At 40.9% G+C, this 144,179-nt stretch overlaps 1 protein-coding gene across 2 annotated transcripts; it reads right to left on the bottom strand.

The window, feature by feature from the left end:
- Positions 1-34,995: 34,995 nt before the first annotated feature.
- On the bottom strand, positions 34,996-140,396 carry jarid2b (jumonji and AT-rich interaction domain containing 2b). Of its 2 annotated transcripts, none has more exons than XM_079258599.1 (18): positions 139,889-140,396; positions 93,174-93,300; positions 83,433-83,559; positions 70,381-70,604; positions 57,597-57,815; positions 52,120-52,364; positions 45,910-47,380; positions 44,281-44,885; positions 40,704-40,796; positions 40,350-40,468; positions 40,116-40,186; positions 39,857-39,971; positions 39,631-39,736; positions 39,342-39,524; positions 38,949-39,079; positions 38,486-38,672; positions 37,914-38,021; positions 34,996-37,518 (listed from the first exon to the last, which is right to left on the bottom strand). In XM_079258599.1, the coding sequence occupies exons 1-18, from the start codon at positions 139,931-139,933 to the stop codon at positions 37,246-37,248; spliced, it is 4,449 nt and encodes a 1,482-aa protein (XP_079114725.1). In that variant the 5' UTR covers positions 139,934-140,396; the 3' UTR covers positions 34,996-37,245. The 2 variants fall into 2 exon arrangements, with proteins under 2 accessions (XP_079114725.1, XP_079114726.1); XM_079258600.1 differs by having other exon boundaries at positions 44,344-44,885.
- Positions 140,397-144,179: the final 3,783 nt, after the last annotated feature.

Below are 144,179 nucleotides of genomic sequence, written 5' to 3'. Positions count from 1 at the left end.
AATTTCAGATAACATCACAGCCAAAGAATGAGAGGTTACACTCCTGGATAATTGGATTTTCATTTTCAAAAATTGCCAGACACATTCAAAATGATTGCTAAACTATGAGATAAGAAAAATTCCCTCCCTCTGTTGAGTTGGAAATGATCTAAATGAGTAAATGTTTCTCACTTTCTTCAGTTGGATTTCTCACCTTGTGCTGTGTCGAATGAGAAAAAAATAAAAACAGATTCTCTAAAGAGCATGTTTACCAGGAGAAATGTGCTTGGTGCTTTTGGAGTTGTAAAGCTAAATAGTAAAAGGGGTGCAACAACCTCTCTGACATTCACAGCAGAGCTCAGACAGACAGTGTGGACCATGTTCTGACCTGGAGTTGCTGACTTCGTGAGTGGCATCAAAGAAAGTCCTCCTAAACCTTGAGCTGTTCTAATCCTCTTTCTGTGTATCCATCATTAAAAATGCCTGCAAAGTTTGCGTCAATGTAAAAACACAGTAAAACTATTTAAACATTGTTATAAGTCAAAACAGCAACAACTCGGTGGTACTTCTAGCTGTGGATTATATAAGGAAACCTTAAACAGCAACTACAAAAAAGGAGTTGCTAAGCAACGCATAATTGTGTGGCATTGTTGATTAGTGCAGTTTTTTTTTTTCTGTTCATTTGTAAACGAGTTCTCTAAGTCTCAGTTTAATAATGGGTGTTGTACAACGCCATGCTGCAGGACTCTATCATCAAGTCCGGCGGGCGCACTTTTCCCCCCCTTCAACAGCTCATTCTGTGGCACAGATGCAATCACCCCTTTCTAATTATGATATTTCTGTTGAATTTCCTGCAGCTTGATTTGTGCAGCTGCATCCAAAGCCACTGGTGGTAGCTACTGGTGTTTACATATTATGTTTTCTGTGTGAATGCCTCCCGAGGGCGATGACGAGCTTTGAAGGTTGAAGGTTAAGACTGAAGGTTAGATGACGTGTGGGTCAAGTGTGCATGAATTGATTTGTGTTTAATTGCTCACCATTAATCCTTAGAATTACTTCTTGTCTTTTGATGTATTTTAAATCACTCTTCTTTTTTTTTTTTTTTTTTGTAGGTGTGCATTCCTTTAGTCTATTTTCTGATAATTGTCTGCCACAATCTTCTTGTAAGGTTGTAATATTGATACAGGAGAGTCACTCAAAACTTTTACATTTGGTATAAAAAAAAAAAAAGCTAAATAATCCATATATAATAATAATGTGATCACTAGTACTTGTTAACTGCAGAGGCCATACTTGTAAGACATATCTTTAGCCCATCTACGGCACTTAACATACACTTGAAGAAGAGGAAGACATGAGAGATGGAGACACAGCTAGGTGAATTTGTGGTGCTCTTCACAGCATCCTGCTAATGAGCAGGATTATTATGTTTCCCCTTAGGCGTTGGAGGCACACGTAGTGGGTTTGTTGATGCTATTGTTCGTGTGAAAGGCTAGTTTATGTGCCTGCATAACAAAAGCAAGAAAGGGATTCTACAGTGCACTGTATACACTGTGTTGGACTGTTATCTCTGTTTATGAAAATGGGTTATTCTACAGCCAGTTATAACAATGCAAAAGGTGAGCAAAGTATGCAGACGTGGTGGAGCGTAATTGCTGTGCTTTAAAGGTCAGATTTAAATGTGCTCATGAGTCCCATGTGCACTTTTTCTCCTTATGTGCACGCCCTCTCCCACCTTCTCCCCACCCTTTCCTCACTACTCCAGCCCTTCTCCTCTCTCCCTCCCTCCGTCCCTCAGCAGCAGCTAGTGGTATGCTCCAATCGTCTTTGCTCCTCTCCCCCCCCCCCCCCCCCCCCCCCCCCCCCCCCCCTCTCAGCCTTAGCAGTCCCCACACTGGAACAGACAGTGGTGCAGAGCCGATCCATATGTGCACGTGTATGTTTTGTGGCTGCCAGCTTCTTGAACGCTCAGCATTAGAAAGCACATAAGTGCGCGGGTTTATCCGCCTGAGAATGCGCATGTGAACATTAGAGCATCTTCTGTGTTGAGGGACATGTGTGCAGACTGAGAGGCGGTGTGAGGATGCATGGTGGGCAGGTGCTGTCGTGATCAGCGGAGTTTTTAGTGCATTATCTGTTTCCTGCCTGCCTCACTGTCCCTCAATTTGGTTATCTCGTGAGGACAAAAAAGCATCCTGCTGGGATGTCCGCTTCACCTGATACAAGAGACGGGAGCCAAAGGAACTCTTGTAAGTGACTTTTTTTGTTTTTTTAAAATATGTATATCTTTTGGAAATACATGTGAGGATCTTTGTGTGTAAAATGTGTGTATGCATTAGGTTTAGCTCGAAATGAACCTTCTTTTTGTCCATCCAAATAGAAGCTCATGTTGCCAAAACAGAAGCAGGACATGTTGTTCAAGCCAGTGCAACAATATATACAGAATTATTCTGGTGAAATAAACGCAGCAGGACTGCGAAGTCTGTTGTGGGGGTTTGACTGCAGGGAGCCTGGAGTTTGAGCATAGGGGTATTAAATGTGTAGAGTAGTGAAAGTAAATTGCTATGAGAGTGAGCTAATCAGTATATGTTTTCAAGATCGTGTTCAGAACGGTGTGTAATGCAGGAGTGTGTATAAGTGGGTGTATGCGTAAGTGTTTACACATTCCTAGGAGTGTCTCCAGCTGAATATCTAAAAAAGAAAAGTGCTTAAAATCTATTGAAAACCAAGCCAGCTGTGTCTTTTCAGTTAGAAAAAAGGAGCAAATGACACATTGGTGTTGCTTACTTCTGTGAAATTGAGAAGTATTTATACTTTTATCCTGGAGATTGCGTATTCTGTACTGGGTAGACATGCCTGCTTTTAGATCTAGTCTACTGTAACTTAATGACTGTGCTTACTTTTTGATAAAGAACTGTATGTATAACTTAAATGATGCTGCACAATGGGTGAAGTGTGTGGCACATTTGTGTTTTATTTTGCATCTTTATCTCAGCCTGAGCATCATTGTTGCTCATGTACATTTGCATGGCTGTCCTTTAAGGGCAGGTTGTATCCCCCCTGCCATGATGCATAATTCATTGTAACATGCTTATTTTCATTTCTTGACACAGACAGGGGGAAGAATTTAGGTATTCAACTAGTCCGAAGAGGTTTCTGCCTGCATTTATTTTTTAAAAAAAAACTGTGTCCACACCATAAAGAGATGATAGAACAGTTAGCTCCAGCTCGATCTTAGTGACGTCTCCATTTGACAACAAAAAGGAAATCAAAAGCCCGGCTGCATTGTCCAGGCATTAACATTGTAAATGGATTTTTGTTTGTTCGTCTTCAATTTGGCTGGAATCTGTCATAATAGTTGTTTGAGAAATGGACTAAAATGGCTGGAAAAAAAAAAAAAAAAAAAAAAGTCAGGGCTTGTCAGGGTTTTTTTTTTTTTGTTTTGTTTTTTTTGACAGGGTCTTAACACAATTAAGATATTTTCTCTTTACAACTACTGCTAACTGCTTTCAAATGGTAATAAAAGGCCATGACATGCAATTGTGGAGCGCATATGTAGGATCATCCTAGAATTTAAGCAGAAAGCAAATGGATGTGAAAAACAAAAATAAACCCAATCCTAATTTTAACCTAAAAACCAAGTCTTAATCTTTCTTTCAAAGGTATCATGATTCACAGTCAGAGGGTCTTTGCTTTCCCAAAATGTCCTCAACCCCATGGTTTTACACTCTCACTTGTCCTCACTAAGATAGTCAAAAAAGTACTTGCATGCTGAGACACACACACACACACATAAACTGCTGTACTGTAAGTGGGTGAATTGATAAGATGATGTGACTCATTTAAATTCACTTGAAAGCTTAGTGGGTGCATATACACAGAAAATCTCCCAAACATGTCAGCACGGTCAAAATTCACACATACGCACACACAAGCGCATACACACATACACACACACACACACACACACACACACACACACACACACACACACACACACACACACACACACACACACACACATACATAGATAAATGCCCTGACTGAAGCAAAGATCACAGCTGGGAAAATGGGTCCCTTTTATTGCTTTCATTATTATTGCACCATCCCCCTCTTCTCACTTTCAATCCCTTTATCCTCTCAGTTATTTTCAGGGTGTTATTTACAGTCCAGTCTTACACGCAACTCATCCTCAAATGTTTGCAAGCCTTGGTGATGTGTTAATGATATGGCAGTGACACACCCACCACCAGTAGATTATATTGTGTGTTCACAAATATATATGTCTACATATATATATATATATTATATATATATATATGTGTGTGTGTGTGTGTGTGTGTGTGTGTGTGTGTGTGTGTGTAATATTATTACTAAATCACTGTATGTTTTATTATTTCCCTCAGTGATGCTGAAGCTTATTATTTTCTTTTGTTGCCCTCTCTTCCTTGCATCTCCTCTTTTTGGTTGTGGTGCTTTATACCTAACCAGTTTGTTCCTTGTCAAGAAGGATCCATCACATTTTCTTGCACAGCAGTGCTTTCAAATGAAAATATCAAGCAGCCTACAGGCAACAATTACTGATATACAAACCATACTGTTACATAACCAAATTCAGCAACTCGTGAAACACATCAATAGTCTCAGCTATAAAGGAGCGTGAAAGAAAAAACATTTAGACAAAATGGAAAAAAAGCAAATGTAAAGATTGAATTATTCAGAGGAGTAATATTTTTTACACTCAAAAAATTCTGTAATTTTTAAAACAACTGAGTTACTATGAATTCCAAACAGGGGTATGTGCAATGGTGCTGATAATATAATCATACAATCATAATATCACACAAAAATGAAAATGAAAAGCGTTTATAATCTATCTACGCAGCCTAACTTTATGTAGTGTTCTCAGATTGTGGTACTGTTGCAGCTCTCCCCTCGCTTGTCCTCAGTAAAGGAGCAACAGCAGGCACCTGCCACGGAGATGGATGTGCTGTGTCATCACTTCCCCTGCCAAATGACGGCTTGCCTCACATCTCCTTTCCACTCTGGTCTTCTCCCCTGCCCTTCTCCTTTCCTCACCACATCTTTCTTTTAGCTGCACAAATTTGCTTTTTTTTCACTGCTGGTGTCTCATCTGTTCTTCAGTCTGCTCTATTCTTCATCCCACAGCACCTCTCCTGTCCTCCTCCTACTCTACTCTGCCCCTCATCTGCTTTATCTGGGTTCACATGAAACTTTAATTGCATGTAAATCAAAGCACCACAGTTATAATTAGTCTTTTGTGCTGCTTTAATAAGAGGGGTCTGGACTATTGAACTATAGTACAGTAACTGGCTCCTGCACTGTCTATGACAGCTAAAGCCACAGGGCAAATTCAGCTTTTAATGCTGGAAGAAAAGAATGCATGCCTCCCAAAGAAAATGATCTTTTTAATGATAAAGATACAGAATTGAGTTGCCTCTGATTGTGTTTACGTTCAAATTTCTCACTCATACTGCATGGAAGTCTTAATGTATTGAAGTATTTTAGGAAATCAATATTTCTTATGGGCTGTCAGGGTTGGGTCATGACATCTTCAATAGCCAATTTGCAGGTAACAGAAAAAGAAGCAGGAGCAGATGTAACACTGATGTGCACAAGTTTTAGTGTTCATTGTAATATTTGCTTTTTGCTGAGAGGTCTAGTCATTAGACATAATATGTGTGTCATGAATGTCTCCATTGGCTGTTGCCAGAAACACTTTCATCTGAGCATGCACACATTTCTTCATCCTCCTCAGTGTTACATAAAGACAAAACGTTATTTGGAATATGAAAATTAACATGCAAGCTCAAACAGCATGTAAACACAGACATGCACGCAATCATGTTTTGTCAGTTAATTGTCAAGGAGGTGAATCCTCCTTTGAAGCATCTAAAAAGGCGTGAAACAGGATTGCGGGGTGGATAAAGGTGGATCTTGCTTAATAAATGACAGTCTGCTGTCAAACACAAAGATAAAGATAGATTTTTTTTTTTTTTGGATTGCTTAATCTTCTTTCTTCCTGCATGTAACTGAAGTTATACAGATGGCTTTTTAAAGCATGTGACCATCCATTTGTGTTTTTTATCCAGCTTTTATTTCTTTATGATCAGAGGCAGGTCAGCCACATCCCCGGGTCTCCAACCCTCTTTTCCTCTTCCATCTCCTGACTTTCCTCCCTCTTACAGTCACTTGTTTCTATCTTCCCTCTTTCCAAACCATGTCCACCTGGACTAACGGCTGCAGTTGGGAACCCTGTGCAGAATGTCTCCCCTCATTATTCTCATACTGTTTGTTGTATTCAGCTGTAATAGAAGGATTCAGCGTGTTAGAAAGCCTGCCACAGAGAAAACAGTTGGAGACAGATGAGTCCTGAAATGCATTAAAAAGGTAGACACATATAGAGAGGAAGTATATCTGAATGAAAAAATAATTAACAACCAGCAAGAGAGATAAGAAATGATGAGAAACTGCAGAGTAAGAATAGTTGTGCAAAATGAGCAAGATAAAAAGCATCAGTTTTGAAGACAGTCACTATTGATTATAAATAGAATTATAAAAAGATGGAAAGTGAGGCAGGACTCCACAACATCCTCTAATTGGAAAGGTTCTCATAGTGGTGCTGAGGATGCACCGCAGAGATCACAGGCTGCAGGAAGGGTAAGTCTTTACTATTAGTGGGGGAGTTTTATCATTCTTTCATATCTCCTCCATTTATTTCATTTTACCTTAAGATTGGAAATTCCTTTTTTTTTTTTTGAAGATCAGTGAGAAATAGTTATCTAGCCAAACCCAAATGCCACCCAACAAGATGAAGGGCTAGATGACGACTACCCACAATGCCTGAAAGAGGAGGAAAACCTTGCCTCTGCAAAATAGAGCAGCAGAGCCAAGGGGGAAATTGGAATTGGGCCAATGCTTCTAAAAAAGAGACACAAAAATGCCAGAAAAGCTGTAAGGAATACAATACAGATGCAGAAATGTTCACAAAGCTATGTAAAATGGAAGCCTAGAGACTAAAACATGACTACAGAGGGATGCAATATGACAAGACACAAAAAGCAAAAGACTAAACCATCTATCAGGAACAGCAAAAAGTGCAACTAAAAAAGATGCAAACAGAACCAAAACAGTGACTATGCCTGCAGATCTTGCACCCTACAGGGAGTCTTTTATACACACTAAGGTTCTGGTTTCATCATAGTTTATCTATGAAATTATCATAACTAAACACACCAGGGTCTCTGCCAAGTCATCAAACTATAAAGTCTTTGCAAATCAAAGTCGATGAATTCATTTTAATCTGGTTTTTGACCAGATATTTTTCCTATAATGACAGAGTTGCGTAACCTCTGAGCTTTATTTGCACTTTCACTGTTTTTTTTTCACCACAAATAAGCTCCTGTTGTTTTTCATGCTGAATAATAAATCATACACTTAATCATGTGGCATGAATAAAAAACACTTACACAATTTTGCATAGAACATAATTATTGTAATGATAGGACACCTGACTCATGTATAATTGTGCAGACATGGCTATGACAGTTACATTTTAGGAGTTGATTCTGTAATTAAATAACGGAGGGAAAAACCTACAGCAGAAATAAGGCTATCATATGATTTCACCATTATAGATATATGTGGAGATTTATGAAAATTTTCTTAGATAACACCTCACAGAATGACACACACTCAAACAATGGCATTTCATGCACACAAAAACACGCAGATGAGCAAGTGCATTCACACTCTGCGGGTAATAACTCTTAAAATGATTTTTTTATATGAAACAAAAGCAGACAATATCAGAATTTTGGCCTCAAATTCTCTTCACAGATGGTTTGAAACGAAATGTGTTTTCTATCCCAGTGTGATGCACCTCGGCAGGTGGCCTGTCACATATTTCTTTCCTGTCCTCCTACTCACCTGGGAAATGGAGAGAAAGAAAACTGAGAGTAGTGAAAGTGTTGTTAGACAGCTACAGATGCTCTAATTAGGTCCAAAGTTAAACATGCAGCATTTGTAGGCACCAATACTGGTGTGTTGTGTAGTTCATTTGATCTGGAGGGTTGAAAGTGTTTCAGTGGATCCTTCGTTTAGCATCTCTTTTGGCTGTCCTCACATGTGCATCACTGTTTTATACACTACGCTCAGATGCAATGACACAATTAAGTAGGGTTAGAATATTACATTTCTCAACCCTGGACTCTTTTTTTTAATTATGACAAGGCAGTATGCGTTCATGTAATGAGGAAATATGAGACTTAAAATTCTTAACCAACATGAGCAGAAAGATTTCAAGTCACACACTGTAAAATTAATCTAGTAGCATTTTTCAGGTCGACTTTAGAATTGCAACCTACCTTGAGTCTCTTAATATATTTTATTGGTTGGAGGTCAAAACTGAACAAGCAATATCTGGGGACATATTTTTCTTTCACAGCTTTCATGGTGCAATGATATGAGAGTTTATACCAGACAAAGCAATTCGCCAGGCGGAGGAAAGGTTCATGTGCAGACGTCTTTGTGTAAATTGCCTAATATAAAATGTATAGCATGATGCTACTTTATGGAAAATATTTTGTTCCAACAGTGAGGCAGCAGGAAGTGTTTTGAATTAAATAGGTCCATAATCTGCATTCTGAAAAACCATGAATCACATGCATCCAAGTATTCCTGATGAATGAGAGGGCAAAAAAAAAAAAGTAATCTTTCCAACAGCACTGGAGATTTTCTGTAAAATGAAAAGACAAAAATGATCCTATAGTCATTTCTGCATGTATCTGTGCCTCCAGGCTGTGTGGATTCAAAGAAAATACAAATATGAATGAAAATGTCTTTTGTCTTACACGTACTGACAGATTTATTCAGTTGTGTGCAGACATACAGTTGTGCTCATATTTATTCATACCCTTTCATTAAAGATGGAAAAAAACAGCTGCCTGTAAAATAAGCTGAAATTGACTAAGGTAATAATAAATAAAAATTTTAATGAAAATCATTACATTATTTTCTAATTCTGGTTCAATAGAATTTTTTTTTTTTTTTAAAAAGCAAACAAATAAGATAATTTATTACATATTACTTCACTCATAAACTAATATTTTGTTGAACAATCCTTTAATGTTTCTGCTACAGTCAGGTGTTTTCTGTTCCTCTCGGTCAGACTTCTGCACCTGTTGACAGGTATTTTGTCCCACTGTTCAACAGAAAAGTGCTCTAATTTGTCCAGGACCCATTTGTTTGTTTGGTTTTTTTTTTTCTTTCTTCAACTCAGTTACATGAAAAAAAAAACATGTCTTATATTACTAAATTCTATTTTTGCAAATATTTAGTTATTGTCCTTTTTTAAGTCTCCAGTTATTTGAGTCACTGTTGTAAATTCAGGCTTTTCTTTAATGAAAGGGGATGAACACATGAGCACAACTGTATAGGAGTGTAAAACAAGGCTGCGAGATGGGTTTGTTTCAGGAAGGGAAAGATTCTGCGCCACTTACCAGGTAACTATGAGGCCCAGCTGGTAGTCAGCTGCATCAAAACAACAGATGGATTGATAGTGCAACATAACTGGGGCACTAATCAGGGGTTTCATCCCAAGTTCAGACATGTTTTCTTGCCTCATGGAGACAAATCATAGCATGCCACTTCACTGCCTGTAATGGCTCTTCAGCATGTGAAAGACACTGATAACTACCCAGGTCTGTGTTTTCTTTCCATATGTTGTCGACCAAGGTCTTAACTCACCACATTGACCAAATTTGATTGTAAATGAGTCATTTTAATTCTTAGTGACAATTCTTTTACATGCTTTCAAAGATTATATCTTGTGGTGGGTGAACATGGAGCTAAATGCAGAATACCTCTTTTCAGAAGGCAGTAGAGGTGAACCATATGAGCGTTGTGCAGCAGCTGCACCCCAGGACATACATTACAGAATATCACATGGGGCCTTGAATAGAGTTAAAAGGAAAATGGCAAAACAAACAAAGAATGGAGCACAGTTTGGAGTAACTAAAGCCTTAGGGCAATGTGTGCTTGTGTGTAATGTCGTCATCCCCATGTGTACGCTCATTGTAACATCTGTCCCTGGGCCAAGATTATGCATTTACTGTACTGCTCATGCTGGGGCAAACAGGTGGGCACACAATGGTTGCAGATAAACAAGGGTGTGAAGGAGGAGTAGAAGAAGGATGAAAAGAAGATAGTGTGTGAGGAAAAAAAGTATGCTCTGTAGGAAGGAAATGGAGTATGGTACTGCTAGTTTGTGATATTACAAGAAAAACACCCTTTTAGGTGTTGAGTGGAAGACTTGGGCATGTCTGAGAAAAAACAAACCGCCTGCCTACTGTTGAAAAAGCGAGTTTTGTGGAAAAAGAATCACCAAGATATTGTTGTTATGACACCTCTTTAGCCTCACATCTTTGCCGTGACACCTAAATTCTACTAGCTGCAGTAGTTCCTTGTGTCTAGAGGAATAACAGCCCTTCAGGCTTGACGATGCGACGCTGTGTGCAGGAGCACAGCCGTCCCTGTTGAGAAAATGCTTCTGCTTACATCAAGCAAAATATCTGAAATGGAAACTGAAGAGAAATGTACAGAAATGGGTTGAAGTTTTATTGCAGCATAAGTTGGGTTCCTGTTCAGCTGCAGAGAAATGTGCAGCTGCAGACTAATCCTGGACAAGCAGCATCTAGCTGTCATGCTGCAAACAAGTGGAGCAAACAACCAGTAGAAAGTAATCTCTCACCAAATGTTAAGACTTTTAAATTTTGCTTAAAAACATTTCTTTTCTCATGAACCTATGCATGAAATCTGCGTGGTAACCTTTAACTTATCTTGCTTGTAATCATTTTAATTCACAATTTTATTAACATTTTATTGGAATTCTTGTTATTCATTCCTGCTTTTTACTACTTTTCCATGCTTTCTCTGCACCATCAGCAGTGTTTTTAACATTTTACATCAAGCATTCTGCACTGTCTACATGAAATGTACAGTCCAATGCAATGCAACTTAACTGTATCTCTACGCATCACCAATGTAGCTGAATGTTTTCAACAATAAGTTTAGTTTCAGATGATAAAGGCTCTGCGGTGGTGTGAACACAGACAGCTTCAAAGAATGGTAGTGGTCTAATAATACATTTGAATTGTACAGGGCTCGAGATTAATATAGTTTTTCTTTTGGTTCTCCGTCTGCATTGGGAAAGATGGATATCCGCTTCTACTGCATTGAGATCCGGCTGAGCTGTCACTAGTTTGGATGGATTCAGGTGCATTATATAAATATCAGCAACTTCTGAGCTTCACTCTAACATTTTAAGATGAAATGATGATAACTGAGATGAAAACATAAGCTATGATGTCAGCACAGGACAACAGAGCAGCTTGTGGTTGTGTGAAAGCATTGCATTTGTGTAGGTCAGGAGAAGTTGTTGCCACAGTTGGAAAGTTTCTCATGTCAGGATGTACTGGCAGGAAATAAAACTGCCACACAAATGCAGTTTTTGGCTGGCATCAGGAGTGGCCAGTGGTAAAAGATTCTACCAAAATGATAGTTATGGCAAAGACTACAAGTTTAACCTGTATTTTACCCCAGTGAAATATTGGGTTTACTGTTTTTTTAAGTTTTCCATTTAATTCCTTCATTTGATTTCATGTCATCAAATCAAACTTTATTTGTATAGCACTTTTTGTGCTTAAAAACAATACAAAATGCTTTACATTATAAAACAATTTACATCAAAATAGATTAAACACTAACACACATACACATCCCCTTTCACCCACCCACAACCACCCTCACCCATGCCCTATTAGTCCTATAACAGTTAAAGAAGATGAATGGTCAGTTGCATTTGCACCAGATGTGCACCAGATAAGGAAACAATATTCTCAGGGGGCCTCTACACAAAGGGCTACCCCCAACCAAGACCACCCATGCCATCACCAGGGGGGCCACCCGGGTCCGGGCAGACAGGACCCACGCCACAAATGTAAGGCTGCAGCGCCGGATCCCGACCCACCAGACAGGGACATCCTGTCATCCTCCAGGTTGCTGTCTAATTATATCCTCTATCTTCCTGTCAGATCTTTAATATAATGAAATCTCACACAATGTCACTCAGACCACTAACAAACATGTTACACTGTAAACACAAATTGCATTAATTCTCACGTGTGGAAAACAATCCTCCTGACTAGACTAACTTTTAATAATGAAACAGTCATGTTGCACAGCTGAAGGAACACCTGCTTCAGGTTAAGCAGACACCTTGCGCTTAAACTAATCTATCATTTATCAGCTTCTCTGAATGAAAAGACCTGTCCTTACGCACCCATTCTGGCTCCAACACAGACAGGAGTACTGATGAAAAATTGATCAAAAGGAACATGTGTGGGCCTGTTCCACAGACTGGTGACTGTTTTCAGCATAAAAGACATGCAGTGAGATAATGGCATACTGGTGCAGAGGGAAATATAAAAAAAAAAAAAAAAAAGTCATTACAATGCAAATGTTCTTGTCAAGTTGTTTCAGCTGCAGGCAGGTAGCACTGTATTTTCTCAGGGTTAGAAGACAGTGTGCACTGGTTCCACCTGAGATCTGGCACTTTTTTTTTTCCAGGGAAATTTTTTGACATTTTGATGCTCACATAAACAACGATGCACATTCGTTTCATTGGTACTATCATGTTTTTGGTTAGCTTGTATAACGAAGCTTTGGTGACTGGATAAGTTTAAATCCTATAGAGTATACTGACAAAGTGAAAAAATGTATAGTATATACAGCATTGGTTAGTATTATTTCTCATTTGCCAAGTCTCCTTTTGCTCCTGTTTTTGTAGCGGTGAGGATACTGCCAGTTTAGCTATGTCACCTTTCTGTCTTTTTCTGTACTTAATGAAAACAGGAAAACAGTGAATAGGTCATTGTTGTGTTGCAAGATTTTGCTGATGTACAGTAAAGCTGCATATGTTGCTGAGAAGGGAATCTTGCATAATGCATCAAAGTCTGAATGGATGCTCCACAACGCTAAAAAAGTCAAACAATTTTAGTCTCCTAAACATCAGTGATTTTTTTTTTATTTATATGTGTGCATATTGGATGTATTATTCATAAATAAGGGTCTTTATCTCTAAACATTATGTTCATAACAAGTAAGCAACATAATGAGAAGCTCATCGATACCAGCTCAGTTGCAGAGCAGCTGTTCTGTACAGCTCAAAATATTCCAGGTGATAAAAAATTTTAGAAAATATTTAAGGAGGCTGTGGTTTACTTAATGTAGTTCAGTGGGTTTAGTCTTCTTTGTGATGCTTCTACTTGTTGTGAATATTGAACTGGCCAGGTTTTGCTTGTCATCACGTTGCTACCATCATTAAAAAGACATAAGCCTTATCAGTGTGGGCAAAGCCCCCTTCACAGAAAGCTATCAAACTGGTTGAAAATGCTTCTCATCCTAAGATTTTCCTTCTATCTTCACCACCTCCATTAGAAGTCTATTGGTTTCTGTGATGAAAGCTTTTTTAATTGCCTCCTGGGGAGCAGGATCATTTCTTGGTGTCTGTTTTGGACTGTGTGATATTGCAGCATTCGCGCGTACCTTTCAGAAGGTAAAAATTTGGATTTAGCTCTGCCATAGTTCAGTTTCTCAAAGCCTTTTGTCCAGAGCAAACTGCACTGACTGATTTGTCTCTTTTTTGTGTTGAAGCAGAGAAATGTATATTTATAAGCCGTGACTGTAAAAATATCTTTAGTTGCATCTTGATTAACTTTAGATTCAATTTCCACATCTTGGAATATAACATTATTTTTCAGTCATGCCTCAAACATCAGTTTACAGAGTGTTCTCAGCATGTAAGTGAAGCATATTGAGTGTCTTTGTAGGGGGTACCAAGAGCAGCCAGATGCGTGAGCTAAGACAACATCAGTGGGTGCAAAACGGAGTAAACAATTTATGAACAGAGGCGGTTTGACATGCTTGTAAAGAACAGGTTGATCTGAGAGGAGGCAGACCTCCTCCTCTTTCTCTCTTCTTGATGGATGGGCTCTCTGTTTGACAATGTGCTGTCAGCTGGTGTCAGATGAAACAACCTATTTTCAGTGACTCCCACTGCCTTTCCTGTCACCAGTGTACACGGCCAGTTCAAGGTCACAGAACCATCAAACACACTACATGTTGACTGGTTGACTTAGAACTTAGAACTGAAGCTGGTAAGTATGTTAAAGTCTACTAAAGCAACAAATCCATGTGGCATCTGGCATAAACATGCCAGACAAAGTAGCTTTTTCTTTTTTAGACACAAGGATGTTTTAATGTTAGGTGTTTAAAATTCAAACCTGTAGCCGATATGAGGATTCATGCACAACTAATGATCAAACACAGTTCTTCATTAATGGAGAGAACCTTAATATAATAGCGCTGGTGGTGAAAGAAAAAAAGTTTGTTTATGTAATTCAGATCATTCAGTATGTGCTGCTTGTATATTTATAGATATTGTGAAGATTTTTGTTGTATTTGCATACACATTTTGTCTGTATGGCTGCACGGTGGCCTCACAGCAAGAAGGTCACTGGTTCAATCCTTGGCTGGGGAATGGTTTGGTCAGTGGCCTGTCTGTGTGGAGTTTGCATGTTCTCCCCGTGTATGCGTGGGTTCTCTGCGGGTACTCCAGCTTCCTCCCCACCGTCCAAAGACATGCATGTTAGGTTAATTGGAACTCTAAATTGCCCCTAGGCGTGAGTGGTTGTTCATCTCTGTGTGGCCCTGTGATGGACTGGTGAGCTGTCCAGGGTGTACCCTGCCTTCGCCCACAGACAGTTGGGATAGGCTCCAGCTTCCCTGCAACCCTGAATGGATTAAGCGGTTTAGAAAAATAAATGAATGTCTGCATAGCAAATGTAAGCAGTCACAGTTATATCCTGATCTGTTTTTAAATCAAATTATTAAGCACATACTAACTTTAGTCAAGCTTTAGAGTTTTTTTTAATTTTTTTATATTTGTTTGTTTTTTCAACTGTTGTTTTTATTGTCTACTTAAAGTCAGTATTGCTATGACAACATGATAGGCTCAGAACTCCACATAATAAGAATGATTATTTCTACTTTCAAAACAAATGCTCATCAGAATGATTTCAATTCTGAATAATAATAATGATCATTATCATCATCATCCTCATCAATATCATTATCATCATCATAATCATCATTAAAGACTTTCCATTAACCCATTTTTACAAACCTGCACTGGAATCTTAGTGTTGTATCTATGAAATACCCGAATGCCTGGACAGGATAACCTCCATGGTCTCCACCTCCACCCTGCTGACTGAACCATCTGGTCCCTGCTGGTGTAAACTTACTTCCCAATCAGTCTGGTACAAATGACTACCAACATAAAATACCAACTTTAAATATAAAGCATGTTAAAACAAGCATAGCTGAACAAAGTCCTGCACACAAGTGTGCTCTAACATACACATGTACAGTTGGATGTACACGTTTAAAAAGGCCAGATGCCCTGCAGCAATGCAAGTGTTTTGTAAATGTCAGCTGGCAAAAAAAAAATTAGAAAAAAAACATAGAGAATTATTCACATTAAAACACTATTTGATGGTATATTTGCTCATGCTCACCGCTGCTGCTTTAGGCTTCTTTACCAAGAAAGTTCAGGTTTTGAACTCGTTTCCTTCAAATTTTACAACAAAAACAAACAGACAGATGAATCTAATAATCCAGCAGCAAATAAACACTGTGAAGCTGCACTGTGAAGCAATGTAGTGACAGGAGAGTTCTGAACAAACATAAAAGGATTAAAAGTCTCTGCATGGCCATGCAAGTTGTGGCTCTCATATCATTAAAAAGCCTGTAATAAATCTTGCTCCAGTGCTGTGTCAAGTCAAAATAAATGTGCCAAGAGGATAAATGCAATGTAATGTGTCATATTAACTATTATGTTTTGTAAGTATTTTAATACATTTGCCTGAAACATGCATTCATTTTTAGTGTATTTTAGCCATTTGAAAAGAATTTAAGTATGTCAAGAGAAGGCAGGGTGATATGGATAAAGATCTCAAATCATGAGAGGTAATTTTAATGTTTTGATGTTTCATTATCAGAAAAAAATGTTATCTTAAATGCAATTCAAACCCCCCATCCCCCCAAACACACAGCAGGGTTAGGGCCTTATTTACAGATTTGACCTTCACCCCTCTCACATATAGTTGGTACATTCCTAAGTCAAGCCTTGTGCTGTGAATGTTGGGTTTGCAACAGTGTATGACACCTCTGATTTGCTGCAAGGCCCCTGTTATAAGACGTGGACTCAGTCCATCAAAGTGTGTGCACGGTTTTCTAGTGATCTGCACACATTTCGTCCTGTCCAAGCGATTCATGTCTCTCCATCCATTAGTTATTTGTCAGTGAATGTGTGTGACTAATTGACAGAAAATACACCACATAAATGCAGATGGCAGCTTGGTGTTTTGCCGCATTAGTTTGATGTGTTCTTATGTGAAATAAGTCAAAAGGGATTTAATCAGAACAGTCAGTGCTGAAAAATGGGCATATTTTTTGTCGGCATCCTTGAACATCTGATAATTCATGACTTTAACAGAAAACTGTTTTATTCTCTGTTGGTGCTCTTACTGTGAATGACTAAGCAGGAGGCTAGAAGCCCTCCTACAGAGATTTGCTTTACATGTTGGCGTGCAGTTGCCTGGTTACATGTGTAGACAGAACTGATTTGATATGAGTTTTCACTCTCAATCGATGTAGATGATGCTTCCCAACAGAAAAGGAGAAGAACTTGAGGTTGGCTGTCATAAATCATTTGGATTAATAAATGCAAATATTTCAATCTGTGCACAGAAAGGATGAACACACTGGGGGGGTTAGTGCAATTGAATGTAGACACACACTATGTCTTTTTAGGTAAGTCATGATTCATGGCAGATATGACTTAGAGACATGTTGATATTCAGCCAATCCAACCCGTCCCTGCAGTTTTTGATTGCAGTCACTTCCTCCCAATGAGCCTGATCATCAACTGTGGTTGTCACATCGAGAAAAATGCTCATTTTATCACAAACCAGACAAAACGAGTTTCTGCATGCTTCCCTGATGTTAATATTTGGTAAATGGAACCATAAATTGGCTTTGTTTAGCACCACTGGCTCATTAAGTGGAAAAATGTTGCCAATCTTAAAGTTATTAAATTCACTTTCTTGGGCTTTCATTTTTCATGTTTTTGTAGCCAATATAACTAAACTGATACATTTTCTCCAGGATGTAATGTTTACCTGAAGAACAGAATGACATTATTATATTTTAAAATATCAAGTTTCTGAATATAAAGAGTCTTTTTTTCCATGTTAAGAAACATTTGGGAAAATAAAACCCACAAACCACCAGGAAATCAATTGTCCTCAGTTGTAGTGAAACCACAGAAAGCGTGAAAACTATGTGGTAAACTTTGTTCACGACCCACACTGCATGCAGCGCACAGCGTATAGCCCACATGCAAACACAACCTTCTGCTGTTTCCACTGCACTGCCATCTTGCACAAAACAGTGAGACTGTTTCAAAAGTCAGAATCATTTGCACATATAAATATTCAAAGCATCTTTGAATGTAGTCATATTTGAGGCTAAGTTGTGTTTTTCTCCCTGAGTGATAGCTAGATGGAGAATATACACAGGACAGCTTGCTTTTTTCTGTAGAAACTGGAACAGTATGAAGTCATCAGCTGATCTGAAACATTGCTATAGAAGTTTTCAACATTGAATTAAATTTATTAATAGTTTTGTAGTTTTCAAAACTCCACACTTAAGAAGGAAAGGGAAAGAGATGGTTGCACTTTAAATGTCACATCCACAAGGCAAGGCTTCCTGAACCATATCATACTGCAATATTACTGAATAAACTGGATGCTGTGGTAGGCCGCCACTTCATGATTTTGTATTCTAGTCTATTTTTTTCTTTTTGAATCAACAGACTAAACTTTGCCTTTATCTCAGCAGTGTCGTGTCTAGAAAAATTTTACTGGGGACAAACGGCGGGGGGCACAAAGGGAAAAGGGTGGCACATATGCTTATGGGTCAAAAATCATAAAAAAAAATAAATAAAAAAAAAACTATTTCATTTGTACAAAAACATAAGCTGTTTATCATAACCTAAGTGGCTACAATAACCCAAAACCAAATCAAATTGTTAATGAATTAATCACCGAGACGCTGCATTGATCAGTGAAGTACAACAAGTTTTATGTATCCTGTCAGCTTTGCCAGTGTTCATTCAGAGTAAATAATGCAATGTGTGTGTAAGCTGGGAAACATCTCTCCACTCTCAGGCCACCTCCAACATAGGACCGGAAGAAATACCCTTTCCTTCACCTATCACTCCCTCATCCAACGTGATGAGATGAAGAACGTTTTCCAACCGCCAAAAAAACACAACAGAAGAAGACAGGAAAAAATGAGATAACAATAAACATTTGACGTTGTACAGCAGACGCACCCAAAATAAAAAATAATGGGACATTATCACATTATAACATAATAGTTTTATTATAAAAACAAAAAACATCTCACGTTATAAAGTGTTAGGATTTATGTTTTTACAGTGGCCCTGAAGTGTCACAGCAAAACAAAAGCCACAACACAACACAATTATGTTGTGGCTAATTGTGTTGTGTTGTGGCTTTTGTTTTGCTGTGACACTTCAGGGCCACCGTATGTTTTTACAATAAAACTATTGTTTTAACAGGATAAGGTCCTTTTCTTTATTTGGGTGACAGCGCTACACTTCTGTAACAATAAATGCTATAAAAATTAAACTGCAACAGATAAGCATCACTATGGTAACTGTAATGGAGTGACATAACAGTGAACTGAACTACGTGTGCATATAAATGAAAATAATGCACGTCAGTCGGCAATAGAATTCTCACAGAACATGGAGAATATAAATGTAACAAAGATCTCAAGTCTTACTGTTTAAGTACACATACTTTGTGGGTATAGCACACAGAGTTATAAATATTCACCACAATAAAATCAGCAGACTACTAAAAACATTCAGATATTATTATTAAAAAGTATTTAATTTTTTATTAGGAGGACAGGAGACTGAACGCTTGTTTGAACCGTGTGCGTAATGTTATTTACAGCATGGTTCAGGTGGTGAAACACTAGTTATAACACACCCAATAACTTAAAAAAATCATGGAGCCTTGCTGTTCCTGGCTTTTCCTAAAACTACATAAATTTTCATTAAAACTATTTTAACATTTAGTATGTAAAGAACAGAGGAAATATAATCATTTCTACTTATCTCAGCCAAACAGCACATCTACACTCCACAGGATTTGTGCTGTTCTGCTTTTAGTTTCCCAACAATCAGCATCATATAATGTGGAAGTATTCTGGAGAAGGTGGTATGAAGAGATGGATCCATGCTGGATTTTACATCATATAGACCTTGTAGGAATAAATGTCCACATTGTCAAGTAGTGCACTGAAACCCAAACAGCCAGAAGGAGTTTCTGCTGCACTTGACAGGGGAATAACTAGCTGAGTTTAGGAAGAGAAACATCCAGCAGGGCAGGTGGAACAATGTGGACTGAAGCACAATCCAAACCTGCATCAGACTTCTAAAAGCATGCGGTAGCTTACAGACTCAGACTTTATTAGACAAGCTTCAAAAGCCACATGGAAGTGCTGCAGGAGCAAAGGTGTAATCTGCAACGGCTGCGACTCCTGAATGGTTCACTTGACCTCATAGTAAATACTGTATGTGGTCATGGTAACATGAATAAACTTTCTTTTCTATTCATATAACCAAACCTAGCTGATAGTTTGATCTTCTCTTGACTTCCAGTTTATTCATCAGCATTCTGTATTTTTTTTTTACAAATACTCAGGCTTCACAGTTTTTTTGGAAAACAAGCTACAATTATTTCTTTATACTTACATTTGTGCTTTACTCTCTTTCCTTTGCAAACCTACTAGTACCACAGCTGCTACATTCAGGTACACTCAGACTTCTGAGCTTCTTTTTGAGGGGGACATTTTTTTTATGTTTGATTAAATTTGATTGGTTGTCTTGCTTTAGGGGGGCATCTGGGGTGGCCAGTATGATTGGAGCCCATGCTCGTGCCGCCACGTGCCACTCTTGCTGGACACACCCCTGCTTCTAAGGCATTTATGGATGAGTCAGTGCATGAACTCAGCCACTGATGTTTTAAAGCTTGCAAAGTCTCGATGGTAACTTCATGAACAGCGTGACAGCAGCTTGCTGTTACTGATGGAAACCTGTAGAAGCTGATGCTTCTGTCTGGGTAACTGTGGCAGTAAATGAGCCTGAAGAAAGTGTATTCCAACTATAAGCGGCCAGTTAAGTTATTCCAGATTTGCACTTGAATGTGTTATCAGACTATTCACAGTAAAGTCACACTTTAGCCCCAATGGCGACTGGCTCCTGTGTATGCAATGCATCCGGTCAATGGTGCATGCTTGAATGTTTTGCTATTGTACATGCAAGAGAGTTCATTCAGTCCATCTGTAATGCACAGTTCCTGTATCACATACTTGTCCAACAGCTTGCAAGTAATTTTAATGGGTGTGTGAGTGTGCAGGAGGGAGAGAGTGAAGCGATTGTTGGTGTTATCTATGGCACGGGGGCTGCCTATGGCAGAAACCTGAGCACTCGAGAGATACAGCGAGGCGGACAGAATCTAAAAATACCACGACTGAGTGAGCAGGGCTTAAAAAGAAAAGAAGAAGCAATAGCTGTCTGTGTGCACTTCACTGTCTGTCGTGCCTCTTGGTCTTTAGGCTGTGCAATGCTGTCTCAGGGTGAAATATTGGGCCCTAGCGAGCAAACGGAAACAAATCCATCTGAGACCAGACAGCTAATTTAAAGTGATGGATCGAATAGGAGAGGGCGGGGGGGGTGGGGGTATTATATCAGATATTGAATGTTTGATCTGTTTAGAGAGTCAGACGGATGTGAAGTGTGTAAAATGGCTCTAATGAGGTTGTAAATGGACTATTTAAAAATCTTTAAGAGATCATAAGAATATGTGTTTAATTTTATATTTTAAGAAGTTTGCATCCCAGAAAGAGTTCATTTATAGCAGATACTCAGAGTTTTCAAGATTATGTGACATCAACAGCACTGATGTCACGCGCACCCTCTGGCCTGTTCTCTTCTCATCTCTTTCTCTGAAGGCTGATACTCAACTCACTGCATCTCCTCTCCTTCTCTATTTTTACATGGCGCTGTGTCTTTCATGCCACCAAATACAAATATACGAGCCCCAGAGGAACACACATGTACAGAGGTACAGAAGCAGGTCTTTTGGCTGGAATTGAAGGCAAAGAGGCTAGAAGGTTCACTGACACTTTGATCGATTTATCCATCCATCCTTTTGTCCACTCTGACTCCACTGGCACAGCTTAAGGCAGCACTATCACTTGACATGTGAAGTATAGTACACAGTACAAATGAGTGGATCAGCACTCACTTGAATTGGTTGCTGGTGACTTATATTTCCATTTGAAAAGGGGTCTGTCAGTGTTGCTTATCACTGCTGCCACAGACACTTAAATGGAGCCTCTTAGTCCTTTAACTTCTTTTTTTTTATTTTTTTTTTAAATTTCCAATGTAGTCTGAAGACACTCTAATTGAGTCTGGGATATTTCAAACATCCCATTAAAAATGAGTTTTAAAAAGATGAAATGCAAGCCTAATTCAGCTTGACCCAAAGAAACAAGATTTTTACCAAGGTTGTTTAACAAAAAGTCAACACAAAGATTTGCATTTTGCTCTGCGAAGCAAGATGCAGGAAAAAGCTGAATTCAGTCAAATCTAAGGACAGGAATTACCCTTGATACAGTGCTTCCACTTTACTTTTCATTTGAAGTCACATCTTAGAAACATCTCACACCATAGCTGCAAATAGAGAGGGCCTCTATATTTAGACTCGTTTGCATGCCGTGTAAAATAATGTTCACAGGTCCCACAGACTTCACACATGTGTGAATTGAAAGCAGACAAAGTGGAAACAGCACATTTATGATTGAATGGCAAAATTTATAAGAAGGTGAAGTTTTTGGGGTTTTTTTTTTTTTTGCCTCATTGTTGTCAGTAAAGGGGGCATATAAAAGCAGGTGCACTATCGCCCACACAGCCACAATACAACACACACACATATGCGCTGTCACACATACAGTGCACCTCCTTTTCCTGTGGCTTCTGCTTCCTGCATTTGTAGAACTCAAACCAGATGTTTCTGTACTGCTGAAAGCATGTGTATTAATAGACCTATGTCTTAGCATCAGCCCGTAGAAATAGCCATCTGAGGAAGACTTTTGTCATTTTTTTACCTCTGGGTTTTTTGGGTAGCATGTTGGAGAGGTGAGGAAGGGAGCAGACAAGCTTTTCTCAGAATCTCCATGCATGGAGAGGAAGCATGGTGATGGCTGGAACAGATGCACCGTGCAACATGGCAGGCACAAACTCAGGTAGTACAGCACACTGTTTGACTCATTCTACTATAAATTGTAAGATCTGATTTATTTATTTAATGCCATTTTTGTCTTTCTCATAAAGGAAATTCCCCCTTGCTTTAAATTTAAGATGTTTTGCAAGATTCATTTGTATATATTAGTAGCATCCTTCTATCCTAAATCAAAATGATTTCTTTTGACATCATTGGCTGTGACAAATGCAATGCAGTTGGCTCGGCTCCCGTGAATCATCCCCAGCTGTGTATTCCTTAGTGAGCGCGCATTCAGCAGAGCTCATATGAGTCATGTCATGCAAGTGTGTAACACTGCTGTGGGGCTGCTGTGTGAGCAGTTAAAAAGTGACAGAGCTACAACTCTTCATGAGCATTCATCTAAATCTGATATGACCGTAAAACTGTGCAGCACAGCTTGTAAGGGTAGATCTTGCGCAAGTTAGTGATTTGTGCATTGTTCTTTAAATTCATTTGCAAAAACTTAATCCTTCAGGTGAAACAAGTGAGAGCTAAAAATATTCCCACAGCCATAGCATCGTGTGTAGGAGGACTCGGTTGTGTCATGTAGGATAACGATGAAGAAATAAAGAGAAGAAAGAAGTTGGAGAGAAAAATGCTGAGCACAAGAGGAATGTTAAACATAGAAACAATATTTTCTCCCAGTTTTGAAATGGAATGCTGAGTTCAATCTTAAGGCGATACTGACTTAACCACTGGAAATATGTCTTTAAAATACCACGTTTTTTAAAAAAAAAATTTATTTAAGCATTTCATAAGATGGTACTTAATTTACTGATTTAGAGGAAAATTTTAGAAACCTTGTAGCAGAAGTTAATTTTTTCAAAGTAATTAATGAGGTAGTTTAATGGGGAAATCTTTTATTTACAATTTAAGGCCTGTCATGTAATTTCAAGGTGTGCAACTTATTCCCAGGGGTTCCTAGACTAGCTGGTGAGGTACAACCCCCTGAGAAAGTCTCTTTAAGAAACTGATCATGCTTGTGAAAACAAATAGCTAATCACCCAATCATATGACAGCAACTCCATGCAGTATAATTAAGTATGTTGACATGGTCATAATGACTTACTAAAGTTCAAACTAATCAGGATGAGGTTTAAGTGATTTTGAGCAGATAGGCTTCTCTGAGTATTGTGGAAACGGCTGTTCTACTAGGATGTTTACACACAACCATCTCTTTACAGAGTTTACAGAGCAAGAAAGAAAAGGTCAGAAATCAGAGGAAAAATGGTCAGACTGGTTTCAGATGAGAGAAAGTAACTCAAAAAACTACTTGTTACAGAATATAACCTCCAATGGCACATCACTTCAAACCTTGACGCAAACGGGCTACAGCAGCAGAAGACCACAGCAATGCCACTCCTGCTAGCTGAAAACAGGAAAGTGATACCACATTCACAGTGGTTCACCAGAAATGGCCAGTAGAGGGTGAGAAAATGTTGCCTGGTCTGATAAGCTTTTCATTTTAACTTTTACAGTTGAGGCCACAATTGAAACAACATGAAAACATGGATCCACATATAAACAGTTCAGACTTATACTGGTTGTTTAATGCAGTGGTGGAATATATATATATATATATATATATATATATATATATATATGTATATATCACATTTTGAAGCAACAGCCTACCTGAGTATAGTCGCTGACCATGGTCATCTCTTTATGACAATAGTTTCATGACCATCCTGCAGGATATTGTACCATGTCCCAAAGCTCAGATCACTTCCAGCTGCTTTCTTTTCCAATGTTCAGATTTTTCCTATAGAAATTTATGGAAATTGGGACATACTTTTAGATGATACCTTTTTATGTGTTAAAATGGAAAATAGTCTTTTCAGAATACTATTGTACAAGACAAGATGTATGTATGAAAATGAAAAACAAAGTAATATAGGTCGGAAAGTAACTGGTTGTTAAGAGCTTTTAGGTTTATAACACTGACATTTTCAATGTGTTTTAAATAACCTAATTTTCATATCTTAAATTGTATTAACGAACTGATTAATAATCATATAAATTTTAAATTACTTGAAGTGCTTGCTAGTATGTAAAGGTGAAAGGAAGGCCAGGTCAAGACAGGCAGACAGATAAACAGGTGCATGCACTCAGTCAGTTGGTGCAAAGATGATGGAAATAAATCATCAGTCTTGTTCTGAGCTAATAATGGAGAGAAAATTGAATCAAAGACAATGAAGTAAAGAACAGGATGCAGCTATATTACTAATACACTCTACACAAGCCCTAATTCTAACTAACCATACTGCCCATTTTCTTTATTACTCCCACTCTCTGCTGCTACTAACCTACACAATGCTCTACTGTCTTAACAAAGCTTCCCTGGAGCCCCTAATTTAATATAGCAGTCTCTAGAAGACATCCATACACACAAACACGCTTCAACACCAGCCAGTAGCAAGGGAAAGACAGCGTCCGGGGAAAGATGAGGGACAAAGATAAGGCTACAGATAAATGAGATAAATTGGACACTGGGTGAGGGATGACAGAGAGAAAGAGCGCTATTCTTTTCCAAGTCTCCAAGGGTTATTGGCTTGTGTGAGCTCTGGTGGGATCTCATTATTCTTTTGTATGTGTGTGTGCGTGTCCATCTGCTGCCACAGCCCACATTATTTTAGGGCTCTTGTCTATGTGAGGGCGTCCAATCCCTGACATTAAAGGGAGGGGTGGGATTGCATTGGCAGAATTAAGCATATAAATATACAGTATGGCACAAATAAACTGCATTCAGATTTCAATACTTTGATTATCTTTCATTTAAAAGTATGACCATTAACCTATCATTCCTCTAATTCCTCATGTTAAACCAAAATTAAAAGTACGGGTCACATCCGACATTTTCTATGCGTTGACCTGACTCATGCCGCAGTTGGTGGGCGGGCTTATGTAATGCTTGTCTATGACAGAGGAGAAAACTAAAGAGACAACCAATCTGAGACTCCAGGCAGGAGCAGTTTGAACACACACACTCATGTTTCCATCTTGTCAAAGTACATTACATTAACTTACATTTCTTTTCCTAGAAACCTCCTGATCCCCTCTATTTATGCCAACCTTTATTTTGAGTTTGTGCTAGAAAGTCTTGGGAGAAATATTTAGCAGATTAGCTAACAGGGATTGTCTTTGTCCACTAAAAGCAAAGCAGGATACCTAGAAAGGGCTTAAAAACACCAAATATGTCCTAAAAACGCAAGAACAGGGGCAACTGTGCTGCACAGGCCGAAAGGTTTGCTGGGAAATCCTGCAATCAATTAAACCAACACAGCAGTCTTTTGCTCTCCTTGACAGCAGAGAAAGATTATCATCTTGAACCCCCTCTTTTGATGTAACAGCAGCTTTGAGGTTCCAGACAGCAGGATTTACATCTTGGTTCACCGATGAGTTGGCATTGCTGAGGGTTGCTTGTGCGAGACATCAGTAAGTGTGGTCCCTCTTGTGCAGTACCCGGCGGATCGAGTTACACAAAGCGCTGTAAATTGGTGAATATGTGACGTCTTCAAAGCACCAAACTCAGCTTTGTTTTGCTTCAGTAAAAACGAACCAGCTTTGGTCTTCTCTGTTTATACAAGTTAGTAAATTTTCTTTTGCGTGTGTGTGTGTGTGTGCGTGCGTATGTGTTTCTAACTTAAAATTCAAATGTACACAAGCATCCAGCTCAGTTTTCTCCTATAAAACACTGTTCTGCTCACGCTGCCGTTGCGCTGCGTTAGAGCAATCATCTTCCTCTTATTTGGAGCTTATCAGGAAAAGTTGCCAATTCCTGCTTTACAAACTTTTTTCTCTTGTGTTTCCAGTGGAGCTAGATGCCGAGCACTCACAGAGAGCCCCTGGGGCTGAACAAGGAGGAGTCCCGCCAGCCCAGGTGAAGCTGAAAGAGAGGCAGAAGTTCTTTGAGGAGGCCTTTCAGCAAGACATGGAGCAGTATCTGTCCACTGGCTACCTGCAGATTGCTGAGAGGAGAGGTGAGAAGAAGGAGCTATTCCTCACACATATCAAAGTAATGTGCTTTGATGATTCAAGCCGCTTGAAGCAATTTTAGCATGCCCTGTGCTTGGAAGCTGACAGAGGGAAAATGAGCTTGTTGAGTGGTGGAGGTTGAGCCAGTGGTGTGTATAGCTTATATAAAGTTAAATACAAAGTCATCCATCATTCGATTTAATTTATTTCCGAGTCCTGATACTGTTAGCTAGAACCTTTACACTACAGCTGTAAATCACAAGATTGAGCGGTAATGGCTTTCTGTAGCAGGACTTCTCAGTCCAAGCAGCTTCACAACCAGTCATCACTGAAAAGATGCCATCATGCCTTAAAAATGCACTCTTCCACTGGGACCGTAACAGAATCCTGTGGTGGTTTACCCCGTGTATCACTGCTAAGTGTCCGAAAAACGCATACACCTTGCACTAGATGATGTTAAAGACTCCATGGGAGGTTCAGAATGTGTGTTCTCTTTTTCTTCTTTTACTTATCTCTCCCTCTCCCCTAATCCCTGGAACTGGTTTGTGAAAGAAGATTGAGAAGTGGTGAGAAAGGGAGTGAGATGGAGCTAGAGTAAAGAGACTTATGGATAGGAGAGAAAGAATGGGGCTTATGATTGCAATGTCAATCAAAACCTTTTTTTTTTTTTTTTTTACTAAAATATACCTGGAAATGCCAAAAACAGGCAACAAGACCAATTCCAAGATGCAGTAAGTGAAACATTCACAGCTCCTTTCTCAAAGATTTGTCTGATTATCATGCAGGCTTCCTTCATTCAGGGTAGACTTAAAGCACATTTTAAAACAAAGCTGGGATGTAGCTGTAAATTAGCAGCAGGCACCACTGAAGAGAAATGATCGAACTAGAGAGACGGGAAGGAGATATGGAGACTAAACCGAAAGAACATCAGAAAAAGAAAGAAACGTGGATGTCACAAGCGACTGAGCCATCCAAAACTAGTCCCGAGGGCTTTATACTCATATACGCATTTACTCCGTGCCCTCTCACTGCAGGCAGAAAAAGTCCCTCACAGTGGGGAAACCTTTTAGACAAGGTCACAGTAAGGCTAAGAGATGAGCATACCAGAGGCAATCACATGGAAATGATCACAACGTAACGTTTCCCAGAACAAGACCTTCAAAACATAACCACAGGATTTGTTTCTTTACGTTACCATGCTGACAACACAGCTTCACGCTGGGCTGAAAACTATATTGACTCTCTTCAGACTATGTTTTCCGAGGCTGAGTTGGTTTTGTGTAGTGGTAATTGCATAGCTGACAGGGAAGACATGGAAATGCACACGACAGAAGGCTGCTTACTGAGAAGTCATTAGGGAGAATTAGAGCAACGCTCCTCTCAAAAAAGTCACAGATATACCCCCCATGTGACACTCTCATGTGTTTGTGCATGATCTATCTGTGTTTGTTTTTTAACTCAAAGAGCAGGGAGACGTTAGAACAGCCTCGGTGGGAAATAACACTCCCCTTCTGACTCTCTTTCTTGACTCTTTATTCCACTCTTCCTTCCTATGCTGCCCTCTTCTGCTCTCCTCATTTCCTTGAGGTATGGTAGCAAATGGCATCTTCTGTCGCTGCTGTGTACAACCAATCATGTTGCTTCTTCCTCGTGCGCTCACAACTCTGCCTCCTTCACCTTGCAAACCCCCCCCCCTCACCCTCTTCCCCTCAGTGCTTTGAATGGCTGTCTGTGAGGCATGCAGCACATCATGATAGTGAACAGGGAGACTGCACACTTGCAAGGTGGTGAATCCAGGAATGTGTTGGTTTCCAATTACTGTTTAAAACAGTAGTTTATCAACTTCTAATGGAGATTGATTCACACTGACAGGTTCAAATATCTGGCAGTAAAGTTAATTTTAAATGAACTTCATTGCCAGATAAGTTCATTTGATATTATCATGTGGTTCTTTGTTGCAACAACCTTGCTTAACTATAATGTAACCTGTTATAATACTACGATCAAAGTTAAACCTCATGATAGATTTATACAAAACGATGATGATCTAAATTGTTTGACAAGGTATGTCTGCCAAGAAGTTTTTCATATGTTGTTTCAAATTCTTTTTTTTTCTTATAAGTCCAGACAAAATGCTTCATGATAACAAAATGGAGCATCTTACTAACATGAATGTGATATGACTGTTTACCTTTAAAAGACACAACGTTACACCGAAATTGCCTTGTTATGCTCTGTAATTGTATATAATGGATAAATGTAATCCCTTTAAAACTTTTAATTTTTACCTAGAATGGTTTTTTGAGGATAAAAGATTTGTTGTGTACCAGCTATTTTACTGGACCCTGGAACTGGACTGGAACAGTGAGCCACGTGCATGTTTGGGTTTCTTTGTTGTTGTTATTGTTGGGTTTTTTTTTTTCAGGAAAAAACCCAACAATAATTGGAGGCAGGGTTTTCTGCCTTCGTTAAGTGTGCCGAGGTTGGAAGGTAATTTAAAGGGATATTGGATAAAAAATTAGCTGTTAGCTTTTCCACAAGTTTAAACTTAATGCATATGACCTTCTCTGTAACCAGCAGAAGAAATAATGTACTTTTTACGCTCTCTTTACCCCCCCCCCCCCCCCCCCCCCCCCCACATTTCTCTTTCCCAACTCATCCAGTTCATTTGGCTTAAATGCTAAGTGTCTGACTTATGTAAATGTAATGCGTGTTTACCTTAAAAACCACATGTTCCACACTTAATTGCAAGAAAAATAATCAAACAAAAATATGCTCAGTCCAACATGGTGCACGAGTGCCATCAGATTGATGGAAAAACTATTTGCCTGAAAAGGCTTTAAGCCTTCAACCAGCAGCTAACTTAGCCTAGCTTAGCATTAAGATTGCACTCCTGGTGCTGACCATTTCCTTAATATGAAGAAAATAAATATATATTCAAAAATGTGGCTTCATGAATGAGCTGAAATGCCGGCTCCAGATAAAAGTATAAAACTTTGCCGGCGCTGAAGGCAGAGAGCGTTGCCTCTGGTCTGAACAGTGCCAGGTTAGCTGTTTCACCTGCTTCTAAACACCGTTCTCCTCAAGTTATTGTAGGTGTTTGTTCTCTTTGTAGTCAGTTTCCCCACAAATGATTATACTAATCCATTAACTGCATTAATGTGTTGGACCATAAGGTAAACACACTTTTTTGTATGACTCACATGTGCTTACCCATTTCAAAATGCCATTCAGCTTGAGTGTGGCCATTTGCTTCTGCCTTTGTATCTGGAGAGTAAAAAGCCTGAATGAAAACAATGTGGCTCTCTTCCTGGACTCAGCTCCTTGCTTCTGCATTCTGCGTACTTAATGGATGCGTTGATATCTCACGACTGTATGTCATGTGTTCAGAGCCAATAGGCAGCATGTCATCTATGGAGGTGAACGTGGACATGCTGGAGCAGATGGATCTGATGGACATGTCAGACCACGAGGCTCTGGATGTGTTCCTGCACTCTGGGGGAGAGGATAACAGTGTAGCCTCACCTGTCGCAGGTAGGAAGTCACGTATCCACAAACTAAACACATACAATTTATTCTTATAATTATTTTTAATGCAACGCTAAAATTGTATGACTTGTCAAAGCTGATTCTTATCAAATCCACTGAGGCAGAAGTGACTAAGCACATTATTTAGACATAAAGCACCACAGGCATCTGTCTGTGGTTTGGAAATGTCATGTCACAGTTAAAAACGTCTAACAGCTAACGAACACTTCCTCTTCAACGGAGGCAAATAAATCCAAGTTAAGAGAAACCTAGCCTGGTAATTCTACAAACTTGATAATAAATAAATGATGATAAAGGAAAAGATATTTTGGTTGCTTTAGGAGAAAATTGTGTAGTTCCTCAGTAAAGCATAAAGAATTAGAAGCTGGTGTCTTTACATTATTATTTTATGTCCGTAAGGTCCAGACGTTGAGTCCTTCACCACAGAGATCAGCCTCCAGGTGCCCACCCAGGCCGAGCTCCGACACAAGCTTTCATCTCTGTCGTCCACGTGCACTGACTCAGCCAGCCAGGACACAGAGGCTGGGGAGGAGGACGAGGATGCAGAGGAGGAGGAGACTGAGCAGGGTGAAGGTGGAATAGGAGGATCAGGGGGAGGAGAAAGGAGGAGAAGGCCCCCTGTGACAGTGACCTTGGATGAAGAGGAGGTGCATCCCGACACAGCGCTGGTGGACAGGTTGGACAAAGAGGATCAAAACAGCAAAGACTGTGAGGAGAGCGGCCAGCAGGTTTGAGGAGAATTGGACTGGATTTAAACACAAAACATTCACAGCTGCCAAATCAAAGTCAAACCTATTAAAGAAAACTATATTTGGCTTTTTGACCTTTTAAACCTTTCATATATAGTAAAACATGAGACGAATTACATTAAGGTTGCACTAACTGCCACATAACCTTGCCTTAAAAAACAGCTGATGTATTCTAATTGAATCTCACAAAACAAACAGGTTAAAGTCAGCTTTGGCATAACGGCATGAAATGGCTCAACAAGCACATTACATACATACGATATCTTTCAGAGACTAACCAGTATTCTCTCTCTGTGTTTGTGCATAAAACTGTGCAAAGCCTGTTACTGACGAAGGAAGTAGTGAGGTCACAGTACAATCATCCATGTGGCTCACCAAGCTAGTTTCCTGTCATGCTCTATGCTAATACCTAAGCATTTACTGTGCTTACAGACCACCGCTGTTGTGTGTTAAATTGTGTTTTACAGAACCTAACAGTGGATTTACTGTAAATGCCATATTTTTGCTCATTTAAAATAGGAAATGACTATCAGGATTATGGCATTTTAAAACTTTCCTGCGGGTCAGTAAGTGAAGTTTTAATGATCTAGCCAGTTACACAATTTCCTTCTCTACTCCTGCGGTTTTTGAGTCGTTTTGCTCAAATTTTTAAACAGATATAAAAACTTTCTGATTATATGTGGTAGAAAGAAAGGCCATTTTGGTGCTTACAGCTTTTGTAAGGTCTCCCTGCAGGAAGGGGGTCGTGATTGTGATCAATAATTCACTGATCAGCAGCTGATACAAAACTATTTCTCCAATATAATCAAATTTAAGCTGCTAAGACATTTGCTTTGTGTTTGTTTGTTTTTTTCTTTTTCTCAATGAAGATTTGTCCATTTTAACATAAAGAATGCCTAATATTTAGCTAAAAGCACTTGACAATTTATCTTCAGGGGGCAAAAAAAATTCATTTTTATGGGCAAAAAAAAAAAAAAAAAAATTTTCTTTTAATTTTGTCCCTCTGCTAATGACAAACATGTTGCACTAGGTGGCAGCCAACACAAGTTGGCATTGGGATAATACAGTGCTGTATAAGCTGACACACTTGTTAAACACACCCAGACAGGACCAGAGTTAATCTTTGCCATTCCTCTCAACAGTATCATATGGCTGAACTTCTCCTTTTGATCAAGGACCAAATCCCTGCCATGGACTGTGTGCTATGCACTGAACAACCGCCTAAAGGTTTTACTGTATCCAGACTTTTTTTCTTCCTTTTCTTTCCTCGTCACAAATTGTTGACATTTGTGCCATGTGACAGTATTACTCCTTCCTCTATTTGTCCCTTCCTCATCTTTATGAATGGTTGGGAATAAATATTTCTCCCCCAACATTGTTTAATCCTCATTTGAGCATTTTTGGGAACCAAATATGTGAACATGTCAGCAGGATGAAAGGTCTGAATCGACGCTCCCCGTTTGCCATCTTGACTGGTGGACCTGCTTGAAGAAGTACTGGGGGTGCATAGAAGAATGGAGCATACTGCAGAAGGAAAAATGGATCCTGAATTAATATTTCTGGGAGATTATTTTATAATGTGTGTTCTTTATTTAAAATAATTAATAGTTTTCCCTCAAAATTGAGGAATAGCAATAGCATTGCTACACTGGGAGTAAAAGGCTTACTGAGGCTGAAAATGAATGTGTGTGTTTATTGTGAATACTTAGCTGGTGTTGATGCATGACAGTCATTCTGATGCACTTTAATTAAAGCTATATAAAGCTGCAGGGGCAGCCAACACACTCGCTGTGTGCGAGTACTGTGACACCATCTGTCTTTATTTGGTTTGTCTTTTTTAACACACTTCGTTGTGTTTCTTTGGGAAAAAACTTATTTAAGTGTCTTTGCACGTGTTTCGCATTCCGGGCTGGCAAATCCAAAGGATACAAAACAAATGGATTATATGAACTTTCAATGGAAAGAACACAATTATTTGGCTTTACTAAAGTTAATCAGACATGATGACTTAACATTCTTTGAAATCAGTTTCAGTGGTGAACGCTGAAGGAGCAATCTGCAGGGAAAGTTAAAAGTATTTTAAAGACGTGGAGAACTGCACTAACATTTCAGAATATCAGAGACATTTTTGTTTTATGGGCTGCACGGTGGCATAGTGGTTAGCACTGTGGCCTCACAGCAAGAAGGTTGGTTCAGTCCTTGGGTGGAGTGGCCTTTCTGTGTGGAGTTTGCATGTTCTCCCCATGTAAGCGTCGGTTCTCTCCAGGTACTCTGGCTTCCTCCCACCGTCCAAAGACAGTTACTCTAAATTTTCCTTAGGTGTGAGTGGTTGTCTGTCTCTGTGTGGTCCTGTGATGGACTGGCGAACTGTCCAGGGTGTACCCTGCCTTTCACCCACAGACTGCTTGGATAGGCTCCAGCTTCCCCGCAACCCTTCATTGAATTAAGCGGTTAGGATAATGAATTTTTGTTTTATAAATTTTTTTTTTTTTTAAAAGTTGATATTTTAATTGCAAAGATGACATCTAATGTTCATGCTGAGTGAGAATGTTTCCAATTTTTTTCCCCCAAAAAACCTCCGGGATTTTTTTTTTTTTTTTGCCTTAGTTTTGATGACATTTAATTTATAGTCTTCATTTAAGTATTCAGCTGCAATGCATTGTTTTATGTGATATTTCCCAGGATCTCCAGGTCCGTTTCAAATGCAAGTTTAGTTGATGAGGGCTTTTTCATTGAAACATCTCCAGAACCTGAACTCATGTCTTTTTCTTCATTTTTCTTCAATCATCAGGGGGGAAAAAAAAACCCTGCTGAGATTTGAGTTCAGAATAGGTTCATCAATTATCTATACCACTTAGTCCAACGCAAGAGAACATGGAAGCTGGAGCCTATCCCAGCAAATCAATGGAGGAGAGGCAGGTACACACTGGACAGGTCACCAGTCCGTCAAAAGGGCCAGTACAGAGACTTCTAAGGAGAATTTAGTGACCAGTTCACTGAACATGCATGTCTTTGGACCGTGGGACGAAGCTGCTGTAGTTTAAGACAACCTACTCATACACAGGCAGAAAATGCAAACTCCACACACAGGCCACGCTTCAAATTCCTCCCTAGACGAGTGTCTAACCAGTGACCTTCCTCCTGTGAGGTCGCTAACCACCACCACATTTATTCATTTCTTTCGTATGAATAAAATTGTAAGCTGTTAATTTGGTTCAAGTCAGCTGATCAGTTACATTGACCATCTTAGCTGTACAGTAGCGGTCGCAAGATGAGAAAAATGAATTTATACTACATCACTATAACCCAACACCAAAGCAGCCCATCATTCACACACAGACATGTTTTAGTGTGTCCGCTAACACTTTTTATTGTTTGGGTGCCATGTCCACACAGAAATGGTGCTTTGAGAGCCAGAGAATAAAGTTACATCTGTGTATCAGCTGAGGCACACGACTCAAGCTGTTATATCACGTGTGGTATATCCATCCAATATGGGTTGTCTGTTTAAGGAGCCCACTTCCTCACTCTTTACCTCATTCCCTGATGAAAGCACACTACCTGCTTTTATAAGCTAAAAGTTCAAATGTAAAATTCAGTGGAATTTTTAATGTTTAAAAACATGTCGGCAGGAGTGCTGGGATCAGAGCTTTGCAGCTACACCACAGTTTTTAACAAAGTTTTTATTCATCAATCCAAATTATTTGAATGAATTGCAAATCATGTAGACCAGGTCCTAATCTAGAGCCATTTTTGAGTTTATTTTGCCTTTTATTTATTATTTACAAAGAAAACCTGGTTATAGCGCCACTTACAGGCCTGACATATGAACTACTGCATTTTTAGCTGCTTAGTGTTTATGTTCACATTTCCAGAAACAAATCTGCATTTATGTAAAACATTTATAAAGCAGCATCAATTCCTCTTTGTGCAGGTGTAAATATCTCTGCCCTCCAACAGATAAGAACTCAAATCTAAAATATGAGGATTCATTACACTTTTCGCAAATCAAAAAAAAAAAAAAAAAGAACAAACAAAAACCTACATACACAGAAACACAAGAAGGGTGGAAAGAAATGACAGTGAATTGTCAGTAAGTTTTTATTAAACCTCAAGTACAAACTGCAAAAGTAAAAAACTGTCAATATAACCAACATGAAACTTTTCCAAATGGAGGGAAATGCCGAGATGCGGCACTAATAAATTAAGTCACCAGAGACCCCGCAGTGAGCAAGTAGTTCATACTGTAGAAAATGAAAGAAAACAAGAGGAACCTAGCAATAAACAAAACCAGAAAAAGAATCCCATCAGAAAATATGTTGTAAGGTCATAAAAACTTGACAACCACTTTTTTTTAATGTATTTTTTTTATTTATGTTGAAAACACCCGACTTGGTATTTCATTAAATAGTCCTAAAACAGTTCAGTCTTCTGAAAGGGACAACAACCAACAAACTGGATTATAGGATTTTTCCTTGACAGTCATCACTGGCAAGCTCAGTGCAACATGAGTAGCTACTACATTTTTGTTGAATTTTCAGTAATGAAAATGTAAAAACCCATTTTTTTGTCAACATATCATTTTTTCCCTTTTCTTTAAAAAAGTAAAGCTAAACAAACAAAACTAGGTTGGAGGAGGAGGAGAAGGGGCGATCGTTGGCTACTCAATATCTTCTTTCATAGTGATATAAGCAGCACTTAAAATTTTTATCCACATTTACCAGAGCAACCCTGTAAGCGTCAAACTCACACGGATGAAGAAAGGGAAATGTAAGGCTTTTTCTTCATCAAGCACTCTCCTCTGGAACATTTTCTCTCTTCTCTAGTCCTTCCTTCCTTTCTTTCTTACTTAACCCCTGAAAAAGGCTCAAGTATTTAAAGAAATTTACAGGATTTATGTACAAAAAGTTGATGTTTGTTTGTGTTGGATTTTTCTCTTCTCTTAAAAAAAAAAAAAAAAAAGAAAAAGAAAAAACATCACTCTTAATATATCTGGAAAAGGGGAAAAAATGCAAAAGCACAAAGAAAAGAGAAAAAAAAAAAAAAACTTGGATTTGATATTTCACATTTTACACTCTTTAACTAGTGGCTCTACTTGAGATAACACAACAGATCAACAAAAGTAGAAAAAAATAATAATAATATAATATAATAATTAATGTTTACTGGTACAGATGAAACAAGAGGACTGGAAGAATGGAATGTTAACACGATTGCACATCTAGAACCAGAAAAGCATGAAAGCCTTTCTGCCCTGTGGGTCGGGGGTGCGAGAGCTAGCCGATAGCTGGTGCTTACCCCCAGATTTTTTTTTTTTTTTTTTTTTTTCATTTTTTGTGTTGTTATACAGTAATTATCACCAACAGCACCAATAAAATGGATCTCCTTTCTAAGTATCAGGCACCATTTTCACTCACTAGTGAAGAAGGGATCCCTCCATACAAGAAGGAAGTGAAGTGAGAGATGACCACTCAGAGGTCAAGCATCTGCAGCTTTGCTCACCTCACATCCACCAATGCACAGAAACATCCACAAGGACCAAAAATAAACATATAAAACAGAAAACTTTTCACAAAAGAAAAAAAAAATTCTAGCAGAAACAAGGCTAAATTTAAAAAAAAAAAAAAAAACTTAGGAAAAAAATATGTAGCCAACCAACAGTAAACCAACCTGTCTTTCAAGTTTTTATCTTGCATCACCAAGCCACCTTTTTAAAGAAAAAAGATCAAAAATAATAATTATAATAATAATAATAAAGGGACTGCATCAAGAACACAGTTCAAATAAAAACAATAAAATACTCTTCTTCCTCAAGTGAAGGACAGAGAGAAACTTTGGGTAACTACTTGATGTCATTCTCGTTTCATGGCAGCCTTTTCAATCAACCCAAGTTCACAGTTGAGTGGGAAAGGGTGGGCTTCAGTCTGGGAGATGGCGAGGGCGGGGTAAAAGTGATGCAAGAAAAAGGTAACAAACGTAACCCATTTCAGATGCGGAAGGATGGGCAGGGAGCAGGAGGGGAACGGCAACATGGGGTCCGCCAAATCTTCCTCTGAACGTGACGCTTAATGCTTGTAATGTTGGCTGAAAGAGGGGCAGGCGCTCTAAAAATCATCCGCAATAAAAACTATTTCTTCTTTCATACTAGTGCAAAAAAGACATCTTGCTTTTTTTTTCTTTTTTTTTTTTCTTCCTTTTTTATAAACAAGCCTGTCGTACTAAATGAGAGGTGTATTTGGAGATTGAGGTTTTTTTTTTTTTTTTAAACAATTTGGAATAAGTGGTGCAGAGAACAGATTGGTAGTAATCTTAAATAACAAAAACTGTGGGTGGAGGGGAGGTATGGAAGTTTTGATGGGGGTGAGGTGAAAGGAGAACACAGGAACGTAGCGTGGTGACGTGGCAGCACCCCCCCACTTCTTTCAGGACACAGCCGCAGCTTTGGGCATGTGGCTGGATGACAGGCGTGCCAGGGACACCTCTACAGTGGCGCGTTTTCTTGGACCTCGCTTGGCTGGCGATGCTTTGGCAGGGCTTAAGCTGTGGCATGAGTCCCCCCCTCCTCCTCCTCCACTAACGACGACGACACTGCCTCCTCCTCCTACTCCTCCTACTCCTCCACCAATGCCGCCGCTTCCCCCATTCTTTAACATGGCCCGCCCGCACACCTGGCTCACCAAACTGTTGATTTGCTCCTGTGGGAGAAAAGCACAGAGAAGAGTGCTTCGTCAATATGTTGGGTTTTTTTTTCTTTGTTTTTCTCCAATTTTGCACTTCATTTACTAGAATCAAAATAAAGACCTTCCATCTCAGCCATGGTGTAAGAAGGTGGGTGAAACAAATGAAAGCACTCACATCCTTAATAATAATAAAAAAATGTATAAACAAATGTAATCCCTCTTCAGCTGCTATACTCCACATGCTCTCGTCACACCGAGCCCGACTGTTTCTCTCAGCTGAATTTTACCATGTTTTTGCTTCTGAACATACACAAGAAGAACGGTGTCATGGTAAAAGCTCTGGGAAAGCGCAAGCTGAACAGATATCGACCTCTTCTGGACGAAAAGGGAACTGAACCGCAGCGGCTTACCTCATCGTATCGGTACATCATCTTAAGTCCTCTGCAGGACTTGTGCTTCTCCACGTAGCGCAGGGCACACTCCAGACAGAAAACCACGTTGTCTGTCTCCTGAACCACCTGTACAAACACAAAACAACGAAAAAAAACCAAAACAAGACATCACCATTAACTTCATGGAATCAATTGCAATTTCTAATTATTATTTAGTAAACACAAAAGTAACCCTGATAAATCATTTCTTTCCATTTACTCCTTTAATACAGCTGATAAGGGGTTGAAGACGTAAAATACTGCAGTGTTTCAGCTTATTTTAAGTATATGGTAAAAATGAGTCAGCTGCATCATTTGGTGTGTTACACGTAACATTTGGTTTGGGATACTTTGCTAATCTGCTATAAAGTGCCACAGAAATTATGTTTAGTTGTTTTATACAACATAAAAGCTAAATTTCTTATGGAAAGCTATAAAAAAATGGTTTAAAAAATTCAAATTGTGTCAATTAATTAATCATTTTAACAGTTAATTGGCAAATATAAAGCAAACCCTTTTAAACACACAAGAGCCCTGCTTTGTGCGCTCACCATGGACAGGTAGCAGAGATGCTGACAGATTTGGCAGCGTCTCTCTGAAGACTCCAGTGCCAGCCATTTCCCGCGGGGCTTCTTGCGGCCCTCGCCGGGCCCCAGGCCACCATCGTGTGTGCCATAGCGGGCAGAGGAAAGTAGACCTGCCTTGTAAAGTTCCTGACGTTGATGCATCTCTATGTTCCTGTTGGACGAGAAAATGCCTCGATAAGAGGAAGCCAGAAAGAACTAAGTGCAGAGCAAAATTTCTGCTTGTTGCCCTGAGGAGACAGGAAGGCAGTGATGCACAATCGCTGAACTGAGTTAATGAAATGTTAACAACGCTCCTTGAAATGGCTTCATACTTTTAGAAGCAAACCATCTCTATGATGTTACAGCGAACCTTTCACGCTGGTCGCTAGTCTCTCTGGATTTGTACTTTCGGTGTGTTTTGTGTAAGTGCACATGTGCTGACACCTGCCTGAGGTCTTTGAGAAGGGCGGAGATGGTGGTGAGGAGAAGGCCGTTGTCCCTCTTGGACTCAGCTGTGGCAATCTGATACAGTAGCTTCTCCATGGAGAAGGGTTTGGCTATACAACGACATTTCAGGTCCTGGGACGGAAGCAAGCAGAGGACATTATTATATATTATTGATAAGCAAAGCCACAATGTGAAAATGTCACTTTTTCTTAAACTTACAGGAAATAGTAAGTTCAACATGCAGGCAAATTAGAGTCTACAGCTCCGGGTTTTTACTCTATTTCTCTGTTTTATATGCTTTGAGGAACCACAACCGAGGAGTAAAATATGCATCTTAAGTGCAAGATCTGTCGTTATTAGTTTAACATGGACGTTTCCAGTTCTGTGAGCTGACCTTTGCAGCCTGGTAACCCAGGTTCATCCAGTGTGGTGTGGCAAAGTGCACCGTCTCTGACACGCTGTAGCCACAGCACACTTTAGAGACAAAGGCACCAGGGAAGCAGACCACAAACTGGCCACACCTCTGGACTGTACGGTAAACCTTGATGCCTTCGCGGCACAGCACCTCTGGAGAGATCTGGAAGGTTAACATAAGGGAGAAAAACTGTTACATTTAGTACTTAAAACTAACAGATGGCTTGACTTGATCTTACAATGTTACACACAGAGAGAAAAAATCTGACCATAATATTCTTCTCCAGCATTTCTAGTCCTGGGGTGCCGTTGGCTTGAAGCAGTGTATGGACCACTTTGTCCAGCTTAGCCTTCTCCTCAGCAGGGACAGAATACCTATAAGAACAACAGACAGGCATATTGTTTTAAATCTGCAGGCTCTCCAAGCTAAGTTTACAGACTTCAGTGTCAAATACAGATAACCTCAGTGGTGGAAACAGCTCTGTGCATTCTTACCAAATGCAATCAGCACCAGTGTGTAAGTAATCAATATATGGAAGGCGATTTTGGTCTCGAGACCAGCATGAGGTAGAAAAGACCATGCCAACGTTTAGCCAGGGAATGGTCACCCCTGCAGAGAGGAGACGAGAGAAAAACAAAGCATTAATAAGTCCAAGGAATGTAGTTAATAAACATCAGTTTTTTTGTTTTTTTTTTAGTAGAGAAAAGTCTTAAAACAATGCTAGAAGCTACAGTCCTTATTCGTTGTGCTTACCAGGCACAGCACCCAGATGTCTCAGTATGGATCCAGCGTTATTTGGGAGGACGGTGAGGTTCCATCCATGTCTTATGAAAAAAGAAAAAGTCATTTCCTTATTGTTTGAAAGATATGCCTGCTCAACAGCATCAAAGGAATCAACAGATTTACTCCGAATTTGTGAGTGGTTTACCGTTCAAGACTACAATTGTGAAACACAGCTAATCTGTATATTAAATATAAGGAACTCACTTTGCAAATGGCTCTGACTTTCCTGTGGGGAATCCACTGCCGTGTGTACTGGTGTCCACCTTCCCACAATGCACTGCCACGTGGCAATCTCTCTGCTCCACAATCCTCCAGTATTCTTGCTGCAATGAGGGGAATAAAAGGGAGAAACTGATGAGTAAAGAAGGCATGAAACAGGTTTCAGGTGGCAGATAGGTTAGTTAATTCCAAAAAGGACTCCCAGATGATGAGGCAGATTATTTTCTTGCAACAGCTTTACATACACTTCTAATTTAGAGTTAAAACAATTTAACCACTCAAAGCTGTTTACAGTTTGAATTTATTCTAAGTCTCTGATGAAGGCATCGGCACGCTAACCTCAACCTCAGCAGCTCCCGGTTCCTTGTTAAAGCACATGGTCATGGTGTTGCGGGCTATCCTGAAGAAGTTGGTCAAGGACACGGATTTCCCCTGCAAAAAAAACTAAATAAGTTTTGGAAGTGACGGTGTGCCCTGTTTAGAGGAGGAAACTGCATATAATAAATTTATAGAACTCTGACATGTTAAAGCAGCAACAAGAGAGGCCAGCGAAGAGATGAAGGTGAATAAAAAACCAAATAAATACGGTTAGATCCGAATGAATTCCCTACTTTTCTACCTTATATTTAGGTAGATGTGTTTTGGTGTAAGATTGCATACAAATAAATCATGTGTATATGTATTTGTATATATCCCTACAAGGCTCTCACTTGAACTCAACCATAACTCTCAAACACATTTCCCCTGGACTCAATAACGCCCACCCCTTCATGGACACTCATGCTCCAGAAAACCTTTTAAGATGACCATAAATCTGCCAGCTCCTGGCCTGGAGATGGTGGAAACTGACCTTGTGGATTCCCTGCGCTCTTAGTAACAATTTGTCTTTTGCTCTCTCTCTTTTTTTTTTCCCTTATTGCTTCATCCAGTAGACATCCAGATGTTTTCAAAATAGTATCTGACCTAGGACAGTCAAATAACAAGATACTGGCCATCCTGTAGGCACTGACAAAGCTTTATTTCTCCCAGTCAGTAGAAGGACTTTTGAGCTTTTTTTCTTGCATAATCAGAGAGTTAATTATACCCTTGATGTCCACTTTATTCTGTTGACAGATAAAGTGCAATCCAACCTCTTTTTGGAGTCCTCTCTGTGATGAAAAGGGCATACAAACTAAACTGTGCAGAAAAGTGAGTCCTATTTTGACAAGCCTGTCCTGTCAAGATGGTGACAGCCATTCATAAGTCACCGCACTGAATACTACTTCTACACATCATTGATCTAATATTGATTGTACAAGAACAACTCTGTTGACAATATCTCCAATCTTCAGAAGGAGGCGAAACAGAGAGATATAGTTACTTAAGGGACAAAAAAAATAAAAGTGAGTAGCATCCACATTTAGGATGAGAGGTTTTTATGGTCCTCAGCCGGAATAGGGTGGATTGCCCTCTCCGGGTCGAGAGTGAGGTCCTGCCTCAAGTGGAGGAGTTTAAATATCTCGGGGTCTTGTTCACGAGTGAGGGAAGGACGAGATTGACAGATCTTCCCGGTCTGTCGTGGTGAAGAAGGAGCTGAGCCAGAAGGTGAAGCTCTCGATTTACCAGTCGATCTACGTTCCTACCCTCACCTATGGTCATGAGCTGTGGGTCGTGACCGAAAGAACAAGATCTCGTATACAGGCGGCTGAAATGAGTTTCCTCCGCAGGGTGGCCGGGCTCTCCCTTAGAGAGGTAGGGTGAGGAGCTCGGTCATCCGAGAGGGGCTCAGAGTAGAGCCGCTGCTCCTCCGCATCGAGAGGAACCAGTTGAGGTGGCTCGGGCATCTGGTCAGGATGCTTCCTGGATGCCTCCCTGGTGAGGTGTTCCAGGCACGTCCCTCTGGGAGGAGACCCCGGGGAAGACCCAGGACACGCTGGAGGGATTATATCTCTCGGCTGGCCTGGGAACGCCTCAGGATCCCCCCTGCAGAGTTGGCAAATGTGGCTGGGGAGAGGGAAGTCTGGGCTTCCCTGCTTAGGCTGCTGCCCCCGCGACCCAACCCCGGATAAGCAGCACGAAGACGAGACGAGAGGTTTTTATGCAACATAAGGTTGAATAAGAGAGTGACTCAGCAGGATAAAGTCATCTTAATGACAGAAACAGTTGCCTTTTTATCTCATCAGAATGCTGTGGCAAATTGTCTCGACACAAACATCAACATAGCAGACACTGTTGTGCATAGGGTGTGTTTGACAGAGCTATGTGCACAAATTGCTGCCCTTACAGGTGAGGACTCATCAGCCTGGAAGGGAGATTGGCAAGAGGACGGTACGTATGATGGGTGGTCAGGGGGATAAAGGGGACTGCAAATTAGGGAGGAGGGACATCTGCAGGGGGATAAAATCTATAGGTACTGGGTTAAAACTGCTGATGGGTTGGAAAAGTTTGAGGGAGCAGAGTTTCTAGAAGGGGCCAGGCCAGGTGGCGGGGTGGGTCTGCCTTTTCTCTGACCTACATTTCAGCCAAACAAATCAGCAAAGCTGCCAACAGGAAAGAGCGTTGAGAATACATCAAATGTTGGTCCATATGCACACACATATAGGTAAGACTACAGGATACCTCAGCACATACATAACTGCACAGATGAACAAACCCACAAGATGTGCAAGGTAACACTTCTGTTATTCACTTTCACACTGAAAACCAGGTCAAACTAAAGTTTGCTAAAAGAAAATTTAACTACAAACCATCAGTAACGCGTTAAAACTTCAATGGTTACAAACATCTTAGCCGTGAACACCAAGCCATTGTTGTGATCCAGTGTTTGTACACTGGATGTAAAAACCAAAGGTGTCAGACGCAGTGCAGAGATGGAAAAGTTCAACAAGACTTAAGAAGAAGACTATTTCACCATCAGAGGAAGCAAACAACATTGTGTTTGAATTACTAACACTGTACCGATTGTGCTACAAATAGAGTATCAGTTTGTGTTGTAAGTCTCTCTGCTTGATGAAAAATCTTAAAATGCACTGAGATGACAAGTCAACAATGGCATGCGTTTCATTTCAAAATCATATTTTTCTTTCTGGTTGATGATACGGAAACCAAACCTCTGATGAATAATGCAGAGGCTTTTTTACTGCAACAGCACTTCTACTGCTCCTTTTTCATGAAGAAGTTGTTCAGGGTAGAAAGACAGTCAAGTCAAGTAATTCAAAGCAAACATACACTTCTTTTATCAATATTTCATGTCTACCTCAATTATCTCAGCTTAATGTCTTAAAGTGGATGAGGTTGACGGAAAGGGGTAAACGGTGAATGCTACGTGACTAAAGGGAATGAGTTAGGGGAAAAGTGGGAGGGACAATAAACCCTTGTCACCCCCCACTTCCATCAACCTTGGTGGTGAAAGTTTATTCAAGAAGTTTAAGTGCATATTTTCTCATTCAGGCATTAGAAAGGTGGAAAGCATTAGAAAACACAAAACACCTTCATTAGCACATCAGAGGAGTTGTAGACTCATAACACCTTACATGCAACTTTAGCAGTTAGTCTCAATACTACGGACGTTGCCATGGCAGAAGAATACTACCCAACAGCCAAAAAAGGCATCCCATATATGGAGAGAATGTGCACCAAAACAAATACAGAAATAGAAGCCAAATTACAACGACGCATGTGAAAGATGTGTATAGTATTATTCTGCTGAGTTAGCTTTATACTAGCTGAAAGTTACATGAAAGAAACCATGAAAACCAAGCAGCGAGGAAGCAACATCCACTGCTGCTTCCACGCCGTAGTGCTACTGCTGATGGCAGATCAACTGTTGACCTTTAAATGACAATTAAAAAAGTGTTAACAGCACTTATAGACTTCAGATCACAGGAAGGAATGAACAGAAAAAGAATAAAGAAATGACAAGGAAAGATAGACTTACGTGTCTCTTGTCTGTATGCTTCAAGAGTGTGGCATAAACAGCAAGTGCCTTCCTCATCCTCACCTTGTAAATACATTTGTGCTGGTCACTGAGCACGCCTCTGTCCTCCTCCGCCTGCTCCTCTCCATGCTGCCTGTCCTCTTTGCCTTGTTTTTCCTGAGCGAAGAGCCGGCGCCGGCCCGCTTTGACCTGAGCTTCCAGCTCCTTCAGACGGTGATAGACTCCGTTGGTGCGGTGGTGCCCTGTTGCCCCCCCCACTACGCCACCTACTAGCCCGTTTTTGGGCTCATAGCGTGGCAGCGAAAGCCCGTTAGGAGCAGAAGAATCCGAGAGACCCTCAAGAGGGCCCCGTCGCGACTCCAGATTCTTTTTCTCCTGTAGCACCTCAGTCAGCAGTCGCAGGCGCTCCTCGGCGCTGAGCGAGTCGTAGGAGAGGATGTACTGGAGGTAAGCCTCCTGCAGCTTAGCCAGTCGGTCCTGCGCAGATTTAGGGATGCGCAGGAGGTCAGCGAGCTTGGTCCACTTCTTCAGGTCCATCACCTGCTGCATGCCGCCCATGTCATTGATGAGCTGGAAAAAACATGACAGGTCCACTTCGCAACCACCTGCATGAAAAACAAACAAATAAATAGTTGGTAGATTCAACAGGAACTTTCTTTTCTTTTAAACTCAGGTCTTAAAAGCAAAAATACCATCATTTTAGAGCATTTTCTTCAGCAGAGATCATTTTACATGAAACGGTCCCCTCAACTTTAAAAAATGATCTGAACTATAACTAGAAACTGAGATACAAATTACTCTTAATGTAGAACTGATCTGCTGGGGACACTACAGGAAGTCATTTGGAAGCTGGCTGCTCCGTTGTGGCCCTCCGTCTGCCAGGTCTCTCTGGCTTACATCTGCACGCAGCTGCATATAAATGCTAAATACATGGCAGATCGCAGTAAACCACAAAACCAACCAGTGTAAAATGATTACATTTCCACTGCTACGTATCAGCCTGCATGAGAACATTTGCCCATATTGAAAGATCAAATACACAGTTGCTGTTTGAACCAAGCTGTTTAAATACTCTTAAAAGACCAAATGTTATTGGGAGAAATTTAAGGCGACAGGGCAGTCTTAGAGAAATATTGTCTTCAGTTGGCCACTGCGCTTCTTACAGAGGTGTTTCACAATATTATTGTCAGCCATAAACAAGGAAATAAAACCTTATGGAAGCACGCAACACATCTGCTGTACTTTACTGGCTCCCTTCTGGCTCTGAAGAGCCGAGCAAGAATGACGACACAGGTAAATAAACTGCAAACTGCAAACAGTAAGCAACTTTTTTTGCATTCGCATATGTCATACTCTTTTTATAAACTGCATCTTCTTTATAGCCTCCATTTCAACTTTGGAGGGAGGGGGAAAAAAAAAGGGATGAATGTTGACAAAGAGCTGAGCCACAATTTAAAACAAGTTGTCTGGGATTAATTCACTCCTGCAGAATCAATAACTCTTGTCCTCTGTGGCAGTCTGCAGGAAGAAGGTTGAGCCTTATTGCTTAGTCAATTCAAGCAATTGAGGAGGTAGTTTTGTTTACTAAAGCTTTTGTGCAAAATCACAAAATGTGTCCGGCTCGCTTACCAATGACAGGTGGCTCATCCATGGTAATGCCCTGAGATTTAAGGTGCTTGCGAATGCAAGCCAGCCGCTGCACATTGGGACCCCAGCGTCGGCCCAGCATGTGGACTCTCTGCACCTGCGTAACAAAACGCATCTCTTCGTTCAGCTTGCACTCTGGACGCCAGTCTGGTGGTGGCGCCACACGGCACATGCCAGCCACCTCGGCCTGTTCCCTCACTGCATCCAAGTACACCAGGGGGTCCTGGAACTCCCTTGGAGCTGGCCAGAAGACAGGGACTTCGCCCAGCGCCGCCCATCCCTCTGGCTTGCTCTGCTGGCGCTCCCACTCCTTCTCCTGCTCTCGCTCCTTCTGGCGCGTCAGCTCTTTCTCACGCTCCCACTCCTTGTCGCGGTCAGCTGCCCGCAACGCTGCTGGTTTGAGCTGTCCAGGGCTGTTGGAAATAGGAAGAGAGGAGGTCGAGGAGGTCGAAGAGGAGGAGGAGGAGGATACAGAGGTCTGTTGGGAGTCTGAGGTAGTGCTGGCACGACTGGGGTTTGGTGAGTGATTCTGGCCTGATGAAGGTGAGGAAGAGGAGGAGCTCCGACTGTGTGACCTGCTCTGCTGCTGCTGTGCTTGTCGTATCAACATCAGCTTGCCGGCCGATGCGCGCTTCGGTCGCTGGTTGACCGACTCCATGTTGGCTGCTGGTGTAGAAGGAGGTGGGCTTTGTTTAGGAGGGGAAGTGGAAGGTGGAGTAACAGGCTTAGTTTGTTTAGGAGAGGGGGCTGTTTCGGAGTCATGTCCATTAGAAACTGGAGTGGTAGGCCCGGTGTTTTGCTTGCTAGCTTTCTCCTCATTGGCCACCTTTTTGCTGCTGCTACGCGTCTCCAAAGGCGTGCTTTGAAGCTTGGCTTTCTTGGCCTCAGTGCCGCTTGTTTTGGCTTTCTGATCGACAAGCCCCGCCCCCACCGCATTGAGCACCACCTCTAGACGTCGTTTGGAGTTGCGCAGTCCCTCTCGACCCGTGCACTCCACTTGGCTTTGCTGGCACTGTTTCTGCCCCAACTCCTTGGTCAAGGCGTTGTGCCGCTGCCCGTTTAGCCTCCCGTTGGGTCGGGTGTTGGCAGCCACATTGTGCAGCCCGTTGGATAGTAGCACCTGTTTGCGGGTTTTTGCATTGCTGTAGTGGGCTGGTGCCGCTGCTTTTCCTGAGTTGGCCAGCCCATTGCTGGCTGCTGGCTGGCTGTGCTGATTGTGATTGTTCGCTGACGATGATGCCGAGGCGGCGCTGTTGTGTTTGTTGCTGCTGCTGAGTTTGGTTTTCTTGCCCAGTTCTTTCTGTTTGGCTTTGGTGTAGGTGACGTGGCCCTTGGACACGGTGGCTGTGTACTTTTTCACAGTTTTGGACGGCAGTCGGAAGTCGCGGCTCTTTTTGGCACCACTGACAGCTTGTGCCGAGCCTGCCCGCGTCAGCCCGTTCACTTTTGAGACCTGAGACGAATAGAGAGAAAACAAACAAGGAAAATTGGATTAACAGCCATTTATGTTATGTATAATGTACATCACAGGAAGGAATAATGCTAAACATTGCCCACACACAGATAGAATTAACAGGAACACAACCAAGCACATGGAGCGGTGGGCGCGCCTGCACTCCAAAGATGAGGCCAAATGCTCAGTTCCTTGCTGTGTGGTGAAACATTTGGCTGGTTCGACCAAAGCTATTTGTGGAAACCTATGTTATTCATTAGGGAAGCAATAGACTGTCTGGACAGCTATACTTTCATATGCAGTGTGCTTTTGTAAACTGCAGTTCAAACTGCTGTCAACACTATGGCCAAGGTTTAGACAAGGATATGTGCTAACCAAAACCACGACATCCGAGGATAAACAACAGTTGAAAAAGAGGAGAGAAAAAGAGATGGCAGACGTGAAATGGAAAGCAGGAAAGGCTCCATGGTTTCTGCGAGCAGATGGCTGGACAGTATGAAGTAGGAGGTGGGGTCCTTTCAGTGTATAAAAACATTTTATTTGCTGTGGGTTTCTTTGAACGTGTTTTAATGAGTATGCAAGACAGAAAAAAGTGTGTGAAGTCTGTAGATGTGAGGTTTGATACAGTTGTGTCTGCTTCTCTGGCTGAGTTGGTGGGTAAATCTTTTGAAAAAACAGAGCAGTCCTCCAATTTTTTTATATAGCCCGCTAGTACGAACTTCTGGCAATTTTGCCAGTTGTATCACTCTTACAGTTTGACCTTTTCTGACATGCCCACTTTCCCTTCATTTCTTTTCCTGCATGACTTTTCCTCCACAAACATTTGCTCTAATATGAATTTCTAAGAATATCCATTTCTCCTCCCTCCCATTTCTACCTTTCTTTTTTCCCCCTCGTGGTCTACTTCTTACCACAGCCAGGGGGTTTGTCCAACTTTCAGTCGACTCATACTTCTATCTTCCCTGTGATTGCTGTGTGGGAAAAGGCCTTACACAATTGGGGGGGGGGTCTTGCAAATGCCCAAATCTGCGGATTTAGCTTGTTTTTTTTAAATAATATTTTAAAGCTAAAAGATTTTTGTCCAGCTGCAGAATCCAAATTCTTTTCTGTCAAGTTTTTACATTTTGTGTTGGAAATAGGGACTTGGGAAACCTGCATGTATAGTGACACATGGAGTTTTTTTTCCTTTTTTTTTTTTTTTTTTTTTTTTAAAATATAAATAATATGTCATACTTTTTGCCAACTACTTGTAGTGCCTGATCACCTTTCTCTTTAGACAAGCCCGAACTGAGCCACAGATGCTAAAACAGAGGGAGGAAGGAGGAGATGGAGTTATCAATCACAGCCGGGGCGCCACAAGAGGGAGGTGACAGCCGGCCCATTGACAGGTTTGCCTTTGAAGGGCTCTCGAGTCACACAGTAACGGTGTGTATGTGTGTGCGCATGCACATGTATTGTATTGTGTTTGTCTCAGGTGGCAGGGGGTCGACACAAAGACCAGGCCATTAAAAGATAAGGGGGGCTGAAATCTAACCCTGCCTCCGTCAATCACTCTCCCTAACACATATGCACACTTTACTTCACAATGGAAAACAAAAAAAAGCCGAGTCACAGGAAAAGAGGGAGGGAAAAAAACTGAAAATATGAGATGAGAGGTTTTTTTTACTGCTTACTTAAGAACTCTATCAGTTTACAGTTCTTTTTTTTTTTTTTTTTATACCAAAATTTATGCCACAGTCCATACTGAAACAGTAACGGACAATTACTGCTGTAGTTAGGCAGATATCTGCTTTCTCTCTGTTCAGCCACAGTTTGCTGAGCAGGCAACTCAGAACAACCTGTTATGGCTCTTTCCTGCCACGAGAGGGCTCAAATAACCTGTTCCCTTCACAAAGGCTGAGAGATATCCCTCAGTTTTCTCTTTATTTATTTGGTCTGGTGGATAAGGAAGATGGCATTGAGGGGGGAGGGGGGGGGGGGGGGGGGGGGTTAGGGTTAGGGTTAGCTACTGGCAGAGAAAGTGTAAAGAGAAATGAAAAGGATGACGAAAAAAACAAGAAAAAAAAAACAATGAAGGAGGAAAAAAAAAAATAGAGCACACAGGAGTGGAGTGGATTTTCACTGCACGTGAGCCAGGGAGGGAAGGGGAGGGAGACGGAGGTGGGTCTAGATGACATCATGTGTTGCTATAGCCCAGCTGAGGCCTGGCAGGAAGTTGGTTTTTTTTGTTTTTTTTTCTTTTTCTTTTTAAACACATAACATCTGCAGGAGTTGGCCCTGAGAGAGGACGGAGGAGGTAGGGGGGATGCTGGTGAAGGGGTGCGAGGTGCAGAGAAAGACTGGGAAAGAAGGCCAGCCAAGGGATAGAACAAGAGAGGAGAAAATTTAACCCTTGCAAAGCCCTGCTGAATGACAAAGGAGGAGGGATGGAAAAGACCCACATCAGATCCTAAATTCAGACTCACTGTGCTGGTCAAACACTTCGTCTCCCCTGGCATCATATCAATATTACAGCTATCAGGAACTGATTAAATTTGGCCAATGTGTGTTGTTTCTAAATGTTAAAGTGATCCAAAGGGATTTTAAACAGCCATTGAAAGGCCAATATAGCCAAGCCAAAACTACCAACTACAACCAACTACCTCAGCTTTTTTACTTTGAAATAACAATTCAACAGACCAGCTATATACAGTTGTGTTCAAGCACAGATGAGAGCAATGTGTTACAGACACACCAGTTACTTTTAAATGAGCATTTTATTCCTATCAGCTTCTCCACGTTAATTTTATGCCTACAGGAGCAGAAGCGAGGTTAATAGAAAACAAAGGGTGAATAATGAAACAAGACACTCCGCTTCAAGTGGTCCACAGTAGGCTTCGTGGTTTGGCCCTGAATACCCCACCTGCACTCCCTGATGTTTACAGCTGCTTTGTTGACATCCCTACTTCAGTTATTTAATTATAAACAGGGGGGGGGGGAAATCCTTTTTTTTTTTTTTCTAAAAAGGTCCTTTTATAATGCATCCATTTTGTTGATACAAGCTGCTATTAAATCAGGTAAAGCTGAACTGAATTAAATTATGATAATGGCTTTACCCTTTGGTTTTTACACACAACCCTGAGATCATTTTATGGATACATGAACATTTCACCTTTCATTTGGCTGAGCCAGTATTTTTTTCACAACAGATCTTGTGCACATTTCACACACATGGTTAACACACATACTGTTCATGCTAATTGGAGGGAAAGTGAAAGGGGGCGTGGTGGAGGTATTAGTTCTTCCAAATGACTGAAACTAAACCGTCAAGGGCGAGATTTGTCTGATGGGAGCAGAAAAGGGAATGGGGAAACTATGTGAAGGGGGTCAGAAGCCTGTTACATACTCAGTGACAATTTTTTATTGTTCTCGAGGCCACAAGAAAGAAATATCGTTATTTTGTTCGACTGGACCCGACATCTTACAGTTTCTTTTCAATGCATCAGAATTTTCTTTTCATGGGGCTCTGAGAAGTATTGTGTGATTGGTCAGATGTTTGAGGTGGGTGTGGTTACCGCAGAAAAGCATGAAGTAGAAAGCTCACTTCCATATTTTGCTGATGCAAGGTTGAACAGACAGATTTAATAAAGAAGCCGATCAAGGCGGAGTGAAAAAGTATATCATACATCCCCATCATGTTTTGCGTTAAATATGAAGTAGCTGGATTAATTTCTCATTGCACATAGACAAATAGAGATGGGGTGTTAATAGAGGGGGAAAAGTTTAAAAACAGAGCACAGGAAGAGGAGGGAAAAAAAAGACCTGCTGGAAAGTAAGGGTGAAGTTTGTCTTGGCAGGAAGTCACTCGTTGAAATTCATTGTTACTTTTATGGGACAGCCTGAGTCCCTTTAAAAAGCGGAAGAAAACGTCTCAGTCTGCATAAACAGCTGCAGAATACAGCCACCAGCACAGGGGAGAGGTTGGCATTAAACAAGCAGGATACCATCAGAGCAGGAAAAAAGATGACAATCTAATGTGGCGCTTAAACAGACAACTGCTTTTAATTAGCTGAAATGATAAGAAAAGAAAAAAAATAAAAGATTGCCAGGTTTCGGATGAAAGCCATCTCTTCCATTCACTTTGTGGGGTTCCTTGAAACCTGCTAAGTGCCATGGAGAGGGAGGCAGGATTTCACAGCCCCTTGCCAGCACTACTAAATATAGCTGCAGTCGCGGCAGGCCAAAACACAATCATTACTCTCCCAGACACAATGGATGGAGAGGCAGAGGAGGAGAAAAAGAGAAGAGGAAGTGGGAGATATAATAAGATAGGCGCAGCAAAAATGAGAGGGAGGAAACATCGTGAGAGTGTGGAGAACACAAGGCTATGGTGGGAAAACAGCAATAAATATAAAGTAGAAGAGTGAGACGAGGAGAGCGCAGGAGTACTTGGGGTATATCAGACAGTGAGCTAAAATGAGGATGTAGCAAATGGGTGGATGAAAAGTAAAGTCAAGAATTTATGGGTATAATAACTTAAAGAGTGTGTGGAACGCTCACATTTGTTCATACAAAACATTCAAGTGGTCCAGTCAAACCACAGCTAACCATTCATCAGCCATAGAAATGTCAAGGCCATTTTGGGGAAGGTGCAGAGAGGCCTTTAGTCTTTTAGTTTTTCTTTGCATGTAATTTCTAATATCTCCCACAGCTTTTACCCATCAAACGTACACTGCTATGTACATTCAGTCGCACAATACCTGCTTCCGTAGCTCTTCAGCCGCTCTCCTAGATGGCAACCCGTTGGCTGCTCCTCGACTGCTTGCCAGAGCTTGTTGCTCCCTGGCGTGCTCTCGTGCCTCTGCCCGCTCACTGCGTTCCCTCAGTAGGGGTGGAGGAGGAGGCGGAGGGGGTGGTAGAGGTGGGGCAGGCGCATCCCTGCTATGAGCTCCTGCTTTGGGCCGTGGACTCTCCCTGGTTCCTCCTTTACTCTGTCCATGAAAAACTGGAAAGGAATAAAGAAATGGGAGGATCAGATGTACGGCTTTTACCGTGAATAGTTCGCAGAGGGTTCCTGTGTTTTCCAATAAATATTAAATCACAACTTTAAATCAGTTTAAAGCTAACTGCAAATGAAAATGCAAATTTGAGATATTATACAAAACTGAGTGCAGCAATAGGATGAAGCTGTATGTCTTTGAAATTTAGTTTCAATTCAGTTCAGTTTCATTTATCTAGATGTAAGTCACGTGAGCTCATATGCAAACACCTGAACACAATTCAAGTGTCATTTTATAAATAAGCCAATTTAATCAAAGTCAAAATAATCCAAAGTCAATTCAACCCAGTTCAGTTCCATCTAGTTCAATGCAATTTAATCAACTCAAGTCAATAAATCAAACTAAACCCAAGCCTATTCAAATTACTCTTTAGTCCAGTTCAATCCAATTCAGTTCCTTTCAGCTCATTGTGATTTTACCAACTAAATTCAATACCATTCAACCCAATTAAATACAATTTAGTTCCAATCTAATACATTTCTGTCCAATTCTATTTAACACTTGAACTCAAACAAACTCAAAATGAATTACTGTCAATTCAACCAAATGTAGTTCAGTTTGTTTATAACTGTATATATATTAGAGCTGCAACTATCGAGTACTTTTGTAATCAGGTACTCTGTCGATTATTTCTTTGAGTAATTGAGTACTCTAACGATTTTTTTTTTTGTTGTTATTATAATTTGTAAAACAAATACTAGAAACTCAACCAAAGTAAATCGATAAATGTATATTTGTGAAGCTGTTGCATGTGTTGTTACTGCCTATCATATTTTAAAATGTGCCAATGTGTTTGCGCTCAATGTGTGGAGAAACTATTCTCAACCGGTCGCAGATTAAAAAGAAGAATTCACGTAGAAAGAAGGACTGACTTGTAAACATTTCCAAAGTATCTAAGAACCAGCCGATGTCTTGTTGGACGACACGCCTGTTAAAAGTGTGTCTGTTTAATACGGAATAAAAGTTTGCTGCAGGAACAGAGGCTACGCCTGCCGTCACACGCTGCCTTAAACATGCGCTTTGACTCTGCGTGTGTGCAGGAGAGACAGGTGAGGGATGGATTACAAGACGGTTAATGTGCGTTAGCAGCCGACACCTCGCCATGCGTCGTCACTGCTGACTAATGTCACAGGTTACAACACTGTACATTTTACCAGGCGCTGCTGCTGTTGATATAAATCACGAAGCTGAATCTCCGCCTGGAGCGGTGAAGAGGTTTGAAATGTCTGTCATCAGTCCGGGTGAAACAGTCATACTGTACAGACACACCGTAGGCGGCAGATTCTGTTTTTATATATTTTATAAATGATACAATATTTTATCTGTTTACTGAAACAGTGATGTAGTCCCTCCGAACAGCGCAGTGGTCTGAGAATGCCGCGATAATGCATAAATTAAAATATATCACCACGTGATAATAATTGAACGACGCCTCGAGGCAAATAATTTGCCTCGATCAATTTTTGTACTCGAGTTACTCGAGTTACCCGAGTAATTGTTGCAGCCCTAATATATATTATGCTAATATGTAAAATGTAGCCTACATATACCAACAGATCGTATCAAAACTTAAATTGGATTAAACCCCCCCATTCCAAGAATGGCTGGGGCAGTAGATAACCACAGAGAAGAGAAACTCCCTTTTAACAGGAAGAAACCTCCAGCAGAACCAGACTCAGGGAGGGTGGCCATCAGTCCTGAACGGTTGGAAGCGTGGGGAGACAGGACACAGGAGAAAAACACAAAAATACCAGCAATACCTGCTAAACAAAAGGGGGGGGGAAAAGAAATAAAAAAATAAAGTTAATGGTTGTAATAATGTCATATACATACACAGCAAAGAGCCAAGTCAAGAGGTGCTCAGAGTATTGGGGGACATCCAGTAGCCTAGACTTGCTGAAAACATAAGTAAAGGCATGGATGAGGTTCACTTATGCCTCTACAAGCTTTGTCCAAATGGGAAGTTTGAAGCCTCGTCTTTAAAGGCAGAAAGGCAATAATGGCATGTACAAAGGCTGCTGACTGAAGAGAAATGCTCAGTGCCACATGGGAACTCCATCAGCAGGCTAGGCTTCTAGATATCAGAGTTGTCCCCATTTTAAAGTGGGTTAATTGCTATCTCCTCTGATCAGACCAGGTTTCATCCAGGTAAGCAATGTGGTTTGCTGTACGCCACCTAAGCAGATAGTGGTTGAACAGTCTGAGAAAAAAAAACCCACTAAATAATGCTTTTTTTTCCCTGTACACACTGATGCAGCAATAATTTTAGCGATGTAGCTCTAAATCAGAGTTTTGCCTCCAAAACTGTAAAAAAAACAAAGCTGCATTATTACCAAAGGAAGTCAAGAAGTCACGTGAAACTAGGAGATACAGAAAGAGAGAGAGTTAGGTAGTGAGATCTAGCAGCTATTCTAAGTTTATTGGGCTTATGTACACTGGCATGGTATGTGCTAAAATGCTAAAAGTTTTTTAAAAAAAAGTACATGCCAGTGCAATGGGTAGCTGAGTGAAACGAACCATTATAAGAAGACTTAATGGTTTTCAGTGAGCCAGGAGGTGCTAACAATTCAAAAGGGAACGAGAACAGAGTAAGTAGGACATGAAGCAGTGGGCCTCACCAAGGACATGTACACATGTTGGTCCTCAGGATTAAGTTGTTTGATCTATACACTTAATTATTTTCTCAATCTCTACAAACTGTTTAAAACTACTAGAGTATAATAAGACACAAATAAATAAATGCAATTTAAAAAATTAGGCTACTGTGGAAACTTCCAAAAGTAGGAATATCATATGTAAAGGTCTTATTCTGCTTTCCCAGGTTACCATCTTCTTATGCCAACAGCAGAAAGGATTGTAACCACTGGGGTCCAAACCACAACGACCAAGTGTGAAAACCTGTACAAATATTGGAGTGACAACATTTTGGCAAGCGTGTAACCCCTAATCAGTAAAATATGCATGATTTAAGTTGTGTATGAAGACGTCTTTATACTACTTGTCAATGAACCTGTTCAAAATGGACTTAGACTGCATCGCCCCCTGGAGATGAAGCTAAACTAGTCAAACAGCACTGAGGCAATTAACATACACATTCAATAGCTCTCTTTTCAGCTTTAACGAGGCTCAATTTACAGTTTCGCCAGGTTTTAAAAGCATCAGCAGACAGAGCATTTACAGTACATGAGTAGTGCTCAACACATACATGGGTATACTGAAGCGTAGTGCGCTTGTGATATCGTACATGTGTGTATTCACTCATAACCACAAGTGAGCGTATGCAGGTCTCTGGAGCCCCAGGCTCAATGAAAAATGAGAGAAATCCTGACATTTTGAGAAGTGAGCTAAGCAAGAAACAGACCAATAAAAGCTGTTTAATTTAGCCGTGTCAACATGGCACATAGCCGAGAGAGAAAAAGAGGTGGAGAGATGGAGCGCTGATGAATGGCCTACAATGTAAGGCCTTTCCTGTCTCTCCTTACCTCCCAGAATAAAATGAGTCCCTCCCCAATCCTTCACTAATTCTACCGCCCCCCCCCCCGGAAAAGCCCACAGAGTTATGCTCCTGTTGGAGAGCGGCCCAAGCTGCCTATTAAAGTGTCACATTTGACACCAATCTTAATACCACAAATGCACGAAGGTGTGAGCATGCTTTTTTTTTTCCAGTGTGTGCCTAATATCCAACACAGCATAAAATACTGTCAGCGATGAAGCAATTGCCCACTCTTGACGGTGTGTGTGCGTATGTGTGTGTACACAAACGTCTGTCTCTGCGTCCTTAACCCCCTCATCTCTATTGTCCCTTACAAAATATATCTGCCGGTTTCCCCCTTATCTATTTATTCAGCATATCACAGCGAAGGCGCCGAGCTGCTTTGCAAACAGTGTTTGTATACGAGATAAGAAAGGAGAATAAGCTGTCCTCATATACTAAACAAGCCTGGATTTGTTCTCACAGGTTTCACCGTCCTACTGCTAGTACTCCTTGTTCAGTTTTATGTTTCAAGCTGCAGCTACACATGAGTTTGAAAGGATGAAGGCAGCGTACAAATATCTATGGATGTGATGTGGCTAGGCTCCGCCAAGTGACTGTACTAAGGCAGAACACAATCCCCCCCCCCTCCACCTTTTCTCCATTTCTTAATCCCACTAGTCTCTCAGCTGTCTGTGTCCTCCTCCACATTCCACTTGAGTGGATGATGGGGAGAAAAACTGAATACAGCTTTAGTCTGTTAAGCCATTCAGGTGGTATCTCTACAGAAATGAATTAGTGAGAGTCAGGGAGGGTGAAAGGGAGGAACTATGAGATCCACTCTTTGTTTCATTCAAGGTATCAGATATATCTGGCAGGAAAAAAGGGCTCCCTGCTTGCAACCATTTCACTAATGCTGTATAAAACACAAGAGGACTTTCAGATAGACATAATATATGGATAATGATTACAATAAAAGACGCAACAAGGAGAAAAATGTAAGATTCTGTGGAACTTATGTACATCATACCTTTCACACCACAATAACATACACCTTAACCTCTGTCCGTTATTGAAGCCTTAACACTAATTTACATTTTTAAATAAAAATATCTGCTTGCCCGCAATCTCCTAAATGTTATGCACTGTGTATGCAACTGTGCGTATTCATCCAAACATCTACATGCCCCGAGGGCTGTACATATGCTCCAACTGTGTTGCATGCATGTGTCTAGGGTCCTGGCCAGCTGTTGCAGAGTGTGCATAAACACCTTGTTAGGGCTTAGTAAGTTAAGTGTTAATTGGTGTAGAAGGAGTTGATTCGCTGCTCTGCACTCCCATGTGACCATCCCCTTCTCTGCAGTTGAAAGCAGGAGAGCAAATGCAGGAAACTGCTCACTTTTGGACACAAATGTAGACATGAACTTTAAATCTGCCTTTTGTCTCATCTATGATGGACTCTGTGTTTCTGAACTCTAAAGTCAATGCAATGAAGTATTCCACTGGCTCATGACTCTTAACTCCTCTTTTTCTCTCTCGTTTCTCTTGCTCATTTTCCCCCCTCACTCCTCCCAGCTACTCCTCCCTCTGGGATATTTGTAGTGTGTCAGAGGACCTGAAACCATCCAGCACAGTGTGTGAACTGTGCATTTGTTAGGGAAAAAAAAGTGGCATGCTTTGATCCGAGCTCTGGTTGCATCCTTACCGTGCCCGTTGAGTGGCTGCTTGGCAGGTAGCTTGCCCTTGCGGGGCGTCGAATGGCAGGAGGAGGCAGCTGAAGTTTGGCTGCTGCTTCCCGCACCATGAGAGTGGACACTGCCTCCATTCTGGACCTCCTCCTCTTCCTCTTCTTCATCCTCCTCGAGGTCGTCCTCCTCCTGGGAGCTTCCAAAGTAGGCCATATTACTGGGCAAGGCAGATGAACCTGAACACAGAGAGGTGGAGGAAGGAGGAGGATTGGGTATAGAGAGGAGGAAGAATAGGAGAAAGGTCAGAAGAGAAAGAATAGAGGGAAGATTACAATTTGAAATACAACAAAGGGACCAAACAAAAAAACCACAGATTTCCTGGCAGCTGACTTTATCCTAGAACACAACATAGATGTTAACATCTGAAAAAATATGTTCTTATATTCTACTAATTTCCCATGTTTTAAATGGTTCGTAAGTGTTAAAATAACAGCTGCAAAATAAAGGATGTTTGGATTTGAATAAAGTGGTTATTGTGTTGCCATTTTTCCTTTTGTCCATCAGTTATTATCCCAGTTGGTGGCTTATTGATGCTGTGCTAAGTAGCACCATTGTCACTCTCGGTTAAATGCACCGCCACAATCAAGGAACGGCACGTTATCAGAATGGTGACACTTTTGCTTGACTGGTATTTTCTTTGTGTCTAAATCAGGCTACAAAACTAATGTCTGATGGTGTGTGGACCAACTGCATTTGTGGAATTATAAATTATATATAAACGGACCCTGTTGTCTTGGCAATTCATAGCTGTAACTGGTCATTGTGTTGTAGTTTTTTTTTTTCCTCCTCTCTTTTGAACTATTGCGTTTTCCCTATACCACTGCTCAGCAGTGGTAACATTAGTACATATTGTATAGTGAGGAAAAGGAGAAAAAAAAGACTTAGCTAAACCTAAAGCACTGAAAGTATATTTATATATATATATAACAAGCGGTCTTTCCCACCAAGAATCTCAATGTTGACAGCTTTATTGAGACATATATTATGTAAATACGCTGAAATATCTAACTCAGTAGAGGAGTTACTTAAACTCTCTCCTTGCTGAGCTGATCCCAGATCTGTGGCTTTCAGTCTTCCAAACAGGATTACTGTCAATCTCTGCCTCTGCTGGAGAAGAAAACTGATGTGCTCCCTCCTTACTTTTTCTGCCATACTCAATCACTTTCATTGTCATCTCACAGAAATCCAGTCCAATATGAGCTGGAAAGGAGGCAAATAGTGTTTGGCAGCAGATCGCCTATAATGTTACCTCAGTTGGCTGAGTGGAGACACGTTCTCACAATCCCAAAAGGTCAGAGAGCCCAGAGCTATGTTAATAAATCTCATAATGTTCGACTCATAAATCAGGGTGCAAACAGCCGTTGTGGTGATGCAGATGCAAGATGAAGGGGAAAAAAGCAGTAGTAGCAACCATAGTCACTTGTACGTCATACTAAGTTGCACAGTTCTTTGCCGTCAAGAAATATTCCTAAAATAGTTGCCATAAATCCAATTGATGGGAAAGATTTAAACATCTAAAAATCACAAATGTCCCTAAATAAATAAAATACAACAAAAAAAGACACAAAGGATCTCTTTTATTTTAATATTTTGCAGATTTAAGCGATGGGACATTGACTTCCCCTGTAGAAGCCTGTTGATATAGCATACATATATGATCCTGAATGGCTACAAAGGTGAACATAATTGGCTAGTTTTTTGTTGTACCTTTTATTGCAGATCATATTTTATTTTTAAGTTGAACATTTTCAAATTTAATTTTAAATTCAATTCTAGTAAACAAGAATGTGCAGTTATACAACATTCTCACAGCTTTAATTAAAACTAGCTGTGAGCAGGAAACCGTGGATTTTTATGAAGTTGTGGGGTCTTTATGACTAAATCGATTGCATAGCATGACCAACTACTGAGGCTTTTATTACCATTTTAGGGACCTCAGTGTTTAAAGGGCATTAATGGAAAGCAGTGTGATTATAAGCCAATTAAAATAATGTTAAGCCTCTGAGAAATTGGTTGAATTCAAATGGTCTGTTTTAAACTATATAGAGTCCTTGAAATAATATAAATTGAAACTTAGCCAAGTCAATCATTTAATAAATACAATTATTTGAAATATGTGCTAAATGCTTGGTTTATATTCTACACATTTAATTTATATTAAGCCAATTAAGAGGCAATTTCAGTTGGAGGACACCAAAATAATTACAATTTGGGATTAAACCTAAAGAAGGGTTGTACCTTATTTTCAAATAGGACAAGACAGAAATGTGAACATTAATAAATGAATTTGTAAATTTTCTGCTTCAAGAATATGTTTTCAAGCCCAGACACTAATGTTGCTTCATGCTAAAGCTATTATTAACCAAGAGATCAATATCTTCATAATGTGCCACACAAACATTTCTACTTTACAACTCTGCTTTGCTATGTTTAACATCACAGATGAAGGTTGGACCTTCCTAACCACAGGAAAAAAACATGAGATAACGAGTGTAAATAAATTAAGTGTGTGAGATGGAGAAGAGTTAGAGAATTTGGTAACTGAGAAGATGCACATGGACTTTAAAACTTAAATGAAAACAGCCTGCAGATCCCTCAGGTCCGTGAGCTTCACCTCTGCCCCACACCCCTTCTTGCAGTAGTGGTAGGGTGGGGGTGTTGACAGAAATCAATGACAAATGTCATTACATTTCTTATTTTTCTGACTTTCATCACCCATGTCATTTTAAATAGCTTAGTACAAATATATAACCTAACCAAAATTTTCCCAATCACTGACCCTACCAATTCATGGATATCCTCTTTAGAAAAACACAAGAGATCAAAAAACAAACCAATGGTGTGAGTATGTTCCCTTAAAATGGACTTTTTAGCTGCAATCTAACTAATAAAGGATGGCTGTAAGGAAAGAAATCCCTCAAACATGTACTAACTCACACGCTAGACTTTTTTCCAGCAGCTGGGATTCAGCTCACACACATCTGGTTTTAGTAAAAAGCTATGACAACACAAGTCCAGAGTGTATTTATATCGCAGTCTTGACATAAAGACGCATAAGAGTAGGACATCAAACAAAGACAGTGACAACTGTATGTGGTTATGCACAAATAGTAGTAACACTACTTTAAATTTTAAATTTAATCAGCGATGACATGTTTAGCCGCATGTCATCCTTCAACCGCTGGTTGTCTAGGTGGTGTCCCGATAACAAAGTGGGTTTTATAGATAATTGGAGCGCTTTTTGGGGAAAGCCTGGTCTTATTAGGAGAGATGGCATCCATCCCACGTTGGATGGAGCCGCTCTCTTATCTAGCAATATGGACTCTTTTATTAGTCAGCTAAATTGACAACTCAGGGTTGGGACCAGGAGGCAGAATTGTAGTCCTACACACTTTTCTGCAGCTTCCCACCTGCCGCCGCCCACCCAAAACCCCATTCCGACCTTATACAACTTCCCAGCAGTAAGAATTAAACAACACAAAAACACTTCTGGGGTTAATCGTGAAAACCTCATAAAAATAAAAACAATGGATCTAATAAAATCTGAAAATAAGACAATAAAGTGTGGCCTACTGAATATTAGATCCCTCCCAAATAAGTCTTTATTAGTCAATGACTTGATAGGTGATCACCACATTGATTTATTCTGTCTTACGGAAACCTGGTTACAGCAAGAGGATTATGTTAGTATTAATGAAGCTACGCCAGCTAACTATTTAAACTTTCACATTCCTAGAACTACAGGCAGAGGAGGAGGTGTTGCAGCTATTTTTAAGTCAGAATTTTAAATTAATCCTAAGCACAAAACTAACTATAAATCCTTTGAATTCCTGACATTAAATTTATCTCATCCAAAATGGAATTCAGAGAAACCGCTCCTTTTAGCATTAGTGTATCGCCCACCTGGACCTTACTCCGAGTTTCTGACCGAAGTCTCTGATCTCTTGTCTGAGTTAGTGCTGACTACTGATAAGGTCATTGTACTAGGTGATTTTAATATTCATGTTGACGTTGAAAATGATAGTTTAAACATTTCCTTTAGCTCTATTCTAAACTCAATTGGGTTTTCACAAAATGTCAATGGAGCCACTCACTCTCATGGTCACACTCTTGATCTTGTTCTAACATATGGTATTGAGACTGATAAGCTCAAAGTATTTCCTCAAAACCCCGTTTTGTCTGATCACTTCTTATTAACCTTTGAATTCACTTTATTTGATTACTCACTGACCAAAAATAAATTCTACTATAGTAGATGTTTATCAGACAATAATATTACAAAATTTAAACAATCAATTGAATCAATTTTTTAAAAATCTACCATGTGTTAGCATGACCGAGAGTCCCCCTTTAAGCCTTACTCCTGCTCAGATTGATCAACATGCTGATACTATAACAGCTTCAATGCGTACAACCTTGGATAATGTTGCTCCCCTAAAGAAGAAGAAATTAGGTAAGATTATGAAGGCTCCCTGGTTTAATTCCCAGCTTCGAGCTCTAAAACAGGCATCAAGGCGTTTGGAAAACAGATGGCGTTCATCAGGACTAGAGGAGTCTCACTTAACCTGGAAAGAAAGTTTAAGCGTATACAAAAAAGCCTTACGTATGGCAAGAACAGCTTATTATTCATCATTGATAGAGGAAAACAAAAACAACCCTCGGTTTCTTTTCAGCACTGTAGCTAGGCTTACTAGGAGCCGGAGCGCTGTGGAGCCATGTATTCCTTTCTCACTTAGCTGTGATGATTTCATGTATTTTTTCAGGAATAAAATTGACACTATTAGAGATCAAATTGACAATACTCTTCCTTCTACCTATAATGTTGAGCCTGTTGTGGTCTCCGAAGCATCCTTAGAACCAGGATCTGACTTGTGTCTAAATAGTTTCTGTCCTGTCCAACCCTCTGAATTAACTAAAATAATAGCTTCATCTAAACCATCCACCTGTATCTTAGACCCTCTCCCAACGAGCCTCTTTAAGGACATTTTCCCTTTAATTAATACATCACTACTAAATCTTATCAATATGTCTTTAGTGACAGGATATGTACCACAATCATTTAAAACTGCTGTAATCAAGCCTTTACTTAAAAAGCAATCTCTGGATCCAGAGGTGATAGCAAATTATAGACCTATATCTAACCTCCCGTTTATGTCCAAAATTCTGGAGAAAATAGTTTCAGCTCAGCTACATGCCCACCTGAGCAGAAATAATTTATGCGAGGAGTTTCAGTCAGGATTTAGAGCTCATCATAGTACTGAGACAGCATTGGTGAAAGTTACTAATGACCTTCTTATGGCCTCAGACAAAGGACTTGTGTCCGTACTTATCTTGCTTGATCTTAGTGCTGCATTTGATACAGTCGATCATAACATTCTGTTACAAAGACTAGAACAGGTGATTGGAATTACAGGTACAGCGTTAAGCTGGTTTAAATCATATTTATCTGATAGACTTCAGTTTGTTCATGTAAATGACAAGTCCTCCTCCCAAACTACAGTAAGTCATGGAGTTCCTCAAGGTTCTGTACTTGGACCAATACTCTTCACGCTATATATGCTCCCTTTAGGCAAAATTATTAGACAGCATGGAATAAACTTTCATTGTTATGCAGATGATACTCAACTATACTTATCCTTTAAATCAGATGAAACAAATCAGCCCAATAGGCTACAAAATTGTCTCATAGACATAAAGACTTGGATGTCTAGAAATTTTCTCCTCTTAAACTCAGATAAGACTGAAGTAATTCTCGTTGGATCTGAAAAACTCAGAGCTAAATTTTCCGGTTTTGTAATGAACCTGGATGGCATTACTTTAGCTTCCAGTGCTACAGTGAGAAACCTTGGAGTAATATTTGACCCTGACCTGTCCTTTGGCCCACATATTAAGCAGGTTACTAAAACAGCCTTCTTTCATTTACGTAATATAGCCAAAATTAGGGACATTCTGTCTCGGAGTGATGCAGAAAAACTGGTTCACGCTTTTGTTACTTCGAGACTAGATTACTGTAACTCTCTATTACTGGGCTGTCCTAAATATGCCCTGAAAAGCCTTCAGCTGATCCAGAATTCTGCAGCCAGAGTCCTGACCAGAACCAGCATGAGAGATCATATTTCTCCAGTTTTAGCCTCTCTTCATTGGCTGCCTGTTGAATCTAGAATAAATTTAAAATCCTTCTCCTTACATATAAAGCCCTCCACAACCAGGCACCACTATATATCAAAGACCTCATTGTTCCTTATATACCAAGTAGAGTACTTCGTTCGCAGACTGCAGGCTTACTTGTGGTTCCTAGAGTCTCAAAGAGCCGAGCAGGAGGCAGAGCCTTTGGTTATCAGGCCCCTCTCTTATGGAATAAGCTCCCAGTTAGTGTTAGGGAAGCAGACACCCTCCCCACCTTTAAGACTAGGCTGAAGACTTATCTTTTTGATAAGTCCTATAGCTAGGGATGGTTAGCATCCCTTAGTTATGCTGCTATAGGTTTAGACTGCTGAGGGACATTTCCTGATACACTGAGCTTCTTTCTTTTTCTCTTTATCTCTTTCTTTTACCCCCGCCCCCCCCCCATAACAGTGTTGCATCATTAACATGTATGTCTCCTGTCTCAGCAGGTCTCCCTGGCCGGGAGTAGCAGTTCCTGTTGTCTGTTGTCTTTCTGTCCTCTTCCCCCCACACAGCAGAGGCAGATGGCTGCCTGTCCTGAGCCGGGTTCTGCCGGAGGTTTCCTTCCTGTTAAAAGGGAGTTTTTTCCTTCCCACTGTTGCCAGTGTGCTTGCTCAGGATGGGAGATTGAGTTGGACTCAACTCAATCTGTTGGTTTCCTTATATAGGCTGTTATGAATTGGCCTTCATTATGTTTTCCCCTCTGTCTGTAAAGCGTCTTGAGATGGCATTGCCGTGATTTGACGCTATATAAATAAAGTTGAATTGAATTGAAAATTGAACTACTTTTACCCAACAGATAAAAATCATGAGGAATGCAGCACATTTAAACCAACAGACACAAAAAGTAGCCCATGTGCTTATTCCTTATGGTGCACACATACACACTTAGACATTACACAGTTTATCTTGTAGACAGGGCAAATACTCTGCCCTCAGACCAAACAAGCACACCGATAGGATGCACACACACTGGTGCAATCAGTTTGTAATGACTCGCTTCATTAGCTAAATGGTTTTAATTTACTGCTCTGGGCAGAGGTCAGTAGGCCAATGGCATCAGGCCACAAGGCCACCAGGGGAGAAGTGGAGACTTTGGGGGCTGTAGGGGGCAGGAAAACAAGACTTAAAAAAAGAAAAACTACATCTTTACACTTTCATATTTCAGTGAACAAAGTTAGTGGTTATGGTAAAATATTTCAGTACAAGTTTCCTAAATGTAAAAAGGGGAGGACAACAGCCAGACAGAAACACTCAGGGTGTATCCTGTAATACCTTTAGCTAATTAAGACTGTCTTGGATTTTGTTGGGACAGTGACGAGACAGAGAGACTGAGCCTGCCAAACAGATCTAGTGGTCCATTACCAACCACTAGCATCCTAACTTTTATTAAGAGTGAAAGCCTCGTCAGTGTCTATCCAAACAGTTTCTACAATTATTAAGAGATAAAAGTCCACTTGTCATATATTCAAGCCCAGTCACCATGAATTTACAGCCACCTTTGAAACACTAACATTGAAAAACCATCAACTATTATGAAAATACACAAATGCACATGGACGTGTTCAAGTTGGAAAAGGAAAAAGAAGGGAGAAAAAAAGGAAACCTAACTAACTAAACAGCTCATTCTTTCTTCAAGATCTCAAGCAGTGCTCGAGTCCAATCCCCCAATTACACCAGCTTTTCATCCACTTCATTCTGGGCAGACAAATCATAATTAGGTCTGAAAGAGTCTATTAAGATTGTCATTTTTAACAGGGCTCTGGGGTGGGGGGCATAATTATCAACCCTCCATTTTCTAGCTACTCTGCTTTTGTCCCCTTAACTGGAACTGAAACAATGAGGACAATTTAAATAGTAAATCAGGAGGGTTTAGATGCCATGGGGACATGTGGATGTGATGACATACAAGTATAGTGTTGCATGCATTAGCAGGATGTACGAGCAGGAAGTAATTCTTCATTTTTTAGATGAGTAGGAAAAGAACACAGATCCAGATTTTCTGGTACAGAGAGGAAAAGATACAACAGGGAACTGCCGAAACTATTTATGATTCTCCTGGAGTAGAAAGAGATGTGAGGATTAGGGATTACATCACCAATAAACATTCCTTAATGTCAGCAAAACTATTATACCAAATAACTATGGCTATACTTGTGGAGAGAAAGCGGTATCAGTGCTACAAAGTCTTTTGTCTCTCTCTCTCTCACACACACACACACACACACACACACACACACACACACACACACACACACACACGTATGAAACTAAGAGCATTTATAAACTAGAGGGAGAGAGAAGTATCTTATCCCTGAGGGAAATTCAGTTGTCACAGCAGCGACACTCAAGAGACAAAAGATGAATCGCACGATCCCGGAGAGTGAAAATGCACTTCTGATTTAACAATAAAAACATGTCGAAAGAATATCCAATCAAACAATTTGGCAACAATGTCCAAAAATCTAAGCGCATGCCCTTCTGTGCATGTAAAAAATATCCACATTTCCGTCACATGTGATCATATCAGAGTAATCTGAGGTCTTTGGCTCACTGGGTCAGAGCTGGGAGGTTATGTAAGAAGAGTAGAAACTGGCTTTGCTGAACCTGTGAGGCACCGCTCTGGGGTCGGCAGGCAGACAAGAAAGCCCACAGGGCAAAGAGGTAAACACTGCAGCTCTGCTCATACAAACTGCACAGTGAGTTAAAGCAACAAAGAAAATCTAGAAGGCAGAGCAATGTCAGACTAATTTCCAGGCATGTGTACAAAGAGTTTTCATTTGCTGTCTAATGTCTTACCTCATCTTTGTAAATCTGCTTGTTCAAGGCTGAGAAAAGAGATTCAGAAAAGTAAAATAATTCTTGTTTAAATCGTGCCACTCCTCGATGCTTCCCCCACTCTGCTGCCAGTAGTACTGCACTCACTATGTTTTACTGAGGCCAGAGGCAGACTGTCTGGCTACGACCCAAATGGCTTTCTCCATGGATATAAACAGCCCAACTACAGGCCTGGACCACACATAAACACCATCCTTAGAACACGGGCAAGGACTGAGTGCTCCAGCTAGTGTGCGAGGTCATGCATGTTTGCAGCAGAAAGAAATGAGCAGTGAGGTAAATACAGAAATATAAGTCCAAGTTGTTGTAGGTGGTGTGCATGTGTGATGTGCATCCTTTTTTAAAAGATATTACTCTGTCCAGTTTCTCCCACATTGCATCAGAATAATGAGGAACCCCTGCTTTCCTCTCCCAAGAGGGATTAAAAATACCGTTTCCTCTGATTTACCACCACCACCGCTGCAATAATTCATCTGAGAGTTTGACATAAAGTACAAACTCAGGCTGGACGCAAAGTTGCACATACAATATGCAAAAAGATGAAACAATAAGCTTAGCTGCTAAAACTTCCTGCTTTAAAAGTATTTGGGTTTTTCTTTTCTTTTTTTTTTTTTTTTTTTGGTGAGGGGGTAGGGGATTGTTAGTATTTTATCACCTTCAGTCCTGCATGTTTTAACTGCTTTTATGTATCTGTCAGGATGAGTGATGGATAGAAGTCTTTGGGGTGGATGTGTAATGTTTACCAGATAAGATAAGCAAACACTGCAGAGGATGGGTGGGGGAGCCAGATGAGTGTTTACACACTCTGAACGTTTGACCTGAGATGAATCCCAGAAAAAAAATGACCTATGATGGAGTTTTAGGGTGGAAATGTCACTTAGTCTCCCATTCCCACTTCAAAAAAAAAAAAAAAAAAAAAAAAGAAGAGAAAAGAGTGAGACAAACATGAAAAGAATTAAGAAGATAATCTATTTGAGATTTTCATAAGGTGGCGGGAGATCTGTCCGAGGCATTTTGGCAGCAAACATGAAGGAGGCTAATGTGTGCGGTGGTCAGATCGCCTGAGACAAGTATCAGAATCTTTAAGGGGGGGGGGGGGGGGGGGGGGGGGGGGGTTGGGAGGTGGGGGTTTCAAATCATATCAAAAGACGTGAGCCCCTTTGAAAAGATTAACCGGGCTAACACAGATGTCCTCGTATGCGGCACCTCCTCCTCTACCCTGCATGCTGAGCATCGACAGACCACAGTCATAATGATGGGAAGGCGCACAGAGATGCACAAACAGCAGATAAGAAGGACAGACGACTTCAGCAGTTAAAGCAGATTTGCTACCACAGCCACGCCTGAACACACACACACACACACACACACACACACACACACACACACACACACACACACACACACACACACTTGCAGAATGAACCTCAAGGGTTCTGCTGACATTCTCCCATGTCCCCCCTCTCTTGGTAAGAGTCTCTGCATATGGGTCATATGAGAGGCCAAGGGGAAAACGGAGCAAAAGATGCCTCGCCAAGGAAAATGTCATCCTCACAGCATGAATGAAACACACATTCACACAGACTTACAGGCAGAGAGCTAAAGACGGGTCTATAAATACAGTGAAAGGCAGGAAAGAGAAAAGTGGTACGAGCTAGCGGGAAACCGTTCAATCATTAGCTTAGTAGCCTTGCTCTAAAATTAGCATTAGCGGAAGAACACAGCTTGTAAACCCTTAATAGATATCAGCTTGTAAAGCAATAAACTCACCTTACAAAGAAATAAATACATTGACACATTAGTATGCAGCAGTAACAATTATCCCATCTTCAAAGTATATGAGACTTTGTATCATTAGCCTACGTAGCACCATGGCCTACATATGCTAATCAAGGTCCCTCACACTGAAGGCTTCAGTCACTTTTAGCAACCTGCAATTATGCATTTCTGAATGAGCCCCTCTGAGGTTAAAATGACTTTCTATAATGGGAGCCTTCTCCTCAGAATAGCAATGTAAAGCCATCGCATCCCAGCAGGCACAAATGTAAATTTTTCTCCTCCTGAGTTTTGAGCCCACTTTTGTAGGTTGGGCAGAGGTTAATAACATTAACGGTAAATTAATCGGAGCCAATGCATTTGGTCTTCCAAATGAATTATATCTGGTTGTGAGGTGAAAGGAGGAGGCGGGTGGGATATTAAACATACAATGGTTTCTGGAGGTAATGGTCCTTTACTTATTATTCAGGCCCGGAATGTTCTACTTACGTCAGTGCTTTTATGTCATAAGAAAAGGGATGATACGAGGCAGGTAAGACAGGCGTGATGGTAAGTTCCATAACATCTCGCTTTGCCATCTGAAGCACTCCTTACTGAGTTCAATACTATTCATATATATCCAGTTCAGGTGGTGTACTCATCTTTTTAACAAGTGCAGAACTTGTTTTTTTACAGAAAAACGTTGCCAAATTAAAAAAATGAGCTCTTGTTAATGAGTTTGGAGCGAATAAACTACCGGTAGGCTGCATACGGCTGCCAGGAGGTGGTGGTGTCAGCTATTTTACAACTACTTTGAATAAGTAAAGTAACTACCTGGAAACAACATATCCAGAAAGAAATCTGTCATGGCCATCCATAAAGGTGAAATGTGTATATTTCTTATAAATATCTAACTTTATGTCTTGCGGTTTAATGTTTTGACTGTGATGACGTACAACAGTGTTTCTACCTTAGCACTGATCCACAATAATAGTTTGCAACTCTTTTGGGGAAACACAGAGCAATACTGTTCTAATCAAATGCACATCTGATGTTTATCACTCAAACAATTTGCGATTATGTTGCCTCCATCGTAACTCCCATACTCACTGAAGATAAGAATTGATCTTATTACATCCAACTTGACCCTCATAGTGTATTTTGTAGCACAGACATTCTGCAGATTTTTAATGATAGTTCACAGATCACTGCAGAGAAAAGAAAATCATTTGAATATGGAAAGAAAAGCATCTTGGCAGTAAACAGCCCAAATTTCTCTGCTGGACAGAAAAAAAACAAGGATTATAAGTAACACATGTTCTCTAGTAGCTCTACAGCAAATGAGAACAATACTTGTTTAGTTACCTTGATTGTCACAAGGGGTCTGGACAACTTTGAGCTACTGTACACCAGTTTGACACGGGTGTGAGACAGTGTGTCGGTGTCAGATAGTCGCCCCTGTTAAAATACTCAAACTATTCATCTGTGTGAGACCAAGCAAAAAGCTCAAAGCTAGTTCAGCTGCTAATTGCTCTTCCATGATTTTTACAGTTGATGGAATGTGTTGATGAACCTGTGTAATGTTTGCATGGCGGGGTGTGGGATTGTGCAGTGTACCAACAGATGCTGCAGTGGAGGGTGACAGACAGGGTGTTACAGAGACAGACAGCTGCTGAAAGGTAATGGGGAGATGTGTACGCTGATGAAATGCAGGGTAATCTCAGCCTTGGGCAAGTATGCAGTTTGTTGCAGAGTGTGTATGGATTTCTGTGTGTGTGGGTGGAGAGCGATCAAAACCTGACTTTAAAAACTTGTTGCAGCATCTGATTAGCCTGAGTGTCCGCCTCCACGTGCAATGAGTCAGCAAAAAGTTGCCCAGCTTTGGATGACGCATTAAAACGAGAAATATTCGTTCTGTTTTGCTGCGGTTTCCAGGTGTGGACGCAACCATTTCTTCATCCGCTCCCGTCTGCTGTGTCTTACCTCTGAGGCAGAGGAAGGTGAGGAAGTCCTCTGTCTTGGGCTTGCGTCTGGACAGGTCCTGAATGGAGGAGGACAGGGATGACGAGGAGAGCGATGAGAGGGATGTGGATGGCACAGTGGCCAGGCTGGTGTTCAGGCTGCCTGGTTCGGCCACTTTGACAGGCGTAGTGCTGGGTGAGTTGGGCTGCGACTGCGCAAATTTCCTCTGAGCCTGTAGTCGAGGCCTGAGGAGCAAAACGAAAACAAGATGAATTTTCTGTGCACATAGAAATGATTACAGAAGGGTGTTCAGTTTATGTATTCTAAATCATTTTACAGAGGATTAAAAATCAGGATGCTGCACTTCTACAAACATGTACGACCACTCCCTCAGCTGTGTTTTTTTTATTTTTTTTTTATTTTACTACTGCCACCCTACAGCTATTGTTTCACTGTAGAGTGATTTCCTGACACAATTACCCCATAGAGAAGAATTGATTGTGTACACGCGTCTGTTCATCAAATGGGTGCAAGTCCATCATGATTGCTTCGATGTGTACACACTCAGGCTGACATTCACTTTTTGTGTTTGTGTATTTACAAATGTGTGGATTTACACAACACAGAAAACTGTGCATGATCACATACACACATAGTAGTTCGCCTTTTATTGCCAATCAGTGGCAACTAATACAAACAAAATGCAACCACAAACACACAAAAACTTGCTTGATATCTCATCTGTATCATACTATTGTCCATCTTAATTTTCTTGTCATTTTTTAATATGTTATTCTCCCCTTTCTTCCCCTCGATTGAGCCTGCTATCCTCTGTAGTGCTCAAAGCCTTTAAGATGTCTCTCTGCTTGTCTCTCTTCTATATTTCACAGCGTGGGTCCATAAAGGCGAGAGGGTAAGAGCAGAATATTAAAGGAGTGCATTTCTGAGAGGAAGCAATGGACTTGCAACAACACCTCCTTCAGACAACACAAACACACTTGGCCACTGGACAGTCTTTTCACACAAACTTAACATGCAAGCATGTGCACACGCAAACTACAAAAGACCTAGACCATCGGGGGCCGACGTGAGCCAGCATGCAGCCTCAATCGATTAGTGCTGCTGTGAGAGAGGGGGAGAGAGAGAGAGAGAGAGAGAGAGAGAGAGAGAGAGAGAGAGCAAGCTACACAATAAATGTTGAGGAGTAACGATAGAAGCAATGTGATATCCTGGTGTTATTTGTCAATTTGCTGTGGACCGGACTGAGGTAAGAGGAGATATGATCAGGTCTGGAGAACACCCACAATGCATTTGGTTCAGCCACTGAGAGGTGCAGGGCTCCGATTACACTCCAATCAGAGAGCAGTGCAGAGTTAAAACGTGTCAATTTCCTGCCCCGACACGGGCTCGATGTGGCAGAAATTGAGAGATGATTGTCCAAACATTGCCGAAGTATTACACATAGAGACAATGTGTGTTTGCAGTTTGTTTATCGTCCCATACTTGGTAAACAAAGTGACTCCAATGGAAAATGGAACTATGTTAAAACATTCGCAACCCTGAATTAACTATAGAAAATGAATGAATGAATAAATGACTGCTCTCATTTTGCACATGCCAATTTAAAAGAAAGACAATCTCTACACATTTACAGACTTTGGCTGCTCTAAATGTGGCATCAAGGAATCATCGATTCATATGAAGGGAAAGTATTATAAAGCCGCTTTATTTCACTACAGTAAACAGCTAGGAGCACAGGAATTACTGTTATCCCACGATATTACAAACAACACGCCTATTCAATAAGTACAACGGCACAATGGGGACAGATGTCACTTCACACAAAACTTTGATCAAGTGCAATGAAAGGAGAGATGATAAACAAAAAGCTGATTGTTCCGCTAGACAAACAGTATGGGAGGAAAGGGTGATAACTAAAGGGAAAAGCAGCACAAGGATCACCAGGATGGAGAAGGAAAGAAATCAAGGAGAAGTATTTAATAAAAATGAAAGCTTGAAAAGCAGTGAATAATTATAGAAGGTAAATGTTGTAAGATTACAGGAAAAAGAGCCGGTGGGGAACATGATGTGTGGAAAGGATGGTGGTTGTGGGGAAGTTTGTGTGACTCTTAAAAACAGGAACTTTGGAGTATTTCAGAAGAGGATAATTGAGGAGAAGGGGAGGAACTAGACAGAGAGAGAAATACACACATTATAACCTAGACATACAATAATTTGGTAAGTTTAACCACAGACATGTCAGGACAGCAGCTTCAGTATTTCAACACTATGTAGTCTCTCAACTCAAAGCAAAGTGTTTAAAACCACTTCTGTTTTCCACACAAGACATCTAAATCTTCATGTGCAGTCTATCTGTGACTTTAAACAATACAGAATATTAGCCGTAGAATTTATCATTAAGTCACTGCAGCAGCATCGTGCTCTTTATTACATTTTCCAACAATTCAACTTCATAAATTGTTAAGACTGAGAAGCACATTCATGTTGCTCAGCCTTTCCCACAGTCCAACTCCTTTATCTTTAATGTTCAAATACGTTCTTTTCTGTTCATTAAGTGCCTCAAACACTATTTTTTCACCTTCTTCATTCTCCTTAAAACTTAAAATTACACTGAACACAAAAAATGCACGAGGTTTCAAAAAGAGTGAGTGCATGCAGACTTTATTGGACCTTGAGGAGAACAGTCTTTGTTATAAATGGAGTAATTTTAAATGGAATAAAATGTCTTAATGCACTGCGGTGCTCTTCCCAGTCAATGTGTGTTTTGCTGTTTATTTAAAAATGTACAGGCAACAAAGAGCTGCCCCAGCATCACAATATATTTAGAGTGCTCTATGTAACAGAAGGGCAAACTAGTTTGAGGGCCCCATTAAAGCCCTTTTAGTGAGCTGGCATGGTTTTTGTTCCAACCTAAAATGATCAGGATTAACAGCTTAAAGAAGAGGGAAGTTGGAAAGGATGTTCAGGGTATGTGATGTAAACAAAAAATAGAGTATGACAGCATAAATAAATAGAGTTGTGTAAAAGAATCGAGAAAGACACAGATGAAATAATGGATCGATGTTCTTACTGCATCCTGTCTAAAATGTTCAGCTGGCTTGTTTAGATGAGACTCACATTTTCCTCGACTGATCCACCGCTATCTGACAGCTATTAACCAACACTGGACATGTGCTTTGGATACTCTTTTACTTAAATAAAAAGTAATCAGGAGAGTCTGAAGAAATCAGACTCAATGACATTACTGTATGTTTTAATATGCAGTGCCACTTCCCATCTCCTTTCTCTTTTAATGAATGCTAACAGCAGAGATGAGACAACACGATAATAAAAATGGGCCTGCTGCACTGATAATGTGCCGATATAAAGGTTTGCTGAGAATAAAACTTTCAGGAACAAAAATATTTCAAAGGTGAGAGCTATTTTATGAAAACTACTCAGAGGGCAAATCGGGATTAGTGTCGTTACCGTGATGAATGTGCCAGGAAATCATGATAATACTTATGAAACACCTTTAACCGGTTGCCTCTGAAATACAGAAGCTTTCACCAAAACATCTAATCTGAATGGCATGTCATTAGCAGTTGCAGCTGAGGAGACAAACGCATGCACAAGCAGGCGAAGGGTCCAAAGGTCCTGAAGAATATTGAGAAATCAGCATGGGAACAATTTGCAATAACATGGCTGTTTTGTCAGTACTGCCACTGTGCTAAGGACTGAGTGGTAACCTGAGCCTCTGGATATAGCCCTCTGTGTGCCCACAGCAGTGTCTGAGCATGTAGAAGTCAGGGTACACCATGTTCCCATACGTGTTGAAGACTCACTGCATTGACGCCTCTGTAGGAAAGTGAAGCTTATGCAAGTTAATGTAAGACCGATTGCCATGATTGGAAGCGAGTGGGATGAGAGAAGGAGAGATGCAATGAGGGGAAAATAAGGAAACAGATCCGATAGCAGAAAAAAAAGCAGAAAGATTACAGCAGGATGTCCCCATTCATCCCTTTCTAATCCACCTATCATCCATCCCTTCCTCCCTTCATTCCTCCCCCCTACCCCCCACACATCTTGCCTTCAAAGGACTCCTCTAATGTCTAATATTACACACGCCACCATCAGCGCGAGAGCATTGATTATCTGGGAAAGAAGCAGAGGGAGAACATCTGACAACTTAAAGGTGAAAAGGAAAAGGAAGATGTAAATGGAAAACATGTAAAATAAAAGTGAGATGAAAAAGTGGGGGGGGGGGGGAGATGTGAAAAAGTGTGTGCTCCGGCAGCACAGCTGTGGACAGCTGACCCTGTCAATCAAAAACAGCTTGGTTTTTAGCTCATGTCCTCAGCCTCCATCTTCTCAATATCCTTAGCGACAGTCATTTCCATGGGAACTGCCAAAATGGCAGAGCTTCTCCATGTGGTCATATGACGGGCAGAAGTGTTTCCAAGCATCCGTCCTGCTGAGGTGGAAGCGAACATGGTACTGCCGTCAAGCTTCTGTAAATGAGGATGCATTCACATCAGCAGTTTTTATTTCAATCCTTGCCTGTTTGCTCAGAAAGTCCGCTTTGGCATGGGTATTGTGAATGCAGCAAACAAATTCTAATTCGAAGCAAAGACGTGGGCTTGGTGTGCCTACAAATGCAGAGAATGGACTACAAAACAGTGCATTGTGTGTTTAGCGCATGGGGAAACACAATCAAAACACACACGCGTGTGAGGCAATGGGCTGTTTCTAACGGGAGAATTAGCTCACTGTCACACATGGAACATTTTGGTAAAAGTTTTTATAGAAATCTGATCCCACCTGCAACCGTCTGGAAAGGAATATCTCAAACAGAAAGCTGAAGTCTAAGAACCACTTCTCTGTCAGCCAAAGCACATCGGCAGGGGGCAGGAGGCCAAACCACGGTGCACATCAAGCTTTTTTACAGTTGGCACCAGCTGACTTATTAAACTGCATATCAACTTATTTTTTTGCACAAAAGGCATGACAGATTCTTAAAATTATGCTAAAAGCCAATTAACTAAGACTAAACTGTTGAAGGTGTTTACATGAATGTTTCAGTTCAGCACGTCAACATCTTTTCAGGTATTTAAATATATTAAACATTAATGAATGGATTCCAACCCATGCAGTAATAATACAGATATTGATTGTCGAGGGGGAAACTTAAAGAAAAACCTTTGCAAGTTTTTACTGCTCAAACTTGAGAAAAATCTGAATTTGACATTTGTATTATATAAAATCAAGCTAGAAATAAGCCACCAGCTGTGTGTGCCTCCAATCACAAAGCTGAGCTAGAAGGCAATGGTAACTCGATCAACAGGTTGCAAAGTAGGGAAAATTACGGAGACACTAAAACAATTAGGGGGAAAAAATCTTGGAGATTTTCTACTAGTCTGTGGCAGTAAGTACCATGAACTGTGCTGTGGTTGACTGATTGAGCAGAGATGCAAACAGGCTGAATAATTTCCTTTATAAAGAAGAAAAAAAAGACACTGGACTGAACCTCATGACTCCTTTCTTTCTCCAGACCTTGCCTCTCCCTCCACTCAACGACAGCAAGTTGGATAGATGCGCTGCTTGGCTGCGACCTCACTTGGCTGTCGGGGAGACTGCCTGATCCTGTTCATGTCACATGCATGTTGTATGTCTAATTCTTGGACGGGTTGTACTGGAATAATTTCTTTGTGCCGGGACACTAGCTCAATGGCAAATAAAGCTGATTCTCATTTGAATTGTGCCAGACAGGGACATGAGGTCACTGAAAAACCCAAACAAGCTCAATGATGCGCTGCAGGCAGAGATGGTCAGTATTTCTCTTATCATCATAGAGGAGAGCATCACTTTTATTTCCTGATGGGAACTTTTAATCCCTTTAATCGGTGAACAATAATGATATTACGGACCAAGATGCTTAACGCAGGGACACTTTTAATGTCGTAAGTGCATGTGGACGTGAGGTCACATAGTCTGCACCATGTGCCCTGCACACACAGCGTGGGTCCTCAGCAGGGGAAGACTGGATGTTTTGTGTGGTTTGGTTTCAGACCTTTGCCACTGTAACCAGATATTTGGATAAGGCTGGCAAGGAGAACATGAGCTACTAGTTCCTGTGTTGATTTCTGCACTTTTAAAGCCCTTGCAATTCTGCAAAGTTCCTTCCATGCAAGCTGTTGTCAGAGTGATGCAGCCAGAAAGTGAGACAAGGAAGAAAAAGTAATAAATTCCTGGCTATAATCCTCAAGCTATTAAGAATCACGATGCCGTTTTCTTTCACAGAAATGCAGCACGTGAGTAATGGACAGAGTCCCAGATGTCAGATAAATATTGGCACGAGGCTGGATGACAATCAGACTCTGTACTCCCTCCAATGGTAAAGGTTATAGTTTGAAGAGAGGAGCAATGATCCAAAGTCTGTACCTCGGGGGCTGGATTAATTGGATCCAGATGGGCCACATGGCCCTGATAAAAAACGCTACCTCACTGCAGCTGGCTCTGTGTGAGCATGTGTGTGAGTGTGTGCCTGGGTGCGTTTCATTCTCACAGGAACATCACAAACACGCGTGTTTGTGTGAAAAATGTACGATTGTCTAAATTCAGCAATTAATCCTGACAAAGTGCATGAGTTTAACCGAAGCTTCTGTCAACTCTTTTGCTTACTGGGAATTTATTCGCATGTCTGTTCTGATCAATTCCAACAGCTAATCAGCAGACAAATAAGTTACAAATGTGCATGAACAACTTCGAAAGCTCTCAAGCATTTTTAGTCAGCAAAACGTAATCCTGACCTGACTTCAAGTGCACGTGTGGATGCAAGCACTAAAGCATTCAGATAGCAGAAACTAAGCTTTAAATCTACAATGTTGAAGTACAAATACGAAACTATTTTGAAGAGCAAATTAACTGTTTAACACAAATACGGCCGACATATTTGCATCAGCTAACCTTCTTTGCAGATGATACCTTTTGGCCTGTGTGGAGCACATGTCGGGACTAAAAGTGCACAATGGCATCAAAGCCTGCAAAACCTTTTGTACACAAACCAAACTCCCTAAACTCTAAAATGAATGATGGGTGCTCAGTGTAAACACTTGGAACTGAGACCCTCCATCACTCAATGCGTTTATTGTTTTTCTGTCTCTGTGCATTTAGAAAAGGGATGGTACTGCAGTGAACCGACCCATCAACCCTGTGACTGTCACATATGCAAACAATGTAGAGTTGGGTCACATATACACAGAGCTTGTGCACACCAAACACAAATAAACAGTCATCTGCAACTCAAGGCTACCAGGAGGACAAATACTTCAGCAACTGTTCACGATAAAGGACCACAAAAAAAAAAAAAAAAAAACTGCAAACAGTAGTTCAGAGGAACAAGCTGCCATAACAATGATAGTGATGCATATAACAGCATATGGTCTTATGTTAAAGTGCTTTACACTGACATCAAGATAAATGCCTGAGACAGAGAGAGTGAGTTTGCATGTGTGCTGTGAAACCCATATCCCTCAAACAATCCCACTGCGACCAAAATTCAGTTTAAAGATAAAGAAATAGCTGGGCTTGTATGTATACATGTATATAACCTTGACCCCATCCCACCCATTCATTTTTGAGGGTGGTGTAACCATGAGCGGGGAGATGACATGATAGGCAGATGCAGAGAGAGAAGACGCCTTGATAATAGATTAAGCTAAGCAGATCTCTGTGAATATATAAATGCTATATTAGGTCACATGGAAGTCACCCACTGTCTCTCCCCTATCACTTTAAAAATGCTAATGGTGGTTGCACATGTGATAAATGTGTCAAAAACCTCCGCCTTGAAAACACAACAATTTTGACTGATTTTTAGGATCTCAAAGCATAAAAAAGAAGCAGCTATATTTACTTTATCTCTCCATCTTCTTGGTCAATAAGATAAAACATATAAATGTAACCTCTCTTAGCAGTCAAGGTCCACTGCACAAGGCTATTTACTAGTTCCCCACCCCCAACCCCTCTATACACATGCTGGACCCAAACCTTTCGACCTCTGGCCCTGTACTCCACCTGAAATCTGCCACAGGAGGGGCTAACCACTGCCGGGTTGCTAGGTCAATAAATATCAGAAATGCTCTTGTTTGTGTTCAGTAATTACGCCTGAGTCCTGCATGTAGACCTTCAGAGACCCTCAGAGGACTCATGAGGTTTGGGAGGAGTAGAGAGACGGAATAAAGGATAAACAAGACTGTTCAGAAAGGATGCGGAGGCTGTTTTCAGACATACACACCAGGAAGACTGCACAAGACTGCACTTTTTCCTGGAGTTGCTGCTCAAACAAGCACCTCCTCAGTGGGCAGCTTTCTCCTGAAGATGTGCTTTCCCAGCTGGAAATATGAGGAAGTAGTCAGGAAACAGCTTTCCGGAGTGAACAGGAGGTGGCATGTTCTGGAGAAATGATGCTGTGGAATGCACCACTTTTTACAGCACATGGCGAACAACAACATACAGAAGGATCAGAAGGAGGAGTTGGATGGAAAATCTCTGCAAAAAGTTTAGAATTTATGTCAAAGACATTTTTTTTCTCCCATGCCACTGCTCTGTAATGTCTCTTGAACATTTCATCAGTCTAGCATGTGTGTAAAAGTAGCCTTACACACATCTGATGTGAACACTTGAAACTGACCCTACCAGGGGGTCACGGCTCTGCAGCATATCACTTTTTCCCAGTTAAATGAAACAAACCCTTAAAAATTAGGTAGGAAAATGGCTTCCACCTCTCACCTAGAGATAGCATTTCAAATGAGATATCTTCTCATCAAATTACAGATATTAACTTACCGATAAAACAGCAGCAGCTCATATTTCCTGCAGTCTGCTGAGTCAGCATTTTACTTTAAATCTCAAATGATCATTTTTTGATTTCAGTATCACAGTGAATCATGAAACGCTTAGTTCTTCTCTACAATAAGGAACAGCATGCAGACCTGTATTAATAGGCTTCAGCTATGTCATAATGGTCTATTTGTTTTCCACAGTGATTATGGAAGCGAGTTTAAATGACAACGCGCACAGCGGTGAATGCTTAAAGCTCCTTCATCCTTTTGGAGACTGACACTGACACACACGAGAAAAATATAAGACAGAAACGCAAAGAGATACTTTTCACACCGCAATTCAATAAGTTCAGGCAGAACTTGGTGGTTTTGCCAAGTTTCTCTGGGATTACTAAACGTAGATGCAGCCGGCGTCTGACAGAAAGTCAAAGGATGCCATCCTAATTGACAAAGAGCTGAGTTCACCAGCCATCCAGTTTTGCTTCATCCATGTAAGCGTGCGCAAGTGAGCTTTGTGTAATAGCTGCTGAATCATCACAAAACGCTTATATGAGCCGTCAGGGAAGTAAATCAAAGTATTTGGGTTTGTTTATATCAACTGGACACTTTACATTTATTCATCCATTAGTAGCTGGCATTGATATTGTGCTGCATACATTCTGTGCTCACAATACCATTTATAAATAAATCAATACACACATTACCGTCCTTAACGGCACTAAAATACTCTCTCAGTATGTATGAGTGCACGGCGGCACATGCACATAATCCTTCATAGATGGAAACGTTGATTATGTATTACTGACAAGAGTCATTGGTTATGCTAGACAAGTGTGTGTGTGTGTGTGTGTGTGTGTGTGTGTGTACACACTTGGCATTCATTAAGTTGAAACAAAACAAGCAGCGGCAGCTGAGTGTGTGTCTTGGCTCAGTAAACAGAGAGACGAGATTCAAAGAGAGCCAAAAGTGGGACTAAGTGAAGAGAGTGGGGGGAAAAGAAAAAGAAAATAAAGGACCAGGGGGAGAAAAAAAAGGGACAGAATGAAGAAATGAAGTTAAGAAGTCTGAGAGGGGCACTCGGCTTGTGATCCACTGAAGCACACTCTACCCACACTTTTGCAGCACCTTCAAAGTTTCACATCATGCCGAGCAACTAGCAAAGCTGGCGGGATGCTGAGCGCGACATGGCGAACACCTCAAACGTTCATCAGATGAGTCCAACTAAGACCGTCTTGTTCAGATTCAGGTTTTATTAAGGATTTGAGCAAAATCATTAACAGCATTAAATGTTTTTCTTTTGTTTTTTTTTTGCCTGGACAAGAGAAACTCTAGAAATGTGCAAACACTTCCAAAAAAAAAAAGTATTTTTCCTACAAGCCAAGTTTAATCAGATTGATGACGTGTTCCCAGTTAAGATGAAGTGTATTGGGATCGTCTTTATTGGTTGTTTACACAGCTAAAGCCATCTTGTATCCTGACAAAAAAAAAAGCTTACAAAAAATCCTGAAACCTATCATCATATACAGAAATCCAATTACAAAAGTGTTTGCATCATTAAAAAAAAAAAAACACATTACTAGAATCCTGTTTTTATTGCATCATTAGGTGCACATATCAGCTCATGATTGCTGCATTTTGTCCATGAGACACAGACAAGCTGTGACAGTCTTTTACAGACAAATCTTTAGCAGCAGTGCGTTTTAAGGATGGACTCGTGAGTTGCAACTGCTGGAATTAAAACTAACGCTTTAAATGGGAATGGTCATGGTCAGTGACAGGTAAATAAACTGAAAGCCATTTGTAATTCAAGTATGGGGAATGAGAAGAAGTGCTGGGCTGTAACTAGGTCAGCAAACCATAGCGATGAAGAGACTGTGTGAGCTCGTGGATGGAAATGTGGGTGCGTAGAGCCAAAGCTTGGCAGGGGGAGCCTATTTAGAGAATATGGTCGTGCTGGTAGGAGCGAGCTACAATGAGCTGGCATGTTTGACGGGATGTGCTGCCAGTCTTTCTACCAATCTCAGGAGCATGGGAAGGCAAACACAGAGTTGATCTCAAAGACTTCTAAAGCGGGCCGCTTCCTGCCAAAAATCGCTCGCACCTGTCCTTCTGTCTCTGCCTCTCTTCCTGGTGCTCTCTGCTGCCCCACCCAGTATTTTCCTCTCATTGGGTTCTCAACCCTTTTTCCCCTACGCTTGCAAACTTTCCTTTCTCCCCTCAGAGCTGGACGATGCCACGGCAACCGCTCGCCTCCCCTTCTGTTTTGGTCTGTGCCAGGTGTAACTCCTCCTGGCATCATCACAATCAGTCCTGTTTCTAGAAACAGAGAAGCCCACCCATGCCAGAGAACTGGAGTCACCCTTCACACTTTATTAAAACAATTTTTCAAAGCACACACACACACACACACACACACACACACACACACACACACACACACACACACACACACACATATACACCAAACGAGCTTCTTAAGAGTGCATTAGGCATTGCCAATCACTGGCTGGGCTTGTGTTTGATTTACATCAGATAGGAAGCCTTTCTTCTTTCAGGCTGTAATAAAATCCACCATGCAGGCTGGCCTGTGGCTGAACTCCACTGAAACACAGGCCATCAGAGCAAGGGGAAATAATATGAGTGTTTGTCTTTGTTTCGTTTTATTCCTTCAGAGCTTTTTTTCTTTAGTTGCTGAAGTTGTACTATCACTTCAACACAACTCTTTCTGCTGTTGTCAGTCAGGCGGTCCAACAATAACAATTCTCTTACTGTACCACTCAGCCTCATGGCACATTTTCTCTCTGCTGCTTGGGGGGGAAAAAAAAAGACAATTTTCTCTTCTGTACTTGTATTTTTTCCACATATATAATTGATTTTTTTTTTCTTTAACCTCCTGAAACTTTCGTTTGGCTCGGTTAATACCTGTTTGAAAGCCAGGTAGAGCAAAGCCTGTAATGACCATGCTGAGATTGGGAGACGGCAGTATCAAATGACAGCTAGTGGGACTCGGGCAGGTGCTTGACGGGCGGTGAATGGAGCCTGTATGGGCAGCTCATTACAGAAGGACATCTGCTGCAGTCCAGACCCCCACCCCGTCACCCACCCCTCCTTCCAAAACTCCGCCTCTAGCTCTACACTGATGTTTGGATGCCCTGTCAACGTGTACGAGGCACCAGCAGCAGAACAAAACCCTCACACACAACCAAGCTGGCGCGCGTCAACACTCACACACACACTCCTGCCACCAACAGCAGCCGTCTGCTCCAGAGCAAAACATTTAAGAACACATTTACGATTGCTGGCTTTCACACAGAACTATAAGGATGAAAATGGTTTATTGTGTGTCAGTGTATTAGCGTGTTACTTTCTGCTACACAGTCGATTTGACTTTATATTGTTCGTCAACAAGCGTTTTCTGACAACATTATTCAGAAAAATTACAATTTCATATACAGTTTAAACATTTAACAAGAACATTATGATGAGAAAATATCAAAAATATGTAAGCTGTACATTTTTGTACTTAAATTATTCACTTGAAAATGCCAAAGTTGCCCATTATGAACGGCTGTATACGCATTTGCATTTAAAATCTCCGTGGTATTCATACGTTTGTGTGGAGTTGCTTGTTATGTCACAAGAATAAGAAGAAACCTGCTCTTCAAACTGTTTTACAGTAAAATGCTGGTAGAGAAAGAGGAAGAGGCAGGTCTCAGGAGAGAAAAAAAACCAAAAAAACGGGAAAATATGACAAAGAGAGTGAACATGGGCGCTTTATAAATCAGAGCAATAAACGTTGCTCTGAAAGATCTCGAATTGATTTTGCTGGGGATGTTGTAATAGAGGATATGGGGGAGTTGTGGGGAGACGGGTCGAATAAATTAGAGAGAGAGAGAAAGCAGTTGAGGAAAGGAGGATGATAAACCGTGTGTGTGTGTGTGTGTGTGTGTGCGTGAAACAATGAGAAGAACCTGAAAGCGGCTGATGTCGTGTGGCAACCTCCGAGTTTAGGAAAGTCATCATTACTCAGCCGCACTTCTAATTTACATCTTGTGTGCAAGTTTCTCATCACACTTGCGGTATCAGTAGCAGCTACGTTTTCCACAGATTCATATTTCCAGCCACTGACAGGGCAAACATTCTGCACTCAAACAAGATGCGGGGGCTCTATAAAGCCTTTTATGACTCAGTGAGACGAAACTGGATCGGCCGATGGCCGCATAAACACACCTCTTTTTTGCTGGACTGTCCGCGCCGTACTCATTGCTCCCACAAAGGCCCTGAGAGCGCAATGACCCGTCGTCTTTGTGACTGCCCTTTGACCCCGAGCCGTTCAGCTGCCCATTGGCTAGAGAACCTGAAAATAAACAAAACAATAGTTACAGTATGGACATGAAAAACATATGTTCAACTATTTGACTGATTCCTTCCACCTCTTCTTTGTGCAGCAACGTTTCACGGAGCTACGTGGTGTTTAAATACATCTTGACCTTGTGGGTGATAAATCTCTGATTTGATACAATGAAGGACAGTAAATACATCTCTTTTGATAAGATTATGGTTTAGCTTTATCTGACAGTGCTGTGTAAAGAAATGTGGAACAGACAAAGAGAAAAGTAGATAAACACAGGAAAAACATGCTTTATTCCAACATTTCAAAACAAAAAGCTTTTTAGACAAATGAATCTGACGCCGATACTAAACTTCCAGGGAAATCTGAAATTACAAACACACATCCACATCTTGTTTCCCTGCATCTCTGTTTGCATCACAGGGGCTCAGTCATTTTCCTATCCACATTCTCCCTCGTGCTGTCTGACAAAGATTTACAAAAAAAAAAAAAAAAAAAAAAAAAAAACACGCCCGGGGCAGTATGAGGAATGGACAGCTATTGCTGGACTTGACATTCTCTGCCAGCTCAAATGAGAGAGCACTGATTAAATATTTAGCAAGTGACTCGCACAAATAAAACACGGCCCCAGACAGATTCTTAAATCAAAAGCAACAACAGACACTGAGAATTCAAATTGGGTCAAAAAGCAGAGTGAAAGTCGATTGTGATTAATTGAGACAACTGAATTATCACACAGCTGAGTTTCTGTATTGACAGTACTTGCAATTCTAGGAAGGTGTCAGTCGTAGAAGCCTGACTGACTCAACAATACTGCAGAAACCGGTGAACCTTTCAGGAGCAGATTTAAGATAGTCAGGGATATTGAAAAGAAAGCGCCCTTAAAACCAGATGTCACTTAGCAGATCTGACAACTGACGATTTAGATGAGCGAGTGAGGAACGCAGAAATCAAACATTTCACGCCAGCTTGCATTTTTGTCCTCCCGCCTGTTTTGGCAAGTCTTTGTCCAGCAGGTTATATTACATTTGACATCATTATTAAGCAAAGACTGATGACTCACAAGCACCCAGGGCTTGTTTTACCACGTTGTAATCATAAACTTTCATTTACAAAACACCTTCCCACTCAAATGTCATTTTGTCAGCCACCAACTCTTAACATTGCGTTTTCCCAACACACCCAGATTCCATTGAACTGATCGGACTGCGTTACACACTCCTAACAGATAGAATTCAAAAGATGATAAATTTAGAGAATTACGATAAGAATATGTCAGAATAGGTGACTATATGCGTGATATTGAAGTTGCTACTGCAGAGCAAGTCCGGGCGTCATCTGATAGAGGTGGGATGAGGGAGCAGTTGGATCGAATGACAACGCAGGAGATGGAATGAAGATTAATTACTGCAGAGTTGGTAAAAACAGATTTCTAACATATGATTAAACGGATTTATAACTGCTTTGGGCTGAACGAGCACACACAAACACGCATGCAGGTGCACACTTTCTGCATTACTGTATAAACACCGCTGGGTTCACTCACACACACACACACACACACGCACACACACACAGACACACACACACCGGGCAGGTCAGTACCTGAATTAAGAGGAACAGTCATCAAACAAGCCGTTGCGGTCAAAGAAGTTCACAAGAGCCGGCGTGATGAGTAAGACTATTGCATTGCTGGCTATGCTTTATGTTGGTACTGAAGTGCCACAGAGTCTATAGGCCAATGTGAATCACTGTCTTAAAATGTCTTGGTTTGCACGAAAGGCTCACAATCGGACGTGTTTAATGAAACCCTTTCATATAAAGTCTTATTGAAGTTGTTCCTCTCGGGCCGGAAGGCATGAAAAGGGCAACTGGGTATGCCATTAAGCTACATTCATAGAAGAATTTCTCCATCATTACAAATGAATCATTTCAAATACTGAGACGGATACAGGCTCTGGTTTTTGGGTCTGTGTGTTTTTTATTTAGAACTTATGTTTTTCACATTGTTGGCGGTAACAAGTTACAAGGAGTGGGAAATTGAATAAATAAATTGAATATCGGGATTTTTTGCTTCACAATTTTAAAATCAGTTTGTTAAAAAATAAATATTTTTTTAATCAAATAAAAACTAGTCCATTATAAAATTTTTGTATTTTTTGGGGGGGGTGGGGGGGGCATTTTAGCAACAGAATGATGGTCTGGCTACTGTGTTGTTTTTTTTCCTACTGAAATTAAAAAAAAATTGAAAAGAAGTTTTGTACATTTTTTTGTGTTTTTAGTCTACAAAAATCAGCTATATATAAAAAAAAAAAAATAGCGAGAATTGCAATTTAAATCGAATCAGCACCCAAAAAAATTGGAATCGAATCAGGACAAAAACATATCGTCACAGCACAAAAAGTTACTGTGACAATATCATTTTTTGGGGTAAAGATGTAAAGTAACAAATACACTTAAAACAACGTAAATGAAATTATTTTACTATACTGCAGGGGTGCACATTCTTGCGTTACCTGAGCTGTGTTTGTCTGTGTGTATCGTTGTGTGTGTCCTTGCCTGGGCACGTTGCCATAGAGATGGATTTGAGTGAGGTAACAGTTCATGTGTCCACTTCTAGACTTCACAGAATAAAACAAGACGGTTTAGAAGTCAGAGTTTTTAATCTAGTGAAATTCTTCTAGGAAGTGTTTAAAGATCTAATTTACATGAGGAAACGTAGCTGATAGGCCACGGGGCCGTCAGCCTTACGAAAATCTTCATAGCTTCTAGCAGCATGCAACAACACAGCAGGGCTTCATCTTAGCTTCCTTTATCCTACTTGTGAATTTTACAGTGAGGCATGTTTCCTCCAGCAGACAGCACCCGTCTGCACAGTGTGTCCACATGGTATATAACGAAACGGGAAAGTAAAGTAATAAGTAATTACGTTACTTTTCACATTATTTACACTTACCAGAACTAATGAATAACAAGAATATCCTTTTTTGGGATAACGACACCAGTGCTGTTCATTAACATGTTCAAAACCTTCATTTTGAAAGAAATATCAGAGTTAGGCATCATTTTAAAATCCACAAATCTTATGTTTCCCCTATAAAATGCCATTCCTCTGCCTTCTTCAAACTTCTGTCTGAAACATCCATTTTAGCTCCTTGTTTTAAGCATGTCTCTAAAACATATTCTAAAAAAGTAGCTGATTTATCAAAAACGGCTAAATATTTCACAGATGCTCGTATTGTTGGAGGGTTTGCAAAAAAAAGTCACGGGGCATCAAATCCAGGACAAAATACTTGAACTATAAAGTGGGATTTTTCAAGCAGTCCATGAACAGTGTTTTACACTTTTACACTTTAGATTTAAGTATCACTGCAAACTTTTAGCTTTTATTAAAAGAAAGAAATAAACTAAAGCAAACAAGAGAAAAATCATAAAATGGGTTTGTTAAAATAAAAGAAAAGAAAATTGTGGAAAACTGATTAAAACCAATATGTATATACAATCTCTGGACAATGTTTTACCAGTGAAACTCACACAAAAGCAGAAGCAGGCTAGCTCATTAACTTTAATTGTGCTCAGAAAATGACTGACACATGGTGTCCCCTGAGAATGCAAACAAACAAGCAGAGGCCCATTTCACCAGCCTTGTTTTTCTCTCCACCACTGTCTCCCTCCATCCATCTCCTCCATTCCTCTGAAGAGTTGTTTGACATATGCTGGTTGTACATGAGTGCCCGTCTGAGGGGCAGAGCTGGCAAACTTGGGGAAAACAGAGGATATGGGATAGGCGAGGGCTACAGAGACCCCGAGATCCTCGACTTATACATGTGGAAACACAGAGACGCCATGCTAATGTCCCAATAGCAGCTCCTATGGGGGTGGGGTTTAATCAAATTTGGGCGTGCTTAACTAAGCCCATCGCAGCACTATGTTCACCTCGACATCTCATGAGAGAGCAGGAGGAGGTGAGCAGAGGAACACAGCATAACATAGCATATCACAGGGCTGAGAGGAGCCTGTTAGTGTGAACAGTAGTAATAATACAACTAAAGAAGGGCACTCACACCACTGAAAAGACAGTAATCGGAGCCAGAATGTTCTATTTTATTTTAGCACAGGCTTTATTTGCAGTCACACCGGCTCTGAATGCAGTGATGACAAAATGTTCATCTGCCACTTGAGCCCCTTTAAGACCTGCACTGCCTTCTACTAATCTAAAGGCAGCTAAAGAGGTCTGCATCTCTGAGAGTCTGTGATGGTGGTCTTATCTAAAACACATGCATTTCCTTTTCACTTTGAAATACAAATAAGCTCATTACAGGATATCCACATAATTTTGCACATGATTTGCCTCTGAGAGCAGCCCGACAGATTGCGTTGATAGATACACAAAAGAGCTAGCTGTCCTACTTTATGAATTTATTTCTCCAAAAGCTGGTGCAACACGTCAGGACTTCAGTTTTCTGCTTGAGCCAACTGCATAAACACACAAAGTCGACTGGGTGTTTTCCGCAACGTTTTCATTTTGGCTCCAACTGAGAACACACTGCAAAGAGAAGATGGCGACGGACCCGAGGAACTATTTGAGTCAATTACAACAACATTCATCACTCCAAACGCCCTCGTGAGCAAGAAGTCAGTGTCACAGAAGGCTGCCAGCTCAACAAGCTATGGTGAGATGTGGGGGATAATAACGCCAAAAATAATCAATGTCACAATGATTGAATGCAGTTGTTTTCCAAGTTTCATTAAGTGTATTTATACTAAAGATTGGATGTCTCCCTTTTCTCGCTTGAATCAACATAACAGCCAAAATGCAATATCTCGAGCTTTAAGTCTCCCCAACTGTGTGCAGTTAACAATATGATAAAATAAAAAAAAGCACACAATGGGAATTTTTCTTCTAGGAAACTCCTTATAGGATACATTTCCAGACATTTTTCAAAGCAGAAGCACATACTAAAACTGACTGCCTGGCAAGATGATCTGAAATAGCCCAGAATATATTGCTCCTTCTCCCAAAATTGGAACTCACAACACAGCGTGACACTTCACCACAAGCCAGAACAAAAGCACACAACAAAGTGAAACTCAGAAACATGGCATCTCCTTTGTGCAAATTTGAGGCCATAAATCCAGAACATCAAAGGGAAAGTTGTGGATCCTGTAATGGCTTGAGTGGTTGTGAAAAGGAGAGCACGCAAGGACAGAGCAGATGCGATCTCTTTCCCTGGCATTAATAGCTAAACTCTCCCTCCTTCTGATGTTTTTATTCTTTTGCTCGACTCCTCGTGCACAGCCCTCTAACCCTCTGTGCTGGTGTACCTTCTTCTGTCCATCGATGCTGTCACCAGACAGAGAGAGAGAAAAGAAAAAAGGTTCCACGCAGTGTTTTTTTTTTTTTTTTTTGCTTCCCCAGCTGCCACTCTGGACACGCAAGCTGCTGGCAGCGGAGGAAACGCAGACAGCAGAGTGACAGCAGACTGAGTGTTGACGGAAAGGGCTTGATGTGCATAAAAACAGCAGGAAGAGCAAGCCCTGAGATGTGCCGACAGACAGGAAAAGAAAGAGAGGGGACAGTCGGAGAAATTGGCAAACAAGGAGCCCTCTCTCCAGCACCCACTGGTATTTGGCCTACAGCCAGCTCCTCCATCAATAGCACTCAGAAAAATGGAGAGGGAGAAAAAGAAAAAGGACTGGAAAGGGAGACGAACAGGAAAATACAGCGGGGTGGGGGGGACATGGCGAGGTAGGAACGTAGCTACAGAGATAACGCTTCAGCCAGCCTGAGAACAAGAGAGGAAGGGAGAGGAAGAGTGGGAATACAGGGAAAGAACGGGAGGGTTTGCGATGGAGGAAGAGCGGAGAAAGAGGAAGGGATGGTTTGCGTGATGGATAGTGAAGATAGCTAAGGCAGATTGGGCAAAGGACGGGAAGGACAAAACAAAAAAGGAGGGAGATGGTGACAAGGAGGGAGGCAGAGACAGATGAAGGAAGCAGGAGGGAGAAAAGCGGAAGGAAGGTGTGGAGATAGCGAATGGAGGAGACTGAGCGGCAGGAGGGAAAAAGGAGACAGGAGCTCGCGGAGAAGGCAGTAACCAGAGTCCTATTGATGTGTAATGAAACCCTGCATTGGTGGTGGAGGGGGGGGGGGACAAGCGGAAGGACGAACAGATGAAGGGAGGTGGGAAACGGGCAGGGAGAGGAGGAATGTGGCTCGGCAAAGGTTGTGTTGCTGAATGAAGGGAAGATGGGAAGCAGAAGGGCATAATGTCATTTGTTAAATAATGCAGGAAAGAAACGCCAAGACAGGAAACGCGGTGGAGACAGACGGCTGTAACCAGCAGGTATAGAGGCTGGGGAGATGGCATGATTGCTGGTTATGGGTGGGAAGAAGGCCGAGTGGGTGGAGAGACAGACTGACACATACAGCTGACTGACAGGCCGCCACACCTCCTTCAAAACAGAAACCAAAGCCACTGCTGCCACACAGTGACCAAGAGGAGGAGGAGGGGATAATCAGAAGTCCATGGGGAGACAGAGATGGACAGACAGATGCCTGATAAGGGGGTAAAAGCTGCGTCAGAGTAGCTTAGAGCCAGTACAACCCTAACCTCCTAGTTCCCAAAATTATGGACATATGGAGGCAGGCAGACTACAGAGAGGCATCAAACTTCATCTTCATTTGTAACTAGCTTCCAGAAAATGTTGATGTCTTTGGGTTTTATTTATACCATAACTGTTTCTATCCCATTTAGACTTCAGAACTGGATGAAGGCTATTTTAAGAAAGAGGAAGCAGACCTTTTAGAGAAGCCTTTCATGGATTAAAAAAAAAAAAACAAAAAACACCATTCAGCTTGTGCAGCTGATTAGAAGTAAATCTTTGGCTTGTGGTGTCATGGTGTGTGCAAACACCTTTGTTTACACACGCGGTTACTGTGATATGGCAGGTAGCGGCATGCATCTCAGAGTTGGAGTTGCTATCCCGACCACTGTATTACTCTTCTGCGAAACCACAGATGTGTCAAATTAAATCATTTCTGAAGCTCTGCGAAAAAGCATCAACCAAAACAACACATGGTGCAGGGAGCTAATGCTGGGCTGTTCCATCCTGGAAAACCTGCAGGCATTATGCGAGATCCTTGTTTTGTCACTCAGTGACTAAAGCCCTCCGAACTTGCCTAAAATGCCTTCAATGTAAAAAAAAAAAAAAAAACCCCAACATTTTATTTGGCAATTGGGCCATAAAACACCATAAAAAGTGGAAAAATGTATCTGCTGGTTTGACTTGATCTACACTTTGCTTTACAGTCTTGTTTTTTTGTTGTGTTGTGTTTGTGTTTTATTTTATAACAAAAAACAAGAGGAATATCTGTAACTTATTGCATGTGTGGACAAAGCTTGAATCTAACAAACTATACTTTCTTATATAAGTTTAACAATTAACAGATTAAAATAGATTTTTTTTTTTTTTTCGCTCACAATACTAAATGACTTTTTTTTTTTTATTTAAAAAGAATAAAATCAACAGATTTTTATATCTGAGACAGATGAAAATGGCTGTGCAGGAGCAAAATCTGCAGCACATGTCGGGCCTCCAACACAAGCCCAGACTCTTACCCACAGTCCTCTAAAACAGCAGGGGCTGCCCATTCAGGATGTAGAGCATGCTGAGCACGATCCTCCAAAATGGCTGACAGTTTCACCACAATGTCTATGCTAGATGGGGAATCTATGTCCCTCACACAGCCTCCAAAGCCTCACTAACCCACGGTGTTCTAAAACAGCAGGGCCCGTCTATTCAGTCCTGCTCCCTTTTGTGTAGGCCTGGGCTGCTGTCGCTACCCCCGGTGCGACGAGCTGCCGACGCTTTCTAATGACTCATTTTTATTCAGGCGATAAGGTCAGCTACCCACAGGGGCTTAAAAGGCCCCGAGGAGTGCTGGAGTGGCAGCTAGGAGATGCCAGACAGACGAACGAGATGCACCAGCCGCAAGGCGGGGAGGGGGCACACTGCACATGCATATAGCGAATAAATAAAGGTGAAGGGAAAACATATATATTTTTTAAAAAAACAAAAATAACAGACAAAAGTGGGAAAGAAAAGGAACACTAGGTATAAAAGATACGCTGCATTTCAAAAGACTAACTCCTGTCTGTCCGTCTATCCGTCTGCCTGTCTGCTGAGCTGGATGGCTCCTCCTGGTTCCTTTCTTTCTGTGTATGGCTCGTGTTAATGTCAGCTGAGAATAGCTTCTGAGGCGCGTGTGAAGTTCAAATCTGCGCTGTTGGCAGACTGAGGGTCTTTTTAGTGCCGGCGCTCCAGTGTCAAACTAAGACAAGGTGGCTGCTCGGTTCCTAAACAAGCTGTTCATCTCCCTGTGCCCCAACTCTTCTCGCATTGTTTAAGGTTCAAACAACAAAAACACACAAATCCTTCAACTGTTACAGTAGCAGGGTTCAAACTGGAATTGCATTTCAGTGTATGTGAGCTATTTTAAAAATGAATTCTTATTAAAGTTCCTCTGAGAAGATGCTTTAATGAGGCTTGACCCCGGGGTGGATGTAAATGTGTGAACAGCACTTAAACAATATTTTTAGTGTCCCGCTGTTTGATACTTTGAAACAAGATTAAAAAGCTCCTCTGAGGATCTGACACTGCATTTTAACCCACAGCATATAGAGATTCGTCTTGTCCACAAAAAAATAGCATAAGCTGCACAAAATGGTTGGTGCTGAATTCATATTTTCCTACTAACATATGACTTAAGTGCAGTTAAACAACATTCATTTAGTTTAAGCATTCATGTGTTTTTATGTGAAATGAACAACTGAGCCATTTTTTCCCACATTTAACAAGAAACTTTGTTTGTGGCAGGGTGGTGCACAAGACTGGTTCCTTGTTTTTTAATTCTACCTTTGTCGTCTACATTTTTGTACTCTCATGTTACAAATGATTTTTTTCCAATAAATTTGTCCAGACCAGCATCTTAACAGCAGAATGCTGGTCTGGCTACAAAATTATGTCATTTTGTTCTTGTGGCCAGTACTAGAGGTAGTTGGAAAGTATTTGATATTTTCATCATAAAAAAAAAAAGAAACTTGTCTTAAATGAGACAGCATCCTGGGAACACCACCTACTAAACAGTAAGGCGGAGGGTCCACTGATTCATGCAGGTTACATACAACATGAGACTGCTCTGACCATTTGCAACTACAAAGCTGCAAAATGTTCAAAATTTCAGACAAAAGAATATTTGTGTAATTCCCAGTAGGTGAGGGTCACATCTATCACTGAAGTATGATCTTTACAGGGGCAAATTGTTTCTAAGCTTTATCATGGTCCAACACATTCTTACCCAACTCTGCACACAACTGTTGTTAATAAACGTTGCTGAGGCATTTGATCATAAAAACGTCAGACATTCACTGACTGCTTTCTGTGTGCATCCATCATGGTCTGTAACTATTAGTAAGACTATTTGGACACTGTAAGTGAACTGAATGCTTCCTGACTTATTTGCGCATTTCTCTGGCAATGCAGCGTATTTATCAGTGTCTAAATACACACAAGAAAAAAAAAAAAAAAGTCTATGAAAGCCAGGAATTTCAACTCACCATTGGAGTTTGTGGTTCCGTCACCGTCAAGCTGCCGTTTCTGTGCCGTCCTAAACTCCTTTAGGGAGAGGTAAAGCACCTTTCGCATCATCCGCTCCTCCGACCACGGGATGCCATCACTGTCATCCTGTGGACACATCCAAAAGAAAGAAAGAAAGTGGGTCAAAATTAATGACAAGCAATAGTAATCAAATTCTGCATCTTCTTCCTTTCAGTTCTATTACAGTCACCACATTTTCTTTGCTTGTGGAACACAATTTCAGATAAACACCACATTTCACATAAACACCATAAGCATGGACAAAATATCTCCAGAAGTTGGACTGTTGTTTATGCAAAGAGTTTCCTTTGTTTGTCTTGCCAGACAACTGCAGTGAAGTAAAAGTGTGATTTGAGGTCAGGGTTCAGGAAATGTTCGCGGACCAGCCGAGCCATCCAAAACAAAACAATGCCATCCGTAAAACCGTTTAGTTTTCTGCCAAGAAACGCACACACTTGCTCTGTATTTTTTTTTTTTTTTTTTTTTTATCTACTTTGAAATCTATAATGAGCCTGGAAAAATAGTAGTTTACAAGATGAGCTACCAATAATAGCTTAGTAATAGTGTCCAAAATCTTCAACCATGTGTCATAAATGAGAAAGCCATGCCTGAAACACCAGTATGGGTGACGGTTGATTAACTTGTCTGCCAAATTAGCAAACAAATGTAGGAAATATGAAAGTCTTCATGTTGTGTTTTTATGTAGAGAGCCATGAAAAGTTAAAGCTTTCTGTGGTGGTTTTTGCCCGCTGGAGCCATCCCTTTGCATATTGTACTGGAGTGCTCTCTAAAGCATGTAACAACATTAGCATAACATAGCATTAGCTAGCAGTTTGACACAGGGCAACCTATTAGCATAACAACACGAGAGACTCCACACAAAGACATGATAGCGCTACGTTATGATGATGAATATGTAGTAAGCAAATAAAAAATACAAATGGAAAAAAAAGCACCGCTGGACTGTGAGTTCATGTGTTGCTAATCTCTCCCAGACAAAAGATGTTATTGTCAAAGAGGTCATAGAGTCTTACACACACACACTCACATTCACATATATACACATTCTTTCCAAGACGTGACTTTTTTCCTCTTTAGTTTAAATCAAACACATGATGGCAGCACGGAAAATGAAGTTAAACCACAGCTTATTTCAAACGCTATTGCTCATATTGAGTTTTAACAGCTTATTAGAAAGCTATTCCGCTGGAACGAGCACTGCTGAAAAGGTCTTTAGTGAGTGTCCAACAGCAATAAGCACACTTCTTGTTCTTCATTTGGTGCTTACACTCTGCTTTAGCAGTTGTGTTTGATGTCTCACAAAACTAATGATGAAAGGAAATGAGATTAGGACATGAGCAACAACAAAGGAGTTTTAATAAATAAGGGAAGCTGGAAACAGCTTTTTCTCTTGTCAAGCCATAGAGTGAAAGGATTTCAGCTGTTACTGCAAGTTTTAGAGCATGTTTTCATAAAAAGGCAAAAAAAAAAAAAGAAACTAATGTAAGCTTTCTGTTTGCATTCAAAGCAAGACTCGTGTTTGCAACACTTCTTTCTGTAAGAGTCGTATCTATGCCGGGAAAAGCAGCACATATGATCATCTGGTTAACTCAGATAACGTCAATTGGCTGGAGTAAAAGCTTTGCACACATCACAATGACATCAGTGCTAAGAGACCAAAATTCCCCCCTCAAATGTAAAGATGTTTAATAGTGTAATGAAAGAAAACATAAAAACTTAAGAAATGAAAAACAAACAAATACAAAAAAATTGAGGTAACACAAACTGACACAGTGAGGATGTGTATGCATGTGTGTGAGAAAAAAAAAAACTCAATCTCATGGTAATATGCATTTTCCTATTAAAAAAATAGAGAAATAACTACTGCACAAACATTTGCCTTAGTGTTTGCTGCAAATGTGTCTTAGTGTTTGACACTAAGTGACATTTCTGAGAGGTTTCTGTATCACTGTTAGAAAAGCAACCAGACCATTTATCATAACTATGGTTAAAAGTGAGACGCAACGCCATGCAATGGCTCCGTCTCATAACTCATTCAACAGTGCATGATGCAAAGCAGAAAATACTCCTCTTATTGGGATGGTTAAAAAAGAGAAGAGGATAACAAAGAAAGATTGCTTTGATCTACCTGAATGTAACTTTTGTAATAAAGTAACTCAGAACAGTCAAACTGTTCATAAACTTATCAATATTTTTGTACAATATTTATATGACTGAAGATTCTGCTTATTTATATTTTATCTGCACAAAAGCATAGTAAAGATTTTTTTTTCCTCAAGAACCTCGAGGACAGGACGTCAGCAGAGCTTAGGAAGGCAAGCAAGAACAATCTGTGCCTGCACATGACGGACTGGATGGGCGACAGTTGTGTCCACCTGCATACAGAACGTCCCCCTAACTGCTCGGTGTACACTCTAACGATGCTTTGCAGGCTCTGACAGAGGTGGATATGCAGCATTTTGTCTGCAACATGCGGTTCCTCATTACGCTGTCACACGTAAGCCTTTATGTACACACTCACTAGCTAGAGAGGTAGAGCAAGTGTTCAATTATGCCATTCCTCCTGTACTTAATGTCATCTAATCCATTGTTTGTGTGTGTGTCTACATGAGTGTGTGTCTGTGTTTGTGTGCAAAACCATGCCAGGTAAGCAGCAATTACCTAGACAGCTCACTAGCACTCTTTTCCTCATGGTGTGGCACAAGGCCAAATGTTAACACACACACACACACACACACACACACACACACACACACACACACACACACACACACACACACACACACACACACACACACACACACACACACACACACACCACTGACATAAACCTCATGTTTACAAACATTCTCACATATACAGTAGACTGCTAATACACACAGCTCAGCTGAGGGGAGAAAAATGTCTCCTCTCCAAAAAAAAAAAATTGACCCTAAAGTTCATCTGCATTTCTTTTTCTCCCACAATCTCTGTGGTTTCCTCTGAGTAGTTGGCAGACAGCCACAGATAGCCTACTTCCTGCATCGTGTACACACAGCAGCGACGACTCGCTTCTTAACTAAATCTGACTTTTCATTCTGGAAAACTGCAGTAGAAACAGCTGCTAAACCCCAAAATACCACAAATGCTTCCCAATAACTTTACCAGATCAACTGATTGGCCTTTCATCAGTGCTGTTAAACAACAGTTTGACCTGAGAAGTAATCTGCTGGTGTGGTCCCTCTCCATTCTGAGCGTTCAGCCGAAAAGTAGAAAATCCAGGCAAAATGGTCAGCTAGAAAAAACAAAACCAAATCTGTACTTGCATAATAGACATATAAATGTTGCATTATAGTATCTCAGTCAATTTTTTTTGTTAATGTGTGTGTGTCTCTGTGTGTGTGTGCTCTTCTAAGGTATTGCCAGATATCTTTTTATATAGACTTTTGCACAAGGAGCTACCTGGCAGTGACGTGCACATTTACACCCATACCAACAGCCCCCACCAGGCGAATAAAATTCCACTAATGAGTGCAGGGAATTTGTCCGTGCACATGTGCATGTGTGCAATCAAGAGATGCCTCAGGAACTTAGTGCACTTACTGTCACCCAGAAACCTTGTAACCTCCTTAACTGTTGTACCCGGGTAATCCTTTTCACAATGGAACAAATGTGGACAGACAAGTCGAAGCACTGATTGAAATATTGTGCAGCATAATATTGTTGCGTCTCTTTCTTTCCTGCGGTGTTGCTCTCACAGTTCTTCGTCTTGCAAGATGACATTAAGATTGAACTGCAGATCTGAAAAAATTAACATCCAGGAAACATCTTTACTACTTTTACAGCAACGTGGCAATCATTGTAAAAATTCAATAAGCAGAATTAGGCAAATGTTGTCTTCAGTGTGCCAGGGATAAGACCTCAAAACCTAAACAGAATGAAATCCATCTCTGCATCTGCATATGCTCATCACTCTGGATGAAAAGCAGAGGCAGTTGCGCTTCATAACCCGGGCCTGGCTTGAATGAGCCTCTCTGCAAAGCAGACAAACCCAATAATCCTGACAGTTGACGAAGAAACAAATGGATTTCATTTGTTTTGAGCAAAAGTGGATGCTGATACAGACATACTGAAAGCATATTGCAGATGTAGTAAGAGAGACAAGAATAGACAGTTAGGCCGTGAAGTAAGAGCGCTGAATGTTCAGGGTGTCTACTAGATGCCGATAAAAACTCTCAGCATTGGCATCAAAATCAAACCTGATCACTTATGCATTCAGTAGTGATGAATACACAGAGAAAAGAGTTAGCAGAAGGAGCACATGTAAGGAACACACACTGAGCTCTGACTGTGTATAAAATATCAGAGAAAGTAAACCAACATAAGAAATCCCTGCGTTTTAAAGAGGGAAACCTGTGAATTCATTTTTCGGCCATTTCATCGCTCATCATGTGACTGTTAAACGTATGCTAGCAACAAACGGTGAAAATATTCACGTACAGCCAGTGCAGTCGGATTTTGCACATCTGCATATCAATCTGCTGTGCACGCTGCACACAAGGCCTTTCTGCGTGTGCCTGTGGGTGTGCGTATGCATGCGCGCACACACTCTAGCTGTTCCAAAAATAGCGCTGCGCTGCTGCAGACTGTGGACGTCATGACAGAGGAATGTGGGCCATGCGCCAGCTGCGATCTGATCTACAAAACTGCACCAAAAAATCTGTTATTCTAACACACATTTCCTCCTGGAGGAGAGGCCGAGAGATAGATGGATGGATCAGCGGAGCAGGAATGTTTTTTTTTTTTTCCCCCTCTTACAAAGCCTCGGTTATTACATCCAGTAGTCATGACAGCCTCATCCCTGCTTGCTACTACCTCTGTTCTTTGGATCTTGGTCTTTTCTACTTCTTGATGAACACATGGGCTCCATATGACTGGCTGCAAGGATAAAACTGTTCAGGGTCTCCAAGTGGAGACGATGACTGAGATGATAATTACTTAATTCCCAAGGAGATCACTGTAATCTCTCTTTAGGTCGTGACCAATCACTTGCAGATTAGAAACATTTATGGCATCTTGATTACAGCCCCACCGAGAAATAAAAACACGTGCAAAGTATTAATGAAAGTCTTGACGATGCCGCAAAAGGTTCAAATTATGCCTACCACAATATTACAGGGCTCTTGTGAGGGGAAAAATAAACATGCAAATTAGACCATTTAGGCATCTTTTTTTTTCTCTTTAGGAGGAAATGATGAATTGGGAAAAGATGGAAATGTGGAAACACTTGCAGCTTTCAAGACTGCAGCCCATGTGTAAATAATGGCAGCAGTTCCCAAAATCTAACCTGGTTCTGACCTTACATCAGCATGATCTGCAAACAACTGAGGTTGTTGCTAAAACTAGGCCAACGTCCTCTAATATTAGGCACACATTTAATCTGTAAAATTTACATTCCAATCCAAACTACATCCTGGTCGCAGTGTCTCATATGGCTTTAAGTAGACCGGATGCTTAGCTCAGCTTAGAGCTCAGAAAAAAGGAGAATGGAACAAAGATTTCGGGGGTTGCTGGGGACAAGAGGCCCTATATAAATCACCTCATTACACCACAAGCTCATTGCATTGGAATGTGCACAGCTACAGGGCCTTCCCTTTAAACTAGTCGTGCTGAGATAGCCCCAACAGCTTCAAAACATTTCAATCTGCAGGAGAAGAGAGGCGATCTTCAAAGAGTAAAATATACCTCCTGCTATAGAGTAAACAACTTAAACCACAGCTGAAAGCTGTTTGACAGAACTTTCTCAAGCATATGCAACAGATACATTTGTTCTGTCTGACCACAGTGGTCTGTTCATCTAACCTGTTTCATCTACTTTGTCCGTTACATTAGCTGCACAATAATCCATATGCATGTAGCTGCATTTCCACTTCTCCTAGAAGTGCACAAAACCTAAATATCGGAAGGAAACACGTTGAAAAAAACCTCTCATATTTCGCAAAAAAGTTTAAATGCTCTCAGGAGGTGGTTTTTTAAGTCATGTGGATAAAGGAGTAAAGAAACAAAACTTTCATGGAAACAATTTTTTCACATTTTCACACCCCCAGATGTGACATAAGGGGGTCAACATGACCAGTTTATATTAGGTAAAGATTGTGAGGAAGGATGGACAGAGGAGTAGGCGAAAATGGTTTTACAAATAATTAAAGAGAAAAATACTTTCTTCAAACTCAGAAAGAAAATTAGAAAGAAGGGTTTTGAAAAGCGGTGGCAACTGGAAATCCTTGAAACAATGATACATGGCTACCATGTATAAGCCACAATTCCTGCAAAATCTTGCCTACAGGTATCTGTGTATACTATTTAGCCCTGTAGGGGATAAAATGCCATCAGGCTGGTAAAGTGTAAAGCAGCAGAGAGAAAAAAATGTTAGAAAGAGCTTTAAAACACAGACTGCCACCAAGTTGTTTGCAGATCCTGCTTGTGCAAGGCAGAGAACATCTACATAAACAGTTTTTGCCAAATGTGCTCCAGTTCTCTTCTGCAAATGGCAGACAATCCTGTTGTGCAAACAATCCTGCACAGAAGCTTCCTGCTGCAGATTTTTGCCACTTTGGACAGTTTGTTGCAGGAAAATTGTAGAATTTAAGCGTAGGACATGTCTAATTGCTAGCATCTTGTCAAAACATCAGTTATCAGTGTGCATCAGTAAGGCTGCACTCGCATCTGGATAGTCTGCTAGACTCGGTCCGATTGGAGACTCAGTTCAGTTTGGGGGGTTAACCCAACACCACATTCTGGTGGTCCAGGTTCATCAGATTTCCATCAGAACTTTTAACAAATTCTTCCAGTCTGAGTGTGAGCCATTTCTCCAGTCCAAAGCCACCTACCAGCCTACATGCACATATACATTGGCTCTGTTTACCCACAATTGCCATGCAATGAACTTTGGACTTTGCTTTGTAGTCTTGAAACAGACCGAGCCTGCTTCTTTGATCCGAATCCAAATTCACTGCACAGTCACAATACCCTAAATGAAACGGACATGGGTTCACATCAAAAAGTCTGATGTGAAAGCACCCTTAGACTTGCAGAACATGTCGCTGCATGCGACGTCTTCAGAGAATCCTGGTAAATTCTTCTATCCACCAGCTGACTGGATGTGAGGGGTTAATGGATTATTTTTCATTTTTACCAACAGAAGATAACGGTGTGTTGCCAAACAGACCTGCAAAAACTGTGGTTTTATCACAGAACAAGGAGAGTTCAAAACTGCTTTTAAAAATTCACCGGCCTAGCCAACATCACAACCCAGCAGCAATGAAGGGGCTCCCTGCTGGCTCTCTGCAGCGCAGCTGTCTGAGCAAACACTGACCATGTCCAGCTTCACTTATGCAGGAGCAGATAACCCACCAATGCAAAGGGGGATGATAGTATATTTATAGTATTTAACAAGGGAAATCAGAAAATAAATAAAATTGTATATTTTAACAAACCTTTTTAATCTTTTTCCTTTTTCTTGGTTGAGTTCTGAATCATTGCTGTAAAATTTGTGCTAAAATATTGATCTGACTGAGCTAGATCTGTAAATGCATGAATTTCAATTTTAAAGTAAAAAAGCCTAGAAAACATGGTCAAATCGCTGCTACGGGAATGCTAAGTCTTTCTCCAGAAGGGAACGTAAAAGCAATCTTGTGACATCAGCTTTGCTGCAGTATCTCGGTTTTGCAGCCTTGTCGTCATGGTTTTTAGGACTCAGCTGAGAAAAATTCTTCAAACTGCAGTTATATTTGGCAGGTTAAGAGGGCCAAGTCACCTCTCATTTCTACAGTATAGTGGAATCCAGGCCTCACAGCAGAAGAGTATTATAATTTGCTATAAATCTGCCTTTGTGTGTGTATATATATGTCATTTCTGATCTGATAGGTTGCATAACAAATGGCTCCAGTTCAATAATAAACAACCTCAATCGACACACTTGCCTTGCGACTGTGTCACAACATCATTTTCACTCTGGCTGCATGTCACCGAGCAGAGGTTTGACTTGGTTTCATACACTGCCACACACGCACGGTATCAAAAGCTCACTAGCTGTGGCCGCAAAGTCTGTAAGATCTGATGGACGGCACTCCCCAACATGTTGTCATTCATCATGGTAGCAGCTGCAGTGGCTGCAACATCTCCCCGCTGCTCCCTTGGGATCCTTGGAATACCATGCTGCTGATCCCACTTAACAGAGCTGACTTGGTCTATCGAGACAAATATGAAAGGCATGGCTTCTTTTTTTTTTTTCTTTTTTTTTTAAATAAATAAACATATGAAAAAAAAAATCAATAGGAATAGTTTTTTTACATTCATAGAGCTGAAGAAATATGCTCTGCATGATGTTTGACAGTAGGTGCCATACGTCTTTGGAGATTATAAAAATCCCTCCATTTTTAAAATATTCCTGACAGGACATTTATTTACTAAGATTACTGTCAAATTTCAATCATTCAAGCTTAAAGGTATTAACAGGCTGAGATAAAATGCAAAAGGCCTACTGGAGCAGAATTTTTGTCACCGAGGTAGAGTTCTGTAACACATACATCAGGAATAAATCAATTCTCCTCCAGCTCTTAAAATGTTTTACTCCTTGCAAGCACAGTCACATTTTTCTATAGTGTAGACCTATGTAGGATGTCATATCACTGTTGAACATTGCGATTTTATGGTGTGCAATGCACAAACGCTAACATACGTATTGCTAATCTCAAGTGTATTATTGAGGCATGCATTGCAGCTCTGAATATGTGTTAGTTATGCGCCAATGCATGTAACATCCACAAAATCAGAATACCGCCTTCTCTGCAAGACAATATGAACGCAGTTTTCAGTAATGAACCCCTCCTTGTCCAGTTTCAAGCCAAAATGCCTTTGCAGTATCATGGTTGTCTTTATATGGACACTGCACATTATGATATTGAGATAATGATAAATTTTTAATATACTGAGCAGCCTAGCGATAATTTATCTGATATGGCAGATTCTATTAAGTTGGTTTGGAAGATAAATCACCTGTTGATTAAAACACACCCCTATGAAATTAGGCTTTCATTTGAGAAAAGTATTATCTCATTACTACTTGGTAATAACTTTTCTGGTTACCAGCCCGCCAGGTTTGTCCTTTCATTGTGGGACTTTATTGCAGAGTAGAAAATCTAAGAACACAAACAGAAAACAGCCGGCATGCTTGTTGTGACACAGTTTAAAAAGGTATAAGGAAGACACAATAGCTGGAGTGTGTGTCATGCCAGAAAGCTACCCTATCCAGCACACACACTCTCACACATACAGAAGGAGGGGACAGGAAGACCGAAAGAGGAAACGGAGTAACCTCATTAGCTTCATGCCTTGTCTGTCAGGAACAGCCTGCAGGCTTGTATGAATATACAGGAAAAAAAAAAAACACCGACCTCTGGTCAGTTTATGCAGCATCTGTCTGCTGCTAAGGGGAGAAGCCATTTGTATGGAAGCAAGCCGGTGTGTGTGGGACCTGGGGGAGACTTCTACAAAGACTTGATGTCAGCCTTGGCAGCCAGACTCAGACTACATGGTCACATCTGGAGTCCAGTAAGGTAAGAGGGTAAGGCTGTAAACAATCAGCAAGGAAAAAAAAAAAAAACACACACAAGCACAATTCACACAAGGGCACACTTACACACCAACAACAATAAGTCATCGCCTGAGGCTTACACCTCATTTACTCATATAAAATTCTGCACAAGGAGAAACAAACTGCTTTACTAGAAAAAGGCTTTAATTCCCCTTTCCAGAACCAAAACACTGAAAAGATGAAGCGGGTGAAAAAGTCCACTGCTCGCCCACACAAGTCAGCTGTTGACAATAAACAATGAAGAGAATGACTGAAAGGTAAATTAAAGACAAGATATCAAGTCGCATCATTTGAAATGCTAAGAAAAAAAAAAAAAAAGTGCTGTGTGATGATCAAGTCTTCAAAACATCAATAAGCACACCCATTACTGCAATAATACTCACTGCGGAGAATTAAATAAATGGCACACAATTTGTGTAAATTAAAATAACTTTTCACACCGGTGCTCAGCTAGCTCAAAGCCATTTAGCCCAGCTTGCATAGTAAAACATAGACCATAGTAGTGATTAAATGTTTTTTGTTTAGCCACCTGTCCACTTAAGTCAGATCCATTTTGTGTTCCTGCAGTAAAGCCAACTTATTTTCTCTTTATAGACAATAACAATTTCACATCCTGTGGTCTACTTTCCTTTGTTCACAAAGTCTAACAGGACAAAAACAAAACATCCTGTTCTGGCCAAAATTTGCAGGCTCACTGCTTTCTATAAAAATCCCTGAGTGGTGCTCACCTTAAAGAATCTTTTCAGCGTCCTTATGGAAAGTGATTAACCTACCTTTTAGAAAGGCATTAATTAGCTTTTACATCATGACCCAGGCAGCAGCAGCAGCTTGAGTAGCACCACATCTTTATCATAATGATATAGGACAGGAGTGTGGTTTTACACAAACAGCACAAAGACTACATGGAAACAAAGAAAAAAAACTAAAAGAAATGTTCTCGGAAAAGAAGGAAGAGACCGGCCTGTTATGTATAATGCTATATTTTGCCATCCTACGCCATCTTGAACGCATGAATCAAACACTGACCAGCGTTGTTCATAGAGATGAAGGGTACTAAGATCACAGAAGAGAAGAAGAGAAAAGAGGAGAAGAGAGACCACCAAGACAGGCGTTTAAACAGGGCATCTCAACATGCATGTCCCAAGTTGCCCTCTGTTGGGTCAACACTGGTGAATAAGTAATGGCTTATATAAGGGTTATGACCCATTTATGCTCCCTTTCAAATGCAAATGCAGACGTTCCTCTCAAACGTTGCCATACATCTACATCGTACTTCCACATCTCTTTTGCAGATGTGGAGCCACTAGTGGGCAATATTGAGTTCAAAGTTCCCTTCCACAGTGGCTATAGAGACACATTCCCACTACCAAAGTTGTTTACAACCAACTAAAGATGCCGCAATAAGTAGAAGAATGAAAGACAGTTTTTTGCTGTTCTCAATGTTTTCCTACGTCTTCTTTGGGTGCTTTTTATTTGGTGGTTACTGCATTGTCCTCTTCTTCTCTGGTTTGTTCCTTCCACTGATTACGTGTCAACTACACAACTCTACACTGCCCCGCATATTTCAGTGTTTTTGCTCCATTTTTATTGCGTCAAGCGAGACAGCCAAGACCGTTGAAAACAAACCAAATTACCTGCAAAATCCATGAGATGGACGAAACTGTCAGTCTGTCTGTGTATCAGTATTTTGCTTTGAGCATAAATAGGCCTTTGGTCTGACTTTGTGTGCCAAATGTTGCACTTGTGCCCTGGGTGTGTGTGTGTGTGTGTAATCCAAAATCCTCTTGAGATCTGAGCAAAGTGTTTGGCAAAAACATTTTTAGGAAAAGGTTCACAACAACAAAAGGTTTTACTACAACAATAGATAGCCATAATAGTAACACCATAAAGAAAAAAACAATCCATGGATTACATGGACTGCTGTTCAATGTAAAGAGACCGAGTTTCCACTGGTGTGACTGGAACTGATGACAGCAACAACAGAGTAGCTTGTACAGACCATGTAAGGTCAAGTCTCCCTGGCTGACAATCTCACTAACAAGCACATCTCAACGCAGCGCTCTTTCAACACTGTACACTTAGACACACAAGATGGTCTCTGAAGGACTTATAACCTCATACTACACAAGTGCTTGCCTGGATTATTATAGGCAGCCTGTGTACTGATGTGTACATATACACATGCACATCCAACCATGACCGGAGTGCATACCTACCCCATCTTTTAGTATGTGTAACAGAGTCTGTCTGAATATTTACAGTTCTGGAAAAACGAGGCACTTATCCATTTTTAGATGATATAAGCAAGAAAATAGAAAAAAAATATAAAATCAACAAACTATTCAACAAAGCAGTAATCACAATACAATATAATATCACATAATACAATATAAAGACAATATAATAATTAATAAACTGTGTCTAATAATTAAACTGTTGTGACAAGGTAATTACTCAGCTTATTAAAGAAATAAACTACTGTCTCCAGGTGTGCATTGCATTGAGGGTTGGCTGTTAGCAGCGATAGAGAGAAAAGGGCCAAGGACTCAAAGGTTAAGGTATGTTTATATGTAGCTGCAGTGCATCACTGAGGTAATACTGTATCAGTATCAGCACGAGATCAGGGAGTGCGAAGGACTCCTTTGTCTTAACCCCCTTCTCCACCACTCACTCACATGCATGTCACTCATCTCAAGTACACACACAATCACTATAAAGTCTGCTGTCTTAATGCCAAACCCACATGTGCTGATATTAATTGAGAACAACTGGATTCACACATATGTTAGACATGAACATGACAGACTGTTTTTTTTTTTTGGAGGGGGGGTTACATGTGTGAACACTTCAGCATGCCACCATGTATACACAGACACATGACCAAGTGTTTTCTTCAACAAAATGGCTTCTTTGTAGCCTCCACTACCCCAGCAACATACCAGTAAGGTTTTTTTTTTTTTCCATAGGATTTGGCAACAAAGACAAACTTGTGTTCTCAGTTATAAGCTGTGTTGAAAAGGCAGCTGTGTGAGCAGTGTGCAATATCTCAAATGCGCTCTGATATTCAGCAAGTAGGATGGAGCAATCAAAACCACAAATCTGGATACTAAGATGGATACAAACACCTGAAATCATTATTTATTGGCTCATTATAAAAGCCAAGCTAGACCACAAGCAAAGCGCACGACAAGCTATCTGTGATAAATCTATAATCATTGATGGCAGAATGGTAAAAAGAAAAAGATCCGTGCAACCTCTGTTCACACACAGTCATCATTTCCACTTCTTTATTGCAATCCAGATGCATTCTGTTTATTTACTCCCAACACCGAGGCCCAATTTAGGCAGAATGAGGGAAATTAAATCAAGCCTTGTGAAATCGCTTAACTTCCCTGCCCTCGTTTCGTCCATTAAATTGTCATTGTTGGCCCGCTGTTTAGGAGACAAGTATAATCCTCAAGGAGCACAACAGAAAGCAAGAGAATATGCTCGGTCAGTGGGAGTATATGACTCAAAGTGGAAATCATCTACTGAATCATTGATTATATATTTATATTAAACTGGTTAAATTGGCATATCATACCATCTTTATTTTACAGTGCTTTAAAAACATTATACTTTACCAAAGTGCTGTTCGATGAAAGCAAAAGGGCTGACTCAAGCACAACTTTTAAAATAAATATAACCAAATAAAAACAACTAAAACCAGATTTTAAAAAAAAACCTAATAACAATAAATACAATTGAAGGTCACCGTCATAACCTTACTTGTAGTTGTAGGCCAGGGAAATAAGTGGGGTTTTTTGTTGTTTTTTTTTTAACAAGATTTAAAAACAGCAGTTGAAGAAGCCTGTCTGACATGCTGAAGATGACGTTATGCTGACATCATGCAGATATTCGGGGAAAACAGATTTATTTGAGACTGATTACATATTGATGACAAAGTGAATATCAAAAGAAGCATCAAACCTACAGTCATTTCTGAATGTCCACATCGACTTAAGGTGTGTTCACACCTAGATAATCCACTAGACTCTAACATTCTTTTTGACCATGTTTGCATTCATGCAGCACTACTCAAACAAATGGTACCTTTTAAATAATGTGTCCAACTCCCTGCCCGAGCTAGTGCTGCATCAAGAGTTTGCGAAGAAGACAAGACACACAATGAAGATAAAGTTGGTCATCTGTTGGTTGATGCAGGCCAACTTCTGCTTCTACCACATAACAGCTAATTACAAGGCTCCCAGATCCCGGTTGTTCTGATTCCAAAAAGGTCTCATAGAAAGACGTTCAGAGTTCTTCTATGTCCAACAGAGAGCCATTTCTCTAATTCAGAGCCTCCTATTCTAACATGTGCTTATGTTTTGGTTGTGTTTACCCACTAATCTGTGCACTGAACTCACAATGCACTTTGATTTGGAGTTTGCTTCCTGTGTTTGGTAGTCTTGAAGCAGATTGGGACCTACAATTTGATCCAAATCCAGAGTTTGTTCGCACGTTCACAATTCCCCAAACTAAGCGAACTTTCCGAACGGACAAGGACTTTTAATAATAAAAAAAGGCTGGTGTGAATACAAAGTCCAGCTGAAGTCAAGGATTTGGGGGCAAGCAGGTGGCCAGTAGGGGTCAAAGTTGACCTCCTGACAGGCACATTGGTGGGCGGGGCCTGAGCCACTCTTCTCAAAAGGACCTGCCAGTCACAGTCACTTATTTACCATGCATTGATTTCTTCTGGCCCCCAGGGAGCCCAGCTCACTATTTCTCTTCGACCCCTCTACCCCCAACCAGAGCCAGATAGGGGCCATTTTACATGACAAAGTGCTATGGATGAGCAGGGCAGAGAAAAGAAAGAAGTTCCTTTCAGTTGCTGATGGGAGAAAATCCTTTTCCTACAAGAGGCTGTAGTCACATGGTTCATATTTAAAATAGTAAAGGTGAATGATTGACTTCTTAATATTCGCTCATGTGAAACAGCTTCCCACACTTTGATTTTGAGACTGTAAAACTGAAAAAGGTTTATGTTTCGCATTGGTGTCTAATCTATAACGCTTTGCAAACAACAGCTTCTGTTAAAACTTTAGCTTGCAGCCTGAAGCGCACACCGACCTTCTCTTCTATTAAAAGACATGCTGTGTGCTGCTTTAGAGCAGCGAGAGGATCGACAAAAAAAAAAAACAAAAAAAAACAAAAAAAACACCAACTTTCTTCTTCAAATAAGCTTGGATTCAGAGAGACACTTTTTTGGCATGTGAAAACATTTCTGTAATGCAGAAACAAGATGTGAAATAGGGGAAGCCTGATGTCTTCGGTTTGCAAAAAACTGGCAGACAAACAAGGCGTCTGCTGCGGTGAGTAAAAAAGAAACAAGTTTGAAATGTATTAGCGCAGAGAAGATTGGGGGATTTGGAGTTTGGTTTGTTTTAAGTCCCATTTGAGCCATCTGCCCGTGTGAAAGCAAGTTTAAGAGTCGGACATTTTCTGCCAGCAGATTTTTTTTTTTTGGGGGGGGGGTGTGGGGAGGGATTTAAAGCGATGGCCTGAGGGAGTTCATGAAAGAAAGGGAGAGCGAGGAAAGACAGGTAGGCATTGTGTCTCCTGTTTCCCTTTCCATTCATTCACCCCGTTTCCCTTTTGGCCTCTTGGGTGAGATGGTAAGTGAAGAGGGTGTCAGACATGCATTTCTACTTGGACGCTGTCATCTGAAAAAAAAAAGAGGAAGTTTCGTATGCAGTGCTTTGCACTAATGAAGGAATTCAGTCCGCTGGCATCCTCATAGTGTAAAGAGCCCAATGAATAGCAAGAGCTTTAAGACTTCAAAGAGATGTCACACATTTGCAGATGAATGTATATCACCGCTTCACCTACTGCTGCAATACAATCAAGGTAATTGTTATTGAAAAGGTTGATTAGCATATAGCTTATGTGCATGACAATCTGACAGAATTAACCGTGACTGTCTGAGAATTAAAGGATGACATCTATGAAATGTGATGTAATTAAAAGCAACTTAACGCACACGATTCCTCCAACCTTACTGCGCCTTCTGCACTCCCGACACAAAATTTGCACCACAAGAAAAATAATTGTTTACAGTCATGCAGAGGGGTGATAAAACAGTGATTGTTGAGTTACTGCCGCACAACACGGGGCATTTAATTTCAGACAAAGTGAAGGAATGATGAAAGCTTGTCCCACAGGCCTGCTGGCGTTTCTCCTTTTAAATAACCTCCTCCCCACGTTGCGCTTCGCCATATTTCACGACGACTTTTCAAATTCAAACAAATCTTCATCCATCACTGACAGCAAGGCAAAGTAAACAATCATACTGTAGATCAATCACTGTCTGTTTAATGCCAAGCGGTGCAGACGCCGCAAGGTGCGGAGGTTTAACACGGCGGCGTGCTCACATAGATTTCACAGCAGCAGTTGTGACGACGTTGCAAAACAGACAAACAGAGGAGGCTGCAGATGCCGGTTATCAACTCACCTTCGTGCCAGCAAACCGGGCTTAAACTACAACCTTAAAATCAATTCAAATTAGGTTGTGCTATATATAATCGATAAGCCAGAGGCTAAACGGCAATGTAGAATACTACTGTAAATACTGCAACAGAGAGGTGTCTGAAGCTCTGAGCTCGTATCAGTGCTGCCAGGGCTAATCCCATCTCTAATCTAAACCTCAGATCTGGGCTCTCTATTGCCGTGTCTGCTTTAGACCAAAGTCTACTGGCCATCATCACCTGGCCTTCCCTCCTCTCATCTAACACTTCATAAAGACCATTCATCCCACCATCCTTTCATCCGTCTATGCCAGGGGCCTCGTTAATCCTCCTCTCCATCCTGACCCTCTACCACTCTACTGGACTGGGACAAACTTCAAAGAGGAAGACAGAGAGCGCTAGTGTGGATGTGTGCGTGCATCTGTGTGTGTGTGTGGTGATGGTTGAGGGGGAGGGATGCAGATTGGGTGGGTGGGCAGCTGTGTTGTGCTTGGCCTATACCACAAAGCCTTTAGAGGACAAGGGCCCACACACGCAAACACACACACAAATACTCACAGGCAGTAGTTAATCTCTAAAGTCAGTAACTAGGCTCAGTAAAACCTGACTGACTTACTAGAAATCTGGCAGAGAAAACACAGAAACAGCATGTTAAAGCTGCCTCCAACGAGCCCATCCCAGATTCGCAATATTAAAAGCAAAGAAAATATGAAAAATCCACACAAACAATAAAAGGTAGGGTGGAAAATTCTGGAAAAATGGTTTCAGCAAACTACATTTTGGAAATACACAATTATTTTTTGCAACAATAAAGCAAAAAACAAATAAAATGCTTCTGGAAAACATCTCCTATGCTTCTTTTAAAAAGGTAAAAGAAAAAAATGCCGGGGTGAATTTTCCCCATTCAAGCCAAACATGTTTAATCATCATACAGTAGATTATGACCCATTACAGCTATCAAATGACTGGAACACGTCATTTTCTCACTGGAAGACGTCCCACTTTACCAGCTAGTGTAGAATTACATTATACTGCTGCTGTGATGAACAACCATTAACTGGACTGGTACACAGTGTGCTACGCTAATGCCTGGCCCCATATGTGCTCCAATGTGCCTAAAGGGTGTGTGTTGGGGAGGTTGGTGGAGGTGAGGGGTGGGGGTGTGAAAACAACGAGTTCTTTGACAGACAAGCCTCAGCTGAAAGTGACAGTCTATGTTGGAAATAGTCTCACACACATGCATCAAATAACAGCGCTGATGACAGCTGAGGGAGCCTGACATGTCTGCCACCACCACTGGTGCATGTATGTTTATTTTATTAACCTGCCACAGACTTGGTGGGGAGCAGGGACGGGAAGGGGGGGGGAGCCAGAAATGGCTAAATGTGTGTATGAGTACATGCTGTGACCTCCAGTCTTTTTCCTCAAACATGTCTGGTTGTGTGCTAATCTGTGTTTCTGAAGCTCAGGGCTTATGACACTTCATCAAGTGCATGCATTTCCCAGTGGGAAGGTATTGAGCACTGACATTTCAGTTTGTGTCTGACCTGCTGTGTCCACACACAACCAGTAAAAAGTCAGCCAGTCACAGCTAAGGCCAAACAGCACAGGTGTGTTGAAGGGGAAAAACAAGCAAACAAACAGTGATCATCTCGGATCTTTGATAGTCAACATGCTCTTAATCCTTACATCAAAGTAGCTGTTCTTTCAGTGGTACGTGTGTGGGGGGGAATATCTAGTCTCTTTGAGAACATGTATTTGGGTCAAATGACAAACATCTAAAAATCTTTGGGGAAAAAACTGATTTGTTTCTTTTGTGGATGGAAGAATAACTTAATTAACCCATTACTTGTTGTTTATCCTTAATGGCCCACAAGCATCATGGTGCTATGTTTTAACCCCCAGACCAGTTCAAAATGCAATGAGGCTCAAAGAGGCAAAAGTACCAGATATCAGGGGCCAAACTAATGATAACAGTATTTCTCAACATGCAAGTTCAACATAATTCAAGGGTTTCTGAGTGTAACATTTGTTTAATTTTTTTCCCTCCACTTTTAAACAAACATTAATATATCCCTTAAAACTCGCTGCCCTGAACAGAGCTGTAAACCCAAGGCTGAAAAATAGCTGTAGTACAAAAGCATTTCATGTGCCAGAGTCCTCCAGAAAAGGTCATCTTGAGAAAAAATGTCTTAAAAAAAGAAGAAAAAAAAACACCTAATGCCATACAAGGCTTTTTTTTTTTTTTTTGTTTTGCTTCAGGTTTAAGAATGCTGATAAGATGTTGGCAACCCTGACTTCTGAAGAGATAACAGCTTTACATAGAAATGACCAATTCCAGTTTCACCTGTTCAACTTGCCAAACTGGCAGGGGCCCACGCTATCAACCCAGCTTCCTCACTTATCACTAGACGGGCTGGTAACGGACAACCAGCCAAGCGTGGCACACCCTGCCTAGATAATAGCCAGAACTGTTCATTTGATTATTGACGCTGGCTTCTTTCCTGCTCCGTGTAAAGAATGTGTATCTGTGTCCTCGGCACCATCATTTCCCAGCTACTGATTAATAAAAAAAAATGCTCCTGCTCGAGCCTGCCCAGAAGAATGCACCTGTCACATGAACTCAGCAGGCATTAAGTGCAAACAACGTAGGGCATTTTAAATCACGTGCCACTGCTTCCCAAACACAAGTGAAGCAAATGAACAGCACAAAGTGTGTGTGTGTGTGTGTGTGTGTGTGTGTGTGGAGCAGACAGTTGCATGTGACAGATGTGAATCTAAAAGTATTTCAGTAGAAAACTGAGCTCTTCATGGTGAAAGCAAGTGTGTGGCACTCTTTGTAAGCATTACAGGTCAGCTGTTGCTCTTGGCCCGGTTTATTCACACAGCCTCTTGGCTTCACGGCACAGTGACATCCTGTCTTCATTTCTCTTTGTCTAACAAATGCAGCATTTGAGATAAGGGCCAGTTCACCACGAGAACAGCAGAAACACACTTAGCAGTCATCTACTATCAACAACATACTGAATCAGAGAAATATTTCACTCCTAACTGACCGACTGAGGCAGTTAAAGGCACTTTTCTATCTACCGACCAACACCTTTTCCTTGCTTTAAGTACCTTTAATCATACCGAATGCATCATTAAAAGCAAAGCCTTGTTGACTTTTTGTAAATGTCTCAAACCAAGTTGTGTGATTTACAGTCCCATTTAATTTAAGCTGATGCTCTGCGAGCAAACTCTGTCATGTTCCTGTTGTAGTTCAGCGAGGAAACCCTCAACAGTTTTATTTCTTCTCTGGCGTTTATAACCCAGATGGGTAACTTAGCGAATGAAGGATGCAAGTATGCAAGAGGAGTAAAAACGAAGATGTATTTACACACTACTTGCAAGCAACTGCAGAGTTTAGGAACAAACAAAGGGCTAGAATTCGGGGGGGACAATATGGCAAAAACTGTTATCACAATAATTTTGTCCTATCGATAGATATTTATCCAGATATATAATTGCCAGTTTGAAAAGTGTCCTGCAATGTCACCTGAAGAAACTAAAAAAAATCACTGGTTGAAATTAGGATGGCATTTATTTTTGTAAAATTATAATATAGTGTAAAGAACAACACTGTACATGGGTAAGCAAATGTTTGTACAGGTGGGTACTACAACCCGGAACAATAAACTACACAAACATGTCACAAATAGGTTTCCGAGACATTTAAACACTCCGCTGTAAAATAAAAGTAAACAAAAATTATAGTGAATTGGTTTTAAATTTCAAAAATGTTTGTACAATGAAATCGGAAGAAAAGTCCTTGTACTGTTTTGGAGCGGGTGGACATAAGTTCTTTTTTACATCACCCGTCGAAGGATTGTGTAAAATGTCAACCAACGAGCTTTGTTTTAACAAGAGCAAATGATTTTAAAATAGCCTTTAGTTATCCTTTGCCAGAAACACAAGTCTTACACAGTATATGGCATTGAAGCTGCCCTTTAGCGTGACACATTGGCTACGGGTATGTGATGTTTCTTAATACGGAATTAATAATTTTGAATTAAATCATTCAGAATTACTGTATTCTCCAGTGAATTTACATGAAAATAATAATTCTGGTTTACATAAAACACGTCCTCACTTAATTCCTCTTTAGAGCGACAGCTTGGGAAGGGTTCTGATTGGACAGAAGGAGCACGTGACGTATACTGGATTTAAGCCAAGTTTGCTCCCTGCTTCTCGTCTTTTCAGTTGTAACTTGTAAAAACTACATAAGTACCAGTTACACCGCTATTTTATTATCTATTTTTATTTATCTGTCTGTGGATTGTCATTGTTCAAGTAGCAAACAGTGTTTTTGATGATGGCACAAGCTCTCCTTCATCACTACTTTGCTGCTCATTTTCACTCATTTTTTCCCCCCCTCGATCTCCCCACCTCACCTCAAAGCACACACTTTTATATAAATTAACCCCCCAGTGAAAAATGGGTGTGCACTGCGATGTGTATTACCCGTGTTGCTGCCCGACAGGTGTCTGTGACCTTTCTGCTGTATTACACGGCATATTGAGTAAAAGATCACCAAAGTTTTTCATCGTTCTTGACCAACTTTTTATCACGATGTATAAGATAAATTTATTGGCATTATAAAAGTCCCATTTACATCTGCAGTGAGGAATTCAGCTATGAAATATGACCTTTAGTCATTCAGAACACATTACAAATGTAGTCAGAATGTGGCCCAATTAACAAAGTGTAAAACTTACAACATGAGGGGTTTTCTTTCAGGCCAGACATGGCAGCCAACGATTCGTTTGCCAAACAACAAATGCCTGTTCAATTGCTCTTACCTGCCAAAAAATGGCAGTAAAATATTGCTGTGAGGCAAGCAGGGCTGGCTGGGGAACAGCCTCTAGCTTTTGGCGCAAAAAGGCTGTTGGCCTTTATACACTGGATGTTTTTCCTCACCATTTCCACCTCTGAAACATGCTCTTTTCCACCTGACTCCACTAAACCTCTGTCTAAATTGGGCAGAAAACAAAAGTGCAACCTGCAAAAGGCATCAAAACTGAAAATAAATCTGAAAATCTGCCAACTTCTTGCCATTACAACTGCTCACAATGTTATGTTCTTGAAAAAAAAACAATCCAAATATATGTTCAAACACACAAACACAGATGAACGCACTCGATGTGTGCCAGCCTGGAGCGTGGTGCCAAAGGTAACAGTGAAGCAACAAGAAGAGAGGAGGAAGAGGGAAAGAAACATCTCAGATGTTGCTGCAAAAAAACTCAGATTATCGTTTCCCCCTTTTGTTGCCATTTGTGGTCATTGTCAAGGCGGTCAACCGCACCTTCCCATCATTGTCTTCCATCCCGCACCACGAGATTACAGCAGCTACACTTAAGCAAAGACTTTTCTTTTTTTGTTTTGTTTTTAAGGGATTTACAAAATCAAGACCAACTAGAAAAAGGAAAAAGCAGCTATAAATACTAGTGCCACCAGCCCTGGGGGTCTTCTGCTACTTAATGAGATTTGGGAGAGCCTGAGGGGATGAATGAGCAGTGAAGCCAAAGCGACCCAACATTTTGATTTCAATAAACTTGTTTCGCTTTTGAAAATTTTAGCCTTGGGTTCTTGATAAATGAAGTGTTGAGCTGCCGCTGGTGGCATTTACTGCGTGGCGGAGAAAAAAAAAAAATATCCAGCAGATTCTGAAATTAACCTTCTCAAAAGCAGGCTGTGGCTCATGGATTTTTAAAGGTTATGTCAACTGCATGGCCAAACAGCACATGCAGGGTTTGTGAGCCCTTTCCCCGGCATGCTCATAACCTGGTGTGGGTTTGACAGCAATTTTAACTTTAGGCTGATTCATCATGTTAGTAAGTAAGCAAAACAGGAATAAAACCATGCGAAGTGTCAACACATCCTCACACTCACATATGTATAACCACCAAGATAAAGAGCTCAAACCTTCTTGCAGGTTAAGTGGCCTTTATGCTCCATTAAGCGTGTTGTGATTCCCTCAGCCCCGCTACGTTCACCCAATTTAGACAGGAAATGACATTGTGTTAGTAGCAAAGGGAGGAGTGTGAGTGCAAAGCAGAGGGTTGAGAGGTAAAAAAAGAAAAAAAAAAAGTGAACAAGAATAAATTTAGAATTGTGAGAAAGGTCTACCATAAAAGCATGAAGGAAACTGATCAAATGAATTAGCACATAGCAGAGGTCCATGTGAAAGAACCATCCATATTGCATTACTTCAGCTGTAAGAGCAAAACAGAGGAAGGTGGGTGGGATAGAAAGAAAAAGTGAAATACAAAAAGAAGGACAAAGAAAACAGCATGTGGAAAGCAGACACACAAGCTTAATCACATTAACACTGACTGGAGGACGGATGGAGGGAGGAAGGAAGGATGAAGCAGGAGTGCTGCGAGACAAAGCCATATTGGAAATCAAGTCTCGTTCTGTGAGCTAAAAGGTCAGTATGGTCATGGTGTGCATGCGTGTATGTGTGTGTACTTAGCAGGTTGGGGCCACTGGAGAGCCCAAGGTTTGCAAAGTAAAGGAGGTCGATAGTGCATTAGGGAGGGAGAGAGAGGAAGGAGGAAAGAAAAAAGGTAAATAAATAAAACCAAGCCTGCCACTGTCCGCGTACAAGGCCCTGTCTGTCTATCTGCACTCTGCTGTGGTGGCAAAGGCCCTATCTCCACCAGCAGTGTGTATTCATAACTTAAACAAAAGGATGGTGAATGAGTCGGCAGCTTTTAAAAGAGTCTTTAGAGAAATATAAATATCTACACAAAATTCCCCAAAATACTCACTCCAGCTGAAATGGGGAATAAAACCTACAGTAAGATACAGATACAAAACATCACAGCTTTAGTCGACTATCTGTTGCTGTTGTAGACATTACATCGTAAGGTGGGGCCTGAGAAAGATATGGGAAAGATTCTCACATGCAGCACTTGTCCAAATCCAAAATTCCCACCCTTTCATTTCGGTGTAAACATCTATCCTCACTGATCATCCTGATATGTGAAGTCTTCCTCCAGAAAGTGAAATGGAGTAATTACGCCTTTAAGTGTGGAACTTCACTAGTTAAAAAGATGGTGATGGACAGGTGGAAAGCGGGAGCAAAGTAGGGAAGTGGAGACAGAGCTGTGTGGGAGTTAAGTCACAAACTGACTGGCAGCCCTGCTGAGGGACACACACAAACTTATTCACACAAACCCACTTCCACACTTACAATGCTGGCCAAGGCATCTGTGCTGGAGACCCGTGTGATTCAGACTGACGACATGACAAGCATTCACACCGAGAGGAATCGGGCCTGATTGAGGGAGAAATGATCTTGATGTGCAGCCAGGAAATGTGGCTTCATTGCAACAACTACACAACTTGTCAGACAGATACACTCAAAGAGACATGTACAGAAAGACAGGACACAAAAGCAGAAGGTCAAGCAGAAATCTACTACATCAGTTTATCTTTTAATCATATAAACACCATGAGAAATCGTACTCCTTCAGACTGCAACATTTAAGACAGCACGTCATGGTCCAATTCCAATTTCTTTCTTTAGCTCCAACTTTCAATTTTGAGTGCTGGCACGTAGGGTAGGGAATCCCTTCCTAAGTAGGGTTAAAGGGCTTTACCAGTCCTCATAATACCCCAGTGACCCAAACAATATAAGCAGTGGAAGTCCCAAGGGGCTGAATTAGGTTTCAGCTCATAATTTAAAACACATCACAAACTGTAAATTCATAATCCTTGGCCAAACACTATAAAAGTCCCTACCCCACAATTGGCCTCATCACTTGGCCATTCTTCTCTGTTCTGCATGGGTAATGTGTCTCTATTTTTTTCATGGGACAAATGATAAGTGGTCATCATTCCTTATTCTTTGGTCCTTTTTGAACAAAAAAGAAAAACCTCTTGATTCAAAAACAGAGAGGTGGTAAAGGAAAGATGAGGAGAGGGGTGTGACTGGGATTGGTCCTTGTATACAAGTACCCTAATACTGAAGAGATGAAAACCTTTTTTTTTTTCAAATGTCTGATGGACACATTTGTTTATGTTTGTTGGAAGCACAACCATTTAAAAATTGCATTTGTGCATCATACTTACGTGGCTGCTATCAGTTACTTTTCACAGCCGATTTTCATTCATGTAGAACTACCTGATTTACAACATTTAAGACAAACATCCAATATTCCTCCGCAACTCCCATCACTTCACATTCCATAGCCAAAAGACAGCTTTGACATAATCCTCACCGACTGTGCTCAAAGCTCTGCTGCCTGCTATAAATCCATATAAGAGAGTCAGTATTTCAGCATTGTAGTGTAAACTGCATTCCAATACTCCCCCATGCAGTGTCCCCACTTTTAAAACTAGGACAAGACACTCTGGCTCCAGCTCTGGCCATCCATCTTTGTTCACTCCCAACTATGCAGTCCTGGTCTTGAGCTCCCCCCCTTTTGCCTTGTTATAATGGCTTATCACATTATATATTCATCTATAAGTGAAACAGCTTTTCCATATTAGAAAACAAACCCCTTATGTAAAGCTGCCGTATCGTACAAACACACCCAGACTGCCTCCTCAACTCTGGAGCCCTTTGCTTAATCATCAACCAAAGGGTATGGGGGGGGAAGGGTTTTCTCGTCAAGATCAAAGAAAGCTCGAAGACAAAACCTAAACAACCAGAGGAGCATGGCTGGGTGAGCAATATGGCATCGCAACCACATTAAACCCCCCTGGATTTATAGACCACTTTATTGGCTCTCCTAAATGACTTCAGCCAAATGGGCTCTTGATGAAACACGGAAACCCAGTCAGCGAGACCTGAGCAATGTGTGCAGCGTCACTGGTGAGCAAGACCAGACCGTGCACTCACATGACACCAACATGTGGGGAGAGAAGGGAAAAGTGAGGTCAGCTTTGTGTCAATGGCTGTCTGGTTAAACTAAACCGCAGATGCCTTGACCCAATCCCCTCCTCACCCTGCTTACATCACTGTTTTAAAATCAGTTTTGTCAAGTAATCCATTTTAGTGATTAATGGTTGATGGCAAAAATTATTACTGCGACTCAGACAAGCTACAAGAGAAAGAAGCGCTCAGAAGCACAAATGAGAATTTGATATTTACCACAGACAGAGTTGAAACAAGCTGCTTAAAATAATCAAAAAGTGCTGAGGTGTGACACAGACTTCCCACTAATCTATCCTAATATGCCCAATGATAAAACCATTTTTTCCTCCTTCTGACCACGGTTCCTATCTTTCTTTAGCTGGGAAGCTTTATACTGGGTTAAAGAGAATGGGTTAAACAATAATGTCAAGCCACAGAGCTAATAATAATGAAAACAGAAAACACATTCAGTCTAAACCACAGTTCATCTCTAAAGACGCTGATTAGAGGCCAAGTCACAGCAGTTACAATTACACCATCAACCCACATCCACTGTCTGGGAAATACCTTCAAAATGGCCCTCGGCACAAAGACCGACCACAACAAGCCTCACAGACTCACGTTCTAGCTGACTCAAATCCATATCAGTGTCATGGCACAATGACCCATTACGGTTAAGCTCATACAACCAAAAAAAACAAAGCAAATTATTTACAGTGATGTAAGGCCTAGGTAAGGGAAAGAGAAGATTGGGGGGGAGGGTTAGAGGAGGTGATTCCAGGTCTGAGTCAGAACCCCTGAATGACTCTTTCATGTCAACGTCATTGTTTAATGAAACCCAGAGGAGGTTCCTCATGAGGAAACATTTATGCACAACAGTGAGGAACGGTATGCTGAACTCAGCAAAGATTGACTAGAAAGGAGCAGCTTTAAGTGAACTGGGTTGTACTAATGGCAGATCTGTGGGCATGTTGCTGTGAAGTCTTGACAAATATAGCTAGTTTCCATTGGTCAAGTGTGACACAGCCAGCTTCTCCTCACTAACGGCTATAATATTGCACCAAGTAAAACCCTATTTGCTCATGAATTTTGTGTCTGAGCGCTACTGTGTGAAAGCACAGTCAGAAATCTTATTGTTTCCATTCCAAACTACTCTTGCCCTGCCCCAGCATTAAGAAACATCATTTTTAAAAAAGTCTCATTGTAACCTGGCAATTTTTCCTTTTCCTCATGAATGTTCCTAATCATACTTATCATAACAGGACGGGGTTTTATTCGCTCACTATCTTTTTCTGTTAGTTGTTATCAGTTTTTCTCTTTCCATCTATTGCATACCCACACGGAAGTTGGAAAAGTGCCCAAAAGCAAGAACTGAAGTACATTTTAGAAATGTGGATGGTAATGTTACAACTCCAACATTTTGCATTAGCCTCCCCTTTATATTGCAGTTCATAAATATCACACTGAAAGGGGCAACAAGCTCGTAAGAACAATCCAAATTGCTCTTGTGAGCATCTTTATTTGTGCTGTGTAAAAGAAACAAGTTAAAAAAGACGAGGTATTTGTCCTGGCATAAAAGCTTGACACCCACGTGCACACACACGAACACAACAGGATCACTGGAATAAATTGATCGTGGGGTGACAATGAAGACAAATGTTCACGATCGCCTGTGTAAAGCTAATCAATCTTAATCCATTGTGTCCCTTTGACAACAGGGAGTGGGAGGAAACCTGGATCGATAGAAGACAAATAGTTGGGCAGACAATGACGTGGCATTAGTTGTGTTGTCGCAGGGATGGTGAAGTCGATGCCAACATTCCAGGGATTCCTGAGGCGAAGCATTTGGTTTGACCTGAGCAACCTGACAGTAAAGATAAAGAAAACAAGAAGGAAAGAAAAAGGATTGCAACATGAAACTAAAAGGAGAAACAAATTAAGTGCACATTAATAAATGTTAAACATGGTCTGGATTGCCATAATGTCAGGCTGCATTTGAACTCCGTACACTTCGATGTTGGGGGCAGTTTGACTCTGGCCCTCTAAAACCACAACTCCCAGGAGACCTTTAGGGATTTATTGACCACAGGGGCAGTCTGGGAGTCTGGAGTGAATACACTGTCTCCAACCAGACCCAGTGGGAGAAAAAGCAGAATTAGTACAGGAAAGGCCACTGGGGAGTGTCTGTGTGTGTGTCAGAGCTTGCACAGACAAATGCTGCTGTGCACTGGAGACAGGTTAACTGCCAGTGTCTGCACACAACGGAAGACGGGCCAAAGAGCTGCCACCCCAAACATCCGCTATTTAGAGAACAGCCATTGATCTCCCCGTTCTTTCCCTACACCTGCTCCCTGCCTTACCGACTTCCTTCTGTCTCCTTTCTGGCCGCAACCTCTTCTGTCCTCCCTCCCTCTTTCAGTGCTTCCTCTCCCTGCTTTCTTTTGACAAGCTCCACCAGTCAGCAGTTTGACCACTAAAGTCCCGTTTTTATGTTTTTTCTGTTACTTCCCCATTTATGTAGTAAGTCTGTGTGGCAAGGAAGCCAGTTTAGCCTCAGTGGTGTGTTACCAAGAGTCTTGCAACTATATGAAATAGATCCCTTGGATATTTCCCCCCCCCTTTTCCTTTTACCAAGATTGTTTTCCCACAGTTAGTCCCTTTGCATTTTCACAGAATGATGTGAGTCTCAGGAGGTTTGCCCTTACCACCATCATAAAACTACTAAATAGGAAACTCAAGAATTTTTAGGTTTGTAAGGTTTCCCCATAGTTTGTAATCACTCACTCGACAGATTGGGGGGAAAATGGTATCCTGTCAAAAAGATCCAAGAATCCTGTGTATGAGCAGGATTCAGTGGGAATAAAAGCCTGGACACTGAAGCCTTTGTGAGACAGCCAGCCACCCACATGCAGCACTAGGCTTGGATTGGAACCATTATGCTATATAGGCTAACAAAATGAAATACATAGAGGTTTTCTGAAATATGTGCAGAGCAGCAGAAAGCGTCAGCTCTGCTGTAAATTTAGAATGTATTAAAAGATCAAGAAACTGAAATATATTGCCCACCCTTGCAATTAAAAACCTTCTCATTTTCACTGTACTTGCAGAAAACACAAACAAAAATCAGTGATGACACAAAATCCCCCCACTAAGGTAGAGATGTGCAATTGTTGCCATTTATTAGTGATCAGTTTTTAGAACAAAGCCAACCCAACTTAGTTAAAAGAGGAATGGGACAACAAAGACCTTCTCACATGCGTTTGATACAGAGCAGGATAACTCGTTAAAACTGGAAATAAAATGGTCATCCGTTATCAGTCCTGCTCTGAGAGGCAAACTCAGAGTTATCGAAATTGTGTATGTATCAGCTAAAAGCTAATCTCACAACAACAGACTGGACTAAAATGCTAATTTAGCTAAACTAAAACATTACCTTACTCATGTTACCAAAACCGAGATGCCATATCAGTGAGTATCGCAGTTATTTGGAAGGGGGGGGGTGTGACTACATAAACATGCATTTTATCAAATTAGCACCTACATACACACTTTCTTGCTTCTCAAAGCAAGCCTCAGTGTTGTATTTCAACAGTACGCCTCATGACAATGGAAGAGTATGTGTGAGTGTGTGGCTTTGTATCATCTCAGCTTTGCTCATCACAATGGAGGAGTATGTGTCAGGGCATTTACGTTTGTGATAACTGCACTCCATCGAGTTTCCACACCTCCACTTGCCTCCCAGGTCACACCTGCCACTTTCCCAGCAAAGTGAATAGCTCCTATAAGCTTATACTGAGAGAGCAAACATGGCTTCAAATGCATGCTGCTCCCCTGCTTGCACACACCTACGCATGCTGTCACTCACTCAGTCTTGCGTACACAAACACAAGCCATCTAAAATTACCATCTACATGAACTAATGATGTGCTGTGCTATGTGGACTCAGTATGGCAGCATTTCCCTTTTGTTAGCAACGCATTAGCAGGACCAAAGATAGTAGGACCTTATCCGTGAAAGTGTCATGTTCTGTTTCTAGCTATTGCTTAAAAAAAAGGTGCCATGGCACAGAATGGTGAAAACTTGTTTGTGTAATATAATTCACTAGGAAAGAACACACTAAGTAAGCGCTACCTTCGGAAGAAATAAAAATTGAAAACCCAAGTGGGACTTATTTCCTGACAATCAAGTGTAGAGCTGTAGCTCACGTAAGAGCTTGTGGATGCAACTACCTTTTGGGAAACCAAATGGTGACGTAATTAGTTTTCCCCTCTGTGAGCTTGTGATGTTTATTGGTGATGGAGGCTTTTTCTCACTTGCTGTGTCATAATGAAACTCGTTTCAAATCAGGTAGTCTTCCTGTCAGTACAGCTGGGGAGGACGAGGCGGTGATGCAGGGGAAAGTGTAAAGATGACAAAGATTCATATGCTTTCTGAAAGTCGTGCTTTTTTCAAGCACACCTGACTTAAGCTTTCCCTTTTACATTTGCCAATTGGTTTATCTTGGAAAAACACAAAGTAAAAGTTCCTACAATTAATGATTTTTCAGAATGTATTTTAAAGTACTCAGCACTACCATTCAAAGTAGTGTGAACGTTCAAATGACAGGACGAGAAGAAGGCCCCTACAGTCCCTGGGGATACCCTGTTCATCTTTGCATGCCTGGCATCTCTTGCATTGGTTTAAATAATTAACTTGGGGCCTGTTTATCCTCTGGGCTTATTCAGGGTTGCTAATCCATTGACTCACCCTTAAATTCCTTTAGATTATGGCGAAAAAATAGAAATAAATAATTGGGAGAAGGGGATGGGTTCTATTGGGTTGTGCTAAAACATGACACACACTTTCTCTTCGTAAGAGAGTGAAAGTCTGTGGTTTGTGGTGACCGTGTCATTTCAGAAATACAAGAGAAAGACTGATGCACGACATTTCTGAACTTTTCCAAGTTACCCAAAACATGGGGATTTCTGCTACTTATGTATGTATGTTTTTGTGTATCTGTGATGGGGTGAGCACAGAATACAGATATGAGAAATATATATAAACAGACGCGGCAGTAATGGGAAATGCCGCAGTTTACAGAACAGTCAGTCAACGGAACTTATGAGTTATTCCTCTAAACCACTGCCAGCCGAGTTTTTGACAACACATGTTAAAAATTTTAAAAGGTCTGATTTACATTGAAAAAGTTACATTTAAAAAATGAATCAGGAAAATGATTCTGCTGACAGAAATCCAAAGTGTTCCTTTCCTGGAGTCATTCACCAAAATAATTGATTTATTCAGACAATTAGCAGCTTTTGTTGCATTTAGCAGACCACTGAGTTGAACATATGCAGATCTTTTTCCTTATCTGTATTAATTCAGGATCTCTGAACAAATTGTAAAGCCTTAAGAAGGTTTGGGTCACAAGTCAATAGAAGACAGTTGACTCTTCATTCAACGCTTCTATTTAGCAAACCTTGTGAACAACTTCAACAATGTCTTAATATTCTATATATTCTCAAAATGATTACTCATGCATTTGTTTATATTTTCTCCTGAATTTCTAAACACATGAAAAACAAATGCAGTTCTTGCCAAGTCTACAACATAACCAAGGACATAGATCAGAGGCCATTACCGAACAATCTCCAACTCTGCTTTTATTTCCCATGAGCCATTCAGAACCATGATAATACCCGGTGGGGAGGGGGCGGCGCACCCATGGCTTTTACTTCTTACCGAGATCTTCATTCAAGCAAGTTCTCTCTCATTCAGTGGCCCAAAATGCCAGTGTTTTGCAATTGCAATGGGTTTTTTTCCCAATAAAATGAATGACCTCAGTGAAACTTCCACATCAAAAGGGAAGAATGTGTATTAAGTGTCAATGAACCTTTGCAGCTCTAAAGAGACACTATGTTTAACAAAATAGTTATAAAATGCAGAAAATATCTACAGCTTATTGCAATGTACATCAACTACTGGTAACCCTTTTAGACATGTGCATGACATTCAACGCATTCACTTTTCTTTCCTTTTAATCTCACAGTAATTAATTTAATTAATGCAACTTTATCACTGTGTAATATTAACCCAATGACCGTGTTAGTCTAACCTTACCCCTGCCATAACCCTCTCCCTCTCGTTCGTCCTAGAATTACCCATCAATTCCATTTCATTCCTTTGGCTCAGAAAATCCACCAATGAGAAGGCAGGATGGGCAGGAAGATGATAGTAGATTGGCTCATAAGGGGGGGAAGGGGTGGGGGCAGCTCAGCCATCCCTTAACAACAGCGGTGAACTGTGAAATGAGTGAGTACAAGAGACAGGGAGAATTCACTCTTCCAGTTTCGGTCTCTAGTATTTTCCCCCCTCTTCCTCCCCATTTCTCGCTTGCTTCTCATGTCAGATTCCTTCTGTTTCACCTCTCCACTTCTCCTGCACACTTGCTCTGTCTAAAAAGAAAAAAAAAAAAAGTGCTTTCTCTGTTCGCCCACCCCTTCCCCCTAAATCCGCCTCGGCTGTCGGTCTGCGTACGATTGCTGACTGTGCCGCACGCAGCCACACCGGACAGAGCTCTGCTGGGGCTTCAGACGTCACCTACACACTCACAAAAATACACAGTTGTCTGCTGCTGATGAAGCTGGAGGAGGCCAGGCTGAGTCCTGATGAAAGAAAACAAATTACACACCGTGCCACACATGCTCATACACTAGGCTTACGTGCACATTAGCAACTCAGCTTGGGCTGAGCAGGGTCTCTTCACTGACCTACTTCTTATTCTTCACTCAGAGGCGAACACTAAGCACCACTCCAGTTCAGTATGAAAAGGGAGCCATGAGGACTGCTGCTTGCGTGATATGCATGCCCCAAACCAAGAGGTGGCCCCAACCTCACAGTCCCTTGTTTTTTTTAAAGTGTTGAGAAAATGACAAAAAAAAAAAAGAAAAAAACAACCCTCTTTTGTAGACTGGAGGTGTTAGAGCTGCAAACACATGCAGCCATCTTGTCTGTTTGTGTTCATGAGAAGAAAAAATAAGAACATGAATGAAAGACGGAAAAAAGGTTTGAGCGCCTTTTATAAACAGACATCTTTTCAGCTTCGAGCTCTCCAGCATGACTGATCATTCTTGTCCTTGACAAGATTCTCTTTTCCCTTCCTAAGTTCTTTACTAAAAAAAATAAATATGTTTGTCCAAAACTAGCAGGAAAAGCTGCAGAACAATCCAGGTGTAAAGCAAGAACAGAGAAGTTATCATAGTACTCATTCTCCTGGAATAATCAAGACCCCCACTTTTTTTTTTAATTTATCAAATATCCCACTAACAGGCAAAGGAATACAACATGCCTTGCTTCTGAAATGCAAAACAATTATTACATCACTACACTGTTCTTAACTGCAGTGTGAATACAAAACGGGCCTAAATGGAAACCTCTCGGATCACAGTTTATAAGTACAGACAAAGTCCCAAATCAACTATAACAAAAGAATAATGTTCACTTTTCTCAAAGTAAACAAATATCACACCTTCATGTTGAACTTTTTTAAATAAAAGGCTCATAAGCAGACACAGGATTTCACATGGCTGCCTTTGTAATTTAATTCAGTGGCCCCTTTTAATTAGAAATATTTGTAAAACGTATTTTCAGGTAGTTTCCAGACAGAATTTGATAGGCGTTGCTTCATGAAATCACAGATGTATAATATTACCTTGCAGCTGCAGCGTGTTTGTAGAAATGGAGTCAAAGCAGGTTGATAGTACCCATTTGTGGCACAACACCTGCAGTCAAAACAGGTGAACATCACAGAGGAAGAAGAGGTAATTCCCAGTCACTCAAAGGCTTCATCACAGATTTCCAACCATAACACACACACACACACACACACACCACACACCACACACCACACACACACACACACAGAGGAAGCTCACAGAGGGGGAAGCATGTGCCCATTGTTGAAAGTCTTCTGAACCCTCCTGCTCTTTCAGCCTTGACAATGGTTGCATTGATAACACCTACCAGTGAGAAAGATGCCAAAAGAAAAAAGAGAGAAGGACCCAAAAAGAGACAAAAAGAAATGGAAAGGAAATTATAATGCAGCCTATTAACAAGCTCTCATACATAAGGAGAGGAAAGTCTTGGTTAGAAAACCTTTTTTCTTCCCTTCTTTAACACATACATAAATAAATAAAAGTATGAGCTACAGGGATGCACAGGGAAAATTAATAACCTTACACTGGTTATCTGTCAGCCAGTCAGTCAGTCATTTAGCCATTTAGTCAATTCATGATGGGTCAGGTTCGGCAGGATCACAATAAACTCTGCCATTGAATGACAGGCACCTTCATACATCAATCCATCTGACAAGCCATTCATGCATCACCACCCTCACTTATGGAAATAATATGCAAACTCACTGCGATGCACTGGATACATTTGCAAGGGTTGGAAATACTCAATTTCCCACACAAAATTATTCTCGTTTCTACGGCAAGCTTTTGACATCAGAGAACAAAATGATGAACTGCAGCAGACACATCCACACATTTCTCAGCTAAGATGTGGGAGGATAGAGGGTGGTTCTATTTGTCTGCTAATAGATTTTATTTTTTTTATTTTTTTTAATTAAAAAAAAAAAAAAAAAAAAAAAAAAAAAAAAGACTACCCAGCAGAGTTTTGGGAGGAACAAAAAGCTTGCATGCATATGCTCAAATAGGAATTCTGGGCCTCATGTCAACAGCTCAGTCCAGATCTGAAACGATAAATATCTAATCCCTGTCATGTTACGGGACCCTTGCGCACCTCTGGGCCCCATGAGCAAATCTGGGTTTCTATTCTTTACATGTGGTCTATGGCAAAAGGAAAAGGACAAGTCAGTGGGATTCACTATTTGCTACAAATGTAACAAGTTGACAAGACTCGCATGCTTGTTTAGGAGGAGGATCGGCGGGTAAGTTAACTTGGTACACTTATAAGAAGTTCACTAAAGGAGCAACTGAGAAGGAGTTTGTGCAAACCCAAGAAAAAGGAATGGCAGGAAGGAGTACTAAAGGCAATGTGTCACAAAGTTAAACAGCTTAGCTCAATCCTGTAGTCTGCCATTTAGGGTCAAAGAGTTTAACCAGAGTTAAACAGAATCTTGTGCTTTCCAGTAATGGACAATACAGTGACAATTCCTTTTAAAGCTTAAAAACCTCTTCTCTTGTCATATTCACTTAGTTGCATGGGGTGGGGGTGAGCAAGCAACTCCAGCTCCAACCACACTGACCAGAATGAAGAGTACGATGTGTAAGCCAACGTCAGCAACAAGTTTAAAAATTCAATACAGGCCAAGTCACTCGATATCACAAACTGTCATATTTCAGTCATGCTAATCGAATCCACAAGCATGACCCCAGTGGTATACTAAACACGTATACAACATGTGTCATCTCTTAGACGTTTGCAGGCGAGATATCCATCTACTCTGGTAAATGCCGTGTTAAGACAAGCCAGCAGCAGTCACAGCAGCTCCAGCAAATTCGCTCCCCATAAAAATGAGCAGTGGATAGATTTCAGCACTCAGCTTGCCAGAACCACGGGAGGGAGACTAAATGATTATGTTACAACAACACCATTCCAGCTCCGAGAAAACAACAATCAGGGTCTAGGTAGGATATTGCGGCCAACTAAAATTAAAGGGGAGTGGGAGCGAGACAGACAGGAGGAGGGAGAGTGGGAGGCTGATTTCATGGAGATCATCAGGGGCTGCAAAGCATGTTTGGCTGTTTGTCTCCAACTGCGCTGCTTAGTGAGGCTACTAGCAAGCACTCTGCCCTAAAATACATACATTGCCTTAAGAGTTAACAGAAGAGGCGAGAGAAGGATAAACCTGATGTCCATGTGTGATCATGTGCAGAACATCACTTGTCAATCAATCAGTCCTTAGGTCTTTACAACTCAGACAAGACTCCTTCTTAAAGGTTTGCAGTGCACCATTCAGGCTGTTGGGTTGCATACAAGAGGTTAACTGGAAGAGGGTTGAGACTAATGCAGATTGTCTGAGATAAGATATCCAGTTAGGGTGATGGGTAATAAAAGCCACTGCAGCTCTCCATTGACATTTAACACAGAAAGCAGGAGCAGTGTAGACACAGAGGGACCATAACTTGTAGCTATAGAAATAAAGTTGAGGAACTATTTTGTGTGGTTTCAGTTACGTATCTTCTGCTTTTGTTTTCAGCCTGTTTGATGAAGCTAAACAACTTATATAAAACTGACTCTTGATGCTGGAGTGACCACAGTTCCATGCAGCTGTAAGACAACTCACAAAAATATTGTTTATTTCATGCTGACACAAGCTGTTTATTACCATATACTTTCATATGATGAGTATTATGTAATAAAGAGGTATAATAAAAGAAAATTAAAAAAAAAAAAGAGAGAGAGAGAAATGTGCTCAACATAAAATGCAACACTCACCTAGACCTTGTAGTACTGCAACCAAAAATTTTCTTTGTATTCAGCTGTGTCCAACATCCTAAGCCCTTTTAAAACCCCTGTTTGTGTGCGCATGTACGTGTGTTGCTGTGTGGCTGCAGATTACATTGTTGCCTGTGAATGTTATGAAACAAAGCCAGGGCTTTGGTAAGGGAGTTCCTCTGCTTTGGACTTGTAGTGCAAGCTCATGACAACTATCAGCCCAAAAAAAGAGGCAATTAAGATTGATTTTTACCTTGCATTTTGGGACAAAACCATCAACCCCCTCACCTCTTCTTTCTCTGCTTACTACACTAAGCACACAAAGGCAAACTCTTGTAAGCCTAAAAGAGCCTAAAGAAACTAGGCGGTTGTACCAACATATAACCAAGGAAAACAGAGAAGAGATAGAAAATATGTGTGCAGATGTTTGTTTAAAAAAAAAAATGGAGGCGCAGGTTGTGCATGTGGAGGAGATTGGAAACCAAAATAGGGCAAGGAAGATGTGAATAATGGCATTGGTACAAAGGGGACAAAGGATGAAGGTGATACATGAGGAGCAATTAGATGGCGTCAGTGGAGCCAGCAACCTACAGAAGAGCAAGGCGCCCACACTTTAAGCTGCCTCCATTACTGGTAGTTAACCTTAAAAGAAGTCAGAAATTAAATTTACACAGCAGAAAGACAAAGCTTAAAAAGGATAAAGTTAAACCAGCACAAACTCGAGCCATAATGTTCAAGCTAGGAGGTATAATGGTGACTGTACACCCAACACAAACGGCACATTCACACCAGCCTTTTTTCATTTGAATCCCAGAACATTTGCTCAGAAATTCCCCTTTTTTAGGGGAATTGTAAATGTGCAAACAAACTGATTCGGATCAAAGACGATGGGGTCGTCCACTTCAAGGGGAACAAATATAAGACGAGGGTTGCAAAGCAAAGTAAATTGTAGGTTCCGCACACCAAATTACACACATAAACGACGCAGGAGACAGACCAGCCTGTTTGTCCGTCTGCATATCAGTCTTCTGCGCCAATCATTTTTAGAAAAGTAGCCCATCTTGTCAGGAGGCAGAACTTACTAGTTAAACCTTTTCCTTTTCCTTACTTATGAGCAAATTTCTCCAACCTAGATAAATATGCTCAAGTGTCATTTATCTCATCAACACGAGCCTTCACCTCGTAGTCTTAAGGCTCATACTGTGCTCGATGCAGAGGACAGATACGCAGACGGATGAACACTTTCTCCTACGCCATTTACATGCATACAGTAAGTGGTGCATTTTAAGGCGGCCTTACATTTTTCTGTCTTGACGCAGCAAACAGTTATACCACTGGAAACCACAGGGTCTGTTTTGAGCACAAGCAACAATCTCAAGAAAAAAAAGAGGTAAGAAGAAGATGGTGATGAGGACGACGATAATGACGAACCAGATGGCAAGAGCTTTTGAAGAAAGGCTGTATGAGTGTGTTGGGTGGTTGCAAACAACTTTATAGCAGTGCATTACCGCCACTGACCAGTGCCTGAAACTGCGGAGGTGATCTGACCTCAGCACTACCCACTAGTGGATTAAATCACTTTATAACCATGACAACATATAACACACACACACACACATATTATATATGATGGGCAGTGACATGTGACAACACTTGAAATGAACGTACCCATCATGTGCAGTAGGTGCATTAGTGGGCCGTTAGCATTGACACCAGTGCAGGCATATTCCCTCAATGGTTTTCCCACTAGCCTTGAGCTTAATCTATGCTTCTATGCCAGATCCAGACACAAATAAGTCAGTAACCTACACAAGCATCTACACAGAAATGCAAGTAGCAATGCACATTGCAACAATTGTAATTGGTAAACTACATATGCTGCGCTTAGCCTGCCATGCTTTGGTAGTCAAACCACAGATCAACAACGATGCTTACAACAAAATCAGCTGCTTACACAGACTACGCCATAAGTTCACTCTACCACAGACTAGTCATGTATAGGTAAGGAGAAAATGTTTTGGATTAATGTCTAGCTGTTAAGCTACCTGCTTCAAAATGTATGCTGCAATACCAATCCAATATTTACAAGGGTTTTTTTTTTCTTTACTAACTAAAAAATACTTTAAAGAAGGAGTATTGAATGAATCCTGAATAAATCTAAATGAAAAAAGAAATTAAATTCAATAATCAAGGTAGATTATTAAATGTAACCATTTGGATCAACACGTCTACATATAATTTTCACTGTTTCAATTAAAACTGTACATCATGCATGACATACGTTTGGCTTATTTCTGTTAAATGTATCAATACTAGACAATAACATTCAGTAATGTTTTTTTTGGCCGTTGAACATAAAGAAGAAATTAAAAACAACCGTCATATGTGGCTTGGTGTTATGAGTAACGTGATATTCCACTCTTAATTTCAGCCGCTGAATCTTGGGGTTGCTTGTTCATAATGAAAATAACTGTCAATGATGAAATAGATGATCTGCTGTCAGGAAACAGGCCGCCATCACTATTTGTGAAAGTTAAACAGTTTCTCATAACTAGTTGCGTTTTTCAGAATTTATTGCTACATTTGGTCAAGACAAGAAAATCAGATGACTAACCAGGGGACATCATTAGCAAAAGAAAAACATTTTCTCTTCACTGAAAAGACTACACATATAGTTCTCACTGTGTTAAGTGTCTCCAGCTTCTTTTAGATTTTGAAGACATTTTCATGAATCAAAGTTTTCCTAAATTAAATTTAAAAGGGTGCTCAAACTCTTCCCATACAAATTTCTCTGGTTAAAAATGGTCCTCCTTAACTACATTTTCTCCGTTTCATGGTTATACACACGATTCCTCTGACTCACATGATTGTAAGGGAGATCTAGTAACTTCCTCAAAATGCAATGAAGAACCAGATGCTTCAATAGCAATCTAGTCTCGCCATTCATCTGGTTCCACATGCTCATGTGTAAGCTGTGCAACAAAGAGATGTGATGTTTGACTTGCTCAAAAACCTTGTCAGCACATTTGTTTCAACACAAACCTGTGTGACGTGTGGGTGAGTGGATTAAAGACCCTTCCCCCTGATGAAGCAGGAACATCCCACATGTGCACAAACACAAAGAGACATATAGAAGCGTGTTAAGCTGCTGACATCACCACGGTAATTTTTCACGCTGATTGGGAACACATTTCATTTTGTTAAACCAAACCCTGTTTTTAAATTCCACATTTCAACCTGTGAAAGTGAACATGCATCTTTGATTCAGGCCTGTTTTCTTTTTTTTTTCCCTGTATTTTAATCTGCATTTTAAAAACAAAACCAAACAACAGCAAAAGGTTGCATCTGCCCCCCAGGTGTGCATGAGCTTTCATTTACCGCAACAGACCATCCACATGAGAGGGTGCTTAATTCGATTATTGCTATCCTCCTGGATTTCTTCTCTTCGGCGATCACAGGTTGTGCATTCCAGGTCTGGCCCTCCTTTCCCACCCCCCAGGCCTTGTGATGTTTGATCCAGGGCCAGGGGGAGGCCGGCCAGACATTCAGCCCAGGCCCTGGCGCCCTTCCCTCAGTGTAGCATGTACTATAGCTCCCTGCTGTGAGGCCTGGAGGAAATCATGCAGCCAAGAGAATTGTGAAAGCCCTCATCTATTGAGCAGAGGTTAAAGTATGGGGAACAATACCTTTGACTCCTGCTCTCCTTCTCTCTTAAAGCAGCCCCCATTGCTTTAAAAAAGAAAATGGGGGGGGAAAAAAAAAAAGGGGGGGGGGGGGTCTTTAGGTTAAAAAAAAAAAGGAAATAAATTTATCTTGCTTGATTATCAAGTTATACCTTTTTCACAATTCTTTCCATTTATAGGAATAAAACAACTCGAAGGACGTAAACAACATGCTTCAAGAAACCTTTAAACAGAATATCACGGAAAAGATTAACGATGTGTGATATGTAGCAATGGCTTATAGCATAAGTGGGTATTAAATCCAAAACATTATTCTAATCATAATCTCAGAGAGGTCAAATGAACCCATTTCTTTGTGAAGATAAAAATAGAAAGAATCAAACATTTTGAATAAATAATGCGACTGGAAAAATACAGAGACTGAGGCTGTCGAATAGATGAAAAGAAATCAAAGAAGTAGTTTATTCTCCTCTATTTCAAAGACATGACTGTCCACTTCACTAAAGTTTAGATGGTTTAACTGTTGTCAGTGGAGAACCAAAGACATTTAACACTTATTATGCAACAACTCATTACACTTCGGGATCGGTCGGGACTAAAGGTTCAGCATAAAACATTTTTTGCCACCTCACGGCTTTTCTTTTTCATTATATCAGTCTGTAAGGCCTGAAAATGAGACATGAGGTAGCAATAGCGGTCACCCACTTCCCTCACCCTGCCTCACTGGTTCATCCCCCCCCCCCTGGTTAGAGGGTGGTGGGAGGAGTCTGCCATCCTGAATTAAGGTCTCCCTGGTCAGGGGCCAAAAGCTTGGTGAACAGAGTTGCATCTGAGTGTTCCTCAACAGAACGAGGGTCACAGTCTTATTACTAGCTGTTCATGTTGCAGAGCCACAAATGGTTGTCATAAAAATGAGATAATAGTTGTCAAATAGTTTTTTAAAAGTTATCATACCCTCTTAAGCAATTCGTCAGCCAAGACGAGAACATGAAGCCAAAGCAGGCCTGAAAAGAGTGGCTAGTTTGTTGGCAGAAAGAGGCAAACTGCTCCATAATAAAAATGAATGATTCATAGATCCCTGTCGAAAGCTTATGAGATCGAAGCACGTAACAAGAACTGCTGTGGATGTAAACGGAGAGGTAAAATTGAATAGGATTACTAAACGGAAACGTTACTATTCTGTATATTTAGCAATTGTCACAGAAAACATGATCCGTCAGCAGAAATCTACAGGAACATTTTGGGATTTCCTCATCTTGGAGCCGCAGACAAGACGTTTGATGACGTAGCTCAGTATTATGCTGTCTGGCATGTGTTTGACAGTAAAACTGTGATGTTCCAGGCAGAAAAAGTGAGGGAGTAACAAAGGATCAATACTGACTGAGCCTGTTCTCTGTTGCTTCATCCCCCCGAGGCTTAATTCACTGGATGTTTAAAGACGGCCGAGTCACAATAGGGGATCAGATGGGATTGACCACGGGATGAAAATGTGAGGAGTGTTTATTAAACTGATGTAGCCAAGATGAAGAGCAGATAGAAGGTGAGCAGAGATCGGTCAAGGGGTTGTCTGAGAGATGAACATAATGGTTATTAAAAGCTAATGTCAGACTAAGCTAGAATATCTTGCAGATTAAAAAAGGGGGAGAAAAAAAAAAGGGTAGAAAACAATCTAATGCCTCCTCTTAAAGCTTTACAGTGCTTAAAGCAAAGCCTGTGGCTCAGCTAAATGTTGAACTACAAGCAAAAGCACCCTGAAGATTATCGAGTGTATTTCTTTTAATATTCAACAATAAATAACAGTGATTGGACAAAGATGAAGTAAATTAAAAGATCTATTTTAATTCTAGTGTCCTTTATGTGACTCTTTAAAGCCTGCAAGGCCAAAGCAAAGACGAAGCTAAAGTGTTGAATCAGCTTCATGGGGATCCTGAAGAGATAAGCTGGGGCAGCCACTCACTCATTCACACACAAACACACACAAGCGCATGAGTGAGCATGTGTGTTCACAGACAGACAGACACACATACTGCCTCTCAGGGCCTGGCCAGCTGTCTCACTCCCCCAAACCTACGGGGGCAGGACAATATAAATCACTCCAATGAAGACAGACACAGAGGGAACATAAGTGGTGTACGTGACACACAAACATACACACACACACACACACACACACACACACACACACACACACAAGGACACACACACACCCTCAAATGCACTCAGTCCAGGCATATCTTGGGTTAATAATTATTGAAGCAAACATTGTCTAAAAACACACCTACACAGACTCTCACCACACACACACACACACACACACACACACACACACACGTATACTTGTCAGGACATAGAAACCCATACCGTAAAACAAAGAAAGTCACACCCAGCTTTATGTCTTTAGTCTCCAAAATGGCCAACGCAGACGATCCTGCACAAGGTGTAGGACATAAAGCCGGTTTCTCTCACCCACTGACTGACTGCAGGTGCACACCTGAAGAACTTTGCCTGTGTGTGCGTGTGTGTGTGAGAGAGCTCATGCTGTAGGCAGAGATTGTGCTCGGTGCCAACAGCTGATAAGCGAAAAGGTCATATTGCATAACAGGAGTTTGTGACATAATGTTGTAGAAAACCGATGCAGAGAAGTTAGAAGGCAGCAAGAATAAAGGGAGTCTATTTGTGTCAGAGCAGCACGCTGAGCCGCCGATGCGTTTGACCGTTGAACATCCCTCGCCAGTTCAAACTTAAGTCCACGGCTCACAGAACACCTGTAATGATGCAGTTAAGTCTCACGGCAAAGCAGACTTGAAAGGCGGGGAGTGGAGTGTGTGTGTGTGTGTGTGTGTGTGTGTGTGTGTGTGGGGGGGGGGGGGTTCCTCATTTCAGCACAAAATTAATAAATGCTAAAATAGAGCTAAATTGAAAGAGGCCGGGCTTGCCAACTTCACTCCCAGAAAAATTCTCTGGCAGCGCAGCCGAGTCAGCAGGTCCTGAGAGGGAGGATGAGGCCGACGGGATGCGATGCAGGGCCTGCAGCGTGGGAAGGCTCCTTCCTCTCCGCTTCAACAGGGACGCATGAACTTAAACTGGGAGATGTTTAGAAACCTGCCAAACATCCGTGCTTTACAAATATGCCACCAAGATAGTTGGAGGGATAACACGGACCAAAAATTGGCCTGTGTTTGTGCAATTTCTTCATTTCGCTGCATGATGCGAGCAACACATCAACTTCTGGTTTGTTTAGTTCGCTTTCTATTGTCAAACGGCTGCTGGCAGCTGCTTTTATATCAAAGCACATATGGTTTAAACCATGCATGTTTTCATGGGAAAACTGTCCAAACAAAGGACATGCAAGCATACATGGCCAGAAAATCTCTCAACACCACATGGAAGGTGGCCATAGCGAGTGTAGCAAAATAAACAGGCAGTAAAACGTTGCTTTTGCCGCAGTAGACTTAGCTTTGCCCTGGTAGCCATAGTGACAAAAGGGTTGCAAAGTGAACCCTGCCATGTTGCACACGTGAGGAGCGGGGAGCTTATGAAAGAAGAATTTGCATTGAAACATAAGGTTAAATGAAGCGCATTGAAGCTGGAGCATGGTGAAAAAACAACCCCGTGACCCTCTCTTCGTGGTCCTGCATGAGGCCCACATTTCATTTGGACAGCCCAAGAACGAGGGAGCGAGACAGACAGAAAGACACGGGGAGAGGGAGATAAAGAGAGGAAAAGGAGGAGAGGAGGGGGGAGAGTCTGTGCCTTTGCACTCCCCATTCTGCCCCTGCTCTCTATTTTTGTTTCCTCTTTTTGTGCACACTCAACACACACACTCACGGTGCAATGGATTTTCAACTTGGCCCTCATCAGTTGTGTGCCTGATGAAACAAACACTGACAGCCTCTTTACATTTGTAAAGGCCCCTGCAGCAGCTGTGCTTGTCCCACACACACACACACACACACACACCATGCATGTGATCACACACACATGCATACAACCTTTGAATCAGAGGCCTAGCCCCAGCTGGGGCCTACAGGAAGAGCCGACTCTGCACAAAATGGCCCTGGCTGCACCGAGTTGCACTCTGCTGCGCTCTTATGCTAGTCTCGCTTACGTGCATTCACACGCGCACTCACAAACACACACAGTGTCTGTCATGTTTCGTTAAATAGAACAACACCGCCACACATTAGTGCTTGATACCTCTGTTATTACACACCCTTTAACCCTCAACCACTGGCTGTAAAGGGCAACAAATAATGGATTTGGGAGGAAAAAAAACCTTATAAAACACACACTCCGCTATCAGTATTTGCTCTTTAGCTCCTGTGACATTACATCAGCTACCACACACCTTTAAAAAAAAAATAATATGACCATGAAGGCACCATTGCGTTCCTTTTTCTTTGCCCCAGTTCACGTGATTCTGATGGAAAATGGTTATTGCCCTACCTTGTTTGTTTTTATTACAGACTCACCCTTCTATTTCTAATTATTTTATGACACAAGAATTTTAATATCAATTGCAAATAGTAGCGTTTGGTGGGTGCAGAGAGTGGGGGTGGAGAGGCAACAACTCACACTTATGTTTCAGGGGAAATGGTTAAGCCAAGCATGTATAATTGTCTTACGCTAATTAGGGAGGCAAAGGGAGATGGAATGGGGGGGGGGGGGGGGGGGGGGTGTCAGGTCAGGGCTATGAGTCCTGACTCAAAACCTGGAATGGGTACTTAAGGATCTGGACTCCTCCAGGTGATAAAAGTGTATGTTTAGAGTATATTTATGGTCTGGGCCAGACCTTGTGCATCAACCACAACTGCCAAAAAAACACGACAGATGTGACACACATGCACAGGACCGAAACATGCTTCCTCCAGCCAGGCACACAGCTACACCATTTCCTCAAGTCTTTGAGCTCCAGTTCATATTCAAATTATATGGGTAAGTTATGAATAGACTAAATTAAGCCCAACCAGTTTTATAAGAGGATGATAATGCTACTCATCATATTTTGGCTCAGTTCTAAACTAGGCCTTTGGTTTGAGTGAGTCATCTGTATGGTAGACGAAGCCATTTCCTCAATGCAATGGGTAGACTTAAAAGTCTTATATTTACAATACTCCAACCTCATCTGCAACAGTGGAAAAGCACAATTAATGCATGCTAATGTAAGTGAAACTACTTGGTTTTAGTCAGAGAAAGACTGACTGTTTAAGTTCAACATACTGATATGTTGCTATGATTAAAAAAAAAAAGAAACTGAGCTGCAGCTTTCTCAGCCATCTGAAACATCTGTCTCCTTTGAGATGACTCGCATCTGCGCTGCTTTTTAATAAATTAAGGCAGATACATCAGCACATTGTGTGACTGACATTCATGTGTGGAAAAGTAACTAAAACATCTGTTGACCAGAGGAGGCCATGCAGATGTGTTAAAGTGAAATCTTCTGGAAGAGACTGGACTACACCCCCCTTACCTCCCCCATTTGTTAAAGCACAAGCTCACACCTTAAAGTTCATTGAAACCACAGTAAAAGCGGTAAACTTGAGGTTTCTGGAGCCACATCTTGCCTATTTGTTCAGTTTTTATAAGGACAGTTATAAGGCAGCAGTCATGTGGACATTTGCTAGAAATATTGATTGTAAGAATTTACGACAAACATAACCAACTAAGCGTCTTTAGCTTGTTGTATTTTTTGGAGAGAATCATAAAAGCCTCCTTCTCAACTGAGGAAAAACTTCAGAAACATGACAAACATCTTTGTATGTTTATTGTTCGCTTGCTCCCACAAACCTGTTGCTCACTCTCATGTTTTTTTTTTTTTCCACTGGAAAAAAAATTATTAATGAAGAGTTATGCTTTTGGCGTTACTCAGCAGCCAAACTGCTTGCAGGAAGAAACGCTTCTTCTTCTTCTTTTGAACAGTCCCTCCACATGGTGTTTTGATGGGGGGTAGATTTGAGGCTCTCTTAGCTCGGACTTGAGTTTCAGAGCATCAGCTCTCGTTGGGGATGTCTCGCGCAACCAAAACAAAGTATCCATTCTGCGCGTGCTGATAATTCACTGCAGCGACGTGTACATTAACCTCCAGTCGTGGGAAGGTCCGGCCGGTGTTTTTTTTTTTTTTTTAGTGAGGAAACAAGGAACCTCACTAAGTAAAGATACGTGTTCGGTTTCTCACACTTTGCGAGTTCAACAGGGTTTGTCTCGGTTGTGAATGTGGACAATTATTTATTTTACCTAAACCGAGAGGGCAGTTGAAGCCAAAAAAAAAAAAAAAAACTGGGGCTGACCTGTTTCGTTTCAAAGCCCCTTCTCCATAAATTCAACCAACGCTACTTGCAGAAAGAAAATGGTCGCTTCATGCATAAGCCTCCGCAATGCGACTGAACACAGCCTCCTTTAAAAGACTGTGTCGTGTAGAAACATCATACCCCCAACACGTAGACCGACTGGTTTAAAGTGGTTTCGGTAGCTGAGGACGATGCCCAAACGTTGCTGAGCCAAATCCCCCCCTCTAGTGTTTTTAGAAAAAAAAAATGGAGTTGTCCCTCTGCGAGCTGCAGCAATATCTGCTCCCTCGCAGAGGTCACACGAAGACCTGCAAAATTTATCCAACCTCGGCGGACTTAACGTGTTTAGTGGGATTCATAGCAGTGGGATTCATAGCAAAGACGAGTATGTATCAACAAACCCATAAGTGTGCCCACACCGTTTAAAGTGGTAGAAATTGAATGAATACGCGGAATCGCATGACCCCCTTTTCCTCCTGCTCTACCTCACTCTTTATGGAGAAAATTAAAGAGCCACAACAGTCCGCGGAACATGTCGGTTTGTCAGCCACATAACGCGGCGTACCAACTTAAACATGAACTCTCGGCTTGCCTTTAGGCTTTAAGGGTGGATTTAATTGCTCCATCTATTCACCAACAGCTCCGATAAAAGCCGAGATGAAATGCTCAGCATGGGACGAAATGGAAGCTGAAAAAAACCGAGCTATGGCCGACAGGCTCGTCTTCACGGCTCTGAATAGCAAGAAACGGGAGCGGAAAAAAAACGCCTTTTCTGATCAATGTAAGCTCGATCTTTTCATTTAGGGCCTTGTGCTGTCAAACATTGCAAATATAACACACTGTGCATCCACCCAACACGCGTTACAACGAGTCAAAATGAGGGAAGTAATCTCCCCCAAAGCACCCGATGTTCAAATAGCCTAAAACATGTCTGGTGTCGAAGAAACGTTGCAACACAGACACGGAATAAACATAGCTGTCCCTTTAAATGGAAAACAAAATAATTGTTAACACGCTCAGACAACTCAAAGCCATTCCAATTTAAAGGATAATCGACCGAAATGTTGGCCAAGCTGCCTGATTGTAACCTTCACAGACAGTCCGCGACCAAAGTTTATGCATTTTCATCGCGGCAAGCGAGACAAACTTGAATAGGAGACTGAATTTGCGAGCATTTCCAGACATGTGGTTTTACTTACGTATTTCTTTTGAATGATATTCCTCTTAGGTCTTTCCTTGCTCATTGTGCAATCCCCAAAAAATGTTTGGCTATAGAGAGAATGGCCACATGAATTTCTTTCTTTGACTCTAGCCTCTCCCGGAGCTCCACCAAATGACGATTTAAATCCCCGGCTCTATAGGAAAGGCTTGCTGGCTTTGCAGAATCCTTCTTCGCTGTTTTCCCTTATAGTCGGATATAAATCCCACGATTCAAGGGTCGACGACGAACAGAGACGGACTGGACCCAAACTCACTTGGGGATAACATAGTCAAAACAAATGCACAACAATAAGTTCCATTCGCCCGAACAGCTCGGCTCGTCTCTGCGCACTCACTCCCGGCTCGTTCCAAATGCATGAATACAGCGGAGGTTACGGTAACGACTCACATCTTGTTTGAGGTGAAGACACGACACGAATTCAATAAATAAAAGGCTTTTACAAATCAAACGCGAGGTGTTACGTGTTTTTCTTTAGCTGGAGCCTGCAGTCGACGAGAGAGCTCTCCAGCGGTACTGCTGTGCTGACTGAGAGCAGCTCCTTTCTTCGCCAGCCTCAGCCTCCCAGCCTATCATGTCCTTCACCATTCAGCGGCAACTTCAAAATCCCGCTGAGACAACCCTCTCAGCTACAAGGCATCACCAGGTAGCCAGACTGCTTACAAAAAAGAAAGAAAGAAAATTCCCTTATGATGTGTGGGTTGTTTTTTTTTTTAAATTGCAATTAATTGATATGAAACTTGAGTAAACTCAACTAAACTCGACTGTTTAACTTTCCCTTAAAGTTGTGAAGCTGCTTTGCTATTTCAGAGAGATAAAAGTTGCATCTCAGTGTGATATTTAAATGACTGTAGTCTTGCTGATAAACTCCCTTCATATTATTTACAGCCTAATCTATACTGAATGACTCCAATGTAATTTTCTTTAAGAGTGAGGATTATTAGAAAGAGTTTAAGGAAAAAAGAAAACAAAAGAAATGGAAGCCCATATTTTTATGCAAATGCTTTTCTACACCCCCACAGCAGTTTAACCCTATAACCTAAAACCATGTGGTTAAACATTAAAGGACATCCTTACATTTATTAAATGTATATATCTTGAAATGTTGCAATAAATTTACGTGTTAAGCCTAATCTTGGCTTCAGCCTACATGTTGGCTTACCTTAAATATGTCATCGTCCACTGGAGGCAAAAACATGGAAGTTTATAAAGTAGGAAAATGCATTGCTTGGAACTGTAGGATAGTAATTGCTTGAAGTCTGCATGTGGTACTATTTTTTAAATACCTTCAGTAATTCAACTCCTCTCCTGAGTTTTCATCCTCTCATTGGGGAGAACTGCAATGCAAGGAAAAGTTGCAAGTGAGGCAAACTATGAGATATGAGCAGGATAAAAACCTGTTTTTCATCAGCAGTCATACAGGTTTGCCAACATTACCTTTTAAATGAGCATAATGCTTCATTTCCACACATGTACTAAATCTGGAGGTCCATCTAATAAACATGCAGTGCTTCCTGGTATCCAGTGTAAGGAAATGCATAGGCTGTGTTTTTATTGTTGTTGTTTTATATATTTAGTTATTTTTAATAAGCTGCACTTCAGTAACAGAGAGAGTCTGTAGTTTTTCCATCTGGTTTTATAAAATACATGCATTAAATCACTGTGTTAGAAGGAAACTGATGATACACAGATGTAAGTTAAAGGAAGTTGGTTGTATTAATTTCTCTTAAATGTGTCATTAAAGCACACATGACTCGCTATGCATACATGTTGCACAGCTTCCAATTATTTCAGCACCAATGTCAACTAAACACCACTTAAGTTTTCACCTGAATGTGGTAAAAAAAAAAAAAAAAAAAAACTTACTCATTAAAGTCTTCTTGTTTGACTTCTAGCCTCTTTGCTACTTCATTTATCAAAATGCCTGGCTCACAGTGTTGCCTCTTCATAGCAAAAGTCAAAATGTACATGTATGTGGAAACAAGAGGCAAATCTGATTCTCTTAACAGCTGTATAGCTTCTCCAACATCTGCACAACCATGTTTCCATTTTTCTCTTTCCAGAATTAAACTAGTTTTTCTTCGTCACTCTGGATCCATCATTCATCAGTTCTATCATTCGGCAATGAGACAGCGAAAGTTCTCTTCCTGGGAAAATACATGTCTGTGATAAAAGTTAGCAAAGTAAATAGCTTAATGACACAGTCGGTTCAGCCAAGTCTATTGCTTTGTAAGAAAGCTTATTTATAACCGTGCTTCTTAAATACCACTCTGGAGTACCATGGACCAACAAGTCCAGCACAGATCATTGATGTTTCATGTTAGTTTTCCCAATACACTAAACCAGGGGTCTACAACATTTATTATTTTAAAAAAAAAAAACGAAACAAAAAAAACAGCCATTTCTACCACCTGTCCCACTAAATAATCATAGTTAAAGCCACAAAATCAGTCTTTGAAGCCCACTGTCCCTTCAAGTTTTGAGATATTTTCCTGCTTCAACACACTTGATTTGTTGTGTAGAACTTGACAACAAGCTGTTGGATCCATTTCATATTGGCCGGATTCACCTGAGCTCAAAACTCCAACTCAGATTTGAGTTCAGATTAATTAACAACAACAAAAAACAAAAACTCACAATAGGTTTTGATTCTGAAAAATGACTTACAATAAACAAAACTGTTAACATTTCATTGCTTTTTATGTGTCATGTCAAAAGAATGGCCAAACCTGCATACCATTGGAGTACGTACCTGTATGTCTACAGAACTGTGTTGTTGACGTTCGTTGTAATATTAATGATCCTATCCCTGGCAGTCTTTGTTGAGAGACATATCTCTTTCTAATAATTTTATATTTCTGAAGAACAGACGCTTGCCAAAGGCTTTCCATGCCTTACTATCACCACAAAAGCTGCAGCACTACCTCAGTTTGGAGACATGATCAATCTCTTTAAAGTGTGTTTGAAATGCCCAGATTTCCACACAAGTTCTGAAAAAGCTTTTTTTCTTTTCTTTTTTTTCTTCTTTTTTTTTTTTTTTTTTTTTTTTTTTGCATTTCTAGCTCAGTACTTGGTGCTGTGTTTTTGATATGGAAATGTCTTTCATTGTAACATTTTTTTTTCTCTTCATTCCTCTTCACAAATCAAGCCAGCAGCTAAAACAGCGTAGTTGGCATTGGATGAGTCCTTACAGAATTACAATCATTCACATGGTTGAACAGCCAAATGTGACTCAAGAACCATGGATTACAGACCCTGGTACTGAAACGGCAATCCTAGAGAACTGGCAATAGTGAAAAGACCAGGACAAATCAAACAATAGTAACACCAATTCAGACTGTATAACTACCGGCATTTCTGAGTTTTTTTGACTCGTTTTCTCATCTTTGCTCTTTGAGAGGAAAGACGAGTAAGAGTGTAAAGGTGTAAATGAGAATAAGACTATTCAGCACCTCTCTGGATTCCCAAGAAATGGGGCTAGAGTCAATCACAACCATTCATGTAATCATGCTGATTTAATTTTTATTCATCTTACGAAGTGGGGCTATCGATTGCTCTTCTGTGTTTGATGTAGATTTGGCATAACGTACCAAATGATCAAAGCACTGAACTTACCCATGAATGCATGAACAAAGACGTCAAATCAATAGTTCACGGGTCAATAATTCTAAGCATGGCTTGCAGATGACATGATATTTATGTAGGATGCCAATAATACAAAACTAAAATACCAAGAGAATATTAAAGGATTAGCAGAAGTGAAGATATTTTACAAAATTCTGAATGTAGAGCTTTAAAGTTTGTTTTAGAACATATTCTAAATGCATTTGTCCTCGCCCAGTGATGTCTTGTCCTTTGACAGTCACAGAGTCAAGCGTGCTATTTTAAGATGAGGCTGTGGAACACATTGCCTTTAGCCTCCATCACCCTTCACTCTCAGGGGGGTTCAGCAGGTCTTCTGCCCTGCTGGTGCTGACATTTAGGTCCACACGAATCAATGAGACATGCCGTGGAGAGAAGCTTGAGTTTGCAGCAGCCCCCCTCCTCATGGCTCACATTTAGCCTACGCTATGCAGAGGATGGATGGTTACAAGGTCTTAGGGACATTTCTAGCCTGTTTCCTCCCTTCTCCACAACCGTGTAAGACTGTGTCATCTTCAAATCTTGCTTACACTGTCCTTAAACTGTTCATTATTCTCTGCCTAAATAGTCTTAAAAGCAGTGTGAGCTGGGTATAAAAGTGTAGCTGTGCTAATGACATGCATGTTATA

This window comes from Telmatherina bonti, assembly GCF_933228915.1.
Source record: "Telmatherina bonti genome assembly, chromosome: 19".
NCBI lineage: Eukaryota > Metazoa > Chordata > Actinopteri > Atheriniformes > Telmatherinidae > Telmatherina > Telmatherina bonti.
The sequence above is the reverse complement of the archived record's forward strand: the minus strand, read 5'-3'. Positions and strand labels throughout refer to the sequence as shown.

Bases quoted from the DNA above. Each gene is read 5' to 3' on its own strand.
- jarid2b (XM_079258599.1), bottom strand. From the start codon at position 139,933: ATGAGCAAGGAAAGACCTAAGAGGAATATCATTCAAAAGAAATAC. The intron at 39,525-39,630 runs GTCAGATTTTTT...TTAACCTTCCAG, and splicing joins TGCTGGAGAAGAATATTATG to ATCTCTCCAGAGGTGCTGTG. The intron at 38,673-38,948 runs GCAGGTGTCAGC...CTCGTCCAACAG, and splicing joins GCCCTTCTCAAAGACCTCAG to GAACATAGAGATGCATCAAC.